The following is a 141,720-nucleotide window of genomic DNA, read 5'->3' as shown; positions in this document are numbered from 1 at the left end:
ACTGCCATTGCACAGTCCCCAGGGACAGGAAGCCACTCGCCAAAGGGGAAACTGTCCTCCATCAGAGAAAGCTGAGTCCGGCCAGCCTAAGTCGCTGTATTTTTGGGGTGTGGCCTGTCCTGCAGAGTCCATCGGGGAGGGGATGTGCGATGCGCTGCCATGCTTCCTCTCACCAGGTTTAAATTAATTTCTTCAAATGCTCCCGTTAGTTAACAGTGATTGATAGGCTGAAGATATTGTTAATGAAAATTAGGCACCCAGCTTGAGACTGGACTTTGGTTCAAACCTCAGCACTTAGCAAAGGGCAAGTAAAAAGGGACCTTTTCAGCAGCTTACAATTGAAATGAGTTGAGCCAGGTGGAAAGTGATCCCAGTCATTCATCAGAGCTGTCAAGAGGCGTCTCTCACCAGAAGTGTTCACTGGTATTCACAATGAGCTCTACCGTTTGCTAATAGAAGCCCATTCGGTCATAACTCAGGACTTTAAAAACGACTCAGGCTGTGCAGTGCACCTATTTTATTGAATGTGTGTACGTCTTGCAGCTCTTGATGCTTGCAATTATGAGAATGCACTGTAGGACTTCCAGAAAAGTAAACAACGCAGCTCCAAATAAATGCCTGCTCAGGGTGGCGGATCAGTCTGGGCAGGACGTGCTCTGGGGAGCTGATGAACTGGGGGACCGGCAGTGTCAGGAGTGAAAAATGAGCTGCTTATTCCACACGCATAATAACATAAATCTGGTTCAAGAAAATGAGCGAGGAGATGAGTAGACAGGAAAGCATATGGAAAAAGTTCAATAGAAACCGCAGAGGTTCTGCCATTACTGTGCGCTGAGGGCTTTGCCGGGCCGCGGGCGCGTGGGTTGCTGTGTTCTTGCCTTCATGGTGCTCTCCGGATTGGGCCTTTGAGGCCCTTGTACACTTTGGTTCCTATGTGTACAGACTTGTCTTCCCACGTGGGCTTGTTTAGCAGACATTCACTGAGTGCCTACTATGTGTCAGGCATGGTTTGAGGTGTGGAGGATGCTGAAGGATTGAGAACACAGAATCCCAGAAGCTGAGGACTGTGCCGTTATGTTTTTGTCCCCTCCCTCCCTTGCTTGCACCCCTCGGAGCCAACTGTTAATGAATCAAAGAATTTGTGCCCGTGAAAAATGGTGCTTTTTAACTCTCAGTGTTTCTAAGTGCTTTCTCTGTTATGCCAGGCCCTGTTTTAAGTGTGTGTTTGGGTTGCCAGACCTGATCCTCATAACTTCCTAGGAAGCAGGAGCCATAACTATCCTCAGTTAGCAGGTGAGGAAACTGAGGAAGCGTGAGAGGGATGCCTTGACTAAGGTCACATGGTCAAGATCTGAATGGAAGCGTCTGCCTCTGGCGCGCATGCGGGTGGCTATGGTGCTGCACTGCCTCTGCAGGACCCCACGGGCTCTGCTTGCAGGTGGAAATACTGAGTCAGACTCCCTTTCTGCTGACCTTAATGGCCAGGTGGGATCCATTGCTCCGTGAGGTTGAGCCCTCTGTCTAGACGTTGGTGTCTCAAAGCCTGGACCTCCCATGGCTGTCCAACCCCTGGAGGATTTGGTCGGCTACTTGGAGAGAGAGCTCACGAGGTCCTGCGAGCAGAGGCCAGCCCCTGGGACACACATCCGTGCCTGAGGCCCTTCTAGTCCCAGCCGTGTCAGCTCTGGACGAGGCAGAGAAGGGTCCAGAAAGAGGCTTCTTGCATCACAGCTTCCTGGTGCCAAGCCAGGGAAAGGAAGCTCGCATCTTCTCAGGCAGCTTGGGGCAGAAGAACTGCAGAACAGGGGTCAGCATGACTGCAAATCCCAACATTACGTGTGACTCCGCCACCTGTGAGGGTGCAGAGCCTCCCCCAGCCCGTCTCCCAGCTGCCTGTCTGAAACGGCAGCACGCCGACGAGGCGAGCTCTCCCTACCTGTGCTGACTCGGGATCAAATGCCTCTCAGCAATTTTACTTTTCTTTAAGTATCCAAAATGCAAAAGTAAACGTTTTGCTCCCCCTTTACCATCTGTCTTACTTGGTTACCCCTTCAAAGCCATGCAGTCCGGTTTGGGGAATCGCATCTTTCTCACCAGATGCTGTGATTGTTGTTCAGACAAACAGGGTTTCCTGCACGTGAGAACACGGGCTTTGCCTCCGTACCAGGACAGGGGAACGGCAGTCCTGAGGGGGCCTTGAATTCCAGGGTGTTCCAACTTGGAAATATTTCAGGGCTCCACAGCTACATCAGAAGACCTGCCCCCCATGAGACATGCCTGCTGGACCCCCACCCAGGGCGATGTGTCCCCCAGGCTCCGTTGTATGAATTCTCCTGCTCGGGAGAGGAGCTGAAAATCTGAGTTAGATTGACCGAGTCAGGAATTATCCCCACATGGACCAGAAAAGACATTTTTGTTACGAGCCACTTGTTACTGGTGAGCACAAATCTGCATGGTTACCAGGGAGTGTAAAGGACGGGGAGCATTCGGTCCCCAGCAGTGATTGTCTCCTATTTGCAGCAGATGACTGCACTGCAGAATGTGTCCATTTTCTAACTGCACAGCAGGTGCGACATGGCTTATGCAGTAACTACACAGTTGGTTCTTGCCTGGAGCTTTGCCTGGTGCCCGCTGTCTCTTCCCTGCAGGCAGGTTTGGAACCATATTTCGTGGTGAATCTGTCCGCACTCTTTTGGCTGCAAGCTTGGAAAATGGAGTTGCTTCCTCTGTGACACCTGAAATCAAAGGCACTTGGAATCTGAAGGGCCATCTAGGCTTTGAGGCGGGGAAGCCAAGCCCACCGAGGATGAGTGACCCATCCCGGGATGTGTCTGGCATCAACTCGTCACATTTTTTTTTTTTTAAGGAGCAGCCTTTCACCTTAGGACATACGTGTGCTACGTTAAGTAGCCCCTGAAAAGTTAGGGGGTCCCTGTGGCATTTGTCCAAAAAGTGACAAATGCAACTAGCATTGTAAGCCCGGTGGAGGTAGCCCCCATCCTCCCCAGCCACCCTTGGAACGTGGTGAAAATGTGGGGGGTTCTAACTGAGGGTCCTCAGGGGTCACCAGCAGGGTGGTGGCTTGGTCGCCCCTTCAGCATCCCGTCCAAACGGACAGCGGGTACTAGGTTTTGAGGCTTACTTACAGTGAAGCCCATGGGTAAATGAGGACGATGCTGATATCTGTCCAGCCCTTAAAAGTGCGGCTCAATGAATCCACTTTGAGGCAGGGAGTCTCTGAGGTCAGGGGCCCTGAGGGCTTCACCAACTGGAGGATAAGGGAACTCTGTCCATACTTCTGCTGTGTGTCCTCCAAACTCTAGCTTTTATTGTACCACTTGTTTCATCTGGAGAACTCCTACTTTTAGATAAATTCTGCAGCCCAATTTGCTTCTCAACATTTTGACAAGGGACCTTTGCAAAGGAATAATGCCATTGTCCTATGATGTAAATGTCGGTAACTAAACACTTGGGTGAAGGGCGGGGGTGACTCAGGGCTCCTACGTTTTAATTGAATGAGCCCTTTCTCCCCCAAAGACTCACAACAGAAATACCTTGAATTATGGGCAGCATTTAAAACTGCACCTAAGTTCTGGTTTCTCATTCTTATTTTCAATCTGTGTGCTCTTCAAGAGAATCAAACCTATTTCAGTTTTATCAGCCAAATGGGAGTCTCTACCCATTGGGTGGGATGAACAGCCCTGGTATAAATATGTGTGTTGCGTATTCTTGGTTGCACATTTGAATGGCTAATTTCACTGATGGCGTCACACGCTAAGAAAGTGTCCCTCAGCAACTGAGCGTTACGTTGTGGTTGAATTTGCATATGACAATAACATATATGCCTGACAGCACCCCAAATAATGAATTCAGGTGACTTAAAAAGGAAATAAACAAAACATTCCATATGGTGTTTATACTGAAAGATTCAATTGGTTGAATAACAATCTGAAAAACGGAGACCTAGCGAGGAGTTGGTGATTTGGGGGGAGGTTGCAGACATATGTACACCTAGCCCCGTGCTGGAAGCAAAGCCTTGTGAGGTCAACCCGTAAGTGCCCTCAGACTGAGGTTGCCCTTCCCAGGGCCTCGTGTCTGCCACAGCTCCTCACAGACATGGTCCTGGAATTACTTCAGCGCATCCCCCACAGGGGAGGCAGGAAGTCCCCTCCCAATGTCCTCTGAGGGAGAGGGCTCTGGGGGCGTCCTGGCTGGCTGCGGGGAGTTGGAGCCCAGCTCCGTTCTCTGACTTCTCACCCAGTGCTCTTAAAACACCAGCAAGCACTCCACAGATCATGGAGTTGGACTAAAGTCTGAGGGCTTGCAAAGCAAATTCTTCTGTTATAAAGGTCTCATTGCTCAAGTGTAATCTAGCAAAACCACTCACACCCTCCCACTCCCCATGACACTGGACTTGCAAGGGCCACAACAAGTGCATAGTTAGCTCCAGGAGTCACCGCACCCAGCCCAGACCTAGGGAGGATACCCAGAAGGTTCCAGAAAGGTAATGGCACCTCACGAGAGACAGTCTAGACTAGTGCTCCAGAGCCAAGCTTGCTCACATTCCAATCCTCCCTCTGCTGGCTTGCAGTTAGGGAGCCTGGAGTAGTCGTCCAGCCTAGCTGTGCCTCAGTTTCCTTGTACACAGGGTTGTTCATAGGCTCCACCTCAGAGGGTAGCAGAGCAGTGAGGTGGTCAGTGCAAGGCACACAGAACAATGTTTGGCACTCATTCATCCGGTGCCTAGTATGTGCTAGGAGCTATACATACATAAATAGCAAGTAAGCAAAATCCCTGCCCTAGTGGAGTGTACATCTAGGGTGGGGGATAAGGGGGAAAAGTGACACTCAGTAAGGCTATTGGGCCCTGACTAGGTCAGCCCTTTGCCAGTGAGCCATGCACTCCCCCTCATTCAGGTGTGCAGTTCCCATGGGCCTTTGCCTGTGGTGTGACACCTCACCCCTGGAGCGTTTTGCCAACCAGCAGCCATCAGCACACAGAACATGCTGCCAACGACCCGATATCCAGAAGACGCTCCTGCCAGCTCATGCTTGAGCTCACTTGCCTGTCCATGGAAGGGCGAGGTGCTTTGCATCAGCAGTGATCTGGGTCAAAGTCTAGTCAATCAGAAGTTGTGTAAGGACTTGTTTTGGCCAGTCTAGGGGCCAGAGGCCACCCAGCATTCATTAACAACCGTCTGTGCAATGATTATCTCCCTGGGGTTTACTGTGGGGAGCTGGTCCAGAGCATAATTGACGATGGCCTTGATGACGTCAGAGACAAGCCTCCCAGGGTGCAGCTGAGGGGCCTGGCCTTTCTTCTTCATGGGATTTAAAGTCGGGAGGTTCTGCCACCAAACAGCAAACAGGGCCTTCTCCCTGGGAATGCACGCTCACCTGCGGGAAGAGCCTTGAAAGAAACCCTTGGATCTCTGATAGAGATCAACCAAAGAGAAGAAAGGTAGGTAGAGCATTTTAATTTGTATTTCTAAAAATTATGGAGTCAACACAAACAAACTTCTCATTTATCCTTAGCACTATGACTGTCAGGTGATGTGCACCTTCAACAAAGCCTGTTGAGTCTGGTTGAGGTTGTCTGTTGCTTTTGTTCAAGAAACCCTTGTTTTCTACCTCAGGGAACCGTGGCATCTGTGCCCCTCAGCACAACCCTGCAGAAATGCCTCCTCAGCTCCAAAACGGCCTCAACTTCTCAGCCAAAGTCATCCAGGGCACCCTGGACAGCCTGCCCCAGGCAGTCAGAGAGTTCGTGGAGAACAGCGCCAAGCTGTGTCAGCCCGATCACATCCACATCTGCGATGGCTCGGAGGAGGAGAACCGGCAGCTGCTGGACCACATGGAGGAACGTGGGATGGTCAAGAGGCTGAAGAAGTACAACAACTGGTAAGTATAGCCCCAAGAACCACATTCACACCTTCCCTTCCACCATTGCACCATTTCTGGAAAGAGGATGATGAGAATGCTGGGGAGGTGGGAGGGCTGCATTCTCTTGAAAAAAAAATACAACAGCCAGAACTGTATAGACTGCTATAATGACAGTCGCAGAGGCGTCCAAGTCTGCAGTGAGATGGCACATAAATACCCAAATGATCTCTGCAAACTAGAGCTCTGATAAAAATGAAAGTCAGATGGTCCCTGTGCTAAAAGACTAACTTGTACTCTAGTAAATGTCTCCCTGACTGTGTCCCCATAGGTGAGGTTGTCCACATTTATGGAACATCGTCAGGGTACTTGGCTTCTGCCAGGTGTGGGAAGAACACGATACGGAGTGAGACTGGTGTGTTCCTGAACAATGCTTGGCTGAAGGGAATGCAGTGTGCAGATGCTATGCCGAATAGAGCGGCATGTTTCTCTATATTCTGAATCTCTGTACTTTTTACTTTTGCAGCTGGTTGGCTCTCACTGACCCCAGGGATGTGGCCAGAATTGAAAGCAAGACGGTCATCATTACCCAAGAGCAAAGAGATACGGTGCCCATCCCCAAAACCGGCCTCAGCCAACTGGGTCACTGGATGTCAGAGGAGGACTTTGAGAAAGCGTTCAATGCCCGGTTTCCAGGGTGCATGGCAGGTGAATGAAACATTTATTTGATTGGGCAAAATGAAATAAAAGCAAAAGCAAATCTTTCATGATCACGTCTATCCTAATGGTAATTATTACAGTAGTGGAGGAAACTCTCATGGCCTCAGAGATCTTCAAATTCAATATATGAAATTGGAAATGTATTGAAAATGAGTGTTTCAGTTCTGGTTCGATTCTCTCCTATGAACATGAAAACTGTTTGCATGCATATGGATTTAAGATAGCTAGGTGGAAGCCAATTGCACATTTATGAAATCTTTCATTTTAGTATTCTGTTCACTTTCCAGTGGAGTCTTCTAAATCGAGGGGTGCACACGTCAAGGGTGTGATGTTACTGCATCCATGAGAATAGGTCCCTCTAGGAAAACAATGCTGGTTGTTTGTGATTCTGAGGTCACTTCTCACCAGTTCCACCACTGGCCCCACAGGTCGCACCATGTATGTCATCCCATTCAGCATGGGGCCCCTGGGCTCGCCTCTGTCAAAGATTGGCATCGAGCTGACGGATTCGCCCTACGTGGTGGCCAGCATGCGCATCATGACGCGAATGGGCACGCCTATCCTGGAAGCACTGGGTGATGGCGAATTTGTCAAGTGCCTGCATTCTGTGGGCTGCCCTTTGCCATTAAAAAGTAAGCATATTACTTCAAAATCAAAAGTTAAAATTAAAAAACAAAACAGCTTAGCTTTAAATGCTGGGCCTTGGGTCTGGGGACCCCACGGGGGAACGTGGCACACTAATGTAGGATATGTCCCCCTCTGGGCAGAACCTTTGGTTAACAACTGGGCCTGTAACCCGGAGCTGACACTCATCGCCCACCTGCCTGACCGCAGAGAAATCATCTCCTTCGGGAGTGGGTACGGTGGGAACTCACTGCTTGGAAAGAAGTGCTTCGCCCTCAGGATGGCCAGCCGGCTGGCTAAGGAGGAGGGGTGGCTGGCAGAGCACATGCTGGTAAGATGCAAGGCACCCTAACATGGAGACCTGGTGGGGGTGGGGGGAGTGTGGTGGCAAATACATTCAGCAATGTATTTGCCGAATTGTGCAAGACCCAGTATGCCCCAAGGACAGATTTGGAGATCCCATCAAGAGTTATTAATGCGCTAGCAGGTGTCCCTTCTGAAGGACTCAGACACAATGGGACCAACAGAGCTCCTTCGGACTTCATTACTTATAATATCCATTTTGGCAGCTTAAGAAATAGATCTTGGGGCGCTAGCCTTCTGGGGTTCTCAGTACACTGGAGGAGAAAGGAAGGGAAGGCTGAGGAGGGCACTTGTCTCCACAGATCCTGGGCATAACCGACCCCGAGGGCCGCAAGAAGTACTTTGCAGCTGCGTTCCCCAGCGCCTGTGGCAAGACCAACCTGGCCATGATGAGCCCCACCCTCCCGGGGTGGAAAATCGAGTGTGTGGGAGACGACATTGCCTGGATGAAATTTGACCAACAAGGTGACTCTTTTCTGCCCAGCTGTCTATGATAATAATACAACCTAACAGAAAGCTTGGCTTTCAAAACATACCAAATTCTCCTAAATCCATGGTGTTTAGATGTTTAGTTCAGGTATTCAGATCTTGTAATGCCTTAGAAATATGTATTCTGTAAGCATTCTTTAATTTAGTATAGAATCTGGATTGAAAAGGAGCCACATGTTGCTGTTTACACAGTCCATCTGTTAACGTCATGTTGGCGGGGGACTGAGGAGGAAGAAAGGGTCATAAACACCTCAAAACTGAATATGAGGCTCGAATGAGGAAACAAGTATGATCTAGGGAGGAAGGCAAAAAGACTGGAGAACTTGGTACAAAAATTAGCCTGGCAAGATATTGAATATTTGTTATGCTTTGCTTGGCTTCTTCTCTCATTCTCTGGCTGAAAACCTTGCAGGTAACTTAAGAGCTATCAACCCAGAAAATGGTTTTTTTGGAGTCGCTCCTGGAACGTCTGTGAAGACAAACCCCAATGCCATCAGGACCATCCAGGAGAATACCATCTTCACCAACGTGGCTGCGACCAGTGACGGGGGCATCTACTGGGAAGGCATCGACCAGCCACTGGCCCCGGGTATCAGGGTCACCTCATGGAGGAACAAGGAGTGGACCCCTGAGGACGGTAAGCTGCCCCTGGTCACTGCTGTGCTCCAGCCTATAGGTGCTACTTGTTTGGGCCAGATGCCAAGGGGCCTCTCTGCTCTTCTTATTGTAGGGGAACCTTGTGCCCACCCCAACTCACGGTTCTGCACCCCTGCCAGCCAGTGCCCCATCATTGACCCTGCCTGGGAGGATCCAGAAGGAGTGCCCATCGAGGGCATCATCTTTGGAGGCCGCCGACCTGCTGGTGAGGCTCTCCACTGTTCAGGCTGGGAACACGGGTGTGCTGGCTGCCAGAGGGCATCCGTGGCACCTCTCCTTTTCCATGACCTTGTCAGGGTGCCAAAGATCTCGAGTTTCCTTTCCAAAAATCCAGGATAATTGGCAAGCTCAAATGTAGGACCTACCCTCTGGCCCCTAGCACCTTTCTGGGTCCTCGATCTAATGTAGCTTCATCCAAGTTAGCTTTTTCTGCAGGGCCTTAGTGGTATAACTTTGACTCAGCCATTTTCTGCACTTGAGCATCAAGAATGCAAAATCAGCTCAATTAGAAGCATGCCTTCTGCCTTTCCATTGTGTGAGATAACATCATGGGCCAAAGGCTCATATAAGTGTCAAAGCCTTAAAGGATTTTTTTCTTTTTTCCTGCTAAAGGTGTCCCTCTAGTCTATGAAGCTCTCAGCTGGCAGCATGGAGTGTTTGTAGGGGCGGCCATGAGATCGGAGGCCACGGCCGCTGCGGAGCACAAAGGTAAATCAGAGGGAAGGTCTGAGACCACAGAGGGGGCTCATCAGCGCACTGTCTCTCTGGGTCTCTCTGTCTCTCTCTCTCTGCATCTTTCTCTGTCTCTATCTGTATGTGTAGAGAGAGAGAAAACTGAGCATGCTTATGTCGACAATAAATGGCGCCACTATTGTCCCATGAAAGCATCATTTATAATGGTCCCCCTCTCTGTGACTAGGCAAGGTCATCATGCACGACCCCTTTGCCATGCGGCCCTTCTTTGGCTACAACTTCGGCAAATACCTGGCCCACTGGCTCAGCATGGCCCAGCGCCCTGCAGCCAAGCTGCCCAAGATCTTCCATGTCAACTGGTTCCGGAAGGACAAGGAAGGCAAATTCCTCTGGCCAGGCTTTGGAGAGAACTCCAGGGTGCTGGAGTGGATGTTCCGCCGGATCAGCGGGGAAGGCGGCGCCAGGCTCACAGCCATCGGCTACATCCCTGAGGAGGACTCCCTGGATCTGAAAGGCCTGGGGGGCGTCAGCATGAAGGAGCTCTTTGACATCTCCAAGGAGTTCTGGGAGAAGGAGGCGGAAGACATCCACAAGTACCTGGAGGAACAAGTCAACGCCGACCTCCCCTATGAAATCGAGAGAGAGGTCCTGGCGCTGAAGCAAAGGATCGGCCAGATGTGATCAGGCCCAAGAGCTTCCCCTTTAAAATCGCGCCCCTTCCCAATCCGTAAGCGGAGGCGGGCAGGAGAGAGTGGGGCTTCCTGAGCTGATACACCCTGCAGAGCCTTACTGACCACAATCTGATGAGCAGATTCCAAAAACAGTTTAACGTCTCAGAGAAGACCCCAGAGGTCAGGCTAGCAACCGAGAGATTGGGAAGCAAAGTCTTAGCACTCTCTATCCACTTCACATTTGTTCAACTATCAAGACACTCAGGCATTTAGTCTTTTTTGTTTTCCACTCTAGCTATGTCAGCTGAGATGCACAGAAAAAAATACTTGAGCTGTATATATGTGTGCACACGTGCGTATGTGGTGTATTTGTGTGTGTGTCTGCAGGTACTGTTATCTATCTAAAATATATTTTAGATATGTTTTAGAAAAATCTTGGGCACGATTACCTACTAGTTGTTGCTAGAAAGAAATGTTGCATTATTATTAATGTGTATTTAAATTATTTTTATAGACCATTCTATCTTACCTTTCCATAATTTCAATTTTTTTCCTTACCACTTCTTGGAAAAATTACAAAATAAACTTTTATAGAAAAAATGGATTTTTTTGCTTGGTTATTCTTATTTGAACCACCAAGAAGCGAGGTCTCTCTGGTGAAGCACCTTGTGATCAGAATCCCCTCCTAAGAGCATGGGGTGTCAGGACAACCCTTATGGAGAGGGTGAGCTTGGGGGGTGCAGGGAACAGAAGGAACCAGATGGGAGGTGTGAGCTGAGAGAGTGTCACCCTGGGGTGACATGGGGCCACCCTTTGGGTTTTCTGAATTAATCATGAATGAGTATCTAGAAGCCACTGCCTTAGTAATTCTACAAACCTCTATATGGTGGGCCTTATGTAACCGGAGTGGGAAAGTTTAAAATGTACTTTTTGACGAAAATTTGGGTCTGGGGACTGGACCTTCCCCAGAATAGTGTGGTGGCCGGTTTCCCAGGCTTTTGTCAACACACTCATGTTTAAGCAACACCTTTCTCAACTGTCATCCCCTGGAGAGTAGAGAGAAAACTGTCTCTCTGAAGAGAGAGTCAGGCTGGAGCATCAGCGCGCGCTGCCTGCGTGCTGGGCATGGAGCCGATGGTGGGCTCACGGCCGGCTCCCCGGGGAAGGGCAGGTGGTATGGTTTGGCCTCAAGCCCTCACCTGGTCTCTGTGCTCTCAGCATTTGTTGGGTGTTCTGGAATAATCCAAACCATAAACTTGGTATGGCCCGTGGAGTCTGTAGATGGACGCAGTTCCCCCAGGTGCTGTCTCCTTTCAGGGCCCAGTGGCGTGCCCCCCACCAGCCCTCCCCCAGGTTCATCCCCTCACCTCCGCTCCCCTCGGTTTTACAATGCACAAACTCACTGTCCTCTGAACTCTCTGCATCTTGCAACAGCTCCCTGCGGGCGGTGAGGCCCAGCCCGGATCCCTCTGTCTTACAGACGGGGAAGCTGAGGCCAGGAGTGCCCGTCAGAGCTGGGAATTGAAACCAGAGTTTTCTTGCCTTCTAAGGAGCAGAGAGCTGACTCGCTCTGCTGACAAGTGTCATGGTCTAATACCAGGCAACTGATGGGGAAAACTACTTAATGGAATTAGATGCTTTCTGCTGTATTAATTTACATCAGTGCCTTTCAAACTTGTTTCCTCTTGTCGCTGCCGAATACTTGTTTGACATGTACTGTGACTCAGAAACCGAAGGCCTACGGGAGACAGGAGGCTGGCTGCCTGAGGCTGGTGCGAGCCAGGACCGGGCCAGCTGGCTCCTCCTCCACGCTCTGGTGATTCTGAGGCACATCCCTGGACCCCAAGAGGGGTTTCCAGGATACAGTTTGGGCACCATTGTTCAAATGCACGTCCTGTTCTAGGCCCTGGGAGAGCTTCTCCCCTCTGTGGGGAAGCTGACCATGTCAGAATTCCTGGGGCACCACCTGCCCTGCCATCTCGGCTGCCCCCAGGCCCTGGCCCTGGGAGCCTGGGGCAGCCAAGGATGTGCCTTAAGCAGAATAAGAGTGCTCCGGGGATCAAAAGGACTCAATGGCTGCCCTTGGCCCCTGACTCAGTTTCCTCACACTGTGCCAGCTGAGTTCTCTCTCCACTGCCAAGTCCTGCTTCCTGTGCTGGAACCTTGGGCTTCGGTCATCAGGACACTGTGACCTTGTTTGCCAGCTTTACCTTGTGGCAACTTAGCCCCTCGGAGCAGGACAGAGAAGGCCACCCTGGCTGTGGGCGCTGATTCTGGTGAGCCTCCTGCTGCCCATGTGAGCCCAAACCAATACCAGGACTGATGCCTGCCGTCAGACTCTGACGCACGAGCTGTCCCCTGGCCTCCAGGGATTCCCGGAGCCACGCTGGAGTCTGGGTTAAAGACCAGAGCACAGTAGGTACACAGCAAATATTGAACCAGGACAGCAGACCTGCCATTTCACTTCCTCAAGGTGCCCAGGATCATGCGGCGGGTGTGCAGGGCACACGTGGAGTCGGGGGTTTGCAGGACCTCTCTACTCATGCTCTCTCCCTGGGTTCACTCGAACCCAGAGACCCCAAGCTGCTCACTTGTCCCCCTGGGTGCCACACGGAGCTCTGAGACCACAGGGCCTGGGCCCTGGAGGCTCCCTTGACCTGCTGCCGTGCCAGAGGGCCCCCAGCCAGGTCGGTGATCTTTGCCATTGCTGTCAGCAATTGCAGTAACATTGCACCAATTTGATCATCTATGGGAAAGAGCTGGCTGCCTGCTGCCCCCGCCCACCCTCCTTCCTTTCCTGGGGGATAGCAAACACTGGTGACCTCAGGCACATTGCAGCTCGGCCCCTAGGCGGAAGTGTCACCTGTGGTGGCACTCTTATCAATGCCATGGGGTAGTAATACTCCTGCTGGGGTCTAATGAGAATGAAATTAAATCGTCCTGTTCAGCATGGACTCTGGGGTCCTGAGGGTCCGGACATGAGTCACCACCCTCACTCTTCCTAGCTGGATACCCTTAAGGGGTTGCATGAAACCCTGAGACTCAGTTACCTCAACTGTAAAACAGCATTATAACGACGCCTCAGGGTATCGTTGAGGTGATGCAAGTCAGGGCAGCTCTTCCCACTGCTATTTCACTCTGGTCTTCAGTGTGGCGGTATGGGAGCGACACCAGGGACAGGGAGGCCACTGCCCCCATGGTGGCTGGCCCACTGATGCGCGGCCCTCGCTTGGGAGTGGAAGGCTGCCTTGTGCACAGCCTACATCCCAGTCCTCTTCCCACTGCCGATTTCAGGGAAGGGCTGTGGGGTGGAGCCAATCAGGAATGTCAGGGATGCCTGTCCCTTGTGTAGGGAATCTCCCGCCAACCCCCACCTGGGCCAGTCGCCTTCCCTCGTCTAGGACATCTTAGCAAAATTCTTAGCAGAAGACCCAGTAATTAATTCTACCTTTAAGAAATGTGCCCTAAGGGAAAAATCATGGAAGATTTAGCTGCAAAGATGCTCACTTAGTATGGGGTCATTGTTTATCATGGCCAAAAAATAGGAACCAGCCTAAATGCCCAGCGGATGCCTCCACTATGGGCAAGAAAAGGGGAAACTGCGGCAAGGAGATAGGAGATGGGTCTCCGAGACCCTGGAATCCAAGTGGTGCTGGAGAGGGCGGGGCGCTCAGGCTGTTTCTGGGGGAGGCAGAGAGCAGCGGGGACCGGCGAGCCAGAGTTGACCTCAGCAGAGCTCCCAGGGGAGCAAGGGCACTCCAGGTACCAGGTCAAGGTGAGGCCAGCCCTCTGCTGACATACAGTGTGGGTGGGCGGGAAGGGGCAGAAGTCATCCCCCCACCAGCAGGGGAAAGTCACTGCCCCCAGACTGCCCTGAGTCATCCGTTCCTGCTCCCCCTGGGGACCTTGCCACATGGCTGAGGGACCCTGAAACCTGTCTCTGAGTGGGCATTGTCCCCATCGGTTGTTGAATGTTTTGAATTCCACTCCTGGCCTCCCTGCCCCTGAGGCCTTTATCCTGTACAAGCACCCCCCAGCCCCTGCCCAGAACTTCGCTGCAAACCAGGGCGCTTAGCCTGGTGAGAGGATACCCTTGAACTGAGAAGACCCTGAGGCAACTGACCTCCCCCCAACGGACTAAGATAAAGTCTCCTCCGTGGGGTGAATTGGGGGCTTGAGATGGAGACAGATACCAGAGGGAGTAAGATAAAGAACATGACTTTTTTCTGCTTTTCCGAAGTTCTGCCTTGAATTCTCCTGCCTGGCTTGCACAGGAAGCTGAACAGGGGGAGCCCTATGGATAGGCTCTTGTCAAGGACCCTTCTGGGGACCGCTGCACAGATGACAGGAAGAGCGGCCGGTGCACCATCAACACAGCTATGATTATTACAGAGCTGCTCCCACGCACGATGTTCTCTCTGCAACCTGGGTGCCCCCAGCTCTGAGACAGAGCCCAGAGGTTTCTTTGATGCCACAGAGCTGGGATTTAGGGCTGCCACAGAGTAACAACAGGCACCATTGGTCCACAGCAGCACTGTGGTGGGGCCAAGAGCACATTTGCTTTGCTGACACCTGCCACTGTCTTCATGCTGACGCTTGTTCCTGGGGGCTTGCTAGCCTGCCACCTGCTCGGCGGCACAGTGCGGCCCCCTGGTAATGGGCTATGTAAATGTGTGAGCATGCTCTAGGCACGTCAGCCCAGACAGCAGAACCTTTCTCCAGGCAAAGCAATTTGCAGCAAAATATGCTGTAAATATTTGTTCAGCTCAGGAAAATGACTTTAATTGCATAATTAAACTTGTTGTAGATGCTGCTTCCGGACAAAACGATGGGGGAAGCTGAGATCTCTGAATTTGTTAACTAGAGGGACTGTTTGCAAAGATTTCGCTCTGGCCCCTGTCTTTCCTCCACACGATGGGGGATTTGAGGGCAGCCAGAGAGAAAGGAGGAAGGGGTTTGCTGGCTGTTGAAGAGAAGAGGGAGAGGAGAAGCCCCCCAGATCAGAGAACCGACAGCCAAGGGGCTCCAGGCCCTCGGACGGGACCTGCGTGCGCTTTTCAAACGTGCCAGGATGCGTTCCACCTTCCATGAAACCAATAACTTGAGTTAATCAGTTCACGTAAGTGGAAAATAGTAGATTGAAGGGAATTTGCTTTAGAAAAAAACATTACATCCTGACCATTAGCTAAAAGCTGGCATTCCTTGCTAAGGTAGCCACAATCAATCCAACACCAAATGGAACAAACTAGCCACAAAAGACACATACATAGTGTGGTTCCATGTATATATGTCCAGAACAGCCAAATCCACAGAGAAGGAGTGTAGATTTGTGGGTACCAAGGGTCAGGGGGAGTAGGCTTTGGGGAGTGGCTGCTAATGCGGATGTTTTGGGAAGAGGAAATGTTCTAAAATTAGATTGTGATGAAGGTTGTACAATCCTGTGATTAAAAATCGTTGAATTGTACATTTTAAATGGGTAACCTTATGATGTGTGAGTTATAGCTCCAGAAAGTGTTTTTTTTAAACGAATAAATACAACGAAAACAAAAGCGTCTCTTAACTTGAGTCAGAACCAGTTGTCAGCCCAAGGCTGTGAGTTGCAAGCCTGTGTTCACGTTGTCACAAAGGATGCAGCGAAGAGGGAGGGGATGGGCCAGATGCAGCCACTGAGATTCTTACCCCGAGAGAATCAGGAAGATTCAGAGAAAATGGAAAAAGGGTGGACTTTCCCGTTCTGGGATTCAATGTCATTTAACGCCAGGGAGCCTCTCCAGATCATTGTAAGCACCATAAAAATCATCAATCATCCCATGAACCTCCAGAGGAGAAACAGGCCGTAGAAGACAGATACCGGCACCAGTCAGGAGGCCAGCAGATGGCAGAGCTGGGAGCGCCAGGAGTCTCAAATCCCAGGCTGACCATATGGGTGCTGAGCCCGTGCCAGGATCCCCGGTTGGTCCTCAGCAGAGGGATGAACCGCAGAGTTAAGAGATAGAGCACCTCATCCCAGCTCCGACAGTGGATGGGGAGCCTCCCACAAGCCGGAAGGGAGGGTTTGGCTCAAGCCACCACGTGGAGTGGGTCTGGACACAAATGCCCTGGACACAGGGGCTCCAGTCATGCAGGAGGGTCCTCTCCCTCCTTGGTGGCAGGAGCCTGTGGAGTGGACCCTGACGCAGGTACCCGCTGCAGCCACCAGGCTCCTGTGTCCTGGCGACTGGCCTTCCCTCTCTGAGTCTGTTTCCCCAGCTGAACAGGAGCGTCCGGCCTTGCCCTGGGAAGCCATCCTGCCCCCGACCTGCCTTGACGTTAAAGTCCTTTGGTGGTTCTTTGGTGGGACTGTTAGGATTGGCATTTGGTGAGCCCAGGTCTAGGTATGGGAGGGTGACATGTGGAGTGCTTGGGGTGACTTCAGGAGCCTGCTCTTCGTGTCCCACCCACAAATAAGTCACCTGTGCTCATCAGCATGCCTGCGACCCACCCCCACCGACACCCCCGCTGCCTGTTTGTCCCACCTGGTGAGCTGCTGCCCTCCATGGACTGCTGAATCCTTCCAATGCCAGGACCCAGAGGAGGGTGGGGGACAGCAGGAGACTCAAAGTCATGGGCACACCCTGGGTCCCCTTGACACTCTGTCCTGGCCCAGAGCCTGGCCCCCGGCAGGCACAAGGGAGAGAGGGCCACTCGCCTCTGCTGCTGCTTTTGTGTTCAGGGCCGTGGGCAAGCTCAGACACCAGGACGCGCAGCTGGTGTTGACAGAAAGACTGCAGCATCTCCGGGGTCACGGAGGGACCCACTTCCCCAGGCAGCTCTGGGGCCGTATCAGCCAGGGGGAAGACAGCAGGAGGCCACAGGAGGTCCTGCGCCAGACCCCGGAGGGTTCAAGGCCATTTTCCTGTCTGGGTGAAGTCAGCTCCCCGCACTCAGGGGGAGCCCCTGCTAGGGCTAAAATTCTCCCCCAGGGCTAAGTCCCCCGAATCATGTGTCTGGGCTACCCAAGACAAGCCTGGAACTGGTCTGGCCCAGCTGGAGCCTCATTCGCCGAGCCCGGCCCCTGGGTTGGCATCCACCTTCCACCCCAGGGTCCCTCAGGTTAATAAACACTCTACCCTCAGAGCTGAACTCTGGTCTGGCCTCGGCGGGCACAGAGGCCGCGCGGGGCTCTATCTGAAGCCTCAGCACTGGCTTCATCACCATTAAGAACAGAGACCCAGGAACCAGAAGCCGGGCTGAGTCATGCACCAGCTGCTCCCCTGTTACGTAAAGCGGAGCTCAGAGCCATTAGCAGATAGGAGATGAAATTTACATTTTGAATTAACTCAGATCATCAAAATGCTTCCTCTCGACCCAGGGAAATTAAACATAAAGTCGGAGGGAGCTGTGGGCTGGAGAGGCAGGGGCTCAGCCAAGCATACCAGATTGGCTTTTTCTTTTTCTTTTTTTCAACAGGCTGCAGGCAAAAGGGGACGAGAGGACACTGCCACAAAGCTGGCCTCAGAGAGGGAGGGAGGTGGAGAGTTGAGATACTGTTTCCCTCTTTTTCTTTGGGCAGAAGCACAATAAATCTGCATGGCGGAATTAAATTCTGATCTGTCCTATTTCCTCCATCTCTCCTTCCCCTAATAATGGTTATTTATCAAGCACTTACTATGTGCTGGCACTTAGCTAAAGCACTTTGTCTCCCCCTGCACCCCTTTCCCTACTCCCCCTTGGGCATGGGAGGGAGTCTGCAGGAAGAGGGAGACGGACAGTTTTATTCACAGCACAAGGCCCTGCAGGTTATGTTAGGAAGTTTCGTTTGTCCTTCAGACACACCACTCAACAACCAGGGGCCCAGCCCTCCCCCACCATGAATCCCCTGAGACCCACCTCTCTCTCCCAGGGTCTGCATGAAGTGTGCCCCTTGGGGTCACACCTCCATGCCTCCCCCCGCTGCCCAGGGATGTTCTGCATGACTGCCAAGGTGTGAAGAGACCTCATACGCTGGGATGAGACTCAGCAGACAAGCTGAAGGTTTCTGCACCTTCCTGTGGCCTCTGAGTGTGTCTGTGATCAACATCTAGTGAGATTGACCCTTCTGGGAAGGGGACTCTTCCCAAATAACAAAGGAGGCCTGTTGTCACTCAGCCCCCCAACAACCCCATGGGTGGGTCCTTTATCTACAGGGTCTTCCTGGCTTCGTGGACGAACCGACTCCCAGGGTGGGTTCAGAACTCAAGCAGCCTTGGACTCACTTGCTCCAGTGTCACATCCCTTCCAGATGGGTCAGGAGAGGCTCGACCTCCCTGTGCCATGGGTGCTGATTCTAACAGGGAAGCATGTGCCCCGGGGCCCCTCTACCACGATTGTCGTAGTCACTGTACGGTCGTGGGGAGGAAGACAGTAGGTGGCAGCAGGGTCTGTCTTTCCTGCCGCCGAGGGTGAGGGGGTGCAGAATGCCTGTGCTCTTCCCAGGGGCCCTGCTTCCCTGGAATGGCACAGCTCCAAGATCAATCCGTCACTTTCCAATGAATAGTTACTGAACGCCCTCTGACTGCCTGGCACTTAGTCTGCCCAAGTGCTTAGACAAGCTGATCGGGACTGTCCTTCCTAATGAATGGGTCCCTCAGGAGGCCCTGTCCTTTTTCCAAGGTCAGTAAAAAACATCAAGCTTCAAGTTCTCAGGAGCAATATTTCCCATGGATAAGAATCCATAGGTTCACCTTCTGCTCTATTCAGAATTTCTGGGTGGTCAGCCATCTGGTCCACCCCGCCAGACTACGAAATTCTGTCTAGGCAGCTGGGTGCCTTTGCATTTTGACTTTTCCTCCCTCCCTTCTTTCTTTCCATAAGTCCAGTCCTGTACTTAATCATCCATTCCTACATTTTCAACCACCTATGCCTCTGCAGGCCCTCTGTCCACCCACACAGCTGTCCATTCGGCCACCCCACCTCTGCGAAGACGCTCATCTCACCTCCTCAAGGCCCATCAGCCGTAAACTTGGCATTGTTCTCAAGCCTCCCTGCCATCTTCTCACCGAGGTCACAGCTACGAAGCCATGAGAACCAGAATTTGAATCAGCTCTGCTTGATTTCTTCATGATCCCATGCATCTCCATGACAAAATAACTGCTAAGCTGGACAGAGCAGAAAAACGGGGTGCTCCAGAGGTGAAGACAGGTGGCTGCAAAGGTTCAGAGGAACAGGGTGCTCGGGAAGACTTTCCGGAGGGAGCAGCATTTGAGCAGTGGTCATAAAATGATGTCACACCGGGAAAGCTAAGATCTGAAGGGCAAAGTGTAGGAACTCCAGGTGGGTTCAGGGGTGTGAGGCAGGATGGAAGCAGGTTGAGGGCGGAGTGTGTTTGCAGATGGGTGGAAGGGGCATAGGGGTAGATGCTGTGTAGACAGATGCCATGTGGAGGCTGAAGGGGGAGGACATGTGGCTTGGTCAGAGGAAGGTGAGGATCATGGGCAGAGGGAGAAGGCTGAATGGGACCCCAGTGCTGGCACCAATTAGGAAAAGTCAGGCCATGTTTCAAGCTGCTATTCGTTCTGTTGGTACAGCTTTTGCTCGTGATGGGCAGCACCCAGAGGAGGCCCTGAACTCGCACGCCCTCTGCTTTGGGGGTGCTTGCAGGGAGCTGGGCCCTGAGGTGTCAGGAGCACAGGCCCAGGCTGCTCTAACCCTCAGGCATTCGTGGAGGAGATCAGCCAGCACCGACCTTGAACTGCCGGAGTCCAGGAAACAGGCCGGTGCTGGAGCCTGCCAGGCGCTCAGACAGCCTCACCCCAGGGGTCATCCCATGATGGCCACTGCAGTCCTGCTTGTCCACCAAGAACAGACTGGCAGAGGAAACTGAACAGCTTCCCAGGGTCTTGCCTCTACCAGGGGAGACATCTAGGTTTTCCACGGTATCAGACACTACATGCTAGCCCGCTGTTATGCTAAAAATTTCAGTATCTGAAAAGTTCCAACCTAATTTGCAGGGGGAAATTAGACAAGAAGTGGCTTTTAAAATCCATAGAATTTTGTGTTTAAAAACTTGGTTGCCAGGGAAACTCTTTCTACAAAACTTCTTTGCCACCACATTATAAATTAAATCCCTTGACTGGAGGGGAATTAAGGTAATGGGTGGCACTGCTGCAGAGAGAGAATGTGGCAGGCAGCTTGGGGCAAGGGACCCCCAACATTTTAAGGCACACACCCCCAGTCCTGGGGAAGCGGGGCCCATTACTGTATGTGGGGAGCTTGAAGGTACATTTGGAGAAGGAAGCAAGCCAGCAAATGGCCGCATGCCATGTTCTGAGAAAGGCCACGGAAGTGAGTGCTGAAAGAAATCTTAAATGTCACACTGCTACCCCCGCTGGTGTCAGATAGGTGAAAAGCTCCGTGAGTCAGTCAGTGAGCAGACTGTGAAGGCTGTGGTGTTTGGGTCTCTGCAGCCGTGTTAACATCTGTGCTACCAGGCAGAAGTTGAAGCAACTGTTATCTGCCACTTTCCAGAGGGAGGCAATTTAGCATTTAGTTTGTGGTCCCAGCCCTCCAGCAATGTATCTGTCCATTCATCTCATTGTTCATTAGAATATCCATCCACCTATCATCTCTCCACCCAGTAGGCCAGACATCCACCCATTTATCTATTCATCTACTTATACATCTATGTGTCTGTGCTCGTGTCCATCCCATTTTCCATCCACCTAGCCATGCACACGTGCACGCACACACACACAGAGAAGGAAGATTGGATGCGTGGATGGATAGATAGTAGGATGGATATTAGGAAGGATGGATGGTTGGATGGATGGATGGATGGACAGTGGATAGATAGTAGGATGGAAGGATGGATGGATAGAAGGATGGATGAATAGATGGATGGATGAATAGATGGATGGAGGGAAGAATGGATGGATGGATGGATGGATGGATGGATAGATAACAGGACAGATAGTGGGTGGATAGTGGATGACTATCCATCCCTCTTCATTTACATATCTCGGTATTCATTTATACAGTCATCCATTCATCCACCAGTCCACTCACTCCCTCTCACTCATCCATCCATCTAGTTAGTAGACGCTTACTGAGCGTGACAGGATGTGCTCCTTACTCAGTGCTTATGTGCCACGAACTTTCCATGCATTGTTTCTTTAGTTCCTTCTCTCAATGCTGAGATTTGTTAGTTACTTTTACTCCCATTCTACAGGTGAGGTAACAGAGGATGAGGCAAGGGTCAGGGCTTGGATTTTAACACTTGTCTTCACCCTGGGTGCAGATCCCTAGAGAGGGGGCCCATGGGTTTGCCATCATCCACCCACCAGCGTTCTAGCCCTAAGAGCAAGAATTGAAGGAAGATGGTGATAAAAGGATATAGTACTGGGGGGAGCCCTGCATCTGAGGCTCTAGGGGCCAGGGGCTCCCAGGGGGCTTGGGGCCAGATGTCCGGGTTCTGACTTTCTGACCGAGTGTGCATTAACACACATACACACACAACTGATTTGGCTCCTTCCCCTTCCCACAGGGTAAATACTGCCAGCGTGGTCAGGCAGCTGGCGCCAAGGTGGAAAGTCCATGGATCAGAAGCCTTAGCAGTGGAAGCCAAGGCCCTGGAAAGTGCTGTTTCTAGAAACTGAGACCTTTCCCCCAGTGAGCTTTGGCCTATTTCCTCTGTCCCTTTTCAGGGAATGCCTAGTAGGCAAACCAGTGTCCCCACCTTGGCCCATGCTCCTGCCTCACCTATTTGCAAGGTTCCCCCGCCTCCAGAGCTGGGCTGGTGCAAGTGGCCGCCTGCTCCTGACATGCAGGGGACCTGGGTCAGTACCAGATTAGGGGGAAGGCAGGGTGCCTCTTGAGCCCCCCGCATGGCCCAGCACTGTGCTGGGGCTCTAGGAGCCTCTTCACAGTCAATCCAGCCAACATCTGACTGGAGGTGGGCTCACCCTTCCCATTTTGCAGAAGAGGAGACTGAGGTTCAGAGTGGGGAGGTGACTCGCCAGGTCATACAGTGTGCTTCCAAGGAGGAAGGTCTCATCTTGAACCTTAGCACCATCATACACACTATATGGTGCAAGAAGCAGCCGGAGCTGGGCCGCAGTGGGCATGGGGAGTGAAAGGGTGGGCTCTGGTGTCAGACAGCCACGCCTGAGCTGTGTGACCTTGAGTGGGTTACTTCACCTTTCTGCCTCAGCTCTCTGTACAAGGGGATGATAACGGAAACTGCCTCTTAGTGAGGGTCCGATGAAGGGGTGCCTGTCAGGTGTTCTGAATGCAATTGGCACCCACTAAATGTCAGCTCTTTGTGATAATTGCCTCCTCTGAGTCCTGGAGCTCTGCAGGGAAGATCGTGTCAGACAAAGGAGCCCTGCTGTGGAAAACTTGGCTGGACGGCTGCAGTGTACTGTGCAGCAAAGGCCAGGACTGGTCTGCTGTCTCCCAGGTCAGGGAAGGACACCCTGCAGGCTGGCAGCTCCTTGGCCAGGAAATCACAGTCCCAGGAGAGGTGGCCACATTGCAGAGACCACGGGATCCCCGCCCTCAGTGTGTCCTTGAGGACAGGTATTATGCATCGTTTGTGATCCAAAGGCATTGATGAACACTTGTGGAGAGGATTGCTGAGGAGTGGGGCTCACCCCAGCTAACTGCCCTCACCCCATTTCCCAGCATGGTGCCCACTGTCAGGCGGACATTCAGTGACATCCATTGGAGCTGATACTCCTGAGGGCCCCTGTGTACTAAGGTGGCACTTAAGACAGGTTGCCTTTCTGAGCCTGCAGTCTATCTTCTGAGGGAACCGTGACCCCAATGTCCAGCTTATAGGGTTCAGGGGATGAGTAACTTACCAAGGTCACCTGACGCTAAGGGGAAGAACAGGATTCAAATCTCAGTGTGCTGAGCCCAGAGGGGCTGCACGCCCCACCCTCTGCCTCCCAGCCATCTGCTGACCCAGATCGAGCTGGGTTTTGGTTTCTCCCAACTTTTACAGGTTTTACCGAAGTCTTACTGGTTGGGTGAAGATTTGATCAACACCAGGATCATTTGCTGGGTGTACCCCACGTCAGGCTCTGGGGAGCTCGTGGGCAAACCAGTGCGGCCCCAGGCTTTGGGCAGTTTCTCATCCAGGGCTTCCTGCCCAGGGGTGGGCTCTGCAAACACTTTGAAACTGCTTTCTGAGCCCCGAGCTAAGCTTGTGACACTTTTTCCTTCCTTCCTGGATACACATCATAACATCTGCTCCCTGTCAAGTGCTGACCAGGTGCTGGGCCCTGGGCTGATCCCCTTTTCACTGACTCCTGAGTCCCCCCTGAAAGTTCTCAAGGGAAATGCTGCCTTTAACCAGGCAGAGTTTGCCGTGAGCACCACCATCTTTCTCATGCCTTACAAGCATCTCCAAGTCTAATAGCAGCAAGTGCCCTTCATCGCATGGGTTCACAAGTCCGCCCTCGCTCAGGCACCCCCTGCTTTCTCTCCACCCTCCAAAAGCAGGCAGAGGTGGCGCTGTAACATCGACTCTACAGATGGGGAAACTGAGGCTCAGAGCTGGGAGGAGGCAGGTCCAAGGACTGCTGAGTTTCTCCCCTCGCCGCAGACTGTCTGAGAGTCACCCAAGGTCACCCGAGCCTCTGCTGTGTGTTTTGACTTCTGCTCAGGTCCTTCTATCACGCTGCGCCGCGTGGGGAGGGCAGGCGTGGGGGCCGCCGGGGGCCTCTTTAATTCATGAGTTCCTGGCAGGAGCACAATCTCGGGGGAAGATTGATGACCGGCTGCAGGTATTGGTGGGCGGATTCATAAAGCTGTCGGCAGCGAGCCGTAAATCAGATGAATATTCAAGATTCCGCCTCGGGAGCAATTCTCCAGCTCTGGCAATAACAAGATGGATGCGCAGCAGGAAGTCAGGCGCGGTGGCCTCAGGAGCCCTCTGGCCCCTGGAATCAGGCACTTTCTACTTGCACAGAACTTCTGCTTCCGCCTGAACCTGGGAGGCTCAAGAGATAGTGGAGATGAGGTGGTGGACCCCAAGCCCAAATTGCAGACCCCATCTTAAAGATATCTTTTATTGAGGTATAATTAATATGCATTAAAATAGACAGGTCTTAAGTGGGAAGTAGAGTGGGTTTAGACACCTGTGTATAACCATCACCCAGATCAAGTTCTAGAACATTCCATCACTACCCCGGAAAGTTCCCTTGTGCCTTACCCCATTGATCCCCACCTCCTCGCGCCCCAGGTGACCCCTGGTCTATCACTGGAGACAGGTGTTGCCTTATCCATGACAGAATTCTGTCACCCTCTGTGTGCGGTTCTGTGCTTTGCCTGATCCGCTCAAGGGCTGCTCTCCCAGTCGGTCACGCTCCGCACAGCCGTGCGGGCCCCACTGGGAGCGTCTGCTGCTGTCGGCTAAGCCGTTTCCCCACTTGTGGCCACCTGGCCCATTCCCGGTTCTGCCTGCTTGGGATGCGGCTGCTGCGAATGCTGGCGCGGGTCATTCTGGGCGCTTTCTCTTGGGCAAACACCTGTGTGAGAACGGCTGGGTCACAGGGCCAATGTACGTTTGACTTCGTAAGGTTGGCAAGTGACTGTCCTGCACCGCCTAGCATGGATCAGAGCCCCAGCCGCCCCCTATGCGGCCTCTCCATCACTTGGTGGTCTGCCATTTCATCTCATCCTTTCTGGTGGGTGGGCGGGGGCACCTCGGCAAGGGACCCCCTTTCATTTAATTCACAGAGTCTCCTGGTCCTGCAGGAGGGCAGCCTAGTTCCTGTTCACCCGAGCTGAGGGGAGGCAGCCTATCTCTTGGAATTTACTTTCCGAACAAGGCTAAGCTTGTTTCTGGGGCTGCCGAGGCCCAGACTCACATGTGCCCTTTAAAAAACTCTCCCATGGCCGCCCACAGCATGGATACAATCCAAATTCTTCCTGCGCATGGCCTCGCCCTGAGCCACCAGACCCTCTGCCTCCCTGCCCTCATCCGAGACTGCCACCGGCCTGCGCCCCAGGCTCTGGCCTCCTGGCGGGGTTCAAGCACCTCCCTCTGCTGGCGGGCTGGTAAGAGGAAGTGCCTGTGTCTCCTCCTCCCTCACCCCTGCGTCCTCTGTGGCTGCCCATTCTGGGGTCCCACAGGCCCCTAGGGGGAGACCCTGAGGATGTAAAGCCTGCAGAGAGGTCCCCCTGCCCTCCCCGCCAGCCTCGTCCAGCAGTAGACGTGGGTCCTGGAGGGGTCACCACCGCCCTTCATGGTGTGAGCTTGCTAGTGGTGGGCTGGGGGCTGGACACAGTCGTCACCAATGGTGGTCCCGTCACCAACCTTGCACAGACTCGGAAAACGGAGGTCCCCTTCCTGCCCAAGGCTGCCTCAGTCTCTAGCCTGCGGGAGCAGCCATTCTGCACCAGGGAAACGCTCAGCAGTTTGGCATCACACCTGGTAAGGAAGCACCGGGCGGGCTTCAGGCAGAGGCTAGACTCCATGAAATGCCTCCCTCTTGGGATTCCCACTCTGCCAGTGGATGAAAGGACAGCTCTTGCCTTTCCTCTGCTGGAGAACATTTCCCCAGTCCTGACTCACACCATCAGCTTATTTCCTAATTCTGGGCTCTCTTGCGTCACTGGCGGCAGCCCGCGCCACGGGAGAATGTTCCAGGGCACGGGGACCCTCCCAGAGTTAACGCGTCTCCCGTGTGTGGGACACCCTCCATCCCAGAACTCAGAGTTCCCAGGGTGGTGAAACCCAGATCACACTGTGCCCAGGAATTGTACCCCTTGTACAGCGTCCCGCCCTTTGGAGGGCAGGTAGACCGAGGGCACCTCCCAGCCTGCCCGGATTCAGGTAGCCCTGCTTCCTCCGCTGAGCCCGGGACAGAGGCATTCCCATCCTTGAAGGAGGTAGTGGTCCCAGTCTCTCTCTCAGCAGGTCCTGCCAGCACCCCGATTTTTATTTGCAAATATTGGTGCCTCAAATCAACTGCTTAAACAACTCCCCAAAAGACAGTCCCCCATATTCCTCCATTGAGGGAAAAGTTTCTTGTCCTAGACTCTCAAAGTCTGGGAAAGAAGCTTAGCAGCACAGGCACGTCTGCTGGCAGACTCGTGCGTCATGGAAACCTTGGAGGCTGGTGCCTGAGCCGCCTTTGCTGCAGAGTCAAGTCCCCAAACGCCTGAAAAACAACATAATGTATTCCTGTCTGCAGCTCTGAGCAAAAGCTCATTTCGTGTCTTGTGTTTCCATTTCCTGAGGATTAATAAGTGTGGAGGGGGGACTCAGGCTTCGTGCCGAATATTTATTTAGTCAGTATACACATCAATTTAGCAAATTAGAGATTGCAAGCCATTTCTAAGCAATGCTGTAAAAACAATAGCTGTACTTTAAACTTGTAATGGATTTTGGTGTGTGTGGGGTGGGGGGCGGGTGGCAGTTACGTGCCTGGTACTTTATAAGCACATAGTTTAGTTCTTAAACTTCAGTGAATGTCTGAGTCATTGTGGGCACTTGTTAAGGAAGCAGACATCTAAACCCCATCATCAGGGCACACAGAAGGGGTTGGGGTGGGGATACTGAAATGCATTTGGAGAAGACAAAGATGGGCTTTGGGTAACTGACCCCGCTTTTAGACCCACATGCTGCTCCTTCCAGCTGGGGGACTGTGGAGGGCAGGCTTTCTCAGCCTCAGCACTGCTGACATTTGGGGCTGGAGGACTCTGTTGTGGGGAGCTGTTCTGGGTGCTGTCGGATGTTCCAGCAGCATCCCTGACCTCTGCCACTGGATGCCATTAGCGGCAGCCCCTTCCTCACAGTTGTGACAACCAGAAATGTCTCCAGAAACTGACACATGTCTCCTGGGGGGCAAAATCTCCTTAGCTGAGAACTAGGGGTGCAGAGCAGGTTTTCAGTCTTCCCAAGCCTCAGTTTCACCATGGAGATCCCTGTTCTGGGAGCAAGATTTCCACCTCCCAACCCAGTTCGAGGGTGGCTACTGCCCACATTACTGTTCTCCTCACAGGGCGTCACCCAGTAGGCGCTCTGCTTGTGTGTGTCGCCCTGTCTCTGTCTGTCTCCTCGCTGGGAGGCGGGCCCTGTCGCTCACCACTCGGGGCTTTCTCCATCCTGTTCCCTGCTGTCCCCCAACGCCTGGCACAGAGTAGATGAGTCAAAGACTAATAGAACGACTCATCCGAAGGGGAACCAAGGCAGAGTTGCCGGCCGCTGCACACCATCCATTCTCCCCTTAGTCTTTAGTAATAAGGTCCCCAATTTTTAGCTGCTGGTCACACGGATATGCAACCAAGTGCAGGCCAGTGAGGCGGAAGTGAAAGTCTTGTGTATTGCCTTCCAGGAAGAATTTTTACAGAGAAAGCGCAAGCTCATCCTCAGCCCTTTCTCCTTTCTGACTGCTGGAAACAGGGGACATGATGCCTGGAGCACAAGCAGTCACCTTGGACTATGACGTAAGAGCTCTGTATTGAAGATGGAGAGGAAACAAAGGAGAAGGGACCTGGGCTCTGCTGATTCTGGTTTTCCCCTGGTGTCTCTGTTCCATGCACCACCCTGAATCCTAACCAGTGGTCTAGGTTTTGGGGAGTGCCCAGGATGGAAGAGGGGGCAGATGTTCATTCTGTCTAAGCTACTCCCAGACCAATGGGTTTCATGGGGTCCTTATATGACATTGCTGTTTCTCTTTCACTCAAGTACCTCTAGTTGTTCATTCCTTCATTCATTCAATGAATGCCACCCTATGCTTGACAAGGCTGAAGTTTGCATGATAAATACTACAGCTTCTGGAATCCTGGGGCAAAACAGACCGACTAGGGGAGACAGAGCCGAACCATAAATAGAGAAACAGATGTGGAGATTATAGGGTGGACAACCTCCCTGGGAGGGGATGGGGAGACGGAGCGAGAGGTGACTTTAGGAGGGAGAGACAGGAGACAGGAGAGCGCCCTCTGAGTGCAGAGATGGGGGGAAGTGGGGGATGAGGCCTGTAGAGAGCTGGAAACAGCCCTGGGGCAGAGGGCAGAGGGCAGAGGGCGCAGCAGTGCGAAAGGAAGGCCAGGGGAGCAGGAAGATGGCTGGGGCTGGAACAGAGGGCCACCTTGAAGGCAAGTGGGTCAGAGGCTCTGTCACGGGGGCCCAAGTCAGGGAATTTAAGGGGAGGGGGATCTACATCCGCTCTTACCCAGTGTGTTGCACCCCGTGACTGATATCTGGCCACTTCCCAGTGGCTACAGGATGGATGGTAAACAGCAAACACCCAGGACCCCGTGGGCTGGAAAGCTTTCTCAGACCACCTGAGCTGCTTTTCCTGCACATGGGGCAGGCTGTTCACGTCCCCAGCCAAGGGCTGCCCTCAGCCTGTGACTGTTGAGGCTCGTGGCTGAAATCCCTCACCGCCCTCACCTCCTGGCTGGAGGCAACTCCATCTCAAGGTTATCGATGGGCATGCTGTCCTGGCTCCCAGAGTTCCCTGCTGCCTGCGGGGGAAACCTGCCCTGTTGGGGGGTTGAACTCACAGACCTGGAGATGGATAGGATGTTGGTGGTGAGGCAAAGAAAAACCAAAGACAACCCCTAGATTTTGGACTTCAGCTAGCAAGTGGGTATAGGTTCCTGAGCAGAAAACAATGGGGGTAAAGCCTGGGGTGGGGGTGGCTGTCCACGTTAAGACGAGAGGCTGGGGCACATCTGAGAGAGGCTGCCACCTCGCAACTCCCTGTTGTACCTCCCTCCCAGCCTTGCATCGTCCAGAAGCAAGGCTCTCTGGGGCCTGGCTACTGCGAAGGACAAAGCTGGCCTGAGTGACTTTGAGAGGGTGGCAAAGAGAGGCCAGGAGCCCGAGGCTGTGCCGATGTGGAAGGTGGGTGGATGGTGTTCACGCTTCAAAGTCCAGCCCTATGGCCTGTGACAGGAGCAGAGATCAGCATGCTGGCAGCTCTGCCCAGAGAGGCCTGCTTCCCAGCATGCTGGGGCACGGTCCAGGAGGAAGGGCCCGGTGGGGGTGTGAGCCCCGCCTTGGAGGTAGCGGCTGAGCTGCCTGTGTAGCACACGGCCCGTGAGCGCCTGGCCCCTGGAAGGACTAGCCCTCAGCTCTTCCAGTAGCCCAGGGACGTTTGGGCCAGCCTCCCCACATCTGCCCTGGCTCACAGGCTATGGTGGGAATGAAGTGAGAGAGAACATGTGAAGGGCTTGAACGGGGCCTGGTGCCTTATAAGCATGTGAGAAGTGCAGACTGTTAACAGGTGGTGAAACTGAGGCCAGAGAGGATAAGTGATCAGACTGGGGCCTCTGATCGGTCCTCCTGAGCCTAGCCCTGAGCCTGGGTACTAAACCCCAGCTACTGTCATTGTTCTCATTACAGGCGGAGACACTCTGACCAGACCCCGCCTGAGGCCATGTAGAGAGGCAGGAATTGAACTCAGGTCTCTCAAACAGCAGCACGTGCTTAAAAACCACACAGTGCAATCCTTACTGCTTCCTCCTCATGGGCAGAAAAGACAGGCCTCACCCTAAGGCAGTACCCTTTGCATGATGCCCCATGGCACGCCTGGACATGGCTGTAGCCTGGGCAGTATCAGCAGAGGGGTAGGGCCAGGCTTGGTGTCCTGAGGGAGTCACAGGGAAGCTTGAGGACTCAAATCCTGCACGTTGCTCTACAGCTATGTGACCTGTGGCCGGTCACCTACCTAGTATGAGCTTGGCACCCCATCCCAACCCTGCATGGCCTGCACTCTTGGAGGGGCTATGTTCTGACTGGGGCCTGGCCTCGAGGTGAGAGCCATAGCTCCGAGGAGGTCTGTCCAGGGCTGAGCTCTGAGCTGGAGGAGCTGCCCTGCCTGGGTCCCAGCCCCTGGGGCTCCCAGCCTGTGAGCAAGCAGCCCCCTCCCCAGGAATGCCTCCAGACTCAGAACCAGCCAAGAAGCAAAGCCAGGACAGAGATGGATCTGGCACCTGCGGGGGTGCCATCCATCCAGCCTTGGGGAGTTTTGCTTCCCTGGCAGGTGGGGGACGGTCCACCCAGCGTCCCTTCACTGTCCCCTTCCCTGTTCAGACAGGGTTTATAGGACCTTGGTTTCATTTGCTTAAACCCTGAGCAGTGGAGGCAGAGCTCAGATGGGGTGGAACTGCCCCAGCTAAGCCAAAGCCAGGGTCTCTGCAGGTTTGGAAGTTTCCAGCAAGAGATCCAGCCTGAACTGGCTCCATTAACCATTCCCTGCCCACTGGAGACTCTGCCGGGGTGACTTCTCCAGGCCGCAGAAGGCCCAGGCCCCAGCATGACACCCAGCCATGGACATTCCTGTGGGGGTCCTGGAGACCTGCCCGGAGTGCGGGCGGAGGGGGCTCCCGGGTTGCGCCACTTCCCTCACGCTCCTTCCAGAACCAAGCCGGGTGGGATGGAGTTGGACAGGAGACAGGGGCTGGTGCCTGGAAGCTGGGCCGTCCCAGAGACACCCAGCTGACCGTGAAGAGGGCCGGGTCCCTCGGAGCCCTGGTCCCTCTGCTTATTCACTAAACACCTACTGAGTCCCTGGTGGTGTGGGGTGTGCTGGACTCAGACATGCAGGGGAGTGAGGTGACGGGGGTCAGGTGGGAAGGGAGACGCTCCTGGCTGCTGAGCACTGGCTGCACACCAGCACGGTCCCAGGCGCTCAACACCTGCTCACCTGACGCTCTCCCTGCTTGGGGGTTAAAAACTATCATTATCTCTGCTTCGGGGTGGGGGCACTGAGGCGAGCCAGGTCCGCTCCTTGCCCAGGGTCCCATGCTGGTGGACGGCAGAGCAGGGGTGAGCCGTGCATCTGGCTCCAGGGCCTGAGCTCGAGCCTACCCATGGGGTAGAGTTGGAGGTGGACATGCCCCCCTCAGGGACCTCAGTTCAATGGCCTGTTTGCCCCAACATGGGACTGTTGGGGACGCCTGGGGATGTTCAGGTCCCAGGGGCCACCTGGGACCAGGACCCAGACCCGACAAAAGAACTGGAGGGAGGGAGGGAGGGACTTCCCGGGAGGGGCCCTGATGGTAGGTGGAGAACCTTGCCATGAGGGCCCGTCGTGAGTCGAAGCCGCCCACGCCCATGGCCTCCGTGGCCCCAGGCCCCAGCACAGCCAGCTGCCTCCAGTGGAGACCGACCGACAGCTGAGTGCCAGCGCCAGGGTCCCACGTGGCCTCTGTGGGGGTCGGGCGACTCTCAGCAGGGAGAGAGGCGAGCTCCCCACCTGCAAGAGGGACACCTGGGCTAAGGCCAGGAGCCACGTGAAGAGGCAGGAAGGGTATCCCATGAGAGGGAACAGCATCGGCAACAACTCACACGCAAGGGCGAGGCTGAGGTGCTCCTGGAACTGGAGAGGGCATGAGAGTCCCCAACCCTTGTCCCCGAAAGTCCTCAACTGTCCCACATCCCACACTGGAGGGACAGGCAATTGGGCAGGTTCCTGAGGGATGTGTCCACCTCCATCTCCCTCCCAGTGGTGTGTCTGGTGGCAGAGCTGGAGCAGGCGGGCAGCAGGGAGATGAGGTGGTGCGGCTGCAGGGCCCAGGGCACTGTGCCTGGGGCTCTGGCAGGGACCTAAGACCGGGGGGCCCTGGAGCTCCCTTCCGAGGTTATGCCCTCGCACCCAGGAGGAGTGGGAGCACCTCAGAGCAGCAGGACGGGCAGCCCCTGCCCTTGCCCACCCTTCCCCAAGGGGGAGCAGGCTGGAAGGGAACCAGGTGGGCAGAGGCTGGGGCCAGGCTCGGGTGTGCAGGCAATGGGACTGGGACTGAGGTTCAGGGCCAGGGCAGAGAGGAGGTTTGGCCTGGACCTTGAACGTCAGCAAAGGAGAGAGCAGGTCAGGAGAGGAGGGGCATCCCCCACTCAGTCAGAAAATCTCTGGACCATCTATGCCACGTCCAACCCCTGGCAGTTCCCTGAGGTGTCCCGTCTGAAGCCAGAATCAGCCAGAAAAATCAATGCTTAACCCGGTAACTCCAACAGGGACATCGGCCACCACGTTGGCACTTGGAGTGGGGCCTGGGTTTTTGTAAATACCCCAGCCTGGAGCAAAGTCCCTGCCAAAGCCCCCCACTGTTCACGTGCAAGGCACTCTCTCGACTCCACGTGGGGGTGCTTGGCAGCTGGGGCCAGAGGAAAGGAGCTGCTCCTTCTCGGTCCTGAGCCACTGGTCCCAGACCTAATGGGATGTGAGTCGCCGACTGGCCCAGCGCTGCCCACAGCAGTGCCTGGGGAAGGGCTGTGAATGCTGACCCTGGGCCAGCCCCACCCTACCACAGTGGCACCTCTGTGCCAGGGGCCCTGGAACCAGCCTCGCTGTGGAGTCCACACTAGGGTCTGAGGATGGTCAGTATAGGCTGGTCCCAGAGATGCGCCCCTTGGGAAGACCTCCAATGCCTTGGCCTGAACCCCAAGGGACCCATAAAGTATGGGGTGGAGCTTATAGGACAGAGAGATAAATAACTCAGGGAAGGGCCCAGGAAGGCCTCATGGTGGAGTTGGAGGTTGGATGGGGCCTGCACAGTGAGACAGGCGGGCATGCAGGTGGAGGGCAATGCCCAGGCGAAGGCCCAGAGGCTGGAGCCAGTGCCCCTGGACTGGGCTAACCAGGTCTGGGGAGCAATTCGGGAGTAGGGGGTGGGGACGCAAGGGAGTGAAGACATGAGTGGGGCCCGATTTTCAAGGGCTGGAACGACAGGAAATCGCCCAGATTTCCAGCCCCCTCCAGGCATCAGCCACTTTCGGGGTTTACTCACTCATGGCTTCTTTCCCTGAAACATATATTGTGTCCTAACTTGTGGGCCAGATACTGTTCTCAACACCGAGGAGACAGTGGAGGCACTGACAGACAAGGCCTCTGCCTAGGTGGATGAGAGAGTCTTGCAAGGAGAGAGAGACTGTGCTTAAAGTGACAGGAAATGTAACGAGGGCCGATTACTCAGAGTGCTCTGAAGGAGTCAGAACCCAGGAGGGGTGACAACGAGTGCCTGGGTGACAAGGAGGGCCTCTCTGAGGAGGGGACATTGGAAATGAGACCCAAAGATGAGCCAGCCAGCAAAGACAGAGAAAGGAAGTCAGAGGATGTACATGTGCAAAGGCCCTGGGGCAGGGAGACTTGAGACAATTCAAGGCTGGGGAGGCTGGGGCAGAGCAGGGAGATAAGAAAAGGCTGGGAAATGAGGAGGGCCCAGTGGGGTGAGGTCGGTCCTCCACGCCAGGTTAGGGGGAGTTTTGAGCAGTGAGCTTTTCAACAGAGGAGATTCTGATAAGATTTACATGAAAAGCAGATTCTGGGGCCCCACCCTGACCCAGTGGACTGAAATGTGCAGCGGGGGGAAGCGCTAGGAATGTGCCTGTGCAGACACACGGGTGTTTGAGACTTTGCTGGACAATGTCATCTCAACAAGGGCATGGTGAGAGGGAGAGAGGAAAACAGATGGGTACCCAGAGACGAAAAAGGAAAATCAGACGGAAAGATGCAGAGAGAGGCAGGCGGCAGGAGACAAGAGCTGTCAGGGCTCCAGGTGCTGACCTGGGGTGAGCAGGAGGGCGGTGTATGGGCAGGAGCCCCATGGGGACAGGGGTCTCAGAGAGGGCTGGCAAGGGGCCAGGACAGATGAGTCCCAGTGGCCCCGGCAAGGACTGGGTAAGAGGCACCCACAGGTCACGGAGCACACAGGTTTCTGGACGGAGGGGGTAGTTGTGTAGAGCTGTCACCCCTGCTCTGCAGAGGAACAGCCGAACTTGGGAGTTGGGGGTTCACAGAGAGAGACTGGGGGCAGAGGGGCGTCTTAGAATCCAAAGCTCCAGCCCTGAAAGGGCCCTCAGGGAGCATCCGCCGCCCCATGGGTCCTGTGCTGAGTTAAGGCAGAGAAATCGGTCTTATGACCCCTGTCCCCGGCCCAGCGAATTCCAGGCTTGGGCTCCATTTGCAGAAAGAGAAACAAAGAAAGAAACAGGGGTGCCACCTGGTGGCCAGAGCCACGGCTGCGGCGCAGGTCAGGGTCCGCCGTGCCCAGGGCACAGGAGGCCGGCCTCTGCAGGTCAGCTGGGCTCCTGGAGGTATTTGTAGCTACTCAGTTAACACTTGTGCCCTGCAGATAAAGTCGAAGGCCTGGATAAGGCCAAAAGAAGCCATCCACCTGGGGTGTCGCCGCCAGAGCGAGGATTTCTTCAGTTGTCCACTGACTTCTCTCACCTTTGTCCCACATCCAGGTATTCTTTAACCTAAAAAGTGAACCATACCCCAGAGAGTTCGGTGACCCAAGGGATTGCTCCCCCACACCCCGAGGTGATGCATCTCTTTCTGTGTCAGTGATTATTCTTTTACAACATGATCTAAACAGCAGCACACACCCTTTGGGTGGGGCTGGCGTGACTCAGGGCGGCCGGGCACCTGCACGTTAGATGCATGGGAGCAAAGAAGTGAGCTTTCCAGGGTTTTTGGTTTTGTTTTTGTTTCCCTTGAAGAACATTGAAACTTCAAAGCCTTTGGCACCGTGATGAGAAGGGGGTTTTGTTAAATCCACATCTGGGGACAACTATCCGTGTGCTGGGGACCCAGTGCACCCCAGTTTCCTGCTGTCTGCTCACTGGCGGCCCCACCCGGGCTCCGCTAGGAGCTGGAGGCTTCTAATGGACTGGAACGGACACTCAAGGGTTGCACACACAGTGGGGAGCCCTGGGATCTTGGGCAGTGAGCTTGCTCCTCTGAGCCTCGTTTTCCTCATCTCTGAGATGGACAAAATCCCAATTTTGGGGCCAGCGCTTGGTAAATATCAGCTTCTGTTACATTCGGGTGACATGGGCTGTGGAGGGACAGCTCTGAGATCAGATCAGCATTCAAATTCGGATGCACCAGCTACAGGGCTGGGGCGAACTCTGGAACCATCTGGTCTGTTCTTGTCACCTGCAGACAGGCCCAGCATGCCTCCTAGGGGCCCTGGAAGGGCCTGAACTGCAGGATGCCACTCGTTAAGTTGTGCCACATTAGACCCAGGGTTTGCACTCAATGTGGCTGTGGCTCTGTGGGGAGCCATCAGCACAGTGGTGACAGCCGTGTCTACGGATGTCACCACTGAGTGCCCTTGGCATGCCAGTGCTGCCTTGGTTTTCCTCATTAAACCCTCCTTTTTTTAGATGAGTAAACAAGGCTGGAAGGCATTGAACAATGCTTCCAAGGGACCCGTAAGTGGCTGAGTGGGAGGGATTGCTCTGTCTGGAGGCCCTGCCCACCTATGCCAGGGGGACTGAGCTGTGTGTGCACTAGAGGGTCAGGGTACAGAGGTCTGAAGTGGTAGGTCATTCAGGGCTTGCCACAGCCCAGAGGGGGAAGCTGCAGCCCACCAAGCGTGGACCCAGGTAACAGGGAGTAGTGTGGCTTCTGTTTTTGTCCAATTCCGGCCAGTTGTTAGATTAAAACTAGGTTTACAGCAGGAGTCAGAGGAGGAGGAAGGGTCGGGGAGGACAAGACATAGAGGAAGAGATGGCCTCTGAGATGTGGGTGGCTCGGGATTCTGGGTGATGAGGGCAGTTAGCGACAGCACTGAGGCAGGGACCTTGTGAGCCAGACACCACCTTCATTCTGAACACCATCTTGTGGGGGAGAACGCTGAGCCTATTTTACAGATCTGGAAACCTAGGCACAGACAGGGTAGGCACCTGCCAAGGTCATACAGCTGGAAAAGGGTGGGGCTGAACTTTGACCCAGGGTGACCCGAACTTGTTCTCTTAAGCCCCCCCCTGTTGCATAGACGTGAGTGCTGAGCCAGAGTGAGAACATGAGGGCTGACTGTGTGCTCAGGTGGGGTGGGCACCCTTCAGGTCCTGAACCACTCATCCATGGGGCCCCAACCCCACCTCCCCACTAAGAACAGAGGCATTTCCCAAACACCATGTGGGCCTTCCTTGCACAAAGGATTTCTCCTACCCCTGAGGGTGGCCTTCAGTCACTTTGCCTGCTGGGTTTAATCCTATGGGGCTTTTCCCTGGCTGTATGACTTTGGGCAAGTAGCTCAACCTCTCTGTGCCTCAGTAGTTTCACCATGTAAAATGGGGTAAGAACCCCTTTTTGCATTGCCTAGATGGGAAACTTAAGTGGGTTGGCACAAGCAGGAGCCTGAAAAACATCAGCTACAGGGGCTCAGGGCTCTGATGCTGCCGGGCGGTTTGCAGGAAGGTGTCTTGGGGCTCCCACAGGAGCCTGACTGGGGACTTCCGGGGGTCCCACCTTACGGGGTGTCCCGTGTGAGGGAAGAAAATCAAGCCCTGCCGGGAGCTAGGTTTTCGACTGTGGAGCGCTGGCATCAGTGGGAAGGGGACCCTGGTGGCAAGTTAGTGCAAAGCTGACACCTGGGATCTGTGGATGGGCTGTGGGCGCTGTGCACCACCCAGAACCACGGGGAAATATGGTGTGTCTGCCCACTTTCGGGCAAGGAAGGGGGAGGCATCTGCGCCCGACGTGCCCCCAGGTCCCAGGTTAGGATCCCGGAAGGTCACAGCGCAGCAAGAGCTGCTTCCGACCAGCGTGCAGGCAGCACGCAGCCGGCAGAGGGCGCTCGGCCCAAGGCTGTGACAGGCTGAGGCTGCGAGCGGGCTCCGCGGGCGGCTGCGCAGGCCGAGGCCGGCCAGGACCTGCTGGCACCCGGCTGGGCTGGGGCTCCTCGCCCCTCAGTCACCCTCCTGCCACAGACACCAGGCAAAGCGCGGTGCTAGGTGGGGGGCAGCTCCTGTCTGAGGTGTCACGACCACCGCTGCGGTCCAGCGCTGCCCTGGGTGGGCCCTTGCGGTGCAGGCCTGGACATCCCAGGTGGAGGGGCTTCCTGGGGAATAAATAGCCCTGCCCAGGTGCCTCCCCCAGAGACTGTCATCAGCCTGGGGTGGACCTGGGCATCAGCATTCGTTAGACCCTCCGGGGCGGAGCATCATGGTGTAAAATTTCCTTTACCTTCCACAAAGAGTTCTGAGGGGAAGTTGCCATCCTTATTTCTGCCCATTTTACAGGGGAAGAAACTGAGGCTCAGAGGTGACTGGTCAGCCCCCAGCACCCTATCCGATTCCCCTGCCCTCTGGACTTTGCCACCGTTTCAAGGCTGGGCTGCTTCTCCAGCAGCGGGTGAAGATGGCTGGTAGCAGCACAGACGACAGGTGGGGGCGGCAAAGGGAATGGGCAAATGAGGGACCAAGGGAGAGCTGGGCCGGTCACTGAGTCCCAAACAGCTTCTTCAGCAGCATGCGTGAGAGCGCTGGCTTAGGAGCCCAGTGGCCTTGCTTCAAACCCTGCCTCTATCCCCTGGGCATCTACCTTACCTCCCTGGACCTCAGTTTACTTCTCTGGGCAATGGGCTCCCTGAGACTCATCCAAGACTGGCTATACTGCATCTCCAGGTTATTTGCCTGGAGAACCCTTAGTTCACAGAACCTCTTGCAGATGGAATATTTTCACAGAGTACAAATGCTGGGCCTGCCTGTCCCTCTCCCCATCCATGCAGCATGGCTGCCCTTGGGTTGGTGGCATCCTGGTTTCATCCATCTGAGTGAGGATCCTGGTAGATATCAGTGAGCCTCTGGGAGGAGGCCTTATCCTCTGGGCCAGAAAAATCTGACTCAGAAGCTGGAAGGCTCAGCCCTTGGTGTGGATTCCACTTTTCAGCTTGGGCATGTCATTTACCCTTCCTTGGCCCTAATGTCCTCATGTGCTTAAGAGGAGGATTAAAGGATGCTTAGAAAATGCCAAGATATGGAAGCAACCTAAGTGTCCATCAGTCAATGAATGGATAAAGAAGAGATGGTGCATATATACAATGGAATATTATTCAGCCATAAGAAGAAAACAAATCCTACCATTTGCCAACAGCATGGATGGAGCTAGAGGGTATTATGCTCAGTGAAATAAGCCAGGTGGAGAAAGACTAGTACCAATGATTTGACTCATTTGTGGAGTATAACAAACAGGCAAAACTGAAGGAACCAAAACAGCAGCAGGCTCACAGACTCCAAGAAGGGACTAGCGGTTACCAAAGGGAAGGGGTGGGGAGGGTGGGTGGGGAGGGAGGGAGAAGGGGATTAAGGTGTGTTCTGATTAGCACACATAGTGTATGTGGGTCACTGGGAAGGCAAGTATAGCATGGAGAAGACAAGTAATGCCTCTATAGCATTTTACTACACTGATGGACAGTGACTACAATGGGGTGTGTGCGGGGGACTTGATAATATGGGTGAATGTTGTAACTACAGTGTTGCTCATGTGAAACCTTCATAAGATTGTATATCAATGATACCTTAATGAAAAAAAGAAAGAAGGAAGGGAGGGAGGGAGAAAGGGAAGAAAGAAAGAAAAAGAAAAAGAAAGAAAGAAAATGTCAGGTGCTCAGTAGGTCTTCATGAGTCTCTGACCCCTCCAACTTCAGGGGTGAGCCCACATTAGCTGCAACCCATCCCCATCACCAACTGGAGACAGTAAATCTTGGGGTGGTTCAGAAGTTACTTTTGCTCCCTGTGGGGATGTGAGGTCTGGAACCACAGCAGCCACTTTGTCACCATAGGACAGACCTCCTGTAGTTGGAGAGTCTCCATAAGGAGCCTGAGAAAGCTGAGTCTGTGGGGGCCAAACAAAGAGATGAAGGGACAACACGTTCTTGGCCATATTGTTTGAGCTGCTGGGTGAGGTCTGATGATAAGAGCCAAAAAAACACCCATCCATATATATAACAGTACTGTTTTTTAATTCAAAAGTTCTAATGAATCTGTAATATGCCCACCTACAGTTCTTAAATGCAAACATTTAAAAAAATCTTCTCAGTATCATTTTTCCCATTGAAGATTTCATGCCCACCTTCCCCCAGCCTCCCATTCTAGACCAGACTGAGTTGTTTTCTCAGTTTTCTGCACAGTATCAGAAACCAGACGCCCTATGCTGGGTTTTTCCTCTCTGGTCTTTCTCTGTGTGCCCCTTGGTTTAAGAGAGGGTGTCCACCTGTCTGTATCTTCTTGAGAAAGGGGTATGAAAAGAAAGTCTTTGGGCCATTTCCCTCGAAAATGTCCTATTGACCCTCTCCTGATGAGTACCCCTCAGGGAGGCGGCAAGACCCGGGTGAAAAGCATTTCCCCTGAGAATTCCCAAGGCTGGTCCTCCGCCGTCCAGGCTGATATGGAGCCATCCAATGTCACTTGAACTCCAACATAATTTTTTATATATGGCTCATTTTTGTTTAATGTCTGAAGGCCATTTGCATTGTCTTTTTATCCTGAGTTTTTTTTGAAATTTCGTTCGAATAGTTTCCTTCATTGAGGCTTTTATAGTCACAGTGCCAAGTATTAGGAGGGTTTTTCCATCTGGAAATTCAGGGTCTTCCATTTTGGGACTTGTTTTATATTTTTTGTTTGCCTGTTTGCTGTAATGACAGAGCTTTGAAGTTTTCTCCTGTTCATTGCATTTTCTCTAGTTTTTCACAGTTCCCATAATTTCAGAAGCTTTTCTCAAATGTCTGTGAAAATATCATTTTTTAAAAAGTCAATTTGAGGAGGGTTTACTTATGACCCGCATCGATGTTTCACCACACACACTCCCCAGTTGAAAGCGCACACGTCCACTGATGGCAGCTTGCCCCCGCGAACATTGCATGACGGAAGCAGAAGAGCAGTTCTTGGTGTTGCACAAAATGGAGACAAAGGCACAGAAAGGGTGAAATGATTGTGCACCTACATAAACCCACGGTATGACTCAACTCCACTGCTGCCCCTCAGAGGAAGGGCCTCCTGTTCCCTTTGCTAAAGAAAGTCCTTCTGTGTTTGGGGAATCCTAGGGGGAGACACCCGCGTGCCATTCCCGAGGTGCACACATGACTTTGCCAGTATAGCATCCTTTCCTCTCCTTCCTGGGGAAAGGGGCACGTGGCTGACCTCACCTCCTCCACCATGGGGAGTACGAACTGACCCCACATTTGCCAATCGGAACACTCCTTTCTCCCCGATTGGTTCAAGGATCAGTGACTCCTGCCCGACCAGCCCTCCCTGAGACGTTCTATCAGCAGTCCTGGGCTTGAAGAATTCTCTTTCTGCTAAACCCACATAAGCCTTGGGTGGCTGGTGACCACATGGAGAGAGTCTCTCAGAGAGATAGAAGGAAGAGGCCTGATACCAATGACTGAGCCCTGGATCCAGCCATTCCTGAAGGTAGGTATCTTGATTTCCCAGTTGTAAATAGATTCCTTCTTTTAAGCCTGCGTAAGCTGGGTTTCTGTCACTTGTAGCCAAAATGCCCCTGAATCACTCCCTAGACTCTTTCTTGCTCTAAGCCTCTAAGCTTGGCTGTCTGCTACAGCCCCACACGTGAGTAGTCCCGTCTGGGCTCACCCTGAGTCAAGAAGAAAATCTGGGAAGAGAAAATAGAATTGCATGTGTGAGCAGATCATGGTGGTTTTGGAAAATCACTGCTGAATCACAAAGCAAGTTTCTTCTCCTCCTCCTACCCGCAACCCCACCCTGAGCATCAAGTTCAGGGTGCGCACGCTCCTCACCGAAGGCAAGCTGGGTGGGTGGGTGGGGCAGTGCGAGCAGAAGGCTGGGGGATGGATGGACTTCATCATTCTGCGCAATGGGTGGTAGCTGGTTAATCACCTTCCTGAAGAGGCCAGTGTTGACCTTCACCTCCAGCCCCCATTAACTGCCAGCGATGCTTTGTCAGCATGTTTATGGCAAATTAATTATACAGAGAAGGGAAACGGCGCAGGGAAAACCAGCATCTGGCTTGGGCTGGTGGTGGGGGCTGAGGCTGAGTTCTGAGATGCATCTGGGCCCCCCACTGATGTGACTTGGTTAATTTGACCACAGACCTCAGAGAGGCAAGCCGTCAGTTTTCAGCCAACCACAGAGGGAAGACAATGCCAGAAGCAATGAGCAGAACTCAATTTCAAGCCCTTGACACCTGGCGGCATGTTTGTAGACTGGATACACAATGAGGGAAAGATCTGGTGGCCCCAGGTCATCGTGGTGGCTGAGATGACTTTTCCTTCAGTCCATAGGACAAGACCTCTTCCCTGCATAATGACCTCAACGTCTTCGCTGCATCGACCTGCCGAGTGTTCCTTTGAATACATGTTGGGTAGGGCTGTGCTTGTACAGAGCTCAGCGTCAAGTCCAAACTCCCAGAGCCCACCTAATCCTCACCAAAACTGCGGGAGCCCCAGGAGAGTATCATCCTCATTTTTACAGCTGGGGAAACAGAAGCTCAGAGCTGAGTGACAGGTTAGGTCGTTCAGCTAGGAAGAGTTGACCCCACACACTCAAACTCCAGAGTGGCTGCTCGCTGGGGTGACCCTCTCTGCCTCCTGGACTCTGAGGAATGGGGCCTCGTGAGTGAGTGTTGAATGGGCGGACGGACGGATGAGGGACGAGAGACCACGCAGGAGCCCTGGGGGGCCCCAGGCTCACCTGCGTCCTCTCCCAGCTCCCCAGGGTCCCGCCTGCTGTCCTCAGGCCCTGCAGCTCCTCCCGGACCAGCTGCCCCTGGCTGATGTCAAGCCACGCTGCTACTGTTGCCGATGGCAGTGTCCTCCAGGAAGCACGAACTGACACGGACTCTCTGGGCAACGTCCCCGTCTGCGTGAGGTCCTGGTTCTGGCATTCTAACGTCAAACAAAGTTTCTGGGCCGACAGTGGAGGCAGAGACTGTGGGTCAGCCGAGGAGAGAGATGTCAGGAGGGGTGTGGGGGCAGCTGTGCGGTGGCCCCAGAGCCCTGTCCCCCAGCCTGGCTTCCAAGCTCTCTGTGGCTGACTCCCCTCCTGAACGCCCTCCAGCGGCCCAGGCCCATGCTCAGCCCACAGCTGAGACTCGGTGCCTCACCTGCCTGGGCTGCCAGCTCCCTCTGCAGCCCGCCTACCCTGTTCCCTGCCCCCACCCCGGGCGGCAGTGCGGGTCCCACCTTCCCCTGCAGCCTCCAGCTCCTGGCCCTCCTCCCCCTCCGGCCTGCCTCTGGCTTGCCAGTGCTGCGCAAGATGCAGCCTGGGCCCTCAGGGTCACTGTCAGTGCTTAGTAGGGCACAGGTGCTCAGAGGCTCCTGTCCTCCGCCCTCCTTAGATGCCATTCCAGCCCAGCAGCAGCCTCTGTCTCCCCTTCTGCCAGCCCGGCCTCTGTTGCCCCAGGCCCACTGTGCAGGTAAGGAAACAGGTTCTCTGAGGAGGGCTGTAGGGGAGGGGAACCCCAGGGCTAGCTCTAAAAGCCCGCCTGCTCTACCCTATGCTATAGCCTGGGGTGGAAGGACAGGGATTTCCCATCATGCCTTTCTCTCACAAAGACTAGCTCAAGTTCTGTCCAGTGAGGAGCCGAAGAGGCTGGGGTGGGATGGGGACAGGATGGCCATGTGATCCCATTACCTGGGGGGCTGCCAAAGGGGCGGTGGGCAGGGCACTCGGCTGGTGGAGTGGGGGGCATGCAGTCTCATCTCGTTGCTGTGTCCCAGCTGCACCTGTCTGAATACACACCTCTCCATGTGGATGTCTGGGTTCCCCCAGGATCCAGCCAGGGGACTCTGAGTTGTAGGACCAGCGGCAACACTGGAGGGAGGGAGAGGGGAGCTGTCAGGCCTAGCAGGGGACACGGCAGTTCTGCCTCTGAGCCCCACCCTCTGGGTGCCCCCCACACAGAAAGCCCTGGCCAGACTGAGGGGAAAGCCTCTGAATTCTTCCTACACACCTGAGGAAGGGGACTGTCCATTTCAGGCTGTGGACAGGAGAGCAGGTGGGCTCAGCAGAGCAGTGGGTGGGGGGGGTCCCCAGGTTTTTACAACTGGTGACTGAGTGTCACTGGAGCCCTTGAAAACCAGAACAGTGAGCACACGCCTGCTGCCCCGTGTCCCCAGCCCTCTGAGTCCATGAGCAGGAAGGGCTAGCTGGTCTGTACTGTCCCTCCACGCTGAGCACTCTGACGTTACTTTGCTAAGCATGCGTTTTTATGGAGACCTTCCTGGTCTTGAACTTAAGGTAATGCTGTAAAAGTTTACTTTAAAATAAATGGGAATAGAACAAAAAGACAAACTATTTAACAGTCTCAAGTAGTTAATCAGACATGGGCATGGCCAAAATTAGGAAGGTGGAGGCTCAGAGACTAAAGTTGGGAAAAAGTTGATTTAGATTTTAAATCAAGAGATTCTAGAACCAAGATCATTTCACACTTGGGAACACTGAGGCCCAGAGCCAGGAAAGGGTCTCCTGAGGTCCCAGGGAGTATTCCAACTTTTAAGCTGATGCTCTCTCTCATGTCCACTGGCTGGACAGATAGGTGGCCCTGTCCCCACCCAGCAGTGTCTGTCATGGAGGGGGTGCTCAATGCTGGGGCACATTTCATCAAAACTAGGATGGCAGTGGTGAGGTGCATCCTAGTTTTGGAGACATTAAAATGTGGGAAAAAATAGTGTGTTTCAAAACAAACAAAATACTCCAGTGGGAAAACATATTGAATTGTTTCTCATGGGAAAAGATCAAGTCCCATTGAAAATGGGGCCAAAGGCATTGGAGGGAGAGGAAAACAGGAGAGGCTCGATCCAGGCACAAACGAAGACTTGGTCGGGGAGGATCTTAGAGACAGGAAGGCCGCCCTTTCTCCTCAGAGGCTTGAAGGGGTCAGGTGGCCCTGGAGGCCCCTTCTGCTCCTGTCTCTGAGGACTCACCGCTCTCCCTGGGCGCCGTTTGTCTCACAGTGACGTGCCCGTGTCCAATCTGAATGCCCCCGGAGTTCTCAGTGGAAATGCGGCTGTTTGGTCCCTTTTGACAGATCATGTTGATGGGATTCTGCTGGTAAACAACTGTAGTGGACTGATTCCTTCCCCCAGAATCTTCTGCAAAATAATATTCCACTCATTCCCTTTCCATCTCTCTAGGAGTCAGGGGTTCCAAATACCAGCTGGCAACACCAAAACCTCCTGGCGTTGTTAAAATTCAGATTCCCAGACTGGGGTGCTCAGTCAGCAGGCCAGAGGCAGGACCCAGGAAAGGGCATAGACCAAATGCCACAGGGATCTCAGATGAGCCTTGCTAGGATATTGGGGAGGCTGGTCACCCTGCCTGTGTGTCCTCTGCCAGCCCAGGAGGATCATGGGAGCCTGTCCACTCCCCTTACCCTCTGCCCCCTCACTGTGAGGCATCCACAGCCCTGACCACTGAGTTCCAGGAACCCCTCTTCCTTTAGCAAGGGCTGTCCACCACATAAGCTTTGTTCGACACACGTGGCATTTTTAAGAATTTGGATTTCTTACCAGTGCTTAACATCTAGCCGCTGTCACGCACTACTATCCTTGCCTGGATGCTGAAACCCCCCTGGGCACCAGGAACAGGGACATCAGACCCACACAGCCAGGCAGGCGCCTGACTGGGGCTTTGCTGACTCCACACATGGGCCACATTCCCACTCACACAGGCCCTCACCTCCTACCCTAAAAAGTATGTAAAATTACATTTTATGACAGTGTTGGAATAAAAACAAATATAATCTAGCCTGGAGTCATAATTAGCTATTACTATTACAATATTCATTTCTTCTGATTTTAAGAGAAATTAGAACATTTTCACGAATGCCCTAAAAGTACAGTGGGCTGTCAGCCCTGGGCTTGCTGCATGCAACGGATACGTTGGCCCTGGTCCTCTTCCCTGCACGTATCTGAGTCCAGCATTTTAAAGTTTTCCAGCAACTTTAAAACTACACTGGGCAAAGGGCTTACAGAAAACTGTCAGCAAACTCAGGCTGAGCCCTGTTCGCAGGGCTGGTGATTAAGAGGGAGCAGCCTTCCCTCCCAGCACCTTGCTTTCTGTAACTGCAGCCTCACACCACCACCAGGAAGCCCTCCTTGTTCATGCCTGCCAGCACACCTCTCCCTCCTGGAACCCCTTTCCAGTGACCGATTGGCAAGATTGCTGCAAGCTTCTGGGGGGGTCTGATGAGGTGGAGCAGTTTGCAGGGCACCCCACAAGGGCCAGTGTTGAGTATTATGGCTTGTCCTCACAGCTCTGTCCGCCCCTCCAACCCCTGGCCCTGTGCAGGTGTGCGCAGCAGGGAAGGGCCTACCTGACTGCTAAATTGTCAGTGTATTTGAATTCTGGTCAAGGTCCAGAAGGCGCCTGTTCCTCAAAGCACACAAGTCTCGCACGACTCCTTTCGTTGTTTTCATTCCCAGGGCCTGGGCAACGGCTGTGGCTTAACGGGGCCCATGGGCTTCCAGAAACCTGTAGGTCTTTTCCTCTGGGAGGCAGGATAGTGCATGGTTAGGGAGGACCCCTGGAGTTTGAATCTGCTCCATTGCTTACTAGCTGTGTGACCTTGGACAGACCCAGCCCCTCTGTGCCCCTGTCCTCAACTGTAAAATGGGCATAATAACAAGACCTCACAGAGGTTATTCTGAGGATCAGGGATGTACATGAAGTGCTCCAAGCAGGACCTGGCACGTGGTACTTGCACAATAAATGTCAACTATTGAGCCGTTAAATGATTTCTCAGCCCTTGAGCTTCTTCCACTGGGAAAACTGAGCTTCTTGCCTCTGAAGACTTTGTGGGAACCGCTTGGTGGATAGACCATGGCCCCCAAACACTTGTGCCGTCCCAAGGGCCAAAGGAAATGGGCTGATTGTCCTGGGAGCTGCAAGGAAACCAGGATGCTTATGCTGCTTTCTCAGCTGAGGGCCGGGTTTCCCTGAAACTGCGACTCCATCTTGCTGGGGGGTCATTGCTGGAGAAAGAAAGATGGGTCAGTGGGTGGAAGACCAGGAGAGGGGCAGGGACCCTCCACAGGGGGCCCCTGCACACACGTCCCAAACTCGGATTTTAGAATTAAACACACTGGCTTCAAATGCTGCCCAGCAACCTTCCAGAGGTGCGGCTTCCCTGCTGATTAACCCCAGGAGGAGTGGGTAGGATGCCATCCAGCCACCCCCGGGGCTGTGAGAGAGGGCGGTGAACCCTGGACACCACACCAGCCTCCTTGACACATGTCCACTCTTTGGGCCTGTGGGTTGTAGGATTAGGAAAAAGGGTCTTGTGTGGTTCTAAGTCTGTTCTATCATTATCACTGCTATTGTTATCATAATAATAATAATATTATTATGAATGTTTTGCTGGCATAAGGCTGAGTCCTTTGCACCTAATCCTCTTGCAACCCTATGAAGCAGCCCCATTATTATCTCCATGGGCCAGAAAAAGGAATTAAGGCACCGTGGGGGACATCATGCACCTGGAGGGGTGGAGCCCCTATTCAAACCCAGGCCCAGACCCCACTTGTCCGTGGCTGGGGCAGCTCATGCTGGCCTGTCTTCCCTTCCCCCAGCCCAGAACAGCAGGGGGACCCACCGCTCCAGCCCCATCCCCGCAGAGGTGCCACGTCGCCTGGCCTTCAAGGGCAACTTTCGACTCCTTCTTCAGGCGGTAGAGGACTTGGTGGAGCTTCTTCTTGAGCTCTTGGCAATCCCCTGCCAGCAGGCAGTCTTCACAGGGGAGCCAGCATCCCTCAGCACCTGCAGGGTCTTCTTTTCAGGGTCTGGGGGATGGAGAGAGGGGCAGGGAGAGAACCAAGACCCCCATCATAGAGTCTGGGCTGGAGGCCTGGGAGGCAGGCAGAGCCCCATGAGAGGGGTCCAGGGCAGCAGCGGGACAGAGACCCAACCAGACAGCCATTAATAATATCTCTGTTCAGTGAGGGGCACGTGGGCTGGTCAGAAATGGCTTTGACTGGACAGCGTGGTGGCCAGAGGAGGTGCCCTGGCCTTCCAAGTGTCCTCTGCCCCATGTGAGTGCTGGGGGGCGAGTGGGAAGCTCAGCTCTCAGATGTCCTCAGGGGGAGGGCAGTGAAGGGCAGCAAGATGGGGCACAGTCAGGACAGGAGAAGTGGGGGAAGAGGGCAAATCCCAGCGGGCTGGGGGCATGACCCTGCCTCCTGGGCTCACATCCACATCGCTAGTCATCCATGTCAGAAACCTCAGAGGCCTTCAGAAAGGGTCTTTCTCCCGATGCCCAATCGTGGAGACCTGGACGTACTGCTGCTGACTCCCTCTTGAATCCCTTTTCTTCTCTGCCTCTACTTCCCCATCCTTTGTCACTGTGCCGCAGATGGCAGCAATCCCACCAGCTCCTGTTGGGTTTCCTCTCATTCACCCTCTACGTGGCACCTGCCAACTGTGTGGCCTCATCTTCACACACCCTCAACTTCGCTGCAAGTGCCAACCCCTCTCTGCTCCTTCCAGCCCCACCTACCTCTGGGCCTTTGCATATGCTGTTCCCCCTGCCAGGAACACTCCTCCCTCTGTCTCCCCCTGTCTAAGGTCTATTCAATCTCCAGTTCTTGCTCAGACACCACCTCCTTGGGAAGCCAAACTGGGTGCCTTGAGTGGGTGGGGTGCTGTTTGTGTGGGGGTCCCCTGCAGAATGTCCCCAGGAGTCCTCTGCTGTGATTGCCTGGTCACTGTGGTACCTTGAATAAATGAGTGACTGTGTGAGTGAGTGAGTGGATGGCCTTGTCCACACCTGGAGAGATATCTGCCCCAAGGACCCTGGGTGGGGTGCAGGCGGCTTCTCCTGGGCCTGTTTCCCCACCCGAGAGGGGACCCTATGCAACATCCTGGAGGCCCAGGGAGGAACTCCCCAAATGGCCCCTGCTGCCCCCGGACAGGCTGCCACAGACCCGGGCCAGCTGCTCTGAGAGGGAGAGGACAGGCAGAGACAGGCAGATGTGGCTCCAGCAGAGTCCTGGGAGCAGGGGACAGCCCAGTGGGGGACACAGATGTCCTGGTGACAGTTTGGCCTGGGAGCTAGAGATGGCCCTTTGGGCAGCAGCCCAGTGTCACCAGGAAATGTCCGCTCCCAGAGCCCTGAAGCCCTACCTGGGGAGACCTGGGAGGGCAGCAGGCCTGTCCTGTGCCCTCCAGGTCCCCAGGGTCTCTGGGTGGCAGTGCTGTGGGGGAAGAGCTGACCCATGTGATGACAGCAGCCTGGGGCAAAGTGCAATTAGAACACCGGGGGGTGCCCACACCTTCACCCACCAAACTCCACCGCCAGTGCCGGAATCCATGGCCAAGACAGCACACCTGGTTTTGCCTTAATCTTGAAATGAGTTTTGATTCTTGGAAAGCCTGCTCCTGGGTGAGCCCCACCCACCTCCACTCCCTGGACCCCCAAGGAGAAGTGGGGTGGGGACTGTAAGTACAAGCCTAGCCCAGAGGATTGTGGGTATGTGGTGTGTGCCCCGGCTGCTGCCTCTGGAAATGGCGAGGTGTAAGTAGCAACCATAGGGAAAGGGAAACCTAGCCTACCGGGGACAAAGTTCATTTCAGCTACTGAGCGACTGGGGCCTGCATGCTCCCTGTAGGGTCAGACAGTGACCAGGAACCAGCCTGGTTGCTTGGACGGCACCCGCTGGCACCCCTCCCCAGCACTCCAGCCTTTTCTCCTTGTTTGAGCCCCAGCTCTGCCACTTACTGGCTGTGACCTCTCTGCCTCAGTTTCTCCATCTGTGAAATGGGGGTAATAGCAGCTGCTTCAAAGACTGTGCTGAGGAGGGGGAGCCAAGATGGCGGCGTGAGTAGAGCAGTGGAAATCTCCTCCCAAAAACACATAGAGCTATGAAAATATAACAAAGAAAAATCTTCCTAAAATAGAGACCACAGGACACAGGACAACATCCAGACCACATCCACACCTGCAAGAACCCAGCGCCTTGTGAAGGGGGTAAGATACAAGCCCCAGCCCGGCGGGACCCGAGCGCCCCTCCCCCCGGCTCCCGGCGGGTGGAGAGAAACCGGAGCAGTTTTTTTTTTTTGGCGAGCGCTTTTTGGAAGCCTTAGAGGGACGGGCCCCCGTTGCTGGGGAGGCAGGGTGGCGGGACCGGTGAGGAGGTGCCTGGGAACAGCGCCGGAGGACAAAGAATATCCCGCGTTTCTCCCTGCGAGACCTGGGGGCGGGTGCCTGAGACCGGTGCCTGAGGACGGAGGAGGTCGCGCGTTTTTCCCCTTTTTTTTTTTCTCTTTTTGGCAAGCGCTTTTTGGAAGCCTTGAAGGGACGGGGACCCCAGTGCTAGGGAGGCACGGTGGCGGGACTGGTGAGCGGGTGGCTGGGACCGGCGCCTGAGGACAAAGAATATCCCCCGTTTTTCCCTGCGGGACCGGTGGGCGGGTGCCTGAGACCGGCACTTGAGGACAGAGGAAATCGCGCGTTTTTCCCCTTTTTTTTTTCTCTTTTCTGCGAGTGCTTTTTGGAAGCCTAAAAGGGACAGGGACCCCGGTGCTAGGGAGGCAGGGCGGCGGGACTGGTGAGCGGGTGCCTGGGACCGGCACCTGAGGACAAAGAATATCCCGCATTTTTCCCTGTGGGACCGGTGGGTGGGTGCCTGAGACCAGCACCTGAGGACGGAAGAAATCGCGCGTTTTTCCCCTTTTTTTTTCTCTCTTTTTGCCAAGTGCTTTTTGGAAGCCTTGAAGGGACAGGGACCCCGGTGCTAGGGAGGCAGGGCGGCAGGACTGGTGAGCGGGTGCGTGGGACCAGTGCCTGAGGACAAAGAATATTGAGCGTTCCTTCCCTGCGGGACCGGTGGGTGGGTGCTTTTTGGAAGCCTTGAAAGGACAGGGACCCTGGTGCTAGGGAGACAGGGCAGCAGGACCAGTGCGCGGGTGCCTGGGACCGGCACCAGAGGAAAAAAAAAAAAATCGCGTGTTTTTTCTTTTTTTTTTCCTTTCTGTTCCCTCTCTCATTGTTGCTGTTGTTGTTTTGGTTTGGAGAGTGCTTTTTGGAAATCTTAAAGGGGCAGGACAGGTCACTTAGACCAGAAGCAGGGAATCTGGGGATCTCTGGGCACTCTAACCCCCTGGGCAGCAGGGAGCACAGAGGCCCCTTACGGAGATAAATAGTCTCCTGGCTGCTCCCCCTCTAACGGGGCTCCACCATTTTGGAGGAACAGCCCCAGCCAGGCCAAGCCCACAGCAACAGTGGAGATAAACCCCAAAGCAACTGGGCAGGAAGCAGAAGCCCTGTCTGCGCACAGCTGCCCAGCACAAGCCACTAGAGGTCGCTATTCTCCCAGGAAAAGGCTACAAACCAACAAGAAGGGAAGCTCTTCCAGCGGTCACTTGTACCAGCTCTGCAGACTATCTCTATCACCATGAAAAGGCAAAACTACAGGCAGACAAAGATCACAGAGACAACACCTGAGAAGGAGACAGACCTAACTAGTCCTCCTGAAAAAGAATTCAAAATAAAAATCATGAACATGCTGACAGAGATGCAGAAAAAAATGCAAGAGCAATGGGATGAGATGCAGAGAAAAATGCAAGAGCAGTGGGATGAGATGCAGAGAAAAATGCAAGAGCAGTGGGATGAAGTCCGGAAGGAGATCACAGATGTCAGGAAAGAGATCACAGAAGTGAAACAATCCCTGGAAGGATTTATAAGCAGAATGGATAAGATGCAAGAGGCCATTGAAGGAATAGAAGCCAGAGAACAGGAACGTATAGAAGCTGACATAGAGAGAGATAAAAGGATCTCCAGGAATGAAACAACACTAAGAGAAATATGTGACCAATACAAAAGGAAAAACATTCGTATTATAGGGATACCAGAAGAGGAAGAAAGAGGAAAAGGGATAGAAAGGGTCTTTGAAGAAATAATTGCTGAAAACTTCCCCAAACTGGGGGAGGAAATAATCGAACAGACCATGGAATTATACAGAACCCCCAACAGAAAGGATCCAAGGAGGACAACACCAAGACACATAATAATTAAAATGGCAAGGATCAAGGACAAGGAAAGAGTTTTAAAGGCAGCTAGAGAGAAAAAGGTCACCTATAAAGGAAAACCAATCAGGCTAACATCAGACTTCTCAACAGAAACCCTACAGGCCAGAAGAGAATGGCATGATATACTTAATGCAATGAAACAGAAGGGCCTTGAACCAAGGATACTGTATCCAGCACGACTATCATTTAAATATGATGGTGGGATCAAACAATTCCCAGACAAGCAAAAGCTGAGGGAATTTGCTTCCCACAAACCACCTCTACAGGGCATCCTACAGGGACTGCTCTAGATGGGAGCACCCCTAAAAAGAGCACAGAACAAAACACACAACATATGAAGAAGGGAGGAGGAGGAATAAGAAGGGAGAGAAGAAAAGACTCTCCAGACAGTGTATATAACAGCTCAATAAGCGAGCTAAGTTAGGCAGTAAGATACTAAAGAAGCTAACCTTGAACCTTTGGTAACCACGAATCTAAAGCCTGCAATGGCAATAAGTACATATCTTTCAATAGTCACCCTAAATGTAAATGGACTTAATGCACCAATCAAAAGACATAGAGTAATAGAATGGATAAAAAAGCAAGACCCATCTATATGCTGCTTACAAGAAACTCACCTTAAACCCAAAGATAAGCATAGACTAAAAGTCAAGGGATGGAAAAACATATTTCAGGCAAACAACAGTGAGAAGAAAGCAGGGGTTGCAGTACTAATATCAGACAAAATAGACTTCAAAACAAAGAAAGTAACAAGAGATAAAGAAGGCCACTACATAATGATAAAGGGCTTAGTCCAACAAGAGGATATAACCATTCTAAATATATATGCACCCAATACAGGAGCACCAGCATATGTGAAGCAAATACTAACAGAACTAAAGAGGGAAATAGACTGCAATGCATTCATTGTAGGAGACTTCAACACACCACTCACCCCAAAGGATAGATCCACCGGGCAGAAAATAAGTAAAGACACACAGGCACTGAACAACACACTAGAACAGATGGACCTAATAGACATCTATAGAACTTTACATCCAAAAGCAACAGGATATACATTCTTCTCAAGTGCACATGGAACATTCTCTAGAATAGACCACATACTAGCTCACAAAAAGAGCCTCAGTAAATTCCACAATATTGAAATTCTACCAACCAATTTTTCAGACCACAAAGGTATGAAAGTAGAAATAAATTCTACAAAGAAAACAAAAAGGCTCACAAACACATGGAGGCTTAACAACATGCTACTAAATAATCAATGGATCAATGAACAAATCAAAATAGAGATCAAGGAATATATAGAAACAAATGACAACAACAACACTAAGCCCCAACTTCTGTGGGATGCAGCGAAAGCAGTCTTAAGAGGAAAGTATATAGCAATCCAGGCACACTTGAAGAAGGAAGAACAATCCCAAATGAATAGTCTAACATCACAATTATTAAAACTGGAAAAAGAAGAACAAATGAGGCCTAAAGTCAGCAGAAGGAGGGACATAATAAAGATCAGAGAAGAAATAAACAAAATTGAGAAGAATAAAACAATAGCAAAAATCAACGAAACCAAGAGCTGGTTCTTTGAGAAAATAAACAAAATAGATAAGCCTCTAGCCCAACTTATTAAGAGAAAAAGAGAGTCAACACAAATCAACATAATCAGAAATGAGAATGGAAAAATCACGACAGACTCCACAGAAATACAAAGAATTATTAAAGACTACTATGAAAACCTATATGCCAACAAGCTGGAAAACCTAGAAGAAATGGACAACTTCCTAGAAAAATACAACCTCCCAAGACTGACCAAGGAAGAAACACAAAAGTTAAACAAACCAATTACAAGCAAAGAAATTGAAACAGTAATCAAAAAACTACCCAAGAACAAAACCCCGGGGCCGGACGGATTTACCTCGGAATTTTATCAGACACACAGAGAAGACATAATACCCATTCTCCTTAAAGTGTTCCACAAAATAGAAGAAGAGGGAATACTCCCAAACTCATTCTATGAAGCCAACATCACCCTAATACCAAAACCAGGCAAAGACCCCACCAAAAAAGAAAATTACAGACCAATATCCCTGATGAACGTAGATGCAAAAATACTCAATAAAATATTAGCAAACAGAATTCAACAGTATATCAAAAGGATCATACACCATGACCAAGTGGGGTTCATCCCAGGGATGCAAGGATGGTACAACATTCGAAAATCCATCAACATCATCCACCACATCAACAAAAAGAAAGACAAAAACCACATGATCATCTCCATAGATGCTGAAAAAGCATTTGACAAAATTCAACATCCATTCATGATAAAAACTCTCAGCAAAATGGGAATAGAGGGCAAGTACCTCAACATAATAAAGGCCATATATGATAAACCCACAGCCAGCATTATACTGAACAGCGAGAAGCTGAAAGCATTTCCACTGAGATCGGGAACCAGACAGGGATGCCCACTCTCCCCACTGTTATTTAACATAGTACTGGAGGTCCTAGCCACGGCAATCAGACAAAACAAAGAAATACAAGGAATCCAGATTGGTAAAGAAGAAGTTAAACTGTCACTATTTGCAGATGATATGATACTGTACATAAAAAACCCTAAAGACTCCACTCCAAAACTACTAGAACTGATATCGGAATACAGCAAAGTTGCAGGATACAAAATCAACACACAGAAATCTGTAGCTTTCCTATACACTAACAACGAATCAATAGAAAGAGAAATCAGGAAAACAATTCCATTCACCATTGCATCAAAAAGAATAAAATACCTAGGAATAAACCTAACCAAGGAAGTGAAAGACTTATACTCTGAAAACTACAAGTCACTCTTAAGAGAAATTAAAGGGGACACTAATAAATGGAAACTCATCCCATGCTCATGGCTAGGAAGAATTAATATCGTCAAAATGGCCATCCTGCCAAAAGCAATATACAAATTTGATGCAATCCCTCTCAAATTACCAGCAACATTCTTCAATGAATTGGAACAAATAATTCAAAAATTCATATGGAAACACCAAAGACCCCGAATAGCCAAAGCAATCCTGAAAAAGAAGAATAAAGTAGGGGGGATCTCACTCCCCAACTTCAAGCTCTACTACAAAGCCATAGTAATCAAGACAATTTGGTACTGGCACAAGAACAGAGCCACAGACCAGTGGAACAGATTAGAGACCCCAGAAATTAACCCAAACATATATGGTCAATTAATATTTGATAAAGGAGCCATGGACATACAATGGCAAAATGACAGTCTCTTCAACAGATGGTGCTGGCAAAACTGGACAGCTACATGTAGGAGAATGAAACTGGACCATTGTCTAACCCCATATACAAAGGTAAACTCAAAATGGATCAAAGACCTGAATGTAAGTCACGAAACCATTAAACTCTTGGAAAAAAACATAGGCAAAAACCTCTTAGACATAAACATGAGTGATCTCTTCTTGAACATATCTCCCCGGGCAAGGAAAACAACAGCAAAAATGAGCAAGTGGGACTACATTAAGCTGAAAAGCTTCTGTACAGCGAAAGACACCATCAATAGAACAAAAAGGAACCCTACAGTATGGGAGAATATATTTGAAAATGACAGATCTGATAAAGGCTTGACGTCCAGAATATATAAAGAGCTCACACGCCTCAACAAACAAAAAACAAATAACCCAATTAAAAAATGGGCAGAGGAACTGAACAGACAGTTCTCCAAAAAAGAAATACAGATGGCCAAGAGACACATGAAAAGATGCTCCACATTGCTAATTATCAGAGAAATGCAAATTAAAACTACAATGAGGTATCACCTCACACCAGTAAGGATAGCTGCCATCCAAAAGACAAACAACAACAAATGTTGGCGAGGCTGTGGAGAAAGGGGAACCCTCCTACACTGCTGGTGGGAATGTAAATTAGTTCAACCATTGTGGAAAGCAGTATGGAGGTGCATCAAAATGCTCAAAACAGACCTACCATTTGACCCAGGAATTCCACTCCTAGGAATTTACCCTAAGAACGCAGCAATCAAGTTTGAGAAAGACAGATGCACTCCTATGTTTATCGCAGCACTATTTACAATAGCCAAGAATTGGAAGCAACCTAAATGTCCATCTGTAGATGAATGGATAAAGAAGATGTGGTACATATACACAATGGAATACTACTCAGCCATAAGAAGTGGAAAAATCCAACCATTTGCAGCAACATGGATGGAGCTGGAGAGTATTATGCTCAGTGAAATAAGCCAAGCGGAGAAAGAGAAATACCAAATGATTTCACTCATCTGAGGAGTATAGGAACAAAGGAAAAACTGAAGGAACAAAACAGCAGCAGAATTACAGAACCCAAAAATGGACTAACAGGTACCAAAGGGAAAGGAACTGGGGAGGATGGGTGGGCAGGGAGGGATAAGGGGGGGGAAGAAGAAGGGGGGTATTAAGATTAGCATGCATGGGGGGGAGGGAGAAAGGGGAGGGTGGGCTGCACAACACAGAGAGGACAAGTAGTGACTCTACAACATTTTGCTAAGCTGATGGACAGTAACCGTAATGTGGTTGTTAGGGGGGACCTGATATAGGGGAGAGCATAGTAAACATAGTATTCTTCAGGTAAGTGTAGATTAAAAATTTAAAAAAAAAAAAAAAGAAAGAAAGAAAGAAAAGGGGGATTACTCCTTAACAGGATAAAACTATTGGTAAATCAAAGATCAACGCATGCTTTAAATATCCTTAATGTTGATCACTTAAAGGGTGTCAGATGATCAGCTATGGAGGTACTCTTTTCTGATAATATTCCTTTCTCTTAATTAAAAAAAAAAAAAAAGCAGTTACTGTGTGCTGACCTCCAATGAGTTCTGCACAGTGGTACAGAGGGCATGTCAAAGTGTGGGCAAAGGGTCTGTTTGTTTCTACGCAGAAGATCAAGGCCTAGCTTGGATACCCAGAAAATGAACTAAGATACGATATGAGGAGGAGCTTCCGGCATCAGCACTCTCTGGAGGACTCGTGCCGGGGGATGATCATCAAAAAGCCTCCACAGGGATCCGGACGATGCTGCGGTTGTGGCTGCATCCAGCCCACCATCTCCTGGACTTGCCATGAGAAGGAGGAGGGAGATGTCTAGGCTGGCATGTGCACACAGTGAGACAACGAATTTGACTGGATCTGTACTGTTGGAACTCAACCAGGAGTTGGGAGGGGTGCAAGTTGTAGCACCCCAAAATCTCATGACTATAGACTATCTATGGTTAAAAGAACATATGGGATGTGAACAGATCCCAGAAATGGGCTGCTTTAATTTGTCTGATGGTTCAAGTACAGTTGGAAAATATCCATCATATCATAGATAAATTTTCACAAATGCCTAGGGTGCCTAAATGGTTTTCTTGGCTTCACTGGAGATGGCTGGTAATTATAGATTTGCTTTGTTTATGTCACCGTATTCCTATTATGTCAATATGTGTGTGCAAATTAGTTAGTAGTTTAAAACCTATACATACTTAAGGTACTATACAAGAAGATATGTCAAAGAAATAATCAATCCTCCCAAGTTTCCTTCATATGCTACATCTATAGCTTTTCTTCTTCCTTCCTAATTACAAACTTTAAATAGAATTCGTGCCTCATATCGAATTTACCGAGTATCATAATTCCTCCAGGTGGTAAAGATACCTCGAGACAAGTGCTGGGCATAGAAGCCACAGGGCATAAATCTGCAAAGAAGTAAAAAGCTAACCTTTGCAAACAATATGGCTTCTCTCTCACTTACCAACTTTACATTTCCCTGTATGGCCCCGGAAGATGACTGGTTAGCCAGAGACGGGTAAGATTCCTCAAGGGAGGAACAACCTAAGACAGGCACAGTCGCAGGGGGGCCATCAGGTGAGAATTTGGGGATCAACAGAGGTGAGGCTCAGAACCTCACCCCCCCTGCTTTGAGAGAAATCTTCTGCATCCGTGGATGTTTTGCTGCCCTTGTCTAGCCTGGATTAATACTTAGTCCATAGGCACACACCTGATCATCTGATCATATACATTTGCCTTCTTACAGCACTAAACTATGTTTTCTACCTTTATCTTGCATCTACCTACCACTTCAGCATTTTATTAAAAATAAAAATAATAATAATAATAGGAGAAATGTGGGATCAACATATAAATCAAGTACGAAAATCAAATGAATATTCATATTTGACCTGATGGTTTATAGGTCATATTGCATGATCAAAACCGAAAGTTTCTGTGATGACTGCCCTTGTACTGTTCACCATGTAAGAATTTATTCACTCTGTAAGAATTCGTTCACCATGTAAGAACTTGTTCGTTATGCTTCAGAAGATTGGAGACTGACGAGAATTAGGCTTGAGATGGATTAATGATTGTACATTGAACATTGACCCCCCTATACTGAATTTTATTGTTGTTAACAACCATTTGATCAATAAATATGAGAGATGCCCTCTCAAAAAAAAAAAAAAAAAAAAAAAAAAAAAAAAAAAAAGACTGTGCTGAGGATTAAATGAGCTAATCATAACAAAACAAAACAACAATAACAAAAAGCACCCGGTGCCCCCCTCCCACAAGCCCTCAGTGGTGGCCCTGCAATTATCCAGCACATGGTATTTCCTTGGCGTTCTGTCAGGAGTAAAGCCTTATCAGAGGACAGAAGGCAGCAAGGAGGACATACAGACATGCACGTGCACCTCTCATCAAAGCAGTCTGTGTTTTTCTCAAAATGAGAGTGAGATGTCAGCTGTGACCCTGAGTCATTCCACCTGCCAGGGACTCAGTGATCCTTGTGTAAAATGGAAACACTGTTGCACTCGCTTGAGGATTTTTGTGAAACGCATGCACAGTGCACTGCAAGGTGCCCAGGCAGAGCTGGCCTTCCGGACCAGACACCACACCATGGTCTGCTCTGCCGTTACTGCTGCACTTTAGGGGGGTGTTGTGGTCACGGCTATAATGGCGGCTGACAAACGGAGCAGGAAAGAGGAGGGTGAGCCCTGCCGGGGTCTCCCACTGCTCCCTGGAAGAAAGTACCTCTTTGCCTGGGTCAGCAGGGACCTCGGCCATGCTGACAGCAGCTGCTGGAAGCCCAGGAATCTCAGTGGGGGGCAGTGGCCAGCTCTCACACCGTGGCCTGGGAGGATGGGCTGGGTGGAGGCTGGGTGTCCCTACATGGCTGAGCGTGGTGCTTCTGGCAGCCGGCAAGGGACATCAGCTTCAATAGGGTGGTGTTAGCTGTTCACACCCCAGAAAGAGGCCTACTCAGTCCAACCTGATCAGCTTTCTGGAGAAGAAGAAAATGAAACCTCTGTGAGTGGCTTTCGAAAGAAACATAAGTGAAACCAGAACTAATGGCCAAGGCCTCTGTCTATGTGTCTGTGAGGATGAGCTGAGCTCGGCAAGACACAGAGCATTCCCTGGGGCCAGGGCCTCCCAACCTCCTGGGTGGCTGCCGCTGCCCCTTCCCCACACTCCCGACACCCACACCCAGGCCAGGACATCAGGAGGGTGCATGGGTGCCCTGCAAGCATTCGTGTGCGTATCAAAATGATAGCTTCCTTAATGAGCACCTACTATGTGCTTCCTCATCTCCTGTGCCCCCCGACTACTCACAGGGTGGGCCAGTGCTGGGCTCCTTCCCAGAGAGGCTCAGGTCAGTGAGAGCACTTCAGTGAGAGCACTTGCCCAAGGCTGTGGGGGTGTGCGGTTCCAGCCTGGCCACACAGTGTGCTGGCGGGGCGACCTTGGGCTAGTCACTCGCCGCTTCATGCTTTGGTTTTCTCACCTGTAAAATGGGGTTAATAAAGGCAGCAACCCCAGGAGGTCGTGTTGAGGACTAAGAGGGTCAATCCAGCCGATCAGTCTGACCAGAGCCCCACCCTAAGCCCGGAGCAGTTCAGAGCCACTGTTGTCATCTAGATAACAAAAGGGGAAACAGAGGCCTTTGAGGTGAAGGGCTTTGGAGTGGCAGCCAAGAGGCAAGAACTTGGCCCTGAATTTCCAGCTGCAGAGGCCGGGGAGGGCATTCCCTGGAGCCTCCTGCCCCAGCACTGCTGCGAGCAGAGGGCTAGGAACAGAGCAGGGAAAGGGGGCTGGGAGGCTTGCGCCAGAGCTGTCTTGGCGGGACAAGCAGCGAAAATCCAGTCCACGGCAGACGGACTGAAAGCGCCCCTCTCAGGGCTGGCCAGGGGCCTCAGGGGATCTTCTGCGTCAGGTGGCCTGTTGAACAACTCACCAAGAACAGGAAACCATGCTGATGCTTTTGTTCCTTTTTCATGTAAAACCGAAGAAATGTGTATCTGCGCTCGACGTGACAGTACTCATTTCAAACGCGGGTGATTGGGGCTGTTGCGGGAGATTGTGGACGCGAGCTCCGAGAGGGAGCAGTTTGCAGATTGGTCACCAGGTGGCGCCCGCTCACCAACCTGGGCCGGGTCCGCCTAGGTCAGTCCCCCTGATTTAGGGGACCCCCGACTTATCACTCCCACTAGGAAACCCGACTCCCTCCGACCGCGACCCCCTTCTCCCCATTCCCCCATCCTACTCCGGTTCTTGGCTCCTTCTCTGCATGCTGCCGACCTCTTGGTGTGGAGGCCCCAGGCCTAGGCCTTGACCCAGCTGCCCAGTGAGCCTACAGGTGAGCCTGAGGGACTCCAGCTTGATCCTGAGGATCAGCTTCGCTTCGGGAAGGACCACTTGTGTTTCAGTGGTGGAGGCTGGGGCCCTCATGGCCCGTGTCCATCTGAACAGTGTTTGCATGGCCCCTCCCATCCCCCATAGTCCTGTGGCCATGTCCGTGCAGAAACCACGTCTGGCCCCCACACTGGCTCTCTGAGCGACTCCCAGGAGTGCAGGAGAAGCCGCTCTGCCCAGAAGGCCATGCACACTGGGGGAGATGCAGCTGGACAGGATTTTGCCTTGTTCAGGGCAGGTCCCAGCTGCAGCCCCGGTGGTCCCTAGCTGTGGGCCACCACCTCTCTGGGGCTCAGTTTCTTTAATTATAAAACAGAGAATAAAGAAGAAAAAGCACATCTGGAGTATAATAACAAAGCAAAACTGAAGAAACAAAACAGCAGCAGACTCACAGACTCCAAGAAGGGACTAGCAGTTACCAAAGGGGAGGGGTGGTGGGGTACGGGTGGGGAGGGATGGAGAAGGGGATTGAGGGCCATTATGATTGGCATACATGGTGTGTGGGGTCATGGGGAAGACAGTGCAGCACAGGGAAGACAAGTAGTGACTGTGGCATCTCACTACACTGATGGACAGTGTGAGTGCAATGGGGTGTGGAGGGCACTTGATAATGTGGGTGAATGTAGTAACCATAATGTTTTTCATGTGAAACCTTCATAAGAGTGTATATTAGTGATAGCTTGATAAAAAAATTTAGGGTAAAAAAAAGAAAAAGCACATCTACCTGGCACTTAGTAGGTCCTCACAAAGTTTACCTAAGTTAGAAAATGTGATGCGATGCATCTCCACTATAAACTTTAGGCACTAGGCCAAGAAAAAAGAGCAAGAAAGAAAGAGAAAGAAAAACCAGTTTAACGTGGGTGGGTCCCACCTTCCACAGCATTCTTTGACATGTCTGGGATCTAATCACACTGAGTGGGGTTCTTGCTTTTAAAGGTTTGGGTTATTCTGTATTTCTCCTCTTAGTTTAAGAGCTTTTCAAGGTAACTATGACTACAAGGATTGTATTAAACCCAAATATCAGTGGCTTAAACATTACAGGCATGTCTGGGAGGTGGCCCAGGTTTAGTTAACACATCATGTCCTTTAACTGTTTTGTGTTGAAACTGTTTACCTGAAAATAAAATAACTAGTTATTTTACCAGCAAAATGGGTTTATTTGGGAACAGCAGAGAACTGGCCTGGCAAGGGAAGCTGGGAAAGGTGGTCTTTATTCTGGGCCACAGTGTATCCAGAAAAAATTGGGAGTTCTGTAACTTCATATAGGGGACAACAGATATTCAGAGATGCTTGGATGTCTCTGTCATTGCCTGTCTCTGTCATTAACTCCGCTGTTACTCCAAGGAAGGATCAAGCCACCTCCTCTGTGCCTTTAGGTATATCCATTCATGGGAACCTGTTTGTTGAGGGGGTCTGGGGCCCCCAAGGTGCCCCCTGCTGTGCCAGGGAAGATTCTCAGTGACCTCAGGATGGGACTGCTGTCTGCTGGAGCCCAAACCCAGTGCCTTGGAAAGCACTCCTTTTTCATGGCTTGTGTTTTTCTGGAAACTATTAGAACTCTCCGCCCAAACCAGATGATAATTACATGTTACCGATCTTGAGTCTTTAAATTTCTCTCTCTCTTTTAAAAGAGAGATATTTTTACTGCACATTGTGTTGGCAAAACCCCATCTCCTTTCTACCAGGCAGCCTGGATGTTATTTTCACATTTCCTCTGTGAATTACCTCAGGGGGAGCGGGTGGAGATGTCTGAAGCACCAAATGTGTAATGACGTGTCCTGGGTCAGGAGCAAAGGTCAGAGAACCAAAGGTAGTCAGAGAGAGAGAGACAGGGGTGACACGAGGTCACAGAGCTATGGCCAGAGGATGAAGAAAGGACCGAGCACAGCTGCTGCACCGAGGGCAGTGGGTTCCTGGGGCAGCTGGTTCTGGGGTCCAGCCTGGCTCTGTTCCCTGCCCTTCCAGGAAGAACTCAGTGGGCCTCCACTGGTCATCCGTATCCTCTGGAGTCAGACAGACCTGGGGCTCTTGTCCCTGCACCTTTACCCTTTAGCTCCGTGCCTGGGGCAAGTCACTGCCCTTTCTGAGCCTCAGTTCTCCCATTGAGAAAGGGGGCAGAGCAGTACCTGCCCTAGGTTGTTGCAGAGGTTGCGCGCACCTGCAGGCCCTAGCAGAGCATATGGTAAGCTCGGCGAGCACAGGCTTGTTGTGTTATCATATGATGCCAAGTGTCCCTCTCTAAGGTGGCCAAGTAGTGCCATTTATTCATCTGGTCTTCCACTTCACACTCCAGCTGCAGAAGAGGCCACACTGCCCAATTCAGGAGGGGACAGGTGGTCCAGGTGGAGTCCCCAGCAGTGCCGACCACTAAGGGGACCTGGGTGGGGGAACACATAAGTCAGGGGATGGGCAGGAACCAGGGCATTGACGGCCATGGCAGAAAGTTGAGATTTTCCCCAGAGAGCAAAGGAAGGGCCACTGGGAGATCTTCATTCAAAGTGAGTTGGGGATTTGGAAAGGTGGCCCTGTGCTGGAGGTGGACAAGGGGAGAGGGATGTGCCAGTACCAGGCTGTCTTCACACCTCTCTCCCCCACCCAACTCTTTTTAGAGAGCCCTTCCCCACATCCCAAGAAACATATTGAAATGAATTCACATCAAACTTTTATTTTTATAATCGGAAGATCTTTTGTTCATGTTGCTTCCAAAATTATTTGCCTATAAGAAATTCACTTAAGGACAGTTGGCCGCCATTTCTCCACCAAGCATCTGGTATTGTTGGGAATACTTGCAAAATGAGATGTCACCTATAAATTCATTTTAAATATAATAAAGTGTAATGAAATTTTTATGATGACTAAATGGAACAATTAATGAACTTGACATAGTGTTAGGCTTCCTAGACATTTAATTAAACATTTATTGATTCTGATTTTGCAGTGGGTTTTTCTCCCCATATTTTGGAGCTCAAACATTTTCAAAGGCTCTTGACGCTTTCATAGGCCCGAGGCACTAAAATTCCTCTGCCCAGAAGGTAAAATGGAAAATGCAGAGAACACACACCACGGAGCCAGGTTTCCCGCTCTTCTGAGGGTTGTGCCCAGAGGATCGCGGAATGTGGGATACGGGGTGTGCGAGAGAACAGGTTTGCATGTTAATTTGTAATTCAATGGGTATTCTAGTCTACGTTTGACCCAAAGATGTATCTTAAAAAACTTAGTGACTGAATAGCCACTGATATTTATTCAGGGCTTCCTGTGGACCCCATTCCCAGTGCTTCACATTATCTCACTGAATTCTTCTGGCAGTCCCGTAAGGCAGCAAAGCAGTGGTACATCGGCATCTTACAGACAAGGAAACTGAGGTGCAGAGAGATTACTGCGTGACACGGCCAGGACCATGGAGCTGGTGCGTGGACAGGCGCTCAAACCCAGGCTACCAGGCTCCAGGCTCCACGCTCGTAGCAATTATTTCTGCTGCTCTGAACAGGGATGTTGCTGTCCATAAGGCTACGGGGGTAAGAGGCAGCACTTTCTATGCCAGACAGCTGCGTGCCACCCAGCATGATTCATCAGACCCACCAGGAAAAAAAAATATTGATATTTAATTGTTTTCTAAGGTTTCTTTGACTGAGTGTGCCCGTCTTAGTCCATTCAGGCTGCTGGAACTAATTACCATAAACAGGGTGACCTAAACAGCAAACATTTCTCACAGTTCCGGAGGCTGGCAGGTCAAGGCGCTGGCAGTTTCGGCTCTGGTGAGACCCACTTCCTCGTTCATAGACAGCTGTCTTCGGCCATGACCTCACACGGTAGGGTGCACGGGGTGCAGAGCAAAGCCTCTCCTAAGAGCACTAATAAGAGCACCTTTATAATAAGAGACCCTCATAAGAGCACTAATCCCGTCATGGGGGCTCCACGACATGACCTCCTCTAACCCTAACCACCCCCCCCACCCCGAAGTCCCCGCCTCCCAATACCATCACTCGGAAGGGGGAAGGTTTCAATGTACGGATTTGGGGAAAACCCATGACAGTGTTCACATGAGCAGAGTGCGGAGCTAAGTACCCAGAGGCACAGAAACCCGGCAAGTTTGTAGAAGGAAGTCCAATACTTAAGATTTTTTTCTCAACAATTTTTATATCAGTTCCATGTTGAAATTATATATATTTTTTGAATACATCAAGTTGTCTTTTCAAAAAGACTTGGTGACTGTATGCCCCACACCTGAGCAGGTGCCCAGCCCCCTGAATCCACACACACACACACACACACACACACACACACACACACACACACACACACACACACCACGAGCCCCTCTACCTTCCCCCTGAATACACACACACACACACACCACGAGCCCCTCTACCTTCCACAGTTCAAGCCCTTTTCCTCTGAAGTGTTCTGACCTCACTTTGCTGACCACCACCTGACAGTCCGTTGCCCGAGGCTGGGCACCCCAGAAGCACACCCGGAGGCAGAGATTTGAGTGCAAGAGGTTTAACTGGGAGATGATGCCAGGAAACACCGGAAGGGTGGTGTGGAGGTGGGCCAGGGAAGGATGGAGGCTAACCAAGGGTTCTGCGGTCAAGCCAGTGACCTTGGTGGGCAAGTGGGGCTCAGTGCCTTGGGGAGTGCTGGGAAGGCTGATGTCGTCTCAGGGTTCCCCACCCCCCTCTTCATCACTGGTGGAGGCTGCTCCCCATAGCTATTCCTCAGCATTTCTGGCCTGCTGCATGGTCGCCAGAGAAGCATCCGGAAGCCAGAGAAAGCCTCAGGCAGCAGGACACAGATGCTTTCAGCTGGAAGTTGGAACTACTTGGACAGAAATGGAAAGTGCCAAGGAGATGTGGGGGCGCTGATGGCATTTGCTCCAGTTCTCTGCACAAGTTACTCCTTTTGGGAACTAAGGCCCCAGGAATGAATTGGCTGAAAAGGGACAGGGGAGGCTTTGAATCGGATCATAGGACCGCAGAGCCAAGCCCCTGAGCTCATGCGTTGCAGAGCAACATGCCTGTAAAGAGCAGGCAGGAGTCTATCTCCATGAATTAAAAAAATTCGTTTTTAAACTTGCTCACTCAATCAAGTTAGATGCTTTTAAAGACAAATTTAATTATTCTGAGCTCAATAAAAGCCTTTTAATAAGCTGAACATCATAAGCTCTCCATTTTTGGGGTTATCAGTCCAGGCAAGAAGGGGGCTCAACAGGAGGGGAGGAAGCAGGGGCAAAGTCAGCGCACACGCACGCGCGCGCGCACACGCACATGGACGTGGATGGATATTTATCTTAAACATTTACTTGCACATTTAAACCCATCGTTTGTTCACATTGTGAAGTTCTTATAACATTTTGTTTTATTTTTAGAAGCAGTTTTTTTTACTTTGGGACAACTGTATAAAGTGTTGAAGAAAATCCGAAGCTGATCTGGCACAGACTTCCTGTGTGTTCTGTCCCCGCCGTTGGCTCACACATTCTGCCTCGCTCCGAACGTTCCGTCTATGCCTGCAGCTGAGACAGGAAGCCAGACACACATGCTGAAATAATTTCAACAAATATCAACTCCAAACCAGCTTGAAGTCTAAAATGGCAGGGCTGCTTCGGGCACTGCTGCCTTCCCCAGCTTGGTGCAAAAGAGCCTGCTGCTCTGCAGGCTGCAAGCTCTTTATTCAGTATTAATACATTTATTTACCCTGTCAGTGGTCATGGCATCTGTTGATTTTAGCTGCCTAGCACCCAACTCCCTTCTTCTGTAAAATCACCCCCATTTTTTCTTTGGAGAATCACTCTCCTCAATGCCTGTGGATGGGAGGGAGTTGACCCCAACCCCAGGGCTAAGGCAGGGCATGTGACTCAATCTGGCCAATGAGAGCACTCTCTTCTTATGGCTGCAGTGATTGGTTCAGGGATGGGCACATGACCTAATCCAGGCCAATGGGATTCAATCTGGGACTTTGGGAGATTTGGGAACTGATTTCTTCCCACTTGGTGTAGAGTCACGGGAAAAAAGTCTGGAGAAAAGATGTCATTGGGAGAGGAGAATCTTCTTGAAAGGGCAATCGCTGGAGAGGAGAGCAGTTTGGTGGTAGAGATAAACACCTTTCACAGTGTGCACATCAAGACCCGGCGGCATATAATCGAACCCAGCCCTGCCTGTTGCTTTTCAGCTACAAGAGTCAACAATTGCCTCTTCTGCTAAAGCCAGGCTGACTTGGGTTTGGGTCACTCATTATAGAAAGAATTGGCTGATACATGAAACTTTAACTTTGCCAGACAGAAAACTGAAATACTGAATTAACTGGCTCTAGGTCACTTGTGGGCATCTAGGGATGGGGAGCATTTCTGAGAGAGTGTAGAGAGGGAGAATCCCTCTGCTACGTGCTTGGCATGTGGTCTCCATCCAACCTCACCATGTGTTACGTACCAACATTAATGCGAGGCGGTTCTTTCTTTTATCCTCATGAGACAGTATCAGCCGTGGCCTAAGATGCAAGCGCTGTTATGTCACAGGTCTGTCTATAAAGGTGAAGGAGGTACAAAGCACACACACCCTAAGTATTCAACCGAAGGGAACCCCTTATATAAATTAGGAGATCTGCACAATGGAAGGCTCTGAAGCTATGAAAAAAATGGGATGCAGAACTGTATTTATGGGTATGGAAAAGTTCAGAGGACGTTAAGTATAAAAATGTTTATAAAGCTATAGTATGGTTCCACTTAAAAATATATGTGAGTATGCCTAACAGCAAAGTGCCTACGGAGCGCAGTTTATTTCTTAGCTATACATAGATGATTGTATTCTATGTGTTTTCTAATTATTCTCTACAGTAAATGTGGACTACCGCAGATTGGGTGATTTGAACAACAAAAATTTATTTTCTGTTCTGGAGGCTGCAAGTCTTGAGATCAGGAAGGCAGTACGGGGCGGATTCTGGTGCGAGCTGGCTTCTTGGCTTGCAGACGGCTGCCTTCTTTCTGTGTCCTCACGGGGGTTGGTGGGGGGTGGGAGAACAAGCTCCTGATATAAGGGCGTTAATCCTATCGTGGGTACTCCACCTTCCTGACCTCATCTACACCTAATTACATCTCAAAGGCCCCATCTCCAAATACCATCACACTGGGGGGTAAGGCTTCAACATGTGAATTTAGGGGGACATGATTCAGTCCCCTTAGCATGGTGTAATAAAAATAACAACAGAAATCAATTTTTTCTATACGATAGGACTTTGCAATTCAACGAACAATACCTGCATAGTCACAGCAATGTAAACACCATTTACTGAATTTCAGTTTTAGAATCAGCTCATAGATAAAGCAGAGATGACTGAATCATGTGACGGGGCAGAATATGAATGTCATTCGTCTTGATGAGTTGAAAGTAAAAGTGGAGAGAACTGAGGGAGAAAGGAAGCGAAGGAGGCTGGGAGGGAGTGGGGAGCTGAAGATGCTCAACACGGCGTCCCTGACTGCAGGGTGGGGGCCCTGGAGCGCACACGGAGAGGCTCCCCGTGCGCACACGCAGAGAGGCAAGGACAACATCACTGTAAGTCACAAAGACTTAAAAGGCATGCCAGGTGAGAACCTCTTTGCTGGGAAGTGGGAGGGAGGAGAGTGACGTGCTAAACCCTTGGCTATCTAAACAGGAAGTCAGTTCGTAATGTCTCAAAACTTGATCAAAGTGGAGACCATTATTTTGGAGACGAATCAGTAACTCTCAGAAGAGAAAGTGTAAGAAGCTGTTTTTGCCTCCAAGCACTGGGTCAGGGCCTTGGAGCGATGGGGCAGGGATGTTGCTGGATCTGCTGTTTTACTTTGCTAGAAATGTAAAACATACTTGGTTAAACAAAACACAAACAAGACATTCGGATATTGCCCCGCATGTTACAGGTGGACAGCAGCCACCACGGAGAAAAGCCCCATTGTTCTGGCCAGATTCCAGAAATTGCTCAAAAGACAGTAGCTGCTAGGCTTAATTGGGCGGGGGGTGTCGGGGGAGGCCAGACCAAATGACCTGTTGATGTTTAGGTGACCACCACTGAGCTCCCGGACTCACAAAGCGGCACAGGAGGCTGCCGCCTATCTCAAACTTGCCAGAGGCCTGGGGCGGGCTCTGCCTGCCACCTGTGCCAAACAACTGGGGCTGCTGAGGGGAGGTCAGGGTCTGTCCTGTTACCAGTGTCTCTGGCACCACCCTTGTGGTGGCATATAGTGGGTTTGCAGTATCTGCCATTCAGATCTGCTGTAAATGTGGCCCAAGGACCTTCTGGCCACGTTCTAATTACCTACAACTATCCCTAATCAGGCGGGTTTCTCGGTGCCCCACCCCCTGTCAGGCCACGCCCAGCACGCTTCCAGGCTGTCTGCAGGTGCATGGGCTCAGCCGCTCCAGGGTGCTGCTGCTGTGCTGAGCGAGAGCCCAGCCAAGTCCCACGGAGCCTCTGCTTCTGCAGGCGCCTGGCTCACCCTCACCCCTGCTTTTATCTCCAAGTTCAATATGCAGCCTCCCCTTGCTCCTGAGAGCTTGCCCTCAGCCCATTGTGAGGCTTGTGTGAGAGTTTGTCTCTAAAACCAGAGGTGAGTTCTTTGAGGCCGGGGTGGGTATGATGTGCGGGCAGCCCCCAGCAGCCATCACGGGGCGGGGCACAGACCTGTGCTCACAACAATATCAGCTGAAAGATGAGACGTCCCAGAACAGGCTGCCAACCTCAGTCAAGAGCAGCATCATGCTTGGCACCCAGTAGGTGCTCAATAAATACCAGCTGTTCTGACTTGGGTCTTTATTCTGGACTGATACAGCTGTATACACTTGAGCTGTTCCCAAAGTGGGGGAGGGTCTCCTTTTCAATTAGACCCCCGGATGCCCCCCTCCAGCTGGGAGAGGCTCTGTTCTGTCCTGACCCCCTGGGGGAGGTGGTGCTGTGTGCTCAGCCCAGGACTTGCAAACCGACCCAAAGCTTCACGAGTACTTGATTATATGAATACCCTCCCTGAAAGCCCATTATTAATGAGAACAGCTAATTTTTGTGTGTGCCAGGAACCCTTTTGAGGACTAATAGACATTATCTTTTCAGAAACAAGGTGCAACTGCCTCACAGGCACTGACATCACCCATTCTATGGACAAGCTGAGCCCTGGTAAGGGATGCTTGGGCTCTGGCGCCAGGCTGGGGCCCTGCTCTCACCACTGAAGAATATGAGCTCTTTGGTCTCTCCCCAGTTCTGTGTAATCTCTGAGGTCTTTCTCCCCCAGAGAGAGACAGCAGGTAAGGCAGGTGTGTGCTGAATTCTGCCGTGATCATAGGGCTCTGTGGCCCAGTTGGTGCCTGAGGACCAACTCTGCTTTGGCTGGCTTTTTAAAAACCGTGATAGACATTAAAGATGGTTTTATTTAGAGAAGTTAATGAGTTTCTGTAGATGGCAGTGTGGGGATCCCTTTTAGTGTTCTGTGCACCCTTCCCCTTGCTCTGTGAGCATTGCTACAATCTGGCCCCTGGGAATGTCTTCAGGGGGCCACCGTGGGCCTTCAGGAGTCCTTGCTGCTCCACTCTGCACAAAGAACCAGACGTGTCTGGGAGTCTCCTCTCCCAGGGGCAACTTGCACCCCAGAGCTCCCCACAGGTCCCCTTGGGGATCAGGCTGAGGCTGAGACTTTGCCTAAAACTGTTCCCCTGCAAGGCTTCTCTTCCTCCATCCTCTTCCCAATCCCCTTCACTGTCTACCTGGGGGCACACCTTGATACAGCCCTTCACACACATCTACGCCTGTGTTGACATCTTAGAAGGGCCCCACCTAAGGCAGCTTCTTCCTTGCAGACTTTAGCCGAGTCTTCATTGTGCTGTAATGATTTCCCAAAAGGCAGTAAAGGCAGGCAATGTTTTGCAAATGATTTTAACTCCAACACCACTTGGTTTCTTGTAACTGCCTGTGTGACCAAGTGTCTTCTCTGGGCTTCCTGAACTAAAACGGAAGTCTAAGAAATTGTTCAAGGCCACACAGCGGCCGCAAGGGATCACTGCCTCTGCACAGATCAGGTACCCCGGGGTTGTTGCTAAGGGCGATGCAGGGCAGAGGAAAGCAAGGGAAAAAGGCTCGTTCCAAAGAATTGTAAAATTTATTGTATAAGTATTGCAGCTTTTCAGAATGTCATCATTGCCACTAATGATTATTGATACACAACAAGCGATTTCATCAGGCCTGTGGCTCGGCAAATACAGAGTCTTACACAGCAGTGTGGGCACTGCACCCAGCGTGCCATGGAGAGTTTACGTAAGTTTAACTTGAACAGAACTTGGGAAACAGGGCTGCAAAGGAGAGTGGCTCCAACGCCAAGAACACAACATACAGTGCTGCTATCAGCACAGCCACCATGGAATCAGGCAAACAGGAACACACTGTGTCCTTCCGAGCTCTATATTATAGCAAAATCTGAAGCGTGGTTTCCAGAAAAAAAAAAATTATCTCATCATCAAGATATCTTATGGATCTGGAAGCTTGGTGCTGCACGTACAAAAAGAAAATGAAACAGACAATTCAGAGAGGACGGGCAAGGGCAGGGACGGGGGTTGGTTCTCACCCTGCCCGGTGTTGGCTGGATGCAGAGAGAGGATTCAATTTCAGCTCTTTGTGAAAACACTGGGCTTTGGGATAACATGAATGGCTCTTAGTGCACTTTGCTGAGTCTGTCTGCATAGACCCGGGCTTTGCAGGGGAAACGATTTTCCTCTGGAGGAGATGTGATGATTGACAAGCAGGGAAACAATGAAGAATAGAGAAAGCCGAGGTCTGCCACTATTTCTGACCCCAACCTGGTCCCCCTCCAACCAGCCACCGCAGAGGACCCTACTAGCTTTCTACTGGACAACGGGGACCTCCCAAAGGATGATCAAAAGAAACGGCCAACATCTAGAGGAAAAAAATGCACGCCCCTAGGGGTCCAGCAGGAAAACCAAGAGCTTAGCTCCTGCAGTAGTTTCCAGAAACACATCCCACTCATTTTCTTGGGGTGTGTGTACCCCAGCCTTGACAAGCTGCTCCACTGTAAAGTTCTGCAACTGTCATGAGCTGGGTGTGCTGAGCTCAAGGGCACTGCAGCAGAGGCCAGGCCTGGACTTCAGAACTGGGGCGTGAGCAGAGGGGTGTGCTCTTCCCCTAAGCCAGCTGAGGTCAGGAACCCACACCTCTGCTCTGTCCTACCTTGTTGCAAATATGGCAAATACAGACCATCTCACCATGCAACAGGGTTCAGTGCGGCTCGAGGACCTTGGGAATGCTGCGGCCTGGCTCTTGGCGGGTGCTACTCACACAGATGAGGTCCACTTCCAGGTTTACAACTCAGATGTGAATTACACATGGTGCTTGACCACAGAGGATGCAGGGCAGGCGGGACAGGACAGACAGGGTGAGGGACATTGGGAGAACAGCAGCAGCCCTTTGTGACCGAGTTGGGGGCCAGTCCTGGTGAGCGAGGCACTGTCTGGGAAATGCCCCCGCCCAGCGACAAGAGGTCGACCGCATCCTCAGTAAGGCACTAGGGAGACGCTTCACGTAAAGATAATGTTTTTCAAAAAATTTTATCTTATAAATGTGTCCCTGTACCTTTCAGGGTGAAATATATTGATTTCTCTGCACGACCTATAAAAGAATCCTCTCTGAGAGAGAAGAAAATTTTAGGCTGAAGACCCCATTGAGAGGCAGGCTTTGTCATCAGGGTACAAGAACTTTCTGGTAAGTGGATACTCAACAGGCCATATTCATCTGCTGGTCACCATGTCCTTAGGATGACATATATAAATAGAGCTCAAATAGTCAGAATTTCAAAACTGTTGGCAGGTTTTTGTTTTCAAGTAATAAAAAAGCTGCTAAAAAACTAGTTACTACCTCTTACCCCATTAGCCTACCAGTTAGTACTGTGCGGGAAACGGAGACGCCTCTGTGGGATGGGAGGGGTGGGGGCTTGCTCTTCAGTGGGGGACTCACCCCGGGGAGTGTTAGCAAGTCCTGGGGGAAGGCAGGGCCTCCGGCTCCAGCCCCTGTCCCTGGCAGACCCCAAGGAGCCCGCGCCCCACCCTCCTGTTGTCGCTATTTGCTCAGTCACACTTCTTCACCTACATGCTGCCAACAAGCGGTCCCGCCAAACCGAAATCAACTCAATCGTTCTGTGTCTGATAAAAATGCTTCTGAAAACACAGATAAATAAACACATCAAACATGATTCTTTCCCCAAGGGAAGGGAGTGAAGATGCGGGACAGAAGGTAAGGAATTCTGCTTCTAAAACTCTTCACGTGTCCTGGGAGAAACGTGGCCGTGTCACTGGTTCATCTCTGGTCTTCTGTTTATTGGCCTGTTAAGTGAGGATCAATACATAAAGAGAATGACAGGGATGAGGTCAGATTCCTAATACTTTGGGCCTTTCCTATATGCCAGTGGACTGCACTGACCGTAGCCAATATATTCTGGGGTCAGCTGAACTGCCACCCAGCATTGTGCAAACAAGCCATCTGCACCCTTCCGGCCATAGGTGCAGGAAGCGGCTGCAACTTGCAGGGAGCACCTCCAGCCCCTTCCTACGGGGGGCTTCGTGGTTGAAAAAACAGAAGGAAAGCTATGATGCTTTCGGGAGCAGCTCATTTCCATCCGGGGAAAGGCGAAGCCACTCTGGAACTCGGTGCTCTGAGTAACTGTCCTATTTCATTTGCAATACAAAGGCTGTTCTGGCCCAGAGGGGAAAAAATGGGTCTCCTTGGGTGGGGAATGTATAACGAGGTAATAACCTATCACTAGACAGAAGCTTCCACTCTGCAGGAAAGTGGCCCCTCTGGAAGCCTCTCCCTAAACTCCGTGTGGAGCCCACCCTCTGCCTGACGTCGACCGTATAATTCTGACATTTCTCCCTTAAAAGTCTCAACAGACATGACAGAACTTTCCATCAAACAAGCACTGACATATTTATATTAAAAAATAGTGCAAAAGCTCAACATTTATATAAATAACTCTAAACCCCTGCTTTTTTTTCTTTACAAGGTAATACACACTTTCTGAGTTGGCACTCAAAATTGCCATTTTTTTCTCTTCTAGTTCAGAAAACAACTTTTTTTTTTAATAGGCCTCTTCTAATACAAAAATACTCCTGCCCTCACACACAGTTTCTCTTATTTCATATATATTTATATATATAATATTGCAGATCTTTAAACAAAGGTTTTGTGCAAATATGTTTTTAAAGTTAAGTGAAATCATCATAAACAAAGAAAGAAGCATCCACACAACGCAGCTCAACTAGAAACAGAAAAGACTAGGGTAGAATTGTTTTTCCTCTTTTGCCTTCAAGACACAGCTCAACAAAAAAACGTGGTTTTTTGCAAGCTTTCTTAGCTTGTGCATTCAGACCAGACAGAACACGTAAATATTTATACACAGAGGTGGGGAGAGAATGGTTATGCGCCGCATTTTCTGTGTTGCCCATGCTCCGTTTTCTCTCTTAAGAAGGGCGGAGTGTTTCGCCTTTTCCCTGGTGCTGCCCCAGCCCCAGCCCCAGCCCCGAGATTCCTAGAGAGGGTGTCCTTTCTGTTTATCCTTCTCTTTGCTCCAGGCGGCTGTGCTTTCCAGGGGAGCGATGTGTGCGTGGTGGAGCTGGGGCCCCTCCAGCAAGGAGGGCGGCCCACTGCTCTGCTGGTGCTGGAAGGAGGAAGCCCCCGGGTAGTGCCCGATGACCTCGCTGTAGGTGGGAGGTGGCCCTTCCATGCGCCCGCCACCTCCGTAGCACGTGGCACTGATGCCCGAGTTACTGCTGGGTGGGCAGGGGCCGCCCAACATGGCACTGTCCATCAAGTCGCTGTCGAAGATGGTTCTGTTTGGGGGTGCACGCACGGACTCCCGGTTTAGCTCCAGCTGCTGCTCGGGGTCCCGCAGCTGGAGAGTGCAGGGGCCCTGGTAGGGTGGGGGCTCCTCCCCATCTGACAGTGAGATGGTGGGCGGCAGGTCGATCTCGTGCTGCAGGTATGGGTATGTGGGCTGGAAGCGGTGGAAGCGGTCTCGCTGGGTGAAGGGGGGCACGGCCAGGCGGTCGGAGGGCCTCGGAGGTGCATAGACCTGTGGCTGGAGGGCAGAGCGGCTCATGAGGTCCCCCAGAAGCAGGGCCCAGGACAGGGGTCCGGCTGCCTGTGACTCTGCCCTCTGGGGAAAGGGCACCAGGGCAGCAGGATGGGCTGGGGAGCAGCTGAGCCTGCAGCCCAGCCTCACCTGATCTCTGGGGAGCCCTGGAGTGTGAACACCAGCACAGATGTGGAAGAGAAGCAGCCCTGACTTGCACCTGGCAGACTGTGGGCTGCTTCCTTGGGGGCGAGGGTGTCTGATGTCCGGGTGGGGAGGACCCCACAGCCAAGGACAGTTCTTCAGAGAAGGGCAGAGGCATGAGCCTTCAGCAGCCAGCCTTCCAGCTGGGGGACGTACCTCCAGCCTGGTGAAGGGGACCGGCTGGGCAGGTGCCATCAGTGTCCATTACAACAGCTTTTGGGGACAGGAGGGAGGGGTAGAAGGCGGGAGAAGGGAGGCGGCACTGGGTCTCACCTCTGGGACTCCGTTCCCTGACACGGTGCTCTCTGAGGGCCAGAGGCATCCTTCCTGTGTGGGGGAGAGGAGGCACGGTCAGTGAGATGGGCAGAGGTGGAGGGCAAAGGGTCAGCCAGCTTGGACCCCAAGATCTTCCTTTCAGAATTAGATCTGGTACCCATACACCACCCTTCACCCATCCCCCTCCAGCTCCGGGGGCCCCGGCCACTCCTCAGAGGTGATGATTTCTAGGCTCCCTCTGCCAACTCCCAGAAATGCATCCTCCACCCTGCTTTCCAAAACACAGATCTGATTCGTGGGTCACTCCTCACAACCCTCCAGCACCTCCCCTGGACCTTAGGATAAATCCAAATTATCTGGTGAACTGGTTGCAAAGGAAGCCCTCTGGGCTGTGACCACCACTTGCTTGCAGTGTGACCCTGGGCAAGTTCCTTAATTTCCAGAACTTAGGGTGTGGCTCATGTCAACTACTGGAGTGCATGTGGCCCTCAAGAGAGTACCTGCAGTGCTGGGAGCCACAATGACATGCTGCCTAGTACAACACAGCACGTGGCTGCCCTGCTGCATGGCTGGCTCCTTCTCCAGGACCCCTGTAGATTTTCTCTGACACCATCTCTAAGGGCCTTTCCCAGGAGCAATCCTGCCACCTGCTAATTTCCTCTGCAGCCTCTCCATACCTGTAATCATTTTGTCTACATATTTAACTCTTTACAGCCTGTCTCTCCCTCTATATAACCGTGAGTGCAGTTTTTGGATGAAATACAGGAGAGTTAATGAACAAAATGCCTCGTATAGCTGCTCTACCACAAAGCAGTGACTGGCTCAGTCACAGGTGGAATGCAGCCCCACTTCTGCGCCGAGCACGTAGTTGCCACCTCATGAAGCTCATACCCTCTGCTCTGGGTAGGGGCCTGTGGCTCCGCAGGAATCCAGGTGGCTGGTGCTGGACTCGTTTGCCCGGGATGGCTGTGGGGGATGACCGGCCGCTGCACAGCTCGTACAAGTTTAAGTAACACTGCGCTTCTTCACCCCTAGTGTCACCTGTGGGCAGCGCCTGCCCTATCCAGGCCACCCCGACCCCAGCCCCGGCTGTCGGATGGAGCGTGGGGAGAGCCCCCCTTGCAGGAAGGCCAACAGGACAGGGAACAGCTACAAAAACCAGGGCCCTTGGTTCTCGCCAAGCTGGAAGGATGATCTACACCTCACGGGGTAGAGACCTAAGGATAAGGGAAGGGCCGCATGCCAGGATCAGCATGGGGCAAACCTGGACGCTGCTGGCATGTGGTGGCAGCCCTGGGCCTGGAGGAGGGATGAGATGTAACTGATTATATAATGAACTGTACACATTCAAGATAAACAATTTGGATAGGTTTTAGCATATGTACACACCAGGAACCCATCACCACGATCAAGATAACATATTCATCACCCTCAAAGTTTCCTTGGGTGTACGTTTTCTTGAGGGTTCCCAGGTAAGATGATTCTCACCTGCAGTCGGGGTGCAGGGTGGGGGGAATTTGCCCAGAGGCCTGCAATGTCCTGCATGGCCACCAGGGGGCTCTGTGGCTCTCAAAACTGTCCCACCAGGAACACCATATACCTATAAAGACTCTTTGGGGGTCTACTGTGTTCCCAGGCATGGCCATGCAGCGAGCAGGCTCACACCATTGCTGTTGACATGGTCATCCATGGCCATTTTGTTAATGATATCAGTAATGTATCCGCCACAGCCTGGGGGCGAGGCGCTGCTCTAAGCACTCCTTGCAGCACTAGCCCAGTCCTCCCAATGAGCCCACAAAGGCAGGCTGAGGCCACTAAGCAGGGCCAGGCAGTAGGAGGCAGTGCTGGGAGCCAAGCCTTTACCTGCCTGCCTCGAGACCCACCGTCTCAGGCCGGAGGCTCTCTGACACCCAGTTGGGCCCCAGCACAGCCCGTGTGAGTCAGGAGGCAGGTGGGGGCGCCCACCTGCTCTCTGGAAGGGTCAGGAGCCGTGGTCTGGGAGGCGGGGTGGGGACGCAAGCAGCGAAGGCCTGCCTGGATGAGATGGGGTTCCATCCAGGTGCTGCCTGGAGCCCTCCTGTGAGGCCCTCTGTCCCAGACCCTGCATGATGTGGCCCCAACAGCCTCTTCCCACCACTGCTCCCCCACCTCTCACCCCTGTCCTAGCACCAGGGTTCTCCACCTGGTTATACAGTGGCACCATCCAGGGAGCTGAAGTAAACACCAATCAATGCCCAGGGGGACCCCACTGTAGACTCCAGAGCCACCCACCAAACTTATCACCTGACCACTTCCAGTATGTGCACCCGGAGGCCACCTCCTCTGGGAAGCCTTCCAGAAACCACCCACCGGGGCCTGCTCCCCAGTCTCCCACAGCATCTCAGCTCCTATCTCAGCCTGGCCCACTGTACCCGAGTAGGTCCCTCCTTCCCACAGAACCTGTGTCTTACTCACCTTACTCCCTAACTCAGTGAAGGGCCCTCATATCATTCCTGACACCCCTCCCTACCCCTGCCCCATCTGCCCACCTGAGCACCTGGACTCTGCCCCCAACAGACAGCCCAAGGCCACCCCCCTCTGCTCCCGACCTTAGCCCAGGCACTGAGCTGTCTGCCTGGTGGGCGGCGAAGGCCACCTGCACCAGGGGGTTGGCGGGGCTGCGGGTTCTCAGGAGTCCCCAGGGGTCTCCTGCCCCTGCTCTAGCTCCCCGCCCCCCAGGTGGTCCTCCCTCCTCCCTCTCACGGACACCCACCCCGCCACGCCTCACGTACACCCCCCGGGGCCCGCCGGGTCTTCAGCAGCTCTGACTTGGTGCCAAGCCCCACTTCCCGGCAGCCTTCCGCAGCCCGTTCATACTGCCACTGATTTCCCCTCGATGGGTTTTCCTACCTGTGTGAGGGCTGACGGCACCACCGCGCCCCACGCAGCTAGGGGGCTTCACTAGCCAGCTACCAGCCTGGGCCCCACCCTTCCCGGAGCCCGGGAACATGCACGCTCATCACCCGGCCTCCAGAGCTGGGCCCCAGCCTCTTTCCTGATCAACCCGACCTGCCCCTCACGTCTCCAGGTGGGTGTGCCATCTCCTGAGGGCTCCCTTGGCCCTCCCTGCCCACCGACCCCCTCTCGGCCTGTAACTGCCTGTCTACACCGACTCATCCCCCTCTCCCTGGGGCAACGGCGGCTCCTCTGTGTCCCCGGGCCCAGCGTCAGGCGGGGCGCATGCAGGTGCTCCTCGAGTGTGTGAGCTGCTGTAGGCCCCATGCAAGCCATCTCTGTGCCTCTGAACAAGGGTGGAAGCAGGTCCGAGTGGGACCTGACACGGGCTTCGGAGTCGCAGGGGGCCCTTCCCAGTCCTGGGGCTTCCTACAGTCAGTCAGTCACTCCCCAGCCTCAAACTGGGCTGAGAGCTCTCCGCACGCAGCAGCTGAGGCCTCCCAGCCCATCCCTCCCTGTCTCTGGACTCGCTTTCTCCACCCACCTGCCCCCTCCCCACACTGCCACCTGGCTGCACCTCCGGCTCCCCTCGCCCCTCCTCTCCCTGACACTCAGACTCCTCCTCTTTCCAAATGCTTCCTGGAGGTGGGCTCATCCCACCTGGCCGTGGCTTCCCCACTTAGACCACGGGTCCACCAATTATTTCTGTAAAGGGCAAGAGAGTAAAGTATTTTCTGCTCTGTGGCCTAGGTGGTCTGTCACACCACCAACACTGCTGCAGGGCAAACCAGCAAAAGGTCTTCATGGGAATGGGCATGGCTATGCGCCAATAAAACTTTATTTACAAGAACAGGCAGCTGGCCCCTGGTCTATGCCTTGATGACTCCTGACCTTGCTTCACCTCCAGACTTGGAGCCCCATGGTTGCTCTGTGAGGCCAGAATGGAACCCTGGACTTGTCTCCGGACTCCCCAGCAACACTCTTGCCCACCTTGGGGAGTGGGATTGCACTCGCCAAGCTTGGCAAGCCCAACACGGGGTGCTCATAAATGTTTGCTGAAAGAGTGAAACAGCAGGATGCCGGTTAGGACTCAGCCTGCCACAAGGGGCCCTGGGGAGCTCCTGGAGGCCGCAGCACCGGACACAGGCCTTTGGCCCCCTCTCCTGGCCTGGCTTCTGTCTGGCCTCCTGCTTGTGGGGAGCAGGAGACCCTTGCCACGGCTAATCTGGGGACAAAAAGGATGAAGGGTCACCTCATCCAAGGCCCTGCCTGAGCCTCTGATTCCAGAGGAGGAGAGACAACCCCAGAGGGTCCTCCTGAAAAGGGCTGGGGCAGGAGAGCCGGGCCAGGGGTGGGCCCAGCCCCAGGGGACGGCAGCTGGGTCTGGCCTCTCAGGGGGTTTATGGGGCCCTGAGACGCCTCAGACACGCCCTGTCTGGCAGGGAGTCCCCAGGGGAGCCACTGCACTTATCAGGCCTAAGGAGGCTCAGTGTTTACCCAGCCAGGTAGCACTGGGGACCTGGGCAGGTGGCTGGCTGTGTGGGGGTGGGGCTTTCTTTTAGCCTCAAGCGTCCAGGAACCAGGGCCCGCATCCTCACCTCCCTCTGGGCACTGAGTCCCAGGTGCTGGTCTGCTGCTCCGTGGTAACCAGGAGCCTTCACACAAGAGTCTGCCATTTCCCAGCACTCGGCTACTGTCGCCCTCCCCGTGACCATGCAGGCAGACAAGAGAAAGGCTAGCCTCACCCATTCTACAGATGCACACATGGGGGCAGGGCAGGGCCGAGGTGACCCACCCAGAGCACGCGTCTTCTCCTCTGTCCCAGAGCCCTCACTTGCCCCAGCATTCGAGGGGGAACAAAGCTGGCCGGGGCTCCTTCAACTACCACACAAATGCTGTGTGGCCAGAGGTGCCCACCTTCCTGAGCCCCAGTCACTCCTCCATAAAATGGGGTTTCTGGGCTGCTGCAAGGCCAGGGGGTGGGGACCGCCAAGCACAGATGTGGCACATGTGTACACATGGTCATGCAGGTAACTGCACTGGCAAATAAACACACAGGCGAGCCAGGCAGCTGAGGCCGCAATTCCTTCAGAGCAGCAGAGCCTGCCGAGTGCCTCCGGACGCACACTGGGCCTTGGTTTGGGGCCCCCAGGGTGCCCATTAGAGGGCCCCGAGAGGATGCTCCTTGCCCTGGCAACCTGGTGACATGCCGAGGCAGCAACCTGATGCAAGCAAGACGCCTGAACCTGTGGGGGACAGGCCCACAGACTCTGTGCACTGCTGCCAAGCACAGGCGCCCCCTAAGAACTGGAAGGCCAGGCCCAGAACCACTTCCTTGTTCTGTCACTGTCCTCCTGGGATCCCCCAAACAATGGGATCAAAGACGTGTGCCTCCCACAAGCTACCTTCTCGCTCTAATTCCCAGCCTGCCCTTCAGACAGCCGCTTCTGTTCCAGGCTGTTAATTACAGGCCCAGAGATGGAAACCGTTTGGGGGATGAACTCTGCACCTCCCTTGGGTCTGTCTGCCGAAGAATACCCAGCTGCAGGGCAGAGCTGAGCCACAAGGGCACAAGTGACCGAGGGGACTGTGTGCTCAAAGCTGGGGACAGCCAGGCTCCCACCCAACCTGCTCCAATTTGGGGGTGTCTTAAGGGAATATTCCTAGCACTTCCAGAATGCCTGATGGTACTCACAATTCCAGTAACACATCAAAATGCAGTGGGACACCTCCGCAAGGACCCCTCCAGCCCAGTGTCTGTCCTCACCCTACACACAGCCTGATGCTCAGTGACAGCCCTGCAGAGAACTCCTGTCTGTCCCGAGCCAGCCAGCAGGCAGTAACCATGTGGGATTTACCACAGCCATTTCCCCCAATGCCTGGGAGGGTTCTGGGCACACAGAGGGTGTCTGGAGGTATCTGGCCAATGGATGGACAGACAGATGGCTGGATGAGTAAACGAAGTGCATGCAGAGTCCTGGCCAGAAATGCATGGGCCTGCGCTCTGTGCTACGCCTTGAGTCCTCTGGTGGTGGCACGACCATTGGCAACCTTTTCACAATGAATGGGTCTGAAGCCCCGTTTCACAAATCGGGGACTGGTCCAAGCACACATGCCTAGTAGCACTGCAGCTGCCATTAGACTCAGGCCCTAGGAAGGGTCTTTTCCTGGGTGACCTGTTGCCTCCAAGCCCTGAAAGGTCTGTGGCCCAGGGGATTTCTCAAGGGACGGCTGCCTCCTTTTTGTCTGGGTCTCCACTGTGTCTCTGCCTGCACCGGAAACGCCCTCCTCCACGGCCGGCCCCACCACCACCCGGGGCTGCTGGCTGCCTCCTTGGTCCAGTCTCATTCCTCCAGCTGGGACAGCCCACCTGGGGCACCATGGGTGCCTCTACAAGGAGCGGCCCCTGCCATGGGGGTGGACGGGAGGGCAGGGCACTTACTGAGGACAGGGCATCTTCTCTTCTCCTGCCCTGGCTGTGCCGGCCAATGAAGGAGCGTGCGGACAGCTTGTAGTGGCTCAGCAGGCACGTGATCACGACCACCATCACCATAACCACCACCACGATGATGGTGATCTCAACGAACTCCAGCTCCGCTGCAAGACCAAGGGGGCCCGTGAGTCTCGGGGAGCGGGTACAGGCTGGGCACCCTGCCCTTCACACGCTCCAGCACGGATGCAGATGACACGCTAACACAGACACACGCACATACCCACACACCCGTTTGCACCCGCACACACGCCAGCCTGGACCAGACAGGAGGGAGCGAGGACCCCCGTCTCGCGAGGAGGCCTCAGGAAAACCATTCTGGTGGCTGCAGATGCTGCAATTCGCGTGTCTTTCTTTGGGTTTTGTTTTGTTTTTCCCCTAGAAGGCGGAAAAACCCTCAAGTGCTGGAAAAGGAAGGAGGCTATTTTGGTCCTGCCAGAGCGGGGCGGTTTCTGCTGACTCAAGCGGGTCTGGTCGCTGCGGCCCTGCAGCTGGCTGTGGTCGGTGCCAGCAGAGCCCCCAGCAGCAGGCGAGCTGCCAGTGCTGGTCCCACAGGGACCCGGGTGGTGACAGGGCAGATGGGGCACCAGCCAGCAGTGCCGGCACAAAGCCCCACCAGCCTCCGCCAGCCCAAGGCTGCCCACCAGCCACACAGCTGGCCAGATGCACACAGGAATGTGCCTTCCCCGACGGGAGGGCAGGCAGGAATAGGCCCCAGGCCGCTGCTGCTAACAAGCGATCAGCCAAGGGCTCCCCGGGGCACAGGTGCAAGCTCAGGGCCACTGAGCGCTCTTCCTACCCCCACAAGACCACCAGACGAAGCTGGCAGAGCAGGGGCTGCAGCCATGTCCGGGGCTCCGGCCACTGCCAGTGGGCCTGCCAAACTCCTCACCCTGTGAGGACAGCCCCTCTTGCCACCAGCCTCAGCTTCCCTGCATCTTCCAGGGGGGAAGGAATGCATCCCAGGTGGGAATGGCTCTGTTCACGACACAACAGAACATTCTGCAGACAGGAGAAGCTGTGGCCACTGCCCTTCCCCACCAGCCCACCTTCTTGGGCCACACTATACATTTCCCCAACTGCCAATGCTTACCTGCCACCTGTAGGTCAGGTGGGTCTGCTCCCCCACAGGGGATATGTGGCATCATCTTGGGGACATGAATGGCTGACACAACAGGAGGTGCTCCCAGCATCTAGTGGGTGGGGGCCAGGAGTGTCACTCAGCATCTTACAGTGCACAGGACGCTCCGAGACCGAGAATGACCCAGTCCACAGCGCCGGGGCAGACGATCCGGGGACAGGGCTGAGCCGGGGACAGCCACTTTTATCACCTCTTCTCACAGGTGAGGACACCGAGATACAGAGGCAAACATGGACTCATGTAGCTCTGGGGCCCAGCACCCGCTCAGGGGCAGCTCTTCCCACTCCAGCACCCGCTGGACGTCCTCCTCTGTGTCTAGGAATCCAGTCTGGAGCCTGGGCCTTGTCTCTGGCCCTGGGTGGAACTGCATCCCCCCCTGGCCCTGGAGAGGCCAGCAGGGAGGATGAAGTAGCCAGGGCCTTTGGTGAGATTTCCTGGGCCCGGAGAAGTCTGGGGTCCTGCCGGGCAAAGGCCAGGCCTAGGGGCCTCGGGGCCAGGGACTATGGCCACACCTCCTGCCTCCCCAGACAGGCTGGCCCAGGACCTGGGCAGTGGGGTCTGATTCTGAAGGGCCCAGAACTTGTCTGCTAGGGCCTGGGATAAAGCCATCCACTCAGAGGACACACAGGCCTGCTTTGTGCAACACCCATGCCCTCCCTCCCCAGAGAAGCCCGCAATTCCCCTCCCCAGCCGTGCACTCTTCACCCCAGCCAGGACCACGTCAGTGGGCACTTCTCTGGCCCCTCCCCTTGCTGTCTCCAGGGGCCCTGCCCACGCCACCAGGCCTGGAGGAAGGGGGGTGGTTCGGCTGGCTGCCTGTCCCCAGCCACGGCAGCCTGCAGGCCTCGGCTAGACCACTGCCCTCCTGGTGTTGTCTGGGGCCCAGAGGGCAGCAGCTAGACAGGGGCTGAGGTAACAGGGCTGCTGAGGGCCAAAAGGGGTCAAGAGATGAGGCCCCAGCAGCCAATACTCCACGGGGCAGGGCTGAAAGCCCAGAAGGTCTGATTTCTGGGGGCACTGTTCAGAAGGTGAGAACTGCCCTCAGAAATGAGCACAGGGCCCCTGAGAGCACCCGTGCGCCCACTCTGGCCCCCCACCCGGACCACACGTCCATGAAGGCCCGCACCCAGACACGCCACACGGGGAGGGAGGGTAAGCTTTCCGTAAAGGAACCAGTTGATTTCTGGGCTGTATTCTGGACAAAGGCCTGGTTGGGGTGCAGGCCCAGGGGAGGAGGACTCCTGTGAGGGCACAGAAGCTTCAGTGTGATCCTCAGCCGGCTCTGCGTGACCCTGGGCTCCACCTTGGAGCCCATGCCCGCTTCCGCATGCCCCACACAGCTGTGTGTGGTGATGGGCTCGGCACTTTGGCAATGTTCCCTCAAGGTGACTGGTCAATGGGGGGGGGCTCCCCAGCACCCCAGCTACAGCAAAACAAGGGCGCATCCAGTCCCCAGCCCCACTCAAAGGGACAGAGCTGCAGCGGCCAGCCTCTTTACAGCAGCTCGTGCGGGCTGCTCAGCCCCCAGCCCCACCCGGGCCTGGCCACCTGCCTGACCCCATCTGTTGGCCCCTTGGGCAGCTTGGGCCTCACCCCACTCCCACGGCAGGCACTGCGAATCGAGCATGAGCTTGATCCCCCCAGGTCCACACTCGGCTCTAGACAGGCTCTGCCAGGTGAAACCCAGCAGGCCAAACAGGACAGTGCCCGCCGCAGGCCGGCCTGCACTGCCACCTCTCCCTGTCTCTCCAGAAACCAGAAACGCCTGTGAGGCTGCTGGGGCCCTTTCCGCCTACGACACATTCAAGAGGTTAAAAGCACTAGGCAGGTCAGAGCCTACAGGGCCCTGGCTTTAGGGATTCTGGCCAAGAGGTGGAACCACGCCAATCTTGCCTCAGTTTCCCCAGTCTGGCAGATGTCCCCTTTACCTGCAGAGATCAAAGGTCCAGCATAGGTGACAGGTCCTACCACTGCCCCCCACACTCTGCTCTCAAGTCTCATGTGACCACAGGACTCAGCCAAAGCCGGGCCACAGACAAAGGGGGATGAAGCAAGAAGCGGCAGGCAGGCAGCATCCCAACCCAAAATCTGTACTCACGCAAATATGGCAACTACTTTGTTAGGGTTCCAGCAGTTATGGCATATGCACTGCCCTGAGCTATGGGCCTGGCCCTCTGCTCCAGTCTGAGGTGGGTGCCATTGCTATTGCCACTTTGCAGGTGAGCAAACTGAGGCACAGGGGGAAGCTGCCCTGGATGGAGCACCTGGGAAGAGCAAGGCTGGGTACTGTACCCGGAGCTTCCCCACGGGCTTGCTCTCCTGCTAAACTCCCCCAGTTTTCCCCAAGTGTGTGCTAGGTTCCCCTCCCCACGCGGGAGCACCTGTGAGGATGCCTGCTAGGGCTCAGGACAGGGCAGGAAAGAGCAGCTGCTCCACTGTCACTATTCCCCTGACACCCGCCTCTGGGCTGATGCCCTGGGAATGCTGAGGATCGCCCAGCCGTCTCCTTGGTCCGGTGTGCCCTACTGGCCTCAGGGTGGGGGGCTGAGGCAAGGTCAGCCCAAAAAGTACACCGAGGGTGGCAACTGGACTCCAAGCACCAGGGACTTACGGCCACGTGTCCCTGCTCCAAGGACCTGGCTCCAAGAACAGGGGCCTTTGGGAAAAAGCACCCCATTTGCTCACTTTGTTGGGGGAGTCAGGTCTGCGCAGAACTGGGGAGGGAGGAGCAGCTTGCCATTTTTCTTTGTAATTTCCCCGTTGGGGTGGGGGATGGATGTATGGGGGTGGCCGAATTCATTTTCACATGCAAAGTAAAGTCGCTCTAATTTAATTTAGCGTCCTCTTTCCTGCTGAATAATTTCAAACTAACAGGCTCGTCCAGCTCGTCGGAGTGGCCTGGCTCCCCCTTCTGCCTTCTCCTCCAGGGACAGACACAGTCACGTGGAGAAGTGTGCAAGCATATCTCTGGTCCCTGCCCATCTGGTATGAGTGAGGAAGGCTGTGCACGCACACCCCACCAAATGCCAGGCACGGCACAGCCAGAACCCTTATGGGTATCACCTGGCTGGGTCCTCAGAGTCACTCTGAGGAGGAGATACTAACGTGACACCCCCAACCTTCCAGGTGAGGAAACGGAGGCTAAGAGGTGAGGACACTGTGGAGCACCCCTCAGCCCAGCACCCAGACCCCAGTTCAGCTTTGAAAAGCCACTTTGGCTGACTGCCCCGCACCCCAGGCCGGATCAGGACTGCCTGGGCATCACCCACCACACGGTCCATGAAGCCAGTAATGTGGCCGGGGGTACCCACATCACTGCAAGCACAGAGGAAAATCACCAGAGGGTCAGCAAGGACCCTCGTGCCAGGCACTTGGGGGAGCACAGCACACCTCCCAGGGCACTGCATACGGATACTAACAGCTCCACCTCCTCCACGGCTACCTGAGCGCCCTGTGCCTCACCGCGCCAGGACCGCCCCTCAATGCCGGAACAGCCCAGACATGCCACACCACGGTGAGCAGTCAGTGCAGACCTGACTCCACGGCCACACCATGCTCCTCCCCTCCTCCTGCGGTGGGGCCCTGGGACACTCTCAACACATGGTTTTAAAAATAAAATTAAAATTAAATTGTGGCTTGAAAAGGAATTCTGCTGTATGAAAACTTACCAAATGCTCAACAAGCTTTGTAACAGATATGGAAAGAATATACAGGATTACACTGTGACGTGGGGATATCACCCCATTAAATATGACCTGGCAGGTTCAATTCGGTAGGAAATCTGTGGCTTCCACTGGGGACCACACTGCAGGGATGGCGAAGCCACTGTGGTTCAGAGCCGATGATCTGGGTGGAGTCAAAGATGCAACTCTTTGGCATCCAAGTGTGTGTCCCCATGTTCTTGGGGATGGAGCCTCGGTTCAAACCCCAGCTGAGCCACCTGCCAGCTGTAAATGGGGAGAGGGCTGGTGTAGGATTCGCTAACATGTTCAAAGAATATGCCTCGTCCCTACAGGTATTGTAAGAGGGTGCAATTTGGTTAATAACCGGAGTGGCAGTTGGGGGCTGGAGCTCATTTTTCTTCCTCAGCTGGAGAGCTGGGCTAGAGTCCACCTGGCTCCTGCTAGCCCACAGGAGGTTCCAGACCAGACGACCCCGCCACCGCCTGCCCCTCTTGTGTCTGCGCCCGGTGGAGGGGCGGCCGGCATGCTTCCTGGTTAACAAGCAGCCGTGCAGGCGGCCCTGTCTGGCCTCCCGGCCACGCACTGAGGAATTAGGAATTGACGCTGTCTGAAATTTATGAAAATCTAATCTTGTTAGGTCTGCCTGGATGAGACCCGCTGCGGGCGGGCCTCATTGTCATTCCACGGAGTCCAGCCTGCCGGGGGGTTCCAGCCACTTCATTTACTGCCCCTCCTCCCCTGCCCACCCCACTGTATTTGAATAAGAACCCAGCTTCTGCCCCCAACTAGAATTTCAAATAAAATTGAACCAGACGTCAAAGGATTAACTTTCTGATCGCTCCTGGTGCCATTTCAAACAACCCCGACGGCACACATTTCTTAGAGTAAGACCATTTATACGTAAAAAAAAAAGTGGATCTGTCTTTTCCTTGAGGTTTGAGAGGCGGGCAGCAAATCTAGGCCAGTTCTCTCATCTTTAAAAACAGCCCGCACAGCTTACCAGATCCGTACTCCACACCAAGCCTGCCTCTGGGCACCTGGCACCTATCACATGAGCAGAGCCCTGAGATCCGGTCCAGTGTTGAGATGTGTCGTCAAGGAAACAGCATATGCTGGCGATTGAGGGAGTGGGTACTGGGGTGGGGGTGGGGGGGCTCCCTGTGCTGTTGCTCAACATAAAATCTGAGGGTACAGGTTAAGAATATGAGGTTTGCCCCTAGGCTCCTGGGTTCAAATCAGAGCTTTGCCACTTACTGTGACCTTTATTGTGTCCTTATCTGGGAAAGAAAACAGGGATAATCTTGTCCCCCCTGCACATGCTTGTGGGAAGAACTACATGAGCTGATTGGGAGCCAAAGTTTCCAGGAGGGACCCCTGGCATCTAGAACTCTAAGTCTTGGGCCACACCTGTCTTCTCTCCCCACAAAGTTCCAGCCCAGGATGTCGAATCCACAGGGGCAGGCTGGAGAAGGACCACCGAGGTGGACCCCCTTTGCCAGCGCTGTGATTCATCGGCAGTGTCAACCAGGAACACCTCTGTGGAGTGAAATAATATTCCCTCAAAACTTTCAAGTGTGAGCCCTTGACCAGGAAACCAACTTCTGGGTGCTTATCTCCGCATGTACTTACCCTGAGGCCACCCTTTTCAATCACTCTGCTCTAACTGCATGTTCTGCAGGACCACAGCTCCACCTCAGGGCCCTTGCACCTGCCGATCTTTATGCCTGGCATGAACCCCCATATCCACGTGCTTGCCCCCTTCCTTAGCTTTCTGCGTGTCCCAGTGCCACATCCCTGAGCACCCGATCTGAAATAGTGCCCGGCCCCAAACCCCTATGCCTACTTCATTCCTTGTCACGTTAACCTGGAAGGCTATTTGTGGCCTGTTTCCTGCTCTCCACAGGGATGAGGGGGTGGGTCAAGCACCTCAGCCTGGGGCTGGGGGTAGTGGAGCCCAGCCATCAGGTGGCCTCTGAATGGCGCTGGGGAATGAGACACTGTGCTGGGAACTCCTTGGCGGGATGGGAGGGGTGCCTGGCCACCCCTCCAGGTGACCCTGCTAAGAATCCCAAGGTGGTATCCAGGTGCCAGCATTCCCTGGGCTTGCCTTCCCCTTGCCTGCATAAGGAAAATGCTGTGGCCAAACACGTAGTGTGCCCCGAGACAGTAGCTCAGTGGCTGTCATCATGGGCTGGACTGATGCCTCTCCGGAGCCAGGGGTCCCCTCCCCCGGCATGCCTGTGTTTTGCAAAAACAACCCAGACAACACAGACTGTCACAGAGGCAGTCCAGGCTGACACCTTTCCCTCTACCTAGAAGCAGCTTCCAGGCTCTCCTCACCTGGCTGACTCTCTCCCCCCATTCCTCCTTCCCTACCCGGGGGCAGGTGCGCATGCACACACCTACTTGCCCCGCTGCTGGGCTTCCAAGACTCACCACTGACCTTCTTTGCTCCCAAGTCTCACACCATTGACCTTTTTGTCATTTGGCTCTCGTCTGGTGGAGCTCCTCTCGGCTGGGCATGCAAGATCCCGCTCTGGGCGTGTAGCCCCCTGGCCAGAGCCCAACAGGCTCTGCACTAGGCTGTCCGGGCGGAGACAGAAGCATCAGGAAGCCTGAAGGACCACGTGGCCAAGGTGCGTTAATCAGACAAATACGGGGCCAGGTGAAAGGATTCTGAAGATGAATCATTAACTCCACATGTCCTGCTTTTGTGTGGGTCTCCTCTGAACTGGTGAGGCATCTGTCCTAGTTTTTGGGGGATCGCTCAGCTTAGGGGGTGAAACGCCTTCTTACGCCCCAGTGGCAGAAGTGTGTGGGGTCTCAGTCACTTTGGGGGGCTTTGCCCCATGTGTCCCGAGGTGGCTGCAGCTGCGGCTGCGGCTAAGGTGAGCTCCGGGTCTGGGAGTACGTGTTGGAGAGGGAATGTGAGTAAGACCTCCAGGGAGAGCAAAGGGCCTGGATAATCATTTAGAACCTCCTGATTAAACACATCTTCAGTAAGAAAAGACAAAGAGGTGCCTTTTATCTTTCTTGCTATTATACAAATAGAAAGAACTAGTGGGATTTTTTTTTTCTATTGTCACTGACATCGAACATCTTTAAACCCCCACCGTCAACAAAGTACCAGTCACTGTTGAAGAGTTACGGGCGGAAGGGAGTGGACTGACAGCGAGGGGAGACTCACCCCATTGACGGACAATCTGGAGGTGCTGCAGGACATTACTGACTACAAATTAAACGCGTTTGGTTAACTGAGGTGAGCAAGGGAGGTGGGCGGGGGTGAGCGGGTCGGCCCCGGGTGGTAGTGCTCATGGCCGCCATCTCCTAAGGGGGCATTGTAGCGACACCTACCAAAATCAGAGATGCACGCTATCTTTTAACCCAGCAATTTTAACTTCCAAGATCCTATCAGACAAAAATTCGCAGAAGGGCCTGAAAGCATATCCATATAAGGATATCACTGCAGGGCTTGTAAAAAAGTAACCGAGCATCTAAATTTAGAGACCATCTAAATCCCGCTAAACAAACCCTGGTATGTCACATTATGGAATACATCACTACACAGGCCACTAGAGATACGGAAATCTACAGTAGGGCTTCTCAACCTCAGCACTACCGGCATTTCAAGCTGGATCCTTCTCTGTTGGGGGGCTGTCTGTGCATCATGGATGCTTAGCAGCACCCCTGGCCCCTACCCACTAAATGCCAGGAGCATATATCCCCAAGCTGTAACCCTGGGGCCTCCAGACACTGCCCAATGTCCAATGTCCTTTGGGCGGGCAGAATCGCCCCTGGCTGAGAACCACTTGTCTTAAATCTGGTGATGGATGGATGTTTGCAATTACCGTGGAGCAGAAATAATGAAATACATAATACGGACCCTTTTTTTTTTAATGGGCCAATTTTTATGGCAAAAAAAAGGGTACAACCCAAATTGTTAACATGGCTACTTCTGGAGAAGGAAGACCATACTTTTTATTTCTGCATTTCTACATTATTTACATTTTATAACGAGCATTGATAATTTGAAAAATCTTAACATCCCAGAAAGACTCAGGTATGAGTGTGCTGTGTGGCCGACAATGCCACCCACACTTGCCCTCGCCACTCAGGAAACCAGCCCATGTTTCTCTCAATTACCAGTTTTCAAGAGGCTAGTGTTTCCCAACATGAGCTGGGATGGGAGCGCCAGGAGAGGGGGAGTGACCGGGGCTCCACTTCCAAGCCCCTCGGACAAAAGGGCCGCTCTGAATCGGGTGCCACAACGCAGCCCTATTCAGTCACTTCTCGATGGCTCCTCAATCACTGCCGCGTGCTGGAGAGCCCGCAAGGGCGGCCGGGGCAGACGCTGTCTGGAGGGGCTCAGTGCTGACCCAGGGGTCCCCTTCCTTTCAGGATGGAGAGGGGCCCAGCTGTTCTGGGTCCACCCAGCACAGCGGCAGGGAGATGCCTGGAGGCCAAAGCCAAATGTCCAGAGATGCTGTCAAGGAGAGAGGGCTGCCCACACCCTTGGGCTCCAGAAATTGAGTTCTATTCAGTAAACACTCAGAGCAGGGTAGTCTGATGGTGAGGAAGTTATTTCCTTTACTGTGCCTCAGTTTCCTCATCTGAAGAGCAGGGCACCTCTAGCACCCACCTCACACCCTGAAGATGGTGCAGGGTGAATGCATACATATTAAGTTGCAATGACCAGCCCTGGTGTATACCTCCATGGGCAATAAATAAGAGCTGTCACTAACTAGGGCTAATGCTTAGCCCACCCACCACCTGTCCTGGGCCCCCCAGCCTCCTACCTTCATTGCTAATTGCCCACCTGCACCCTGGCTGCCCCATGAGCAGAGTCTCCTCTTCCCTGAGGCTGCACTTTTGCTCAGGCCAGGCCACCTGCCTGGTATGGCCGCTCTTCCGCTGCTCCCGATCCTTGGTGGCTGCTTCGCGCCCCATTTCCAACTGCCCCACCCTCTGTGGTCACTTCCTTCTTGGGCAGTTGTAAGCTCTCCCCTATAACTGGTGGTTGATTTTTTAACTACCTCCCAGGACATCTGCCATGACTTCCAAGAAAATCTATGTGTCATGACGGGGCCTCTCCCTGGTCCGAGTCTAGGAGCCACTGCCAGTCTGACCACTCCATCAGAATGTGGTCCCCTTGTCCTGCAGTTTGCTCACAGCCAGCACAAGCCTGGCAAGTAGGAGCCTGTCTGCCCCGTCTTTTACTGGACTCCTCTTCATCCCTCAAAGCCCAGCCCTGGCCACCCCAGAGCAACTTCTACAACCCAAGGTGGTGCCAAGCCAGGCTATCACCACATGGGGCTCCCAGCTCCAAGGGAGTGTCCCCCTCAAAGGTCTCTCCCGTGTCTGGCCACTGAGGTGATCAGGCAGGAAAGAAATGAGCAGTGGTCAGTACATGGCCAGCCAAACAGCGAACAAGCCAAACAGCGAACAAGGAGCCTGGGGCCTCCAGAGCAGTGCGGGGGCTTGAAGGGGAGACTGGGATGCAGACACATACCTCTCTGGGCTCATTTCCCCACCATCACACCCAACAGCCAAATGGTGCGTTGCTTGTGGAACTAATGTGAGAATTCTACGGAAAAATGGCTCTCCCAGGGCTGGGCTCACACTGAGCCCTACAGGTGAGAGCAGCTATGGTGGACAGAACAACGCTCAGGGCTGGCAGTTCTCGCCTGCCTTCCCAAGTTCTGCATTTGGGTCAGAAGGAAAGGGGGTGTTGTGTTCAGAATGCACTGCGTGTTCCTACAGTGTTCATACAGTGAAGCCTTAATTCCCCACGTGGCTGTATTTAGAGATGGAGCCTCTAAGGACATAATTCAGTTAAATGAGGCCATAAGGGTGGGGCCCTGAGTCTATAGGATTAGTGTCCTCCTAGGAGACACCAGAGAGCTCATCCTCTCTGCCCACACACAGCAAGGAAAGGTGGTATGGGACACAGTGAGAAGCCAGGAAGAGAGATGGCGCCGGAAATCCAATTTGCTGGCACCTTGAACTGGGGCTTATAGCCTCCGGGACTCAGAAAACACAAATCTGTTGTTTAAGTTGTGGAATTTCGTGCTTGTACCTGAGAAGGTAAACACACCTTGAATAGCCAGAGGAGCTGAATGTAGGGAAATCAGCCTCACACGTGCCCTGGGGGGTACAGAGACACAAAGGCACCCCGTCTGGACAGGAGCACAGGCGGCAGCCTGCCCTCCATCTTTGCACACTGCCCAGAGGGTGTCTGATTTTATTTCCCATGAGAGGTGTTCTCTTTGGCATCTGAATCTTTCCTCAGGTGCTCTCCCATTCATATTACTGTGCCTCTGCTGTGTGCCAGGCCCAGGAGCCAGTTTCCACGGCAGCTGAGACACTTGAAATCCTATTGTGATCTGTCCTCTTTGGGGCAGAATGATTTGAATCTGTGCCCCCGGAAACCTGGCTGGATTTATTTCTGGAACAGATGGTCGATGGTCTGGAATCTCCCATAACCGTCCAACAATTCACATAAAATGGGCACAGCCCACACTTGAGGTGCACCTGCCCCAGTCAGGGGCTCGGTCATCTCACTGAACTTTCCAAGCAGCTCTCCAGGAGGGTCCTAGTCCTGCTGGGGACAAGGACGTGGGGATGGGGGAGGCAGAAGGGCATGCCATGCTCACACAGGTTATGTGGCAAGGCCTGGACACTGAAGCCTGGTGTCCTAACTACCATTTTCCTCATCACTGAGTGGATAAGCACGTCAGTACAAAGGACCAGAAGCCGCAGCCCCAATGACTAAGGTAGTCATGGTGTCCTCTCTCTCCATCACCTCCTACAATCCCTCAGGAAGTCCATCAGATGCCACACTGGGCTGGCAGGTGATGCATCGTGGCCCAAGTACCACTTCCCGGCCCCGGGCTGTGCGATGGTGCATCACTTCAATGTGGGACTTGGTCCCGGGGAAGAGTCCTGGCCCAGGATGCATTACCTGCTGCCAGTTTGTCCTACAGCTTTGTGGGGGAAGGTTCTAGGCAACAATGCCAGACACACTAACAGTGGGCACTGCACGGACCACCTGGCCTGACGGCCAAGGCACAATGGAGTGCAGGTGGGGGGAGAGCGTCTGTCTCTGCTTCTGAGGCCTGGCAGCTGGGTCTGTCTGGGGGCGTCTGTGTGTCTGTCTCCTGTCTTTGATCGTCTGTTCATGTGTGACTTCCTCTCTCAGGGTGTCTCTGTGTGTGACTGTCTGGATCTGAGCCTACCGTCTTCCTGAGATGCTGTATGAGTTTCCTCCTCTTTCTTTTTGGGCAACAGGACAGATTCGCAGGGGGCAGTTACAAGCCTGGTCCCACTGCGAGGCGATTCCAGCCCGTCATCACTTCCTTTTTAAACAGCATGCAGAAGTTCTGCAACACTGGAAAGAGTAAGGTTCTGACCAATGGTCCTCTGAGGGAAGCAGAAGCCATGAGGGTACCTTTTCTCTGAGTTTTAAGACAAGGACACAGCAGGGCTGTGAGATGCAAGTAGCCCAGCCCTGGGTTTGAATCCAGATGCTGCCACTTTCTGTATGTGCAACCTTGGGTGGTTACTTGACCCCTTGGCCTCAGTTTCCCCATCATAAAGCATGATCAATAACAGTACAGCCTCCCAGGATTGCTGAGGATGAACTCAGCTACTAGATGCGTCCTAGCTCTCCCAACACCAGCTGGAACACAGCAAGGACATAATACTGGTGGCCATCATTAGATTAAAAGCAGGTGGCCTCTCCTGACCAGGCCAAGCTCGAGGGAAACAAGGACGTTGGTGCACACTTATTAATGATCTGGAGTGGCTGACACTGAGCAGGTAAATTCAATTTGTATGATAACAGCTGGTGTGGAGGGAAAAAGAAGAGAAATGCAAGAAAAATCAAGAAACCAGGAAAATCCACTGTAAGACAGACCTACACAGGAGCCCAAAGTCCAGCAGTAGATGCTCAAGGGGGCGGCTGGCTGGGTGTCCTCTCCTGCCTCTCAGGGCAGAGCAGGGGAATAGCTGCCCATAGGGGCATCCAGCCATGGCAGACCTTGCTCTATACTGTGATCCAGAGAGCTGACCACCCACACGGGGACCCTGTCTCCCCAGGCTGAGGCGGGGAGAGACTTACGGCTCACCACTCAAGACCAAAGGCTTTGCCTGCAAGTTCTCCCTGCTTCTCCCACTGTACTGACTACCCCCGCCTCCGCTGCCCCCTCCAGCCTATTGTGCACACAGCAGCCAGAGCAATTTTTTAAAACATGAATTGAATCTCTGACTCATGCTCAGATTAAAACCCCATGAGAGGCACTCAATCTCATTTCTGTACCTTCCACCTCCTTCCCTTGCTCACCACACTTCAGCCGCACCAGCCTTTCCTAACCCTACCCCAGGACCTTTGCATATGCAGTTCTGTCCCGAGATCTTTGCATGGCCTTTCACGTTACCACCACAGTGTGGCATCCCTGGTCACCCCATTGTAAATGCCTTCACCTCTGACCTCACTCTGCATCTCCCGACAGCCTGTCTTGACCACGAGGGATGATGTGGTGCTTGGTTAGGAGCCTGCATTATGCCAGCTCTGTCCTGCTCTGGCTCTGTGCCTCTGCTTCTTTACGAGAGCCCCTCGCTGGCCTGTTTGAGGACTATAACGTCCCTCGAAAGCATGTGGCATGCGGGAAAGTGTAGTGTGGGCTTAGCTACTATGAGTAACTATGCTTTTTATGACTTTGCTGGTCCATTCAGTGCTGGTTTCACCTTGCCATCAAGAAAGCTCCACAAGAAGGTTCTTGCTTCTGTGCTCTCACCACAGCCTGGGGGCTAACACCATACCCGGCACAGTACACTGCTCTTAATTACTACCTGAGGGAGGAATTCATGTCCAAGGCCCACTCGCCAGGACTTGCACCTCCCACAGCATGGTGTCAGGAGGCATGGGTGTTGATGAGAAGTGAAGGGTCTTTCACTAACCTGAACACACGGCCACATAGACCCAGCAACGAGGCTCCTGGGCTTTTCTCCCAGAGACACAGAGACTTATGGTCACACGAATGTTCACGGTAGCTTTATTCCTAAGAGCTCAACACTGGAGGCAGCCTAGATGCTCTTCAACAGGTGCATGGTTGAACTCTCTGTGGTAGATGCACATACCAGGATGCTGTTCACCATCGAAGGGAGCAAACTGTCCATATACAGGACAACCTGGACCGATCTTCTGAGAATTATGCTGAGTGAAAAAGGCCAGTCTCAAAGGTTGCATACTGCATGATTCCATTTACATAACATTCTCAAAATGACAAAATTACTAGATGAACAGATGACTGGTTGGCAGGGCCTAGGGAGGGAATGGGAGGGATGTGCGGCCACAAAAGGTTAGAAAGAGGGGGTCCTCATGATAGGACGGTTCTGTGTCTAGAAACCTGGTGAGGGTCACATGGATCTACACAGAAGAGAAATGCACGCAGGCACCCACACACGGTCACTCAAATGAGTGCACGTACACAGGAGCAGCCTGCATAGGTCGGTGGGCTGCCCCCCCAGGGTATCCTACTGGAGCTGTGTAAGGACTTACCGCAGGGGAAGGCTGGGTGGTGTGTGCGGGAGCTCTCCCTGCATTATTTCTCACAACTGCATGCAAATCTACAATTATCTCAAACTTAAGTGTTTTTAAGAAGTGCAGAGTATGGGCCCCGTGCCTTGGGGCCCTAGCATCCCCCCGGCAGAGGCCGTGCTGGCGGCCCCAAAGGGACCCTGAAGCTCAGCCCAGGCCTGGCCAGGATGATGGTTTACTGCAGGGGGAGGGCAGGAGCCCGAACAGCAGCCCTCCCCCTCCCAGCCTCCCCCTGTCTCCCGCCCACAGCATCTGCCATCTGGCTGCTGCAGCCAAACGAAACCATCTCTCACGGCTGTCATCTTTCAACTTGCAGGTCTGGCTCCCAGGTTTGAAGATCAAATTCTAAACATGCCATTTAAAATTTAGAAACAAAGAAAGATTTTAAGTAACCCTATGCGCTGGCTCCCATTGGCTTCACCCTAGCAAAGAGCAAAGAACCCCCAACCTCTTTCCCAAGGGAGGGAGAGCAGCTTGGGCTCCCCCCAGACAAACCACCCATCTCCCCAGCACAGTCAGCCACCCCCAGTGCAATGTACTCAAGTGTCATCACCTCCCAGAGGCAGTGTCATTGTGAAGTACGAACACACCGCCCGTGGCCGGGTGAGCGCAGGCCCTGCTGCCGCGCCATCCGGGTGCAGAGGACCTCCCAATGACGTGGGCGTCCCTGAAGGCATGTGGTCCTCCTCCCAAACACCGCTCACCTGTCTTCCCGGGAAACCTGAACTGAGCTGGAGTGATCTGTAATGAGTGCTGGCCCCCGACATCTGGGGGCCACCCCAGCCCCGAGCCAGCTCAGAAGCAGACGCCAGCCCCCACAGGCTCACACCGACTGGGGCGGGGGACCACGCTGGGCTAGTAAATATGCACTAAGTGCCCATAAGCACCCAGTGGCGGGGGCATCAGGGATGGAGGGGCCCTTAAGCTGAGCCCTAAAAGATGAGGGAAGCTGGTAGAAGAACACTCCGGGCTGAATGGATGGCTGGGCAAATGCCCTGAGGTAGGAACATTTCTCACATTCAAGGGTGAGATGTGGTTATGAGGAGTCTGCTGCTTTGGAGCCTCCAAATGTACATGACTTCCTGGGGGTGGCTGCGGGCATGCACGTGAGCAGAGCCAGCACAGGAAATGTGAGTTTTAAAATGATTCAGTGTCACTTTCCAATGTGAGTTCCCAAACAAGGCCACACATCAGGACTGAGGGTTTGCTCCTCCAACGCAGCACCCTGGGGCCTACGTCCCTTACATCCAATGGACTGAATGCACATCTTTCAGAAGAGGCTGCCGTCCTGCCCACACTCACACAGCCACCTCAGGGCAGGCCCTTAGGGCTAGAGCAGTGGTCTTCCTGGGGGCGACACCCACTGGGGGACATCTGGCCATGAGACCTGGAGGAGGTACTACTGGCAGCTGGTGGGTAGAGGACAAGGCTGTGGCTAAACACCCTACAGTATCTGGGACAGCCCCCCAGAAGAGCATTATTCCACCCCACTGTCATCTGTGCCGAGGTTAGCAACTCCTGTTTAAATAAAACAGCCAGTAATATCTAAAGCACACTGCCAGGTACATAATACCTGCTCAGTGAACACCAGCCAGGAACAAGATTCCTAATTGGGCCCCATATGAAGTCAGCAGCAAAGACTGAACTCACACGTGACTGGTTATAAAGATTAACAACAACCCAGACTAAACACTGGATTTGCACGCAAATTAGGGAAAGACACTTGCTCACGGAACACTTGACTGTACATCTCTGGAGGCTGGAGCTGCAGCAGCTGCCCCGACCACAGAAGCATCACCTGTGCCAGGCACACAGTTGGTGATTCATAAATGCTTGGGAAATGAGTACCTGAGTGAGGGAAAGCGAGGGACAGCAGCCTGTGTGCACACATAAGCCTGTTTACAGGCTCGTCGTCTCTGGAGGAAGGAGAATAAAAACCAAGCGTTGGTGGGGTCCAGGTCCCCACAGGAGGTAAAGGGTTTCTGAAATGGGAATGTCAATTTGTAGGAAAACCAGGATGTACGATAGCTTCCAACTTCTGCCTTTTGTGCAAAGGGCAATCACTACCTGAGAGCCCTTTACCCAAGCATCCGGACGCCAAGCTCAGGGGCCACGAGGAAACCACGTCTTCTTTCAGTCTTTATGGGGAGCTGGAAAGTCTCAGGTAGCCTGGAGGGAGCCTCCTAATGGCGGTGCTGTGCCCTCTGACTGGCTGGGGAACTCCGCGTGGCTATCTTCACCCCAGTTCTCCAGGGAGAGGCTTACCACAAGCCCTGGGCCTGGGAGCCCCCTCTCACCCACCCAGGGCTTCCACAGACAGGGGCTGAGGCCGTGTCCAGGCCCCCAGCGAAGCATGCTGTGACTGGTTAGCGATGTCTCCCCTGGATGCCAGCGGCACACATGAGATGCATTTCTTCTGACTTCTGGTGGTAACAAGAAACCCCAGCTTCGCTGGGATGCACCCTGCCCTCCAGACCAGCCACCTGCCTGAGATCCAGACGGCACCCCCCTCCCCAATGGGACTCCTTCCTTCCAGGGCAACATGGGGCCCTGGGCAAGCTGCGCCGAGCCTCCAAACCCCACTCCCGCAGCTGGCAGGCGAGAACAAGAGAGAAGCTCCCCAGGTTTCCTCCTCCTGAACTTCAGTGATAATTTGATACTAACGGGTCTGCAGCAGACATTCCTGCACCAAGAAGGGAAGGGGTCCCCTGACCTTTCACTTTTTTAAAAGGAAATCTTATTCTGAGATACTTGTACAAGCACATGCACTTGTAAGAAATACCAGCCACCTCCATGCACCCTGCCCCATTTTCTGCAACAGCAGCTTCTTGCAAAACTCTATCACTGTGGCTGCCCCAGAATTAGAAACTCCTGCACTTTTTAGTCAACTCCCATTTTACAGACAAGGGGAATGAAACCCAGAAGTCCCTCCTCCAGGCACCAGAGCCCGCAGACCCTCACCTCCAGCGCTCCTCTCTGACGTTCTGTCCTGGACCCTCCTGTCGCTTCTGTCTCATCCCTCGTCTCAGGATTCATGCCAGCCCCTCTGGGCGCCTTCCCTACCCCCTGCTGCCATGGCCCTATTTTATTTCCTCACTGGCATTACCAGTCTGCCGTCTGCTCCCGTACCAGAACCCAAAATCTGTGGGGACAGGCAAAGGGCCGTTTCGCTCATCACTATCCATCTCCAGCTCCTTCTGCAGCACACAGTAGGAGCTCAACTAACTGATGGATGCACAGGAAGTGGTCAACTCCCCAAACCTGGGGGCCCACCCTCTTTCCCTACATAAAATGCACAGGCACATTTCTATGGCTACACTTAGCTGGAGACTACGGTACAGCAACGGTTACACTTGGGCATGAAGGTCTGGGCAGAATCCAAGCGGTCCGGCTCGTTTCTGGACCCTGCCACAAAAAAGGAGCTCAGCTGTCAACTGGCCACATGACCTTGGGCAAGCTGTTTGGGCCTCGGTATTCTCGTCCATAAAATGGGGCAATGACCCCCCAGGTTCCCTGGCAAACTCAAGCACAAAGTCCCCACTGGCTGTCTCTCCTGTACCATATTCTCCTTTCTTTTCTTCTTTGTAAAGTGGTGTAATTGAACCCCAGGTCATAGAAGAGGGGGGAAGCTTCCCAGAGTGTCAGGGTACCACCTGCTTGCCCAGAAGAGTCCCTCCAAATCCAGCCTCCAACTGCCATCCCACAGATGAAGAGGTGCCCCCAGTGACAGGTAAGGAGGGTTCTTAGCCAACAGCCCCACACCCAGAAGATGAGCAGATCCACTGAGGGGTGAAGCACATGTGTGCCAACTAGCCAGGACCACTAGCCAGCCAAAACTCTGAAATTTCTTTAAAATTCCTGCACCAGCGCCCACTGTCAAGAGTCCATGTCCCCAGCAGCTATAACAGAAATCAACCTCTCCTGGAGGCAGGGAAGTTCAATTGGCGAGCTATAAATATTTCTGCTAAATGCTGCCGGGGAGCCGGGCTTTCTGCATGAACAGGCCCCACTGAAAAGGAAGGCGGCTCACCAGATTTGTTTCGAATTATGAAAATAGATGTTGTCTCCCCGCCACATCTGTTTTGCCTGACAAATGAGCAGCAATTCGCCTCCTAAATAAGGCAGCACACCAAGGCCGCCTTGAAACTCCAGCTTCTCCAACTCTTCAGAGGCGAAAAATAAAAGGGCTAGGCCTCCCAGATTTGAGATTTAAAAAGTAGATGTGTTTCAGCCTTGTCTCAGACTCTGGGCTCTTGGGTGTCTGTACCACACACATCCTTGGTCTGACAGCTCACATCTCCCTGGGCAAACCGAAGCTGCTCTTGTTAGAGGGAATGGGGATCCTGCTGCTCTTTAGAGACCAGGAGACACGTGACCCACCATAAAAAAAGCACAAGAAAAAGCCTCCCCCAATCTCAAGCCAAGAGTGCATTTTTGATGTGCCGAGAAAGGCCAATTTGGGGAAGGAACCATCGATGCCGGAGCCACCCATTTCTCTGTGCCACACTGGCTTGGTGACTGGGTTAATAGAATCATTTTCCTTTAATTACTCCAAGACAGACCCAATTACAGTGCAGACATGTCTGCCAGCCTGAGGATCCGATATTTAATAGCCCATCCTTCTTAAGGACCATTCCTGCTGGGGAACTTCGTGGTGGAGAGGGGCCAGCGGCAGGCCTGCTCACACTGCAAGCTTGGGGATGCTGTTTCAGTCTCTCGCTTTCTCTTTGTTTCTAACAAGGACCCCTGACCCTCAAAACACTTCATTTTGGATTTTTCTCCTTAATATGGACATTATAGTAATGGGGCAATGGGAAGAAATCTCAATGACTATATAACTCAAACTATTATAAAACTCAGTCCCCCAATCCCTCCCTTCCAGGGAGGGGGGGAATTACAGGTTTTCAGGCCAAACTGATAAAGAGGAAATGGCTTAGAGCCCTACAACTAACTCCCCAGTTCTGGCCACTCATTGTGTCACTGCCCACACAAAGCCGGTAGTAAACCCGTGGCCGGCACAGTGTCTAACAGACCACTCCTGACTGGGGTTTTGTCTGTTTTGGGAGAGAAATAAAAGGAGCGGGCCAAGAAGCCCAGGGTGTTTTAAGATGCACTTTCTCTATATCCCACCTCCTGCATAAGACATGTCCCACCCCGGCCCCCGAGGATGTAACTGATAGCCGATCTCCCTGGCCTGGTAGAAATGAGATGCAGTTTGGAGATCCCGGGACATGTGGTCGGTTGTAGCCCATCCCCAGGCCCCTCCCCACCTTTTGTGCCCCCTACCATGTAAAACCCAGAAGGCAGACTGATGAGTGCAGGGTGGACGGAGGACACTGGCTTTGCAGCAGAATCAACAGCAATGACAATAGTTTCCAAGGAGGCAGGGAGGCAGGGCGCACCTCTCCATCCTGTCTCCACCCCAGACGGGAGCTCCAGTGACTGCTTCTCTCCTGACCTTCACATACAGCTGGACTGAATGTCCCTCGATTTCCCCTCACAAGTGGGGGCTAGTTGAGAAACTACCCAAGCACAACAGAGCTGGGAGAAAGCCCCAAAGTGGCCCGCTTTCCTGGGCGCCGACATGACAATGCCGATTCACAGGCTGGGTTCCCGTGGGGATGGCAACGGGTGGCTGGGGGCCGGGACACCCTCCACTCCGCAGCGTGCCCCCTTTCTGCTCCAGCTACATCGCTCAGTCACCATGGCAACGAGGTCAATTAATGCATCTATTTCAAATAACTAAAACTCTGGACCTGTTCAGGTTGTCCTGATACTTTTATTAGTCTGTGTGCCACCAAAAAATATATACTAATAATAGTAAATACAAAAGAGTGACAGAAGTGGGGGAAGTTGTGAGGAGGGGTGAAGGGGTCTCTGCCTGCCCTTCGGAGAGAAAACCTGGAATGTCACTCTTTCTCTCTTTTTTTGGGTGATGGTATAAAATTAGCACAGTCAAGTAAATGTGTTATAAACAAAGATGCTGCCAGGAGGCGAAGTGCCTTAATTTAAGGAGGAAAGACTCACAGAAGAACTGTTTGGGGAGGGGGGAGGGCGGTCAAATGGTTGGAAGGGGGTGGCATCTGCAACCTTTCCACTTAGTGTCCCGTAACCAGAGGGAAAAGCCATTTCCCTGTGAACGTACATCTGCAGGGCGTCTAGACAGCCATAAAGAGGACAATTAAAGAAAGAAAAAAAGCTGCAAGCCGCAGTCACCCCTTGTCTCCTCCTCGCCAGGGCACTCGGCTGCAACCCACACTAACTGCCCAAACAGGCAAAAAATTATAAAAACAAGAAAAGCCGGTGTGGGCTAGGGGGAGACCGGGGGAGTATGGGCCGAAAACAGTTTATGAGCAAGTGTTTCGAAATTCTGCTTTAAATAAGCCGGTAAATGAATTCAACCTTGTCAGATCTTTCTCGCTCACGCAGACCAAATATCCCGCTGGCGTGCTGTCTAGACACAGATAACAAAGGACTTTTTACAGCGCCCAGAGAGCGCTGACAAAGTAGCCTTTTAAAGATGCAGTATTGCTTTCTCCGTCTAAAACGATTTGTCAGATGGACTTAAATGCAAATGCTAAGTTATGGGTCTGGTTTGGGGTCTGCCAGTGGACGGGGAGAGGAGATGTCAGGGGACTGGCTGCTCTGGAGAAATAGAAAGCCTATCATCTCTGATTGGGCTGCCCTCCAGGTTGCTTTTAAAATAGGCCCGTACATGGCTGACCAGCAAATAATTCTCGCTCTTCTTGTTCTGAGAAACCGGCTGCTAAAATGTTTCTAGCACCTAGTATGGCAGCCACTGTGCAGCTCTGTTCACTTAAAAGGGGCAGCAAAAAAGATTTACTTAAAATGCATGGGGGTGTGTTTTCACTTGTCTCCACCTGCCTATGGGGGGTTCTGAAGGGAATAAATGAGCAAGCAGGAATTTGGGGTTACCTCCAGCTTTGCATTTTGCAGGAGGGGCTCTTGCCCCTGCTTTTGCACAGGGTCCCTGCAAAATGGGCTGACCTCCCTGGGGTAATGTCAGGGCTGGGCTGGCCTCAGGGGTACCTCTCCACCCAAGACACACTCACTGTGAACTGAAACATGCCCCACACCATGCCCGACTCGGCCAGGCCAGGTCAAAGGGAGGGCGGGCTGTGGGCCCAAGCACAGGGCACATGCTCACCCTTCTCCAGGTCCCAACCTAGGGTGGCCTGACAGGGGTGGCTCCCCTTCATGGAGGTCTCTTCAATTCAGGATCACCAATTCTAGAGCAAGGCCTGGCACCCACCAGATGCCCAAGGGAATAACTTCTGCTGCCCTCTGCCAAGATGCCAGTCAAATGGCCACTTCCTTGCATGCCTGCCCGTCACAGGCAGCTTCCATTTCTGAGACACGCCCACCCCCCTTCCTGTCTGTCCCTCAAAGGTGTGGAGTCCAGACATGAACCATACACACAGATCAAACTCCAGCTCCACCCCTTCAGGCCACTTGGCCCCAACAAGTCACCTGTGAGCCTCAGTTTCCCCAGCTCCAATACGGGGGTCCAGCCACAAGCCCTGAAGGGCCATGGTGAGGATTACACGGCCTTGTGTGACCATGCCCAGGACAGCATGCTGCTGGCTTCTTCCAGGGTGAGGCCCTAGGAAGGCCGACCTCGGGGGTGAGCAGGCGGGGGCTGCCTCACCACAGGTACCGCAGGGCTTAGGACTTGGATTCCCACAGACAATTGCCTTCTGCACAAGTCCACCGACTGATGGCTGGACTGATGATACAAGCCCTCAAGGACCCCCCAACTGGACATCAGTGACCCCGAACCACTCAAACGAGGGGGGATGGGCTACGCGTCCAAGGACCAAAGATTCTAGGGATTCCCCATTTTTCATTTTTGGCTTCCACACTTTTACCTCCAACTGTTTCTGCAAGGCCGCTCCCGATTTCTGCCCCTCCCACAGGGGGCAGCCCCCACCGCACTGTGGGAAGACCCTCTGGTTTCCCAGACACATGCATGTGTAGGTTCTGGATGCCACAGGGGGACATGACCCAGAGTCACAACACTGTTCTCTTTGGTCAAGGGGTTCAACCGGAGCATGGGAAACAGGAGCCCCTCAGGGTCTCTGGACCTAAGCAGGGCTGAGGCTCTGAACTGATGGGAGGCTGGAGCTGGAGAGGCCAGCTGAGTCAGCACCACCATTTAAGTGCAGGACCCCAAGACCAGGGGGGTGCAATGAGCCCAGGTGACACAGCCAGGACTATAAAGAACCCAGTTCCATCCTGTACTTGTGGTCTTCTCCTAAGCACACATGATGATATCCTCATCTGGCCACAACAGACATTACTAATCAATGACTGAGAGCCCAGTTCAGACCTTGGGAGTGTCCACTCCCCATTGACCCAGAAGTCTTTGCCCATCAAGTAAATGTAACTTCTTCCTGAACACACTTGCAGGTAGTCTTGGACCTGAAAGGAAATGATAAAACACTTGGAGGACATGATCAGCAGCGGAAGGGATAGCAGGAGAGGCCAGGCTCGGGGGAGCCTCACAATGCCCACAGATGTCCAGCACCTTTGCCCTCCTGGGCCCCTGCTCTGCCTGCCTTTCTCAGGCCTGTGCCACTTTCCCAAATTCATCTCGAACCCACAGGGCCCCTCAGGCGGCTCCTTAGAGGTAGGAGCAGCTCACTCCACTCTGAGCTCTCCAAAGACAGAAATCAGGCTCCCCCATCAGGCTCCAGGGCAGCCTCTGTCCCTCACCAACCCCGAGTTCTGTGTCTGTCTCCCGCCTCAGCCGTGAGCACCCTGAGGTCAGGTGGAGTGGCCCAGGTCCCCCTGCAAGCTGTCTTCACCGTAATCTTGAACCCACCTTTCCCTTCCACCTGGCCCAGCGGCCATCACCAGTGCCCCAGACTATAGAGCAGGACACCCTTGCTGCTCTCCTGCACCCAGACACCATGAGCACCTCGAGTGGGTGGGGGCCTGAGGACGTGGCATGGCTGCACCTCTTCCCAGTTTCTTAGGCTTGGGCCAGGCTGAGCACTGCCTCTGGCCCCTGGGTTCCCACTGGCAACCTGGCCCAGACCTCCTGGCACCGGCTGTGGGTTTTTTTATTTAGACGGTGTCAGCTAAGCAGCTCTGGGCACACAGGCGCGAGTGGGCGTCACCTTGATTGGGTTTCAGAGCGCGTCGCTGTTGGGAGCTGCCTCCATCATTGTGAATCCATGCATGTTTTGCTATAGGGCTGGTCACTCGCTGGCAGGCAGAGACAACAGGCGGCCTTCTTTGAAACTGCTGTCCCTTCACCTCCCCCCCCGCCACCGCTTTCTTCTTCCGGGGAAGATTTCTTCCTGCCTCAGCCCAAGTCCCACTCTCTGGGGCTGCTCCCCAACCCCTGACCCTCCAGAACAAAAGGAAGCGTGAGCGTCTAGACCACTAGTCTGAGTGTGAGAAGGGACCATTGTATGGCCAGGACAGAGGCCTGGCCTCCCAGGCAGAAAGGTTGGGGTGCAGGGGCAGGGGTGAGGAGAGGGCTGGCTCCCACTGGACCCACCTCTTGGGTCCCATGCACATTAGTCCTCCTGGGACCCTAACGTGGCCAGAGCCTGGCACTGGGAATCCAGCTGGGCTGCTGCCAAGGCTGGACATGGTGTCTTCAAATGACACTCAGGCCATCCCTCAGCCCATCACTGAGGAACTCTACTTCACAGGACGCCCTCAGAACAGCGTCTAAATGCAGGCAGCATCCTGAACTGTTAGCTGTTTTTATCATGCTGCCCATGTGCATTCTGGCATGGGTGGAGGGTCCCCCGCAAGGACCTGGGGTCTTCCTGAGTCTGGAAGGTCTTGCTCCAAGCAGGTAAGGGGACATTTTCCTGGACACCTGGCCATGGCTTACATCTGGCCCCTACTTACACCTCTGGGTCCCAGGGAAGCCCATCTTTAACAAGAGGCTTGAATTAGTGCTGCGGCTCTTCAGACTCGTGTTATCAGCAGAAATCTTCAAAGCTGAGTGCAAATCTGCCTCTGGAGCTCGATGTATCAAATGGACACAGAAGTCGCACCAGGGGAGAGAGGATGGCAACCCACAGCATCTGTCTACTGGCACTTTCTACGTGTGGGGCACTGGCCAAGCCCCAGTGGATACCCGTGCACTCCTCACCTCAGCTCTTGGATGGGAACTGTGGGCATCAGCCCATCTGACAGACAAACAGCTGGAGGCTCCGAGGGCAGAGGCACGGGCGGCCAGGATGGATGGGGAGTGCGGCCAAGCAGCGGGGGAAGTCCCCAAGCATCCCAGGCTGGAGACGCTGGGCAGCTGCAGGCTGACAGCACCCAGACAACCTTGTGGAGACCTGTCCTTCCTCCTCCCCAAACTGCTGGGGGCGGAGGCTGCACCCATCTCCCCACTCATTGCTACCAGTCCTTTATCAGCCTTCAATGCAAATGCCTGGAGATGGGCCTGCAGAATCCTATCAGAATAAACTCATCTCCACGGGATGCAATTACAGGCATTCTGACTTTGTCTTTGTCATTTATCAAATTCTCTGAATTTCTGTTAAAAAAGGAACACATATCACTTTTTACCATCAGAAGAACCGTACCTTTTCCACTGTGAAACAAAAGGGGAACTGCTCATTATGTCTGTGGGGGTGGTGTGCATTGCTCTGGGAGTTCTGAGGGGTCACTGGAAATACAAGGATTGAAAAACGCATACAGGTGAGCCCTGTGATTCCACTGCTTGGAATGTGTCCTACAGGACATCAGAGGGGACAAAGGCCACCCACCCCCAGATGCACCAAACGGCTTTGTATGGGAAAGCCTGGCCATCCCCAACCACCAGAGCCATCAGCATTGCGCGGTGCTCCAGCTGGTCTAGCTCCGGATCCAGGGTTCCTGGGTCTGTATCTCCCATACGAAGCTTGTATCTGTACTTCCTGGCCCATCCCTGGTTTCTGGGTCAGCACCACAGAAAGTCAAGAAGTCTCCCTTTTTTCAGTTCCACCTAAATTAAGAACCATCGCACCTGATAAATTAGAATGCATCCATACAATGGGACCCGGATTCCAGCTTACACGGCTGATGGAAATCAGCAGAGAAAGATGGTCCTGGCCTGGCCTGCTGCGCCCTCCCTGGTAGGACTTACGACAAGGTGTTACACATGCACTGGTTTTCTTGCCATTTCCAGTCTGCCACACTCAAGTCTGTCAGTCTTTTTGTGGCTGTACACACTTCCAAAACATCAGGCCAATACACAGTAGGTGCTCGATAAATGTGCTGATTGAATTTATGAATGAAGGAGTGAAATATTGAGGAAAAGTGCCCACCACATGAGTCAGGTTCCTAAACCAGCACAAAATCACAGATGGCACCAGTGGCCCACCAGTCTTCTCACACCCCTAATCTGGGACGAAGGCACCCCTCCTTCCCTAGCTCTTCCTCATCACCACGTCCACAGCAGAGCCTTCCGCGGGGCTGGGCCGGGTCCCTGCACAGGCTCTGAAGGAGCAACAGCAGATTCAGGACCCAGGAGCCAGGGCTGAGTCACAAAGGGTCCCCAGGCCAGCAGGGTCGGGGTGGAGGAAGGGCTCGCAGAACAGGTTGCATTTCTTGAGCATTTGACAAGGCATCTAACACTGAGCTTAGCTCTCATTCGATTCTCACTATGAGCCTATGAGGTAGGTGACGACGGATCCCCATTTTACAGATGGGGATGTGGAGGCTCAGAGGAGGGCAAGCAGCCCCAGGCTTGTTGTCCGGCCCTGCACCCACCCCACTACCTTCCTGTCCAGGTCTGGGTTCCCCACCCCACTGTCTCCCCCACAGTAGATCCAGCCCCATGAAGACTTCAACAGACTGCACGCATCAGGGTGCAGCTGCCCCAGTTCAGACAGGTGCACCCATGGAACCAGGGGGCAGGGCAGTGCGGGACAGCACAGGTCACCCACAGGAGAGGCCAGGGCCCCCAGCCTCCCTGTCCCTGGTGCTCAGTGTCCTTGGGCCTGGTCCTCCTCCAGAAGCCCCCTCCTCCCCTCAGGCTGCTGCTTCGGAAGGGGAGCTCGGATCTGCACGCACGGCCACAGCCACTCTTGGCCGCAGGAGGAATTCCCTGAGGGCAGAGGCTACCGGATGCAGACGCAGAAGAGGCGGGGTTGCCTCTCCCACACTGGCCGGCTTGGCACCCGGGGCAGCATGGCTTGCAAAGCCGGAGTCAGCCCGGAACAGGGGCCCCTCCATCCACTCCCACCCCACCTGGACCCTCTTCAGGGTCCAGGGAAAAGACAGAGGTCCAGGAACTCCGAGCCACCATCTCTCCCAGTGACTGGCAGCTGGCTGGCAAGGCTGACCAGATCCACCCATAAGGGACAATCACTGACCCTCCACCGAACCCACAGTCCACCCTCAGATAAATTTGTGGGCACAGGAGCCAGTTCGTGGAGCTGAAATCCTGGCCCTGCTCCTCACGTGGCCATAAGACATGAGGCAAAATACCTTTTGAACCTCAGTGTGCACATCTCTACAATGGGCCTAAAGGGAGTAAGGGTGCCAGTGGAGCTGGGAGGAGTCCACACTACACTCTGGGGGGCATGATGGGGCTGCCTCAGGGCATGCTGCTCTTAGGCCTAATCTCCAGCTTTCACACCGCAACACAATCAACTGTTGATTCCGCTCCTGCTGTGGGTTAAGGTCTCAGAGGAAGTAGTCAGCCCGAAATCTAGCCACAACCAAGCAGGCAGAATCAGCGCAGAGACAGAAGAAAGCCCAGAGAGGCCACAAAGCAGCGTGCACCAGGACGCGCCCGCTCAGCTGGTGAGCAGGCCAGGGGGTCTCCGCCTCTGCATTCCCGCCCCTGCGGCCAGGATCCTTCACATTCCAGCTGAGCTGCAATGGCCTCTGTGGGCTGCAATAAAAATTCCTAGACAGGTAGTCAGGTAGAAGGCAGGCCTGGGATGAGCAGAGAGAGGAGGGGAGCCAGCACCCCGTGCTCCCACGTGTCCTACAGGTCAGGCCAGTGGGTTGAGGGAATGGCCTCCCCGACTCTTCTTCTCAGGTCTTTAGCACCAGACCCAAGCCCAGGATCTGTTGGGGTTCTGGCCCAGGAAGGGCTCCGAGTTGGGAAGGAGCCTGCCTCACCCCAGCCAGACCAGTCTCCACAGGCCTTTCCTCGAGGGGGCTTTGACACCTCGAAGGGGGTTCGATTCCAACCTTGCTGTGGGTCTTCAAACAGCTCCCTCCCCCGCCTGTCACAAGCACACTGTTTTGAAAATAGAAATAAGCACAGCTCTGCCAAACCCCAAGCCAGACAGGCGGCAGAACTTCCCCCAACGCCTCCGCCACCGGGACATTTCCCAGCAGCGACGAGGACATGGCGGGGGCCACACAGCAGCACCCGGCAGATGGTAGCTGTTAACACCAGGAGCCTGAGCACCCCAGCAAGGCCCAGGGCCCAGCCACATGCGGGCCTATGCTTCACTTGGTTCCCGGTGCTTCTCCCTTCTCCCAGAGCCAAAAAGGGGCATTCGGAGGCTAGGTAATAAATCACAGCTCTATTCTGCAAAACATTAGGCCATTACAGGCACCGTAAGGCAATTACACCAAGGAGATCTTTCTATCCCCAAAAAAGAACATAGAGATTTTGGTTAAAACACAATGAATCAGAGGACACAAGCTGTGCCCAGCACTCTGCTGCAAACTGTGGGGAGCTCTGAGAGTCCACGGGGGCAAAGGGTTCGGCTTCCCCATCAGCAGCGCCATCTGGAGAAGAGATTTGGGGCCCATCACCTGGCGGATGGCTCTGTGCGGTGTGTTGGAGGAAGGATGGGAGATTCCCTCTCCATCACAACTCCCCACCCATGAACTTTCCCCTTGGGGTCTGGAGGGCAATGTGACCTCATGACCTTGATCTCATCGGCATCTCCCTGGAATCGAGTTGACCATGACCTTCAAATGTCTGGGTGCCCTTAGGAGGCCAAAGAACAAAGGACTTCCATTCTGCAGTGGGTGCCAGGAGTCTGTAACTGCTTATTAAAGACTCCTGGGGACTTCTTGGGACGTGCCTCTTACACATCACTCCCGAGCAGCCATCCCGACTGCTGCCATTTATCTCTAAATACCCATTAAAGGAATGAAAATCCCCCCATATTTTAATCTTAAATTTTTAAATTTTAAATAAATATTCTATCCACTTGTTCTTACTACTTAGCCTTGTCTTAAAACAGTGTCCATGAAATCAGTGACGTGCTTGTTCCACCTCTTCTAACATACGTCTCACAGACACTGACCTAGGTGCACAACATGACATTTGGGGCGCCTGTCCATGGGGCATCGAAAACCTCCTCTCAGGTAGCAGTGTGCTTTGGGTTTGTCAGTTTCTCCAAATTTACAAGGTGGGTTGTTACGACACATGTGGCTTCAACACGTGCCAGACCCTGCTCAGCCAATTACCAGTCGTGTGCCCTTGGGCAGGTGACTTCTGTCTTCTGAGCCTCAGTCTGCCCACCTGAGAAGTGGGTCTAGTAACAGGAACTCCCACAGGGGCTACGGGGAAGACGGTGCCTGGTGCATGGCAGGCATTCTGTAAATGACAGCAGTGAGGGTTGTCACACGTAGCCCAAGGAAGTCAGAACACATCACCGTTCCCATTTTGCAGACGAGTTGGGCACTGGTGGCCACAAAGTTGCTATGAGATGGAGCCATGATTCTGAACTGACACCCTGACTTTGGAGCCAGTCTGGGGTTATCTGTTCCTCCATGGGGAATGCCAGAGTGGAGACAGGGGAACCCAGTAGGCCCATGCCACCTGTCCAACAAGCCATGTCCCAGCACCCAGGACACCAGGCTCCATCCCGAGGTCCAAGTGGACTGTCAGCTGGCAGGAACATGGGCTCAGTGCTCAGTGCCTCTGAGTAACCGCCTCTCCCAGACATGATTTGCACCTGGCTGGGGTCACCCACATCCTCATTCCCTGCACAGGAATGCAGGCCAGGCGACGCAAGTGGGCATCAGCGGCTGGCGCGGCCGTGCCAGGCAGAGGCACAGGGGCAGCCTGTTGAGTCCCCGGGGGCTCTGCTGCCCCCATGAGTCTCCCTGGCTAGAGCTGGACAGACGCCCACCATCTCCTGCACCATTTATGGGGCCCAGACTCAGGGAACAGAACCTTTCCCCACAGAAGTGCCTGGAATTCCATTAGACGGTCACTCTTCTGGGCCCAGCTTTTTGCCGTTTAAAACAGCAACCCCGCGGTTCATCCGCACAATGGAATGCTCCCCAGAAACAGAAAGGACTCACGCGGACACAGCCCATGATGGATGGCTCTCCAAGTCAGACGGCCGAGGGGAGGCCAAACAGGAGCCACAGATGCAAAGTTCTACACTTGGAAAATTTAACCTCTGCCTGGGAATCGGCAATGACCACCTCAGGGGCAGGTGCAGACTGGGAGGGGGCAGGGGGACTAGTGGGGAGACCCCAGCTCCTACATCTCAATCCAGATAACTGTTCCATACACGTTTGCCAAAACTCATTGCGGTGAACACTATGTCTGTGCACCTCGTGTCTGTAAATTGTATCTCAATAAACACACCACAGCAGTAGAAAGTCAGGTTCCCAGAGGAAGTTTAGCAGCATGAGAAAAGAGAAGGCATGGCTGGTGAAGTCTGATGGGGTCTTCGCAGCATCTTCCTTCTTGCCCTGTGGTTCAATTCCACCCATTTTACAGAAAAGAAAAGAAAGGAGATGGTACAGGAAAGACAGCCATGCATGGGCTCATATGGGGCATCAGTGGCAAGAAAACCTTGACCCCAGAGCATTCTGCCTTCGATCACTGGCCCACCAGTGCCCAGAAACTTCTTCAAAGTGATGTGCCGTCGGGCGACACAGAAAGCCTCACGTCGGGCACCAAGACCAGGGAGGCGACGGCTGGGCAGCTCCAGCTGCAGCCAGGCTCAGGGCCGCACCTAGCCAGCCACAGGGAGCGAGAAGGACACCGTGCCTGTCCCGCTCTTGGGAAATTGCGCGTCCAGCCCACCCCCACTGAGGGACAGAAACGCCCAGGCCCCGGGGCTTTGAGCTCTTACAAGCGCCTGGTCGGAGCAGGACAGTGAGGGTGCGCCCTGCACCGGGAGACTGGACGAGGCAGGTGCTCTGGGTGCCGTGGTATGGCTGCCCAACTCCAGCAGACGCACATGGGCAAGAGCCCCATCCTGGCTCTCATGGGGCCGTCAGCAAGGTGTCCTTCTGATGATGACATCATTAATAGTGCTCCTCCAATTAGCGCCAGAGGGCTGCGGGTGGGACACTGGCCTGGGCTTCCTCCTTCCCCTCCCGAGACCTCAGCCGGCGCCCTGGGCAGGGGCCACACCAGAACTACGTGGTGCCTCCCTCCTGGAAACTGGCCTGAGTAGTAGGGCTGCAGAGCCCCCGGCGGGCTTCCCTGTCCAGTGAGGACAGAGGCTGCAACGAGGCTAGGAGAGGTCCCTCCAGTCCTGATATCCCCGGGGCTCTCCCATCCCCTCTCGGGAGCCCAGGCACTCCCCAGCGCCCCACAGGTCATGGTGACCCCTTTCTCTCTTCAGCTGTGACCCAAAGCTGGACAAATTCTTGCTCTCCCTGGCCTAGGCCCTGGGGATGGCAGCTAGGTGACCCTTCCAAGAAGGGTTGTGTGTGGAGGGCGCTGAACAGGGTGCAGGCCTAGCTGTAAATGGCAGCGAGACATGAAATCAGCCACACCCTTATTATGCCATTTGACAGGTGGTTCTGCAGCCCAGGGGAAGGGGGGGCGCAAAGCACAGGGTACAAAGCCCCATCGCCCAAGTTCAAATCCTGCTCTGCTCCTGGCTGGGAGATCTCCTTCACCCTGGTTTGTGACTTAGCTCCCCCTGCTCATGCACAAATGGAGTTCCCAGGAGGACTTGATGAGGCAGGGCGTGCACAGCACTCAGTGAGCATCTGCAACTGTCAGTTGAATAGCTGAGGCTCAAAAAGCCACAACCCTGCTGTGGCAAACACCAAGAAAATGATCAGCTAGACAAAGTTGCTGGGAGCTGGGTGCTCATTCCCTGAACCCTGACTGCCTCCCAGCCTCCCCGCTTTCCTGTTCCTCCCACCCCCACTCCTCACCTAAGTCTATTCTGGTGAAAGGGTCCAGAGTGCATTCTCACTAGAGTGTAAAGGAATGCTGCAATGTGCTTGGAGCAGGACTCAAGATGTCCAGGGAAAGAAGCTGTCAAGGTAAAAGAGAAGCTTCTGTGACATTTGAGTTTGTGACCCTGATTCTAGAGAAAGCAAATGAAGAACTGCTGGGCAGCTGAGGAGTAACATGGGTGGGTCCTGCTGCCGCTCTCACCATGAACAAGCCTGGTTTGGACGTGACCCAGGCCTGACAGGGGAAGGCGGGGGCTGGGCCAATCGAAGGTGGTGGTACATGCCTAGAACTCTCAGAAGGGACTGTCTCTGACTTGTTATGCAACCCAGAGCGCCTCCATGTGACGCAAAGTGAGAAGCAGAGGAGCCCTGGTGCCTGTGCACAGGAGTTCCCCTTGCAGGAGCTCTGCAGCCCTTGATGCTCTCGCAGCCGGCCATTTCTCTGAGCAGACAACCTCCTTCCTCATGAGGATCACCTACATCAGTGATGTCACCACTCGAGGCCACTCTACTCTGAGTCCTGGATGGGAGTGGACACGGGAGCACCACCTTGGGGAGAACTGGAGCCCAGCAAAAATGGATGCTGCTATTGATTAGCAATGTCTGCCACGGGCACGAATGGAAGTACTGGACCCACTGCCGTGCACTCATGCCTGATCCACACCTTGGAAGTCACAAAGCTGCTCAATAACCACTGGCTGGATTCTCCTCTAACTAAAGGGTTAGAGGAGCTGGGGATTCACAAATATCTAAGCCAGGCCCTCATTCTGTGATGCAGAGGACAGATGCAGAGCAGCAAAGCAAGCTACTCAGATACAGAATCAACCAAACAAGGAATCTGAAGGGGAGAAATGGCCGCTGGAAAGAAGTATTCCTCAGATTTATGCAGACATTTGGAAGCTGGGCTACCTCTGGCCCATGTAGCAAGAACTCCAGTCATCCTCTAGATGGGAGAATGGAGACAATTTTATTCAGGGCCAAAAGTTATTAAGAAAGTTAAGCAAGATGAGCAACTCCAGGTCTAAGTTTGCACACTTTGCAGCATAATGAAAGACCCGACAATCACACACATCTAATAACTGCCACAGTTTAGAAATGGGAGTGCAGTGGGGAATGGTCCCTGACCCTTAGAAGCCCAGATAGTAAGCTGTTCTATGGTGGACAGACTTTTTAAAAAGGCAACATTCTCTTCATCTGTGGCTTTCAATTTGAAACTGCTCCGGGTTTGATGCAGGGTCCCTACCTGTCAGCCTACTTGGACTTCGGGATCCGTAAACATGGGCGAGATACACCTGACCCAGGAATGCCTTTAGCGGTGATCTATCCTAAAGACCCACAGCAGCACAGTGGGGCTTAAAGGGCCAGCTAGTGTTATTTAATCGGTTTTATTCACCAATGTAATTGACACCCTCTCCATCATCTCAATACACCCACTTCTTTCTCCCATACCATAAATAGATTAGAAAAAATAGTTTCCTCTGATGGCCATGACCCCATCCACTAAGCTCAGCCTGGTATGAATCACTCCTGGCTCACCGCGACAGCGTTCTGAAATGACTGAATGATAACGGGGCGGCACAGACACCAATAAATGAATCATGCCTTCCGCAAGACCAAACCTTTGGCTTTTACAGACACCAATTATAAAGTAGAAAGAAAAGAACAAAGAAATTACTCAGGGTGTTTGCGCAAAGTTGATTCACAGGTTTACAGAATTATTACCGACTCAATTGTTTTTAGGAAGGCGATTAGAGCTGTGACCAGCTACAGCACTTCAGCCTGACGGTGTGGGAACTCGCCCATTGGGTGGGGGGCTGCCACCAAATTCCTGCAGGGCTCCCAGAACACCCCCCACTTCACCTTCTACTTTCTTCTGTCAGGTTACTAAGAATTGGGCTTAAAATGTGGAGCCACGTGAGTGATGTAAAGGAAGTAAGCACATAAATACAGTTTCAGTAAAAACCTTGGTATAACTTTTACTTTTTATTCCTTACGTGTAGCAGCCATAACAGAACATACAGATTCTTCCTTCCAGGATCAGAATTTTGAAAAGATCCTCTAAAACAACCAGACTCTCACGTCATCTCGCAAGTGACATAAGTGGAGGTATTCCAGATCAAAGCTATTCTACCTGCTATAAAACTTAGGCTGATGAAGAAATACTGTTGGCTGTGGCCACAGACAAAGTCTGAGCCTCCCTAATGGAAGTGTGGCCTCCGGGATGAATCACCACACAAGGCTGGGGTTGAAACTTATGATCTGGGCATATGAACCTTTTCCAGCAACTTCTGTGAAGTCTGAAGGCTTCCCGAATGGGGATGTCCCACCTTAGTGGGCAGACCTACACAGAAGAGAGTAAAACGGAGCTTACACCTGGCTTATAATCTCAGGCAACGGTCCCAGTTACCACCGGCTGCCTGGGCCGTCATGGGCAAAGCGAGGCACGTGGCGAGCAGAGCTGTCTCAAGGCTCTACCTAGACGAGCAGATGGGGACCGGCAACCAAGACACCAGGGCTGAAAAAACCTCTCTGGGCCAAAGGTAGTTTACTTTCCCCAAAACTTACTGGAAAACTGACTCAGTTACCCACTTCTCTTGTTTCTGAAAACTGAGCCTGGGGCCCCTGATTTCACCTGCCTGGGGACATCAGGGCAAAGCCAGGGAAGGCTCAGGCTCAGCCCTGGGCACACCTGTGGTGGCAGTGCCCCCACTGTGGCTTCTAGTCAGGGGACTTCAGAGAAGTCTCCTAGCCTTGCTGAGTGGAAAGCACACATTTAAAAAATTCTACGTATTTTATATTACATATGTTTTGTATAACCAAAGACATGTGGTTTTATATATTAAAGCACACACTTCTGTATTCTTAACCACTGAAACCCCCACCTCCAAAGCCAGACATGGAAGCTTCACCTCCCAGAGATCTCAAGGACCCCAGAGGCTCTCCATCCCTGATGCCAGGAACTGAAGACCCCCCATCAGTGATAATAAGGGGTGACAGCTGCTATGGACAGACCCCCATCATGTGCTAGGACTTTACAGAACATCACTGCATGATCCCAGGAGCCACGGGGGAAACCGAGGAACACCATAAATCCTCTTGTTCACCAACTGTTTCACTGTTTATTGAACATCTACTCTGTACCAAGATTATGCAAAAGTTGCATCAATTCTAACCAGGACACAGCATGGCTGCCTGGTCCCCCACCATAGCCACCAAAGACCCTAACAGGAACCAAAGATACGGCACAGTCTCCCCAAATTTAAAAGGCAAGTTGGTGTCTTGAACCCACATGACTTGCTCAGAGGTTCCGGCTGCATCTGTCCAGGCTGGGGGAGCCCAGGGCTGCCTGCCAGGGAGGACTGGGAGGTGCTTCTAGGGGACGGTGGAACCTCGAGAGCTGGGTTGTAGAGGCCAGGAGCAAACTCGCAAACTCTCCCCAGCATTTATACCCCAGAGCCGCTGGGGATTTACACTTGTTACCAAATAATTAAAACTCTTTTCTGCCAGTAAAGCCATTTCCCAAACCCACTGATACAATAATAAATGATTTACGCTAAACTAGATCTGAAAGAAAAGAACATCAGACTCTCTGCTTCCCAGTGCTTCTGACATCCTAGCCAAGTTCACGGCAGGCGCTATTCTACACCAAGTGCCCCCTCTTCTTCCTTCCACCTCTTCTCCATTGAAAAAAAATACACGTATTAGAATTCCCTCAAATATTAAGATCCAACTAACACTTGGTACCTCCAAAGAAGAGTCATAGCAGCCGCCTAATCCTGTCGAGGTGCAGCGTCTAACCATCACACTGGAGCAAACGCCAGCTCCACCCAGGGGTGCCACCGCCTAGGAGAGTTAGCAGAAACCGCTCCAAGTCTGCAGCTGGTGTGTGCAGAAAAGAACTGCCCTAGAAATTCCCCCTCTGGGGCGTGGGAGCCTGCCTGCCCTGCCCTCCCTGCCCACTTCCTTACCTCTTCCCTACACATGAGGTTCCTACCGGCTTGGGGGCTATACTGAACCAGACAGACCAGACCCCCAAAATACACAACATTAAGTACTGCATGGCAGGTGTGACAGGAGACCCACAGGGGGCTCTCGGAGCCCAAACGGGATGACCAGGCAGGGAACGGGGAGCCTCCCGACAGAAGCCTTGAGGGTGCCCCCGTTTGGGGTTCCTCAGCCCCCCACCAGAATAAACTCATTTTCCTAGCTGTCTGCTCACTAGATTGGCAGCTCTCAGAGGGCAGGGTTTTGTCTACATGGTCCCGACATGCCATAGCTCCTGGAACAGCATCACGGGTACATAATGAAGTGCTGCACGGCTGAGCACCTGCACCATGCTGTGTCCCCTACAAAGTCTCATAACGTCAGCCTAGCCATAAATGCTGGCAGTGCATGGACCCCAAATGGCCTGGAAGTCATGGGGAAGGTTACAGATAAAATTCCCCCAGGAACAGCCCTGGGCCACTTGGTACGCTCTTGCCCCATTAACTGATGGTGATGTTGGGACTGCAGAAAGGAACTGAGATGGAGACACCATCTCCTGACACAGGTACCAGTTTGGGGGAGACCTTTCCAAGGAAAGACAGCCAGTTTGCAATAGACCCAAGTGCATGCCCCGAGATTTGTTACTGCTCCTCCCTAATGAATGGTCCAACATGGGATTGCAGTCTTCGGACAAAATCTAAACTAGCACTATGATGTCAAGTCTTGCACTGGGGTTCAAGGAGTCAGTGTGGTGTTTCTGAGAAAAAATGATGGGAGCACGAGTTGTGGAGCCGGGGAGCTTAGGTTTGATCACAAAAGAGCATCAGTTCCTGGCTGTGTGACCTGGAGCAAGTATCTGACTCTCTCTGATCCTATTTGTGCATCTGCAAATTGGTGATAGCAAAAGCTCTCTTGGAGTTGTTTTGAGGAATGAGAAGAAAATGCGTCACTAGCGCTTGGCACATAATAAGCTTGCCATATCCAACTAGGAAAGGGAATGAAAGCAAAAATCCATCAGTCACCCTGGAAACAAATGGAAGAGAGAAGCCATTCTGTGGCTCTCAGAAAGCCTAGGGGTGTCCCAAACCTTTCCAGGGCCACCCCAGGGTGCTGAAACCCCCACTCCTTCAGCAAACATTCTGGGACTTGCCCCAGCTTGGTGACAGACAGCTCTCTACCTGTGCCTGACAAGCCCCGAGGTGTCAGGGCTTGGCTCTGTAGTGTCACTGAAGGGAAAATGAGGTTGACTGTCAGTGCTGCGGGTTGTCACGACTCCACGAAGGGGTGCAGCCCACCTTGGGGAGGGGGAAGGGCAGGAGTGAAGACACAGGTGCTCAGAGAAGTGACAAGTGGAGATGTGCCCCCACTCCATTCTCTCCCACCCCACCCCACCTCACCCATCCCAGAAAAAAAAGGTCAGGGTCTTATTTTGATGGTTCACACGTCCTCCACCCCATCCCACCCCACCCCTGCATACACCAGCTTACTCAAAAAGTGAAATTAATTTTCAAAATGGGAGGCTCAAACCATTATGAGTTTCTGCCTTTGTGCTTCTGGCCGTCTTCTGAATTGGACCTAGTAGGGCATCTGGATGTCAGGGTGGTATTTTGTGCTTCATACCCTCCCCTGGCCAGCCTGTGTCCCCCAAAGCTGACAGTGGATTAGAGGGACCCAGCGCTGGAGGGTGGGGTTCGTGAGAGGCCATCTGCGCTTCCTGGGCTGGGGGCAGGCATGTGCAAGATTTGCCAGCCGGGTCTGTGGTGGGCCAGGCAAGGACAAGGGAAGGTACACAAATATTCAGTTACAGACACTTCCAAGGCCACGGTCCCCACATGGGCCTTTTCATGCCAACATTCCCAGCCAGTGTGGGCACCCCAGCCCCAGAATGGGGAAACCTTTTTCTGGTGAAGGCCTTCTCATCAGGCAGTGTGCTGTACTGTGACCACTAAGGGGACAGGCCAGAGTGGGTAGTTGAGTCTACTGTGCCCCGCACTGTCACCACCCACCCCCATGAGTACAGGACTGTGCAGACCGCGGGCCACACTCCGCAAGAATCATCTCTGAACACTCAGCACCCCAGCACACGGGAGCTGTGTTACCCGGCTGTACACACAGGCCGAGTGACAGCAAAAGGTGAGCAGCCGGCACGTTTTGGTGCCGGGCTGAGCCTCCACCACTCTGTACTTGGTCACACTCTTAACCCACTGTAGCCCACAGGAGATATTGGGTCTACGAGCAGGTTTTGTGGGGCCCTTCAAGAAGGAAAGATAATGCCAGTACTTAAAACCCAGGAGTTTTACATCGAAGTCTAGCTGTTCAGTCCCAGGAACAGAAAGATTTGGCTACACAGGGCCCACTGGCAGTCAGGAACCAGGTCACAGCAGCCCTTTGGGAAGGGCTTCCGACCCCAGTTCTGGACAGCCCACCCCAGGAAACACTGAGTTAGCTGCCCACAAGCCCCTCCTGGTCTCAAAAAGCCCTGCACAGCCCTCCCTGCTCCACCGGCACAGAGAGGGGCGGGCATGCCAGCACACATGGCCCACACGTGCCTACACGAGACCCTCTGAAAGGCACAAAATGCGCCCTCGGCTTTGATCACCTCCTCAGCATGTGCCATACAAGAGCCCAAGGCTGGCAGGAATACAGCCTCCAAACTTCCATTTGTAAGAGCTCTTCTCTCTGGGCAGGACCGCAGACCCTGAGTGCCTGCAAACTCTCTGTGGATGGACACCTCTGAGGGGAAAACCACGCTGACCCTCTGGTTTGGGCCCTTTTGCTAGAACCATCCTCTTGAATGTTTTCTTAGATTTAAACAATTAACCAAACCAAAAACTTTGTTTTAAACTCTGTTTAAACTGCTGGATGGAGATAAAAGGAGGCAGGGGCAGGTATCCGGGCCCCTGAATGGGGGACCCCGGGACTGTTGGGTGGCAAGCACGTCTTGCTATCCTGGAAAACCCCCAGCAGCCTCCTCTCCCAGGCAGCGTCACTTTCTCTCTCCCTTCTTCTCTTTCGAAGGGCGAGTGCATAGTTGTGCAAACTGATAGGGGAGACTTTATGCGTGTGTACCTTTCCCCTGTTCTTTCATGTCCAGAAGAAGCTGTAACCATTCCCAACTCTGAGAGAAGCTGGCAGTTAAGGCAGAAAGGGGTGGCAGCTGACTGTGTGTGTGCAGGCACATGGGCACCCAGCACACGAGCAATTAGTTATTCTGTGTCTTGACAAATACTACATTCACCCCTGACTCTGGGTCACACTGGGTAGTGTGGCTGGTTAACCCAATCTCCTGGGAAGCTGTGACCCACTGCCTGACCTGAGATCCAATCAAAACTCCACCCCTTACTGCACCTCATGCTAAAACACAGACAGAAAACATATGGGCTAAAAGTCCTAGCTGAGAAGGCCCACAGGGGGAAGAGCTGGCACCAGACAGCCAGCTTAACCGGAACCTGGAAAAAGGCATTTCCCTGTTTCCCTGGTGCCGAGTCCCTCCTCGTAACAAATGCAAATGCAAGATGAAAACCGGCAACTTCAAGAGGGAGCCCCTATCCTTCCTGCCTGGCATACAACAGACACTCAATAAAGGCTAAATGAATGAGCGGTGGGCACCCGCTTGGAGGGCGATGTGACTTCTGACGGGAGCTGATGATCACCCTCTAGCAATTCAGAGGTGCCCACTGGCCCGCAGGTCCTCAGAGAAACCAGTAACTGATGGAAGCAGTGGTTCTCCACCAGGGCAACGTGCCTCTCCAGGGACATTTGGCAATGTCTGGAGACACTTTTGGTTGTTACGACACTGTGGCATCTAGTGGGTAGAGGTCAGGGATGCTGCTGGACACCCACCACCCAGACAACCTTCCCTCCGTCCCACAGGAATCATCTGGCCCACAGCATCCTAGTGCCCAGGCTGATATACCCTGGATTCGAGCGTTAAACACGAGCAGCACAAACGATCAGAAACTGGATGTCCTGAGAGCTTCTGAAAAGTCTCCAGGGTTTTGGAAAATGTGTTTGCAGTTGGCTGAGGAGCTGTCAGAGGCTTAGGGACTCTGGTGGTATTAAGAAACAAAACTGCCACCAGTAGATACTTCCTGCAGGGGTACAACATGGGTCCAGGGCAGGGGGCACCCCCACAGAACCTTAGGAGATACTGCCACGGGAGCTTCCAGCTGTACAGCACCCCACGTCAGCCTGCCCAGAGAACAGTTAGCATCTATCTGCCCCCCCAGAAATCTCAAGTAAAGCTGGAGGAGAAAGACAGGGGCTAACTAAGAGGTGTAGCAGAATGAAAAAGAGGTCCATGAGAATGCCAAGAAAAACATGTGCCAGAAGGAATCTTTTCCTCAAAAGTCGCCACAGCCAACTCCCTGGCTGTCAGCCCCAGGGGGACTGTCACTTGAGCCAGCTGCTTTTAATCCCAAGACCCCTGGCTTTTTTAAAGAAAAAAAGGGTGTTTTAGGAACAGTGAATTATCCTTGACTCTCAGAATAGATGGGGGTCCCTGAACTGTCTTGGCAGGGTCTTGTTAAAGTCGCATGAAGACCATCCCAGATTCCTGGCTTCCTCGGAGTCGATCCAGTTCCCACCCTCCCAAGTGCAAAGAGGATGCTTCTGATTTCCTCCAGCCCCCAAGTCCAAGGTGGACCTAGTGTGCGGCCCAGGTTCCAAATTCAAGAGACAAGTGCGTGCACTCCCCAAGAAATTATGTCAGGTGTGGGCGGAGGGTGGGTTGGGGACCTGGGGCACAGCTCTCCATGGCCGCCCTCCCTCATCTCTAAAGGGAGGGCATGAACCCAGAGCTGGCAGGGCTCCACCCAGGCCTGAAATCTGGGGCAGCTGAACACCCCACCTGGGATGGAGCACTATTTGAGGGGTCAGAGCCATTTCTGGCACTGAAGCCTCCAGCCAGACTTTCAGAGGGCAGAGGCCCCATGTTTAAAGATGGCAGAATTTTATATTTCAATCGTCACGGTCTCATTTTTCAGATTAGGAAATTGAGGCCCAAGAGGCACAAGGGACCTAATAAGGATGACCTCGTCTCCTACAGTACAGCGGCCGCCTGGACACTACCCTGCAGCCCAGCTCCATGTCTGCTTTTACCAGTCTACTTGGAAACAACCCCCGACTCTTGGCATGTGACATACCCAGCGGCCACTATCTGTTCCTTCCTTCATTTATCCTTCCCTCCTTCCTCCTCATCTTTTTGTATAAAGAAACTTCTGGGCTTAAAGCTTCCTCACGAGACTCTTTCGGGAAATCTGATTAGCTCTACCAACAAACTGTTACATTATACCTGGGTTTTAAAGATCACTTCCCTTTCTGCCCTGGGCTTTCTTCCAGTAAGTAGGGGGCGGTATGTAAAAATTACAAGGAGCATGGTGACTAAAGGGCCACCCTGAAGCCATTTGGGGCAGGCCGGTGTTCTAGGCCCAACCCTTAAGGGTCCCACTCAGATCTGTGGGAAGCACACACAGGTCACAGGCAACCGATTTAACAAGTCCTTGGTGTCAGCCAAAATATTATCAGGGCTGAGCAGCCCAAAAAAGAGACAGATACACGAATGAACTTTTTTTTAAAGTCCTCAACACAGAGAAAGACAAGAACAGAATGTCTGACTGTGTGTAGCTTCATAATGGTTAAGTTGTGCGCAACGTGGACTCCCTGGGTGGGAAGTCCCCCCCCCAAGGCAGCTTTACAGGAGGAGGGGGGAAACAGAGCTTGGAGGGTACTTGAGCAGCAATCCATTTAGTCCCGGCAAGACTCTCCAAACATGTGCGAACATATTTTAATAATATCCTCGTGCATTTCATTAGCCTCCCAGTTCACAAAGGGCCTTTGGGAAGCAATCTGGTTTAATGCAACTCAATTCCGCAAACGCTGGCTCTGGGCAGGTTCTCCCTGAACCGCACCGGCCTGGCGAAGGGAGCAGGGGCCTATGGGTGGAAGGACCCCACCACCAAAGCCAGCCGGCCCGCCCCGGCAGGGCCAGCCATGAGTTATTTTTACCTCTTGTGCCTCACTGTACAAGCTCAGGGGCTGCAAACTGCGGCAGCCGCCTGCGGAAACTGGCTTATGAGTCACCCAGTGACTGCCCTGCTCAGTGGCGGCTGCTTGGACTCCTGGTCCCAACTGGAAGAAAGCTGGCTCAACCCCCTCGCCTGGGGTGCTCAGAGGCAAGGAGAGGGAAACTGAAGCTCAGAGAGGCAAGAGGTCCACTGGCGGGGGAGGGGGTGTAAGCTAGGAGCACACCCCATGGGGTGGCAGTCCATTCCCCACCCAACGGAGTGTCCACCTGGGTGGGCTATGCACGAAGGAAGCAGAGACTTGTCTGCCTCAACTTATCCATATGCAGCAGAACAAGTTCCAGCCAAGCTTCTATCACCCCCTCCCCGTGCTCCCTCCCTCCCTCTCGCAGGGCAAGGCAGTCCCAAACAGAGACAGCCCCAAACTTTGACTCATTTGTAACCACCGTCCCAGCCAGGCTGAGCCAAGCTGTCCAGACAGAGGCTATTTATAGGTCCGTCGGGGACACAGACACTCACACAATGACACACACTCGGGATCCACATTCGCCCAGACCCACCAGCGCTAAGCCCTGGATTCAGACACCTGGACACAAATGGTCCCCAGCCCCCAGAGAGATGCACACACTCGAGAGAGGCACCCAGACTTGGATCTAGAGATGCAAGAAGACTCGGAAACACACACTCTTCGCACAGACCGCGGCCCAGACGCAGAGGCAGACGCGCCAAGACCCAGAGACCCAGACACGCACACTCCAGACTCACGCAAACCCACTCACACAGAATGAGACACACAGCGCCACGCACACTCCAGACACACACCAGGAGCCCCAGACACCTCGCAGGCCAGACAGTGTCTCACACACCCGCCACCCCCCAACCTCCACCCCTAGCCAAAGTTGATAAAGAGCCGGCCTAATTGCTCCACAGCGATTGCCCCTTAGGGAAATAAAATGGAAACTTCACGGATCCGCCAGCCCCAACCCTCCCGCGCCGGGCACCCCGCCGCCCTCCCCGCCGCTCAGCCCGGGGTCCGAGTCCTGGCGGGCGGGGCGCGGGCAGCCGAGGCCGTGCCAGGCTCGCTGCGCCGCGGGACAAAGCCGGGCCGGCAGCCAGCTGCCGCGAGCCGGGAGGGCGCGCCCTGGGCGCAGGGCGCACGGCCCGAGGGGGCGCGCACAGACCGGGCCCCCGCCTGCAGCTACGCCTCAACTAGGGGTACGAGCCCCAAGGGGCCTCCGGGGAGGAGGGTGCGGGGTCACTCACTGATCTCCATGCTCTGAAACAAAGAGCGTTTGCAGTTGCACGTGCAGGAGACATTGGGCTGCCCGGCGGCGGTGGTGGCGGTGCTGTTGACCCCCATCAAGCGGTGCATGGACGGCGCGGCGGCGCGGCGCGGGGCGCTGGGAGCGCGGGGGCGACCGGGGGGAACTCCGGCCGGCGCCCGGCGCTCGGGCCCCGCATGCAGGGGGCGCGCGGCGGGGAAGGCGCGCCCCGGTTCGCCGGGCTCTGGGCGCCGCCAAGTTCCCGGGGCGCCGCGGGACTCAGTGCAAGGAGCCGCGCTCCCCACTGCCCCCCGGCCGCCCCTTGGCAGCCCCGGGGGAGTCCGCAGGGACCGCGGGCGGCGTCCGGGAAATGGGCTGGCAGCCGGGGCGCGCGCTGCCGCCGCCGGGGCTGAGCCTCTGCTGCTGGCTTCCCCCAGCCGAGCGCCTCCGCCGCCGCCGCCGCCGCCTCCTCCTCCTCATTCAAGTCCAAGGAGATCGGGTTTCGCTCCGAGACCGCGGTCGGAGGCAGGCAGACGGTCTGACGTCAGCGCTAGACGGGGCTGCCGGTTCCCACCGCGCGGGGGCCGGGGAGGGGGCGCGTGCTGCGCCAATCCCCGCCGAGGTTCCCCCGCACCCCCTCACCGGGCCGCGGGGCGGGATGACGGGGAAGAGGGCGGGCTCTTAAAGGGCCAGAGCGAGGCGGCCCGCGAACACTTGAGACCTGCGCCGCAGAGGAGGGGCACAGGGTTCCTTCCCCTGCGGGGATCAGTTTGGAACCCCTGCCCTACACACAGCCGGTGCGGGGGAGTGGGTCTTGGTCCTAGCCGTGTTCCCCACCTTCATCCCGGGGTTTTTGACCCAGGCTTTTGGGGAAGCCGCGTCCCCAGAGGAGCGCGAGGTCCCTGGGGCTCAGGGCAGAGGGAATTAGGAAAAGGGGGGTTTCCTCGGCATCACGCCTTTATCTGATTTCGCAGGAGACACCTGCCTGCAGTACTGCACCCCAAGAGGCCCCCTACTCTCCTGCCCCCTCCCCCGCGCTCTTTAACCTGACCCCAAGGAGGTCGACTGGGGAAGACTGGAACTCGCGTAGACACGCCCGGGACTGCTCCGGGGAAAGCCCTTGTCATGTAAATACCTGTCGGGGACGAATCCACACCCATTGTCTGCTGCCCGAAGGGCCTTCGGCTGGGAGAAGCGCGGCTCCGGAGTTCAAAAGAGGGGGGAGGAAGTGCTGGAGAATAGTTTTATTTCATTAGGTTTTAATTACACAAATGCTACAAGAACACATTCTCCTGATTTAAAAAGGTATTAAAATATTACAAGGACCCCTCCTGGCCCATCTCCAACCTCTCAACAATTTGGTGTGTCCCCTTCTGGACCCTCCCCTAAATCTCTATTTCACATGCACTTAGGGAGGGCTCACCGTGTGCCAGAAATTTACCAAATATTAACTCAATCTGACACCTATGCTCAAAGGCAGGAATATTATTAACCCATTTTACAGACATGGAAACAGTGGTGGTGGGGGGAGTGGGTCACCCCTGCTTGCTCAGGGTCACACAGCGGAGGATCCTGAGCTCAGCGGAGATCTCTGGGATATCTGTTCCCCCATGTATGTCTCTAGTTCTTTAAAAATTCACATATCCCTGGAATGCCTGGAATTTTAGTAATGAGCAGAGATTCCTTTTTGTACTCAGGGGAGGGAAAAGGGTTTAAAAGTTATTATTACTTCCTTTGAATAGGCTGGAACCAGAGCAGAGCCTTGCAGGCCTAGAGAAAGCCAGCCCTGGCGGTGGGTGAGTTCTCTCCTTGCACTGGGTACAGCCATGCCTCTCACTTTCTTAGGAGGGCAGGCAGGAAACTTCCTGGAGAGTCGAACTCAGGAACAGTTGGTTGGAGCTTTATGGAGGAGTGCCCAGCACAGAGGGAAGGTCAAGGCACTGACCACCGTTTGTTTGGGAAGAGAAGCTGTCAGACCTACAGACCTGACCCAGTGTAGGGTCCCAGCCCAGGGACGGATGACGCAGTGCTCAGGGCCTACCGTGGAGGACGCCCCTGCTGTGGGCTGGGCAGTCCCAGCCCCTACCTTGAGGAGGGAGGGGCCCCAAGTGTTTCTTGGGGGATTCGGGAAACGTTGGCAGGGCCTGGAATGACCATGGGTTTGCTCGCTTCCTAAGCTAATGGAGACCAGAGACTCCATGGCCCCTGCTTTCTACCCCTTCTTCTGGAAATACGGGACAGGGTGAAGTCCCAGCCCTTCTCCAAGCTTTGGCACTGGATGCGGTCTCAAGAAATCACACATGTTGATTGTCTTAGAAATGAGGCAGCATTTACACAATAGAGGGTGAGCCGCCAGCAGGCAAAAATAACCAGTTAATTCAGTGGATTAAAAAAAACAAAACCTACCTACAGCATTGACCTCTGGTTGATCTGTCTGGGACAACAGCCTGGTCACATTTGTTGAGCGCCTATGTGGTGACACCACTGTTCTGACGGTGGCACCTGGGACTGGTTAGTGGTCTCACCCTGATTCCAAAGTTAGTTCTGCCTGGAGGTCTAATGTGGGGTGTCAGGCACGGTGGCCACAACTGCACCTAATGGTTCTATAATTTAATCCTCATGGCAAGCCCAGGAGGGGAGGACCTAGCATCACTTTATTTTCCCTTTTATACATGAAGGGGTTGACAACTGGAAAGTCTTCGGACAATGACAGGACCCCTGGCTAAGGTAGGTGGTAGGAAAGGGCAGAATTTCTTTGGAAGAAGCATGCAGTTACCCACACTCTGCGGGGGCTTCCTGCCTAGGGCTGCCGGATCAATGTGAACGTCAGGTAAACATGAATAAGTGTAAGTATATCACATGCAATATTTGGGATATACTTAGACTAAAAATACGTATGTTGCTTACCTAAAATTCAAATTTAATTGGATGTCCTGTATTTTTTAATGCTAAACATGGCATCCGTATGTGTTCAGGCACAGGGGTGCAGGGTATTCAGTGATGAGAGTCACAGAGACCTCTGTCAGGACAGGCACATGGAGATGAGTTCACAGTTCGCTGATTCTGTCCAGGGTAGAGCCCCAGAGTCAAGGGGTTGATGGGCCAGGGTGGGAGCACTCACCCTGCTGGGAGTGCAGGTGCGGAAGAGGGGACCACTTCCTCTGAGCCCCGAGAGTCCATGGCAGGGAGGCCATAGTCACAGAAAGATGTCCCCTCCACTCAGCCAGCCAATACTGTGCTCCAGTTCAGTGCCTGGCTCCGTGCTGGGAAGACAAAACAAGTTCACTGCTTCCTGTGATGGGCCGAGGGGCAGGGAGACTACAGACCTGCCTGCCAACCCATAGGTGGACTAGGTCACTGCAGATGTAATGATGAGCTAGAAACTGGGAAGCCCACCTGAGGAGGGAGCATTTCATTTAACTCGTATTTACTGAGCATCTACAGGGCCAGGTACAAACCACTGCCCTCCTGGGGCTCATGTTCTTGCAGGTGAGACAAACAATAAGAGGGTAAACATCTAAGTCCGGGTGATGGCTTCCGAGAAAGAGACAAGAGCTGGAGAGGAATCAGAGGGGGCTGGCCTGGACCCAGCTGAAGCCCAGGGGCCAGGGTGACCTCTCGGGGAGGTGCGCTAACTGGGAGGGGGCCCCAGGCCGGGGGCAGCGGGGGCCTAGGCCAAAGCCAATGTTGGAAAAGGAGCTAAGGGATTCTCGTGGTGCCAGGAAGACTGGGGTTCGGGATGCACCTCCCAGCCTGGTTATAGGATTGTGAAATGGGTCTGTGTCCCCTGGTAGCTGTTGGGACATGCCTTTTAGGACCTCCAGACAGCACAAAGGTCCTAAAGCGTGGGCTGCACCTGCCACAGGGGGATCTTTAAAGAGAAAAGATCCCGTCTGCTCCGGTAAGGAGTCCTTGCTTCCAGAGGGCCGTCCCTGCGCGAGGCCGCCTTCGCGGGAGTGGGACCCGTGCACACACCAGGGCTCCGCGCTCAGAAGGGCCCCAAGTGTGGTTTAATGCTTTCCTGTCGCCATCTTGAAATTCTTCATAACTAATACTTTGTGAACAAGAGGCCCTGAAAATCCTGTAGCTGGTCCTACTCTGGTGCCAAGCCCTCGTTGGCAGCCAGTCAGGAACCTGGGAAGCCAGCGTGGGTTTTGGCCGCAGCTGAGGGTGGCTGGCTGTGTCCTGACTGTCTGCTGGGCCCTGTGGAAAGTGCCCGGCTGAGTCAACAAAGGGCCTGCTTTGGCAGCAGACAGTGGGGCAGTGGGGACAGGACAGACCCCTGCCTCCTCAGGTCCAGCCCCGCTGCCCTCACCCCTGCCACCCTGGGCCTGCCATACAGGCTGCCTCTTCAGCAGCAGTCTATGGCAGCCATAAGCGGTTCAACAATCTCTCTTCCAATTTACCATCTTTGGAAACTCCTGCCCACTGAGTCGAGTTTTTTTCCAAGTCCTACGTGTGGTTTAGTGGGCCTGTCAATGTTCCCATGTTAGCATCTTTGGACTTTGTGTTTTTATTTTGGTTTTTTTTTGTCTTGATTTGCCTTGAAACACAAATAAAAGCTAATGTTTATGGACACCGCCTGTGTGCCAGGCCCTGTTCTAGCCACTTCATATTCTTCCGTTTAATCATTCAACAAATATGCACCGGGATGCTACAGTGAGCCAAGGATTAGCTCACTGGATCTCCACAACTGCCCTATGAGGTTCAAGCTAATATTATTCCCATTTGAAGGAGGATCAGGGGCCCGCAGTGAGGGGAGCAGGCTATGAAAGCAGATGCTTAGACCCCAACGCTGGAGGCAGGCCTTGGCAGACGGTGCTTTCTGCCCCTGCCCCGTCCTCACCGTCTCTGCCTGGGTTAGCCAGGCCTTCCCTGCCACACCATTTCCTGGGCTCCCTGGAGGATCCTCAGGCTCCACCTTACCTTGGAAGATAGGAGCCACTGACTTCTACAGGGAGGGGTGAGTTCAAGCAAATGGGGAGGGGTGAAGGTCAAGACCAAACCCAGAGAGGCACCTCTGGACTCCTGGCTGCCAGAATCCAAGTGGATGACCTTGGCAGGTCACTTTACCTTGCTGAACCTGTGTGTCCTCTATCCCTAAGCGATGGTGGGAACAGTGTTTCACAGTGAGGGTGTGTGTGTGTCAAGGCATCAGCATATTGACCGGCAGCATCTGACGTGTGTTCGCATGTTCATGCCTGTCTGGCACCCCACGGGGCAAGTCCCCTGATGCGCCCCTGGTGGGTGTGTTGATCGGGGTCTGACATGCAGCAAGAACTTGGCAAACCTCTGTGGCATGAGTGATTGGCACCCACACACAGAAGCACACAAGTCATATTTGGGGCTGCCTTTCTTACTTGCTGACAATTCTGTCTTCCCTACTCTCTCACTCCCTCCACCCCCACACATCTTCTTTGTTGGGTCCCCTGCAATACCCACAAAATATCTGGAACCCAGAAACCTGGGCCAGTGCCTACCAAGAACAAATATTTGCCTGGTAAAAGAACCGGAGCCAGAAGTCTTAACCATAGAGATGGGGGGGCGGGGTGTACGTAATCTGTGTGTTGTGGGTTTGTGGGTGCGTGTCTGCTGCATACATTGTGTGTACGCATGCTGTGGGGGAATGTGTGTGTTGTCTGTTTCCTTGGTCGTGTTGGGTAGTTTAGGTACTAATATAGGAGCTTAGTTCCTGGACAAATGTCACATGATTGAGCTCTCCAGCAGTAAGCCAAAGAAAGTTGGCTAAACTGGTCACAGACGTACCTCCACCCCCATCAGAGGAGTCTCCTTTTCTCCAAACCATTTTCTCATTTCCAGCAGGCACCTAGTTTCTACAGAGAAGATGCGGCTTTGCAACCAAGGTGGGGAGATGAGGGGTGGGCAGAAGGAAGCCGGAGAGCCAAATCCCACCCTCTGACAGATGGGTAAACTATGACCCAGACAGGGACGTGACTTGGCCAAGGTCAAGCTGCTGGTGAAATACCAAAGAGCAAGCCTGGATCCTGTTCCTGACTCCCCGCCCAGGCCCGCAGGGTCTTTCTTTGGTTGCCTTAAACAGCTTAATATTCGGACCTTTCTCTCACAGGCTGAGACTGATTGGGTTTTGGCAGGGTCCAGATGTTCAACTCCGGTCTGAAACACTTCCAGAAAAAACTGTGTGTCGTTGAAGCTGAGGTCAAGATGTACCCAAGCAGAAATGTTTCTGTGTCTTTGTTCTAGTGAAGGATACATTTTACTGTTGTCAGGAGTGATTAATAATGTAAAACTATGATTCTCAGTGGCCTAAAGGCCTAGGGCCAGGCTGGGCCAAGGCCCTCTGCTGCCAGGCTTAGGGGGTGCTGATGAAGAAGGGGCTTGCTCTGAGGGCAAAGGCCAGCCGAGTTACAGAGAGTGTAGGGAGGGCTGTGTCTGTCCGGCTCTGCGCTGGACCATTGACTTTGTACCTGTGCACAGACACCATTCCTTATGGCCAGCCAGGAGCTGCCCCGGGCCCTGGGAGAGTACATGCCGTTTGGGGCAAGCTGGGCTCTGTCTTCACAGAGTTTACCCTCTGCAGGGAACACATACTCATTCCATTCCCCAAACACTGAATTCTGCATGAGGTCACACAAGGATATGCCACAACTTCTAACTGTGTGACCTTGACTGGGAAAGTTAATGAATGGATGACTTTCCAGGCCTCAGTTTTCTCATCTTTAAAATGGAGAGCATAAAGGCACTTATGCAGAGGGCTATTGGGAGGATTAAGTGGGGGAAACTCCTGTCCTGCACTTAGCCCAGGGACTGGCTGGAACAAGCTCTTGAAAAAAGTTAATTATTATTACAGCATGCTCTGCCCCAGGAGCTCCCAATCCCCTGCAAGATACAAATGAACCACAGAATCTCCTTTTTCCCTTTGACGATGCTACTCCAAACTGTAATTTTTCATGAATGTGTGAGTTGCTTCATTGTGTGTTTCTAGTCCTAGCTGAACTGTGCCTTGTGTATCCCGGATGTCTGGTCCCAGGAACAGATGCTCAGATATCCCCAGGACCTCCAGAACACCAGACAAGTGCTGTTAGAATGCAAGAAGTACAGCACCACAGGCTCCAACAGTCCCACAAGGGAGTGGCAGGCAGACAACACCTTCTGCCCTCCATCTGCCAGAGTTGGAGATCTGGCCCCCTCCACTTTGCACAGGAAGCTGGGTGCTCATACAGGCTCCTGGGAACAGGCGTTCAGGTGAAATGGCATTGCATTTTTGAAAGGGTTATTGGCTGCTCCTTTTGTTCTTTGCTGTATCCACAGTGCCTAGCATCAACTAGGCTCTGATTCCTCAACACATACTCACCCAATGAATGAATGCTAGATAATTTTGCAATGTGCATTAGGCCCTTAAAGTATGAGTATCCTCAACCTCTCGTTCCATTTCTACAACATATTTTAAGGAAATAATCAGAGACCTGATTATTAAGGTCACGAATATTGGTCTTATCATTTTTAAAAGCAAAAAATGCAATAAAAAATAAGAAAAAAAGGGGGGATCGTTTAAATAAAGTCAAAGATAATGCAGTGGTTAAAACCGGTGTTTTCAAAGATTATTTGATGGTAGAGAGAAAGTCTTTTATAAAGTAAATTTAAAAATAGGCTGCAGAACTGATCCCAATTTTGCACAAATAAAATGCTTAGAAATGACTGAAGCCAATATTTTAACAGTAATTAGCTTTTGGTAATGGATTAACTTAAATTTACATTTCTCTTATGTTGTTTGCTGTATTTTCTACAATGACGGTTAATTTGAAAATTTTCTTAAAAGACTACTTAAAAGTGCCACTGAAGCAGCACGCACATCTTCTCCCCCGAGGCTGCTTTAAGGCCAGTCCAGACTCCGAAGGGGTGCCTAACGCCGCTGACTTCCCGGGCAGCCCGGAATGACACAGCAGAGGGGCCAATCCGAAGTTTGGATTCCGGGAACAGCCACCCGATTGGACGCAAGTGCAAGCGGCTTCGACCAATGATAGAAGAAGGGCAGGAGCCGCGGGCCGCTGGGTTTTAAATCCACGTGTAGTGGAAGGGCTTGGCGGCAGCTGCTTACTACTGGGGTTCGAGTCCTGTACGGGGAAGGCGGGGGCGGTGCTGACCCCCCTCCTCCTGCGCTCCTGGGCAGATACCCATAGTATCCTACAGACCTTATAGGGTCTTGTGAAGATTCGCTGGCATTCACCCATTCACAGACGTTAACTGAGCAACTAGTTTGTGCCAGGCAGGGCCTGGTGGCATGAGGTAGAACCCACAAGAGTCATGCTGTAAATGCCACGCTTGCTTCTGTGTAGCCCTGAGCAACGTGTCTTACCCCTACTGCCCGCTGCTCTGCTTCACCCTAGCCCTTATGCCCTCCCCTACGTGGGCATGAATTCCAGGGACAGGAGGTGACGGCGGAGGTACCCTGACATCTTGCGGTGGGTCTGCCCCATGGTTCTGTTCAGTGTATACTTGCTGAATAATTATCTCAAGGATCGGTTCTTAACCACACGGCTTGCCACGTAGTAGGCTTAATAAATGGTAACTGTGCAATAAAGAACTTGACAGCTAGTATTGATTCAGGGCCTATTATGTGCAAGAGCATTCTGGGCATTTTACATGTATTACCTAATTCAATATTTACAAAAGTGCAAATCTTATCAAACTTAATATTCACAAAGTTAAGTCTTCTCTCTAATATTCACCAAACAAGTTAGGTACCGTCATCATTCCCATTTTATTAATGTGGAAACTGAGGCAGAGGGAAGCCAGGCAGCTTTTCTAAGATCCTGTGGCCAGGAGGTGGTGGGCATAGATTCAGACCGGGTCTCTCTATTTCCAGAAGCCTTGTGCTTAACCACTGCACTCTCCCAATATTTATACAGTATCCAGTCTTTCTTTTCTAGGAAAATTCTCATACATCAGGCCTGTGCCCCTGGAAAAGGAGAGAAAAGGTAGGCAGTAGGAATTTTATATTGTATGCATCTATGTAACCACCACCGAGATCAAGATAGAGAACATTTCCATCACTCTAAATCATTCTGTGCCTTCCCAGTTGCCCCCCACCCCACCCTGCCGCAGAGGTAACTGCCATTCTGACTCCTTTCAGTGTGGATTTGCTCCACCTGTTCTTGAACTTCATCCAAACGGGATCACACTTCTGTGCGCTTCCATGTCTGACTTTTTCACTCTTGGTCTGGGAGACTCATCCTCATTACTGTAATCATGGTTTGTTCCTTTTCATTACTCCTTAGCTTTTGTGACACACAACTGCTTATCCATTCTTCTATCAATTCTTTTGTTGTTCTTGGTTATTTCCAGCTGTTGACCATGTCAGATAGGGCTGCTCTGAGTATCCTGGGGCTCGTCTCCATCCCTGCTGCACATACGTGCACACATTTCTCCTGGGTTCACTGCCAGGAGTGGGGATGCTGAGTCAGAGGTAGGCTTCCACTCAGCATTAGTAGATTGCCAAACAGTCTCCCAGGCAGTTCTACCAATGTACAGTCTGAGACTCCCCCAGCACTTGACATTGCTGCTCTTTTCATTGTAGCCATTCTGGTGGGTGTCACTCCTGACTTTTGGAACTGTTCTAAGGAAGCCGGGTGCTGGGACTCACACTTGCTGTTCCTTCCTGACCACTGGCGAGATTTTGGTCCTTGGACCCACACTTGCCAGCCAGGAGCTCCCCCTGCCTTTTGGGGTCACTTGCAAATCTCATAAGAGTTCTTTGACTTCATCTAAGTGCTAACGCAAACCCTGCGCAGGATAGAGCAACGTGGACAGAGTCCTGGGGCTTCCTCCTGGACAATTTTCTCTGGAATGGGGTCTTGGGTCTTTCACTAATTTCCTCTCCGAACATGAACATCACGGACTTTATATCTCCACATCTTGAATAAGAAGGTATCTTAAACTTTTTAAAGTCATGAAATCTATTTAAAACAACTTTGGAGGGGAAGGAGAGGGGACAGAACAAATTTGACCATGGTAAATTTACACAGCGATTGGAGGTTGCAGCCCAGTGTCTGAATGATTAAAATATGAAAGAAATGCATCTCAGCAACACAGCAATAATGGTAATACCCAACCGTTATAGCTCATTCACACGGGAAGCCCTGTGCAGGGGCTTCTATACCTGCAGCATCTCAATGTAAATTTCCTAACAACTGGAGGAGTTGGTATCATCATTCCATTTGACAGATGAGAAAACTGAGGCTTGGAGGTGGTAACTTGCTTGAGGTCAGTCCCATAGCTGGTGAAAGAAGGATTTGAACCTGAGTCTTTCTGTTTCCAAGGCCTCAGCTGTTGACCTTCTTCTGATACTGCTCCAGAGAACAACCTGGCTGGATTCCAACAGACTGTCTACAGCCAATTTGGAGCTGGCAGCCCATTGGCTATGTCTTTTTTTTTTTTTTTTTTTTTTTGAGAGGGCATCTCTCATATTTATTGATCAAATGGTTGTTAACAACAATAAAATTCAGTATAGGGGGGTCAATGCTCAATGTACAATCATTAATCCATCTCAAGCCTAATTCTCGTCAGTCTCCAATCTTCTGAAGCATAACGAACAAGTTCTTACATGGTGAACGAATTCTTACAGAGTGAATAAATTCTTACATGGTGAACAGTACAAGGGCATTCATCACAGAAACTTTCGGTTTTGATCATGCAATATGACCTATAAACCATCAGGTCAAATATGAATATTCATTTGATTTTTGTACTTGATTTATATGTTGATCCCACATTTCTCCTATTATTATTATTATTTTTATTTTTAATAAAATGCTGAAGTGGTAGGTAGATGCAAGATAAAGGTAGAAAACATAGTTTAGTGCTGTAGGAAGGCAAATGTAGATGATCAGATGATCAGGTGTGTGCCTATGGACTAAGTATTAATCCAGGCTAGACAAGGGCAGCAAGACATCCACGGATGCAGAAGATTTCTCTCAAAGCAGGGGGGGTGAGGTTCTGAGCCTCACCTCTGTTGATCCCCAAATTCTCACCTGATGGCCCCCCTGTGACTGTGCCTGTCTTAGGTTGTTCCTCCCTTGAGGAATCTTACCCGTCTCTGGCTAACCAGTCATCTTCCGGGGCCATACAGGGAAATGTAAAGTTGGTAAGTGAGAGAGAAGCCATATTGTTTGCAAAGGTTAGCTTTTTACTTCTTTGCAGATTTATGCCCTGTGGCTTCTATGCCCAGCACTTGTCTCGAGGTATCTTTACCACCTGGAGGAATTATGATACTCGGTAAATTCGATATGAGGCACGAATTCTATTTAAGGTTTGTAATTAGGAAGGCTATGTCTTGTTTGTCCTACAGAGTGCTTTAAATTTTTTAAATTAGTTGCTTATTTAACAATGAGGATATTTTACATGAACAAATCTTCATGTTTGGCTCTTCCTGATAAATCAAAAGACGAGGCCATACCAGGTGGGAGGCAAGAACCCAGGGTTTCAGGCTCTAGTTTGCCTCAGTTTCCCCACTCCCTTCCCTGACTTGCCCTGCCTGGCCCAGGAGCATTGCCGTGGCCTGCCAGTCAAGTCTCCTGATGGAACATGGAAGTGCCGTTTATTCCCAGTGAACCATTTCTGCCTCCCAAGAACTGTCTCAGTCTTTTCTGGGCCCTTAGGCAAAGCCTCTTACAGATCTGTTCCAGGATGTTGACGGAGGGGCCGGTGGAGGGGTGGGGGGAGCAGTCCAGGATGGTCTTTTGATTAGAGACACCAACCATTCACCTGTTTTGAAAATCATGGCACTGGTCTACTCTCTGAAGGTGTAATTAAGGGTCCTGCAGTGGGAGATTAGCCTGGATTATCCAGAGGGACCCAGTGGAATGACAAGTGTCCTTGGAAGAGGGAGGCAGGGGAGCTGACACCGTGGCCAGTGATCTCAGAGGCAGAGACTGGGGCGATTCAGACACGAGCTGAGGAGCAAGGAGAGCCACGAAGCTGGAAGAGGCCAGGCCGCGTTCTCCCCGGAGCGTGGCCCTGCCAGCGCTTTGATTTTGGCCCCAGGATCCTCATTTAAGACTTCTGGCCTCCAGGACTAATGATAAAAAGAACTGTTGTTTTAAGCCACCAGGTTTGTGCTAATATGGGCGGGCAGTCCCAGGAAAGGAATGTACCAGGGTAAGAACTCTGCTTTTCTGATGTCTGGAGTGCGCGGCTCCCGGTTCAGCAGCCACCTTGGGCCGAGGTGAAGGGGATGCGGAGTGAGCCGAGGACTCCCGGTCCTTACCTCATGGCTGGCTTCAAACAGCAGGAATTTTTTTCTCTTGCAGGTCAGAGGCCAGAAGGCCCAAATCAGGTTGTCAGCAGGGTTGCTCCTTCTGGCCGTCTGGGAAAGGATCTGCCCCGGGCTCCGGTGGTGTTCCCTGGCTTGCAGGTGCATCTCTCCAATCCCTGCCTCTGTCTTCATAGGGCCTTCTTATAAGCACACCAGTCACTGGATATAGGGCCCATACAAATCCTGTATGACCTCATCTTAACGAATGACATCTGAAAAGACCCAATTTCTAAATATGGTCACATTCTGAGGTTCTCGGTGGACATGAACTTTGGGGGACACTATTCAACTGGGTAACATCCCATTCCCAGGAGTTACAATCTTCAGTTTCTGAAACGGGGACATAAGTCACAGGTACATTTGATTCAGGACTCTTCCTGGAAAAGTTGTTATTGAAGCAATGGTGTGTTGATTGCTTCTTAGAATCCAGGAATGACTATAGAGTTCTCTTTGAAGAATGTCGGTACCGCTGCAGCATGTACCGGAGTTCACTTCATTCCTTCATCCCTCATTCCATTTGTTCATTCAGTGTTTGGGCCTCTGCTGATTTCCTTTTGAGCAGAACAATGCAGTCCCTGACCACATGAAGCACATAGTCCAGTGACGAGAAAGGACCCTTGAGTCCCCCTGACTCTTTGCTCATCCGTCTGTAAGCAGATGTTGTCAAGGAAACAGACAAAAATGTAAATATCCACTCTGGACTGAATTGCAAATTGCACCCTTTTCTCTTCATGCAAATCCTGACAAAGCAGTCTGAAACTCCAGACCTGTTGACCCCTGACAAGAAGGTCACCTGTCTCCCACTGAAAAACAAACCAGGATGCCTCAGGTTGAATCTCTGAGACAGACAAGGCCTCCTGTCAGCCATGTGCCTCCCAGAGAACCAGGTGAGGAGTCACCTGAGAGACACCTGCAAACTTTGGGCACTTCCCCTTCTTTCTGATCAAGCCCACAACCCTGCATGGGTGCCCAGGCTGCTTGTGACCCACCTGCCACCTGGCCAGCTTGGTTTCTTCCTGCCTCTCCTCCTCTGTACCCAGAACTACGTGGCCTTAGACAGGACCCCCACCTCCACCTGTTCACCCTGGGCCTCTGCTCTTGCTGTTCCCTCAGCCTGAAATAGTCTTCTCATGATCAGCTACTTCTCAGGACAAATGTCACCTCCTCTTGGAAGCCTTCCACCTGCCCCCATGTCCTCTCCTGTCACCCTGTTTCTTTCCTGTTACCAGTCTGTGAATTCTGCACACATGGGAGCTACTACTCAAGGCCATAGCACCCAGGCTCTGGGAATGTGAGCCCAGGTCAGGTGAATCCACGTGGCTCACCCACCTACCAGCCCAGAGACAAAAGGTGAGCCACTTCACCTCTCTCCACCTGCTCAGCCTCAGCAGAAGCCAGGATACTGCAGGGATCCACCATGGCAAGTTATCGAGAAGCTGGGATGGGACGAGCTTGGAAAAACCCCATTTCCTGGCTTCTTGCTGGTGCAGCCCTGTGCCCCATGTATCTGAAGGTAGGTTTAGGAATGTCTGAAACTGACCCAGAAAAGAGGAATGAAGAGAGAGGTGAGAACAAGTATGACTGTCCAAAAGGAGCACCCGTCAGGTGGAACACGTGGTAAATGTGGAAGCAGACAGCTTATATTTCTGGTAACTAACTAAGTCATAAATAAAATATTGATGTGCACCCACAATTTGTTGGTGAAATGTCCCAAAGCTGAAAATAAATAAGAGTATACTGTGATGGGCTTTGGGGAAATGGCTCCGGGATGGGCAACACGAGGCCAAAGGTCCAGCCCCAAGGGAGCGGCGGCTGGCAGGGTTCCCGGTCCCTTCAGTGCTTCACTTGTTTTGATCGTCTTGGTTCCCTCAGGGGAGCTGGTTTCCTGAGAGCTGGGACTCAGCCAGCTGAAGTCCCCGGGGCAAACCACCGCACCTCTCTGGGCTCATCTGGCTCATCCGTAAAATGGGAGGCAAAGTAAACATGATTTCTTGGGGTTGAGAAGTGTGAGGCCCAGATTCAGGGCTGATTCCCTTCCCTCCGAGGGAAGGGGCCATACGTCATTCCCTATGTGCCCCGTCCCAGCACCCTGCACGGACTGGCGCACGTGGGGCATTAGGGTGGGGACCTTCACATGCCAATTTGTGAAATGTGAATTCTCGTCTGGATCAGCCCTGGGGTGGCAGCTGCAGGACCCCCTTCAGCTGGTGGCTGTGCACTACCCCCCCTGTTGTCAAGAGGTACAAATGTGATCCCCTTTGTGCCTTGTGACTTTGTCATGTGTCCTGCTGTCTCCCCAGGATCCCGCACAGTGCCTGGGGTATAGTAGGTGCTCAATGAAATAATGAATTAAAGGTTGACTATGGCTCCCCTAGACCAGGGTGGCAAACTGCAGCCTAAGTCCAAGGCCAGCGCCAGCCAGGATGCCAGGAGGATGCGGCCCCCTCGCCAGCCAGCAGCAACCCTGGCATGTCTGGTGGCGCCTTGGTTCAGCGTGTCGTGTGCCAGCCAGCCATGCCCATTTTCCTGGTGCTTTTGGAAGCAGCTCCCAGATCTTGGGCCTCTTCTGGTGCCCATTCTGTGCCCCACACCTTGTACCGCCCTACGAGGCGGGGAGCATCTCCCCTTTTGCTGAACAGAAGTCAACTTCTCTGAGGCTTGGGGGGTGAGCTAACACGCTTAAGGCTGTCCAGTTACTCCTCGGGGCCAGCACTGGAAGTCCTCCACAGCTCTCACCTGTGCCAGGAGGAAGAGAACAGTGCTGTCTGCCCTTCAGCCCGGGGTGTCTGGTGTTGAAAATGATGAGCGAGCCTTATAGCAGCGGCCGTGGCAACGTCCTGTGGCTTCTTTCTCGAGAATCTTATTTTTGGCCTGAGACAGCTAATACACAGCCAGCGTATCCAAGGAAACTGGGATGCTTGGAGCAAGCTGTACCCAGTCTCCAGGCTAAAACCATCACCGGCTAATTCGGGCTTCTCTAGTTATTCAGTTAGTTTTAGACCGCCGTGTGCCATTTTACACTCTTTCCCACAAATCTGACCTTCAGACAGAAGGACCTTCAGACCTTCAGGGCAGGGGACAGTGGGCAGCTGCCCTCTGTCTCTGTTTTGTGAGCTCCCCACGTGAGGCGTGGCTAGCCCTGGTCTCCCCTTCTTGCTTCTTCTTACCCCACGGGGGGCAGACCCACAGTCTCAAGCCCCGGGGTCTGGCTCCAGCTCAGGATTTCTGTGTTGTTGCTGTTGACGTGTGGGCCCAGATAACTCTGACAAAACACAGGACACCCAGTGACGTTTAGATTTCAGATAGCTACCATGTCATTTTTAGTATAAGTATGTCCCATATAATATTTGGGATACACTTATACTAAAAAAATTATTCATGTTTATTGAAGTTCAAATTTAACTGGGTCTCCTGTATATTCGTCTGCTAACTCTGCCAACCAACCCTACCTAGTGGGTAGAATAGTTCCAGGCTGGGAAGCACTGCTAGAACCTGGGCTCTCAAACACCATGCCTCGGTTCCTTCACCTGTAAAATGGGTGCGATATTAGTCCCGACCTAGTCAGGGTGTTTCAGGCCCTCGGAGTAGAGGCAGGTATAGGGGTAACAGGAAGGCCCCAGCCAATGCCAGCAGCTTCAACCCCCTAGCACACATTTTGGGGGCCTCTGTGATGCAAGCCTCCCTACTTCCAGCCTCCCTAGTTGTTTCCGCTCTCTGCCTGTATCTGCGATGGGGGACTGCTTAACCAAGGAAACACGCATGGGCAAGCGCACTGCGCATACAATGAACTGCACATATTCAAAATGTACAATTTGATCCATTTTGACCATCATCACAATCCTGAACATCTATGTCTGTTACCCCCAGAAGTTTCCCCGTGTGCCCCAGTCATCTCTCTCTGGGCTGTTTTCCCCAAAGCAGCCACCAATCTGCTTTTGTCCCCATAGATTACTTTGCATGTTCTAGAGTTTTATATAAATGGAATCATACAGTATGTGCTTTTTTTGGTCTGGCTTTTTTCACTCAACATGATTATTTGAGATCTGTGCACGTTGCTGCGTGGAGCCATAGTTCACTGCTTTTGCTTTCTCGGCGGTATTGTTGCATGGATATGCCCGGCTCATTGGTCCATGCACCTGTTGACAAATCCACCTCTTTTTTCACAATGGCAATTTTTACTGAAGTGTAATATACATTCAGAAAAGTGCACATATCACACATGACCAGACAAATGAATTTTCACGCAGTGAATGGAACTGTATAATGAACCCAGATCGAGAAACAGGACATGACCCCAGAAGCCTCCACCCCTTTGATCACTGTCTCCCATTCAAACAGAGCCCCACCCCATTTTCTATCTCCCTGATTAAGCTGATGGCTCTGGAGCTTCACGTGAATCACTCCTGCAACCCTGCTCGCATCTGCCTGCCCGCCTCGCTCAGCATTCTGATGGTAGCCTTCGCCCTCATCCTTGCGTGTCGGCAGTGCACCCCTTTCATTGCTGAGCAGTGTTGCGTTGTGTGGATGTTCCACTTTGTTTATCCAGTCTGCTGAAGAGGGACTTTTGGGCTGTTTCCTGTATTTGGCCATTATGAATAATGCCTCCAGGAACAACGTTGCACGTAGGAGTCCCTTTCCTCTGTCCCTCCCTGTGTCCACTCCTTCCTTCCCTCTCTTCTTTTCTTCCTCCCTGCCTCCCTCCCTCCCCGCCTCCCTCTCATCTGCCTCCTTGTGCCCTGCTAGGCCTACTCCCTTGAGGGATGACTGCCTTACTCACGTCTGTAACACGGTGCCAAGATCTGTAGGGTTGCAGGCCCGTAGCCAAGCTATTTGAGAGGGGTGCTTATTTTCAGTAGACAGGAGAGCTTTGGTGTGAAGGGCTCCAGTCCTCCACTCCTTCTTGCTGGGAGTCCTGGAGGCCTGTCCTGGGCTTGTTCTGGCTCAGGAGAACCAAAATGCAGGGGTGCCTCAGTTTAGGGAAGTGACATGGCGCTGAAAACCTGAGTCACAAAAGAGGAGCTTGGAATTTGCTTCTCGCTTCACCAAGCTGGCCTGCAAAGTTGTTTCCGGGCGTGCCCCGGGCTTGCTGTGCAGGCCTTCCCAGCAGAAGTTAAGGACACGTGCAGCTCTCTCCCACGAGGCCTAGCAGGAGGGTTGCCAGATAAAAAACAGGATGCCCAGTAGATTTGAATTTCAGCTAAACAATGAATAATTTATTAGTATAAATATGTCCCAAATGTTGCATAGGACATACTTATACTGAAAAAATTCTGGGTTGTTTCACTGAAATCCGAACTTGACTGGGCATCCTGTATCTTGATTTGCTGTATCTGGCAACCTTATCTAGCAGAGCTGAGTTGGATGAATGAATTAATGAGTTTGTTTAGTTATCTATTGCTGTGTAACAACTTGCCATAAACTTAGCAGCTTACAATAATGAATATTTATTACCTCACAGTGGCTGTGGGTCAGGAGCCCAGGCATAGTTTAGCTGGTCACAGTGTCTGCGGCTGGGATCCAGGCACTGACTGGGGCTAGGGTCTCATCAGAGACCAAGGTAGGGGGCAGGAAGGGAAACTGAGGCCAAGTTCCCTCAGGCTATTGGTAGAACTGATTCCTTTGTGGTTGTGGGACTTATGGCCACTCACTTCTTCCAAGACCGTAAGCACAGCAGGAGTCTAGAGTCCGCTGATGAGATGGGGGTCTTACAACAGAATATAAACATGGGAGTGACATTAGCTTGGAGTGACATTCCCTTCCCCGACTATCACCGGGAGAATGGTTGAATAAATAACAATACCTCCATATCCTAGAATAAGTGCAGCAATAATGAAGAAGGACTTGATTTTTATCTGTGGATCTAGGGAGGTGCCCATGATTTATCTTTAAGTACAGAAAGCAAGTTGTACATTTTTCAAAATGAAAGTAGCTAAATCATTTTTTACATCTCCACCCGCCCCCAATTATAAAAGCAATACATGCTCATGGCAAAAAATAGAGAAAACATAAAATTACAAGCAGAAAGAAAGTGGAAAGAATCCAGAATCTTACTGCCCAGAAACACTACTTTTAACATTTTGATGCATTTTCTTCTGGTCTCATTTCTATGCG

At 52.9% G+C, this 141,720-nt stretch overlaps 3 protein-coding genes and 2 long non-coding RNA genes across 7 annotated transcripts; 3 read left to right on the top strand and 2 right to left on the bottom strand.

The window, feature by feature from the left end:
* The first annotated feature begins 5,301 nt into the window (after positions 1-5,301).
* On the top strand, positions 5,302-10,700 carry PCK1 (phosphoenolpyruvate carboxykinase 1). The gene is made up of 10 exons (XM_017650269.3): positions 5,302-5,460; positions 5,636-5,900; positions 6,406-6,587; positions 7,028-7,231; positions 7,367-7,554; positions 7,889-8,051; positions 8,488-8,712; positions 8,806-8,937; positions 9,345-9,440; positions 9,652-10,700. Exons 2-10 carry the CDS (start codon positions 5,677-5,679, stop codon positions 10,104-10,106), a joined length of 1,869 nt encoding a protein of 622 aa, XP_017505758.1. The 5' UTR covers positions 5,302-5,460; positions 5,636-5,676; the 3' UTR covers positions 10,107-10,700.
* A 15,828-nt stretch (positions 10,701-26,528) lies between these two features.
* On the top strand, positions 26,529-27,746 carry LOC118970244 (uncharacterized). The gene is made up of 2 exons (XR_012131248.1): positions 26,529-26,657; positions 27,400-27,746. It is a non-coding gene; the product is annotated as an uncharacterized lncRNA (long non-coding RNA).
* Positions 27,747-40,768: 13,022 nt separating this feature from the next.
* Positions 40,769-48,348, bottom strand: ZBP1 (Z-DNA binding protein 1). The gene is given in 10 exon segments (XM_073238045.1): positions 40,769-41,714; positions 42,420-42,471; positions 42,473-42,597; positions 42,600-42,788; positions 43,340-43,349; positions 43,683-43,879; positions 45,103-45,274; positions 46,378-46,505; positions 46,508-46,564; positions 48,333-48,348. Coding segments are annotated over 10 exon segments (1,359 nt in total). The 3' UTR covers positions 40,769-41,301.
* Positions 48,349-69,610: 21,262 nt separating this feature from the next.
* Positions 69,611-123,925, bottom strand: PMEPA1 (prostate transmembrane protein, androgen induced 1). 3 transcript variants are annotated; one of them, XM_073236407.1, is made up of 5 exons: positions 123,319-123,925; positions 81,605-81,704; positions 80,464-80,618; positions 74,085-74,138; positions 69,611-73,613 (listed from the first exon to the last, which is right to left on the bottom strand). In XM_073236407.1, exons 1-5 carry the CDS (start codon positions 123,370-123,372, stop codon positions 73,065-73,067), a joined length of 912 nt encoding a protein of 303 aa, XP_073092508.1. In that variant the 5' UTR covers positions 123,373-123,925; the 3' UTR covers positions 69,611-73,064. The 3 variants fall into 3 exon arrangements, with proteins under 3 accessions (XP_073092508.1, XP_073092509.1, XP_017505760.1); XM_073236408.1 differs by lacking the exon at positions 81,605-81,704 and having other exon boundaries at positions 123,319-123,915; XM_017650271.3 differs by lacking the exons at positions 81,605-81,704; positions 123,319-123,925 and adding an exon at positions 80,735-81,565.
* Positions 123,926-128,056: 4,131 nt separating this feature from the next.
* LOC118970355 (uncharacterized) lies at positions 128,057-131,882 on the top strand. The gene is made up of 3 exons (XR_005058279.2): positions 128,057-128,280; positions 130,282-130,541; positions 131,116-131,882. It is a non-coding gene; the product is annotated as an uncharacterized lncRNA (long non-coding RNA).
* The last annotated feature ends 9,838 nt before the right edge of the window (positions 131,883-141,720 follow it).

This window comes from Manis javanica, chromosome 5 (genome assembly GCF_040802235.1).
Source record: "Manis javanica isolate MJ-LG chromosome 5, MJ_LKY, whole genome shotgun sequence".
Lineage (NCBI taxonomy): Eukaryota > Metazoa > Chordata > Mammalia > Pholidota > Manidae > Manis > Manis javanica.
This window is presented reverse-complemented; position numbering and strand designations above follow the sequence as displayed.

Coding starts and splice junctions, on each gene's coding strand:
- PCK1 (XM_017650269.3), top strand. CDS start 5,677: ATGCCTCCTCAGCTCCAAAACGGCCTCAACTTCTCAGCCAAAGTCATC. Junction 6,588..7,027: donor GTTTCCAGGGTGCATGGCAG/GTGAATGAAACA, acceptor CTGGCCCCACAG/GTCGCACCATGTATGTCATC. Junction 8,052..8,487: donor GATGAAATTTGACCAACAAG/GTGACTCTTTTC, acceptor AAAACCTTGCAG/GTAACTTAAGAGCTATCAAC.
- PMEPA1 (XM_073236407.1), bottom strand. CDS start 123,372: ATGTCTCCTGCACGTGCAACTGCAAACGCTCTTTGTTTCAGAGCATGG. Junction 74,139..80,463: donor GAGAAGATGCCCTGTCCTCA/GTAAGTGCCCTG, acceptor TCCCCCACACAG/GAAGGATGCCTCTGGCCCTC. Junction 73,614..74,084: donor CAGGGAACGGAGTCCCAGAG/GTGAGACCCAGT, acceptor TCTGCCCTCCAG/CCACAGGTCTATGCACCTCC.